Source organism: Colossoma macropomum, unplaced genomic scaffold (assembly GCF_904425465.1).
Source record: "Colossoma macropomum unplaced genomic scaffold, Colossoma_macropomum, whole genome shotgun sequence".
NCBI lineage: Eukaryota > Metazoa > Chordata > Actinopteri > Characiformes > Serrasalmidae > Colossoma > Colossoma macropomum.
In genome coordinates, this window is record NW_023494795.1 from 34,047,894 (window position 1) to 34,185,530 (window position 137,637).

The 137,637-nt window shown below is 38.1% G+C and overlaps 8 protein-coding genes and 1 non-coding gene across 12 annotated transcripts; 3 read left to right on the top strand and 6 right to left on the bottom strand.

The window, feature by feature from the left end:
• Positions 1 to 14,719: 14,719 nt before the first annotated feature.
• LOC118815875 (solute carrier family 22 member 23) lies at positions 14,720 to 28,887 on the top strand. The gene is made up of 10 exons (XM_036582280.1): positions 14,720 to 15,136; positions 17,294 to 17,397; positions 20,826 to 20,980; positions 22,107 to 22,275; positions 24,351 to 24,478; positions 24,591 to 24,693; positions 25,719 to 25,930; positions 26,060 to 26,092; positions 26,225 to 26,348; positions 27,370 to 28,887. Exons 1-10 carry the CDS (start codon positions 14,720 to 14,722, stop codon positions 27,731 to 27,733), a joined length of 1,809 nt encoding a protein of 602 aa, XP_036438173.1. The 3' UTR covers positions 27,734 to 28,887.
• Positions 28,888 to 32,619: 3,732 nt separating this feature from the next.
• Positions 32,620 to 35,195, bottom strand: psmg4 (proteasome (prosome, macropain) assembly chaperone 4). Its single transcript, XM_036582283.1, has 3 exons — positions 34,811 to 35,195; positions 33,441 to 33,516; positions 32,620 to 32,836 (listed from the first exon to the last, which is right to left on the bottom strand). The coding sequence occupies exons 1-3, from the start codon at positions 34,997 to 34,999 to the stop codon at positions 32,715 to 32,717; spliced, it is 387 nt and encodes a 128-aa protein (XP_036438176.1). The 5' UTR covers positions 35,000 to 35,195; the 3' UTR covers positions 32,620 to 32,714.
• A 93-nt stretch (positions 35,196 to 35,288) lies between these two features.
• On the bottom strand, positions 35,289 to 39,181 carry bphl (biphenyl hydrolase like). Its single transcript, XM_036582281.1, has 7 exons — positions 38,956 to 39,181; positions 38,551 to 38,642; positions 37,969 to 38,135; positions 37,555 to 37,708; positions 36,556 to 36,687; positions 36,314 to 36,437; positions 35,289 to 36,154 (listed from the first exon to the last, which is right to left on the bottom strand). Exons 1-7 carry the CDS (start codon positions 39,033 to 39,035, stop codon positions 36,064 to 36,066), a joined length of 840 nt encoding a protein of 279 aa, XP_036438174.1. The 5' UTR covers positions 39,036 to 39,181; the 3' UTR covers positions 35,289 to 36,063.
• A 10,433-nt stretch (positions 39,182 to 49,614) lies between these two features.
• On the top strand, positions 49,615 to 55,785 carry irf4l (interferon regulatory factor 4 like). The gene is made up of 8 exons (XM_036582286.1): positions 49,615 to 49,788; positions 49,895 to 50,081; positions 50,481 to 50,566; positions 50,745 to 50,865; positions 51,130 to 51,237; positions 51,876 to 52,208; positions 53,294 to 53,397; positions 55,043 to 55,785. Exons 1-8 carry the CDS (start codon positions 49,615 to 49,617, stop codon positions 55,295 to 55,297), a joined length of 1,368 nt encoding a protein of 455 aa, XP_036438179.1. The 3' UTR covers positions 55,298 to 55,785.
• LOC118815878 (nuclear receptor coactivator 7) lies at positions 55,786 to 74,778 on the bottom strand. Of its 2 annotated transcripts, none has more exons than XM_036582285.1 (16): positions 74,192 to 74,778; positions 73,388 to 73,509; positions 69,419 to 69,603; positions 65,870 to 65,940; positions 64,939 to 65,046; positions 64,537 to 64,635; positions 64,244 to 64,369; positions 63,732 to 63,916; positions 62,395 to 63,185; positions 60,931 to 61,102; positions 60,693 to 60,840; positions 60,479 to 60,604; positions 58,935 to 59,087; positions 58,667 to 58,762; positions 58,193 to 58,266; positions 55,786 to 58,089 (listed from the first exon to the last, which is right to left on the bottom strand). In XM_036582285.1, the coding sequence occupies exons 2-16, from the start codon at positions 73,423 to 73,425 to the stop codon at positions 57,954 to 57,956; spliced, it is 2,508 nt and encodes an 835-aa protein (XP_036438178.1). In that variant the 5' UTR covers positions 73,426 to 73,509; positions 74,192 to 74,778; the 3' UTR covers positions 55,786 to 57,953. The 2 variants fall into 2 exon arrangements, with proteins under 2 accessions (XP_036438178.1, XP_036438177.1); XM_036582284.1 differs by having other exon boundaries at positions 62,395 to 63,218; positions 74,192 to 74,777.
• A 9-nt stretch (positions 74,779 to 74,787) lies between these two features.
• On the top strand, positions 74,788 to 74,859 carry trnae-cuc. The gene has a single exon. It is a non-coding gene; the product is annotated as a tRNA-Glu (tRNA).
• Positions 74,860 to 75,494: 635 nt separating this feature from the next.
• ctsbb (cathepsin Bb) lies at positions 75,495 to 83,827 on the bottom strand. Of its 2 annotated transcripts, none has more exons than XM_036582288.1 (11): positions 83,724 to 83,827; positions 82,471 to 82,671; positions 82,010 to 82,133; positions 81,656 to 81,741; positions 80,533 to 80,647; positions 80,312 to 80,427; positions 80,063 to 80,148; positions 78,164 to 78,307; positions 77,841 to 77,957; positions 76,712 to 76,840; positions 75,495 to 75,607 (listed from the first exon to the last, which is right to left on the bottom strand). In XM_036582288.1, the coding sequence occupies exons 3-11, from the start codon at positions 82,130 to 82,132 to the stop codon at positions 75,531 to 75,533; spliced, it is 993 nt and encodes a 330-aa protein (XP_036438181.1). In that variant the 5' UTR covers position 82,133; positions 82,471 to 82,671; positions 83,724 to 83,827; the 3' UTR covers positions 75,495 to 75,530. The 2 variants fall into 2 exon arrangements, with proteins under 2 accessions (XP_036438181.1, XP_036438180.1); XM_036582287.1 differs by having other exon boundaries at positions 82,475 to 82,671; positions 83,724 to 83,826.
• Positions 83,828 to 85,812: 1,985 nt separating this feature from the next.
• Positions 85,813 to 102,870, bottom strand: fdft1 (farnesyl-diphosphate farnesyltransferase 1). 2 transcript variants are annotated; one of them, XM_036582291.1, is made up of 8 exons: positions 102,598 to 102,870; positions 100,666 to 100,763; positions 99,382 to 99,565; positions 98,619 to 98,747; positions 96,909 to 97,100; positions 94,456 to 94,632; positions 92,665 to 92,817; positions 85,813 to 86,938 (listed from the first exon to the last, which is right to left on the bottom strand). In XM_036582291.1, exons 1-8 carry the CDS (start codon positions 102,694 to 102,696, stop codon positions 86,720 to 86,722), a joined length of 1,251 nt encoding a protein of 416 aa, XP_036438184.1. In that variant the 5' UTR covers positions 102,697 to 102,870; the 3' UTR covers positions 85,813 to 86,719. The 2 variants fall into 2 exon arrangements, with proteins under 2 accessions (XP_036438184.1, XP_036438182.1); XM_036582289.1 differs by lacking the exon at positions 102,598 to 102,870 and having other exon boundaries at positions 100,666 to 101,032.
• Positions 102,871 to 103,972: 1,102 nt separating this feature from the next.
• On the bottom strand, positions 103,973 to 119,850 carry gata4 (GATA binding protein 4). The gene is made up of 6 exons (XM_036582292.1): positions 119,214 to 119,850; positions 110,806 to 110,972; positions 109,335 to 109,460; positions 107,550 to 107,631; positions 107,274 to 107,404; positions 103,973 to 105,956 (listed from the first exon to the last, which is right to left on the bottom strand). The coding sequence occupies exons 1-6, from the start codon at positions 119,749 to 119,751 to the stop codon at positions 105,834 to 105,836; spliced, it is 1,167 nt and encodes a 388-aa protein (XP_036438185.1). The 5' UTR covers positions 119,752 to 119,850; the 3' UTR covers positions 103,973 to 105,833.
• Between the last annotated feature and the right edge of the window lie 17,787 nt (positions 119,851 to 137,637).

The window sequence follows — 137,637 nt, forward strand, 5'->3', positions numbered from 1 at the left end:
ACACAATCACAAAATTTAAGCTGGCAATGAATTGCCATGTAAAGAATTGTGATTAACAGATGATTTTTTGTTCATAGTTGAATGCAACTATTAAAGTCACCAAATTAGCTGATGAACTATCTTGCATCCTAGCTGGCAATACTTAGTAGCTCTTGAAGATAGACACAGCTCAAGATCAAACAAACAATAAGATACCTTTTTAAAGTGTTATTGCACCCGCTAGAACTTCTTGTTTTCATAATGTGTGTTTACTTCTTAGACCTGATTCACATTCTGTTTGTTGCAACATGCAAATATATAAAATGAATCTAACAACTGTGGAAAAAATTGCTGTCAGCTCAAACAATTGCAATCAGGTCTACATTGTGACAGGCCTTCTCTTATGCAATACCTTTTATTCCCTTATTTCTGGGAAAGCTCATGTAGTCATGTAGTCATGCATTGGGTTTAGTTCACATTTTGATAGCTGACATGGATACTCCTTCAGGAGTAGAGTGTGTTGTTTTGCTGACTCTGAGCTGATCATGTTACTGAAACCTGACACTCCCTCTAGACTAGTGATGGACGTTCAGAGGGCCTTTGTTGGTTCTTTTGAAACAGTTCACCAGAATGAGACATTCTTTTGGCTGGGAGAGTTCCTAGTGTTAGCACATATGAATAAATGGACTGTCTTACTACTAAACAAGCATTAGCATTAGCCTTAGTTGTAGTCTGTTTAAATATTGACAAAACCTCATATCTCCAAAATGGTAACTTTACAGGAGAAGGGAAAAAAGTTCTTAACTTTGAATAGATGTTAACGGAATAAGATTTCTTTTCAAGTTGTCCTGGAGCATTTCATAACACTTTACCAAATGTTTTGGTAGGGAGTGTTTTGGTAGTGACAATTTCAGGTAATTTTGAGCATAACTTAAGGACACACACAAAATCATGCCATTTTCATTAAAACACAAATTAAAAATGAGCATGTGGCCATGAGTGACACAGTGTACTATTACATAAATATATATTATATGTACTATTATGTATTATTTGTATGCAAGGTTTGGGCACCACTAGTCAAATTACCTGTTTGGTTGAAATTCTAAGTGAAAAGAAGTTGATACAACACCTGCATGGACCTTACTGCACAACTATGACACATTTTTATGATTTTTAAAGCACAATTACCACTTATTTGCTGAATGTAATACATTGGAAAACTAAAATAAAATGTGGCATGTGAAAAAGTTTAGGCACCCTTTTTTGGATGTCCTGCACTCAATAGCTTGAGCTCATCTAAGTGGCTGGCTGAGGATCTAAAACTCAAGGTATTTGACTTCTGCAAAGCAAAAGAAGACTGAAAGTTATTTAAATGTTTTATGCCTATAGTTTAATGCGAACTATAGACAAGATCTGGAAGACTAAGAAAAATCTCTGAAAAAAATGTTCATAGGTGGGTCAAGTATGCAAAACAAAACCCACATCATTGCCAAGGAAGATTTGTCTGGCACAGGATTAGTGATGCACTGGCTCACTGTGCAGTGTGGTTGGACAAACCTCATCTACATGGAAAAGTCATCAGAAAGAAACTTTAATTGTAATTTCATCACAAAAGTCAACATCTGAAGTATGTAATACAACATCTAGATAAACCAGAAGTATTTTGGAATGGAGTTCTGTGGATAAATGAAACAGAAGAGGAACTTTATGGCCACAACAGGTATGTTTGGAGAAAAAAAGGAAGAAGTATTTCAATAAAGGAACACCCTGACAACTGTTAAGTATGAGGTGATTCTATCATGCTTTGGGTTGTGTGGCAGCCAGTAGCACAGGAACTGTTGTGGGGATAGAGAGTAGAAATGATTCTACCAAATATGAAGCAAAGTCACTGAAAAGGAAAAGAGGTTGGATATTACAACAAGACAGTGGTCCAAAATATCCATCAAAATAATTGAACTACCTCAGGAAATGGAATACATAGGTATTGCAGTGGCCTTTGCCATCCCTATTCTGGCCTTTCGAATGGCTTTCACCATCCTTGGACTTTTCTAACAAAGATGTTAATACAGCCTCTGTATAGAACAAACTTCGACATGACACAGTTCTGCAAAATGGAATGCACAATTATTATTTACTTTTCAGAAAATATTTGGGTAAATATAAAATATGGCATGTTTGGGCACCCTTTTAGTCAGTACATTTGGCTGAAACAGTCTTGCTATTCTCAGAATTATACATAGATTGTGTGGCATGCACATCATATTTGAGGTCTACCCACAGTTTTCAAAATCTAAAGTTGTTGTTTTTTAAAGTAGTTCATGGTGAATGTTGAGATATGTTTTGGGTTAGCTTTGGTTTCTGCACTGACATCTGCAGGGAGGTTCATCAAGGTGTACAATGTAAATGTACCTTCAAAGGTACAAAAATGGTTTTAAGGTCTTATTTTCTACCTTCTATAATGTTTCCCAGGGGAAAACTAAATATTTTTACTTTTTTACAACCTAATGTTTTGAAACAGAACAATAAAATAAAAAGGTTGGACACAAGACAGGTCTCTGGAATCAATGCAACTTAAAAAAATAATAATTGCAATGGAATATGGTACAATTATGTTCCCTAACAAAAGGTACTGAAGATGTGTCCTTGAGGGTACCACCCCGGTGACAAGAGGAGTACCTCTCCAGTGACAGTTCAGTACCTTTTTTTTTCGAGAGTGTGGGACATTAGCTTCCAGAATTTGCTGATATTTAGCAGAATCTTTTCCTTCTTCTATCCCCACAACATTTCCTGTGCCTCTGGCTGCCACACAATCCCAAAACATAACAGATCCACTCCCATGCTTAAAGCAACACTATGTAGGATTTGGGGATTTGGAGAGCTCTCTGGTGGACATATGTGCAGAAGACATATTTGGGGATTTAGAGACCTCTGTGGTGGAAACATGTACAACATGCAGAAGAATATTTTGTAACGCTGGTAGTGCTTTGGACCCCCACAAGCAGATGAATCTGACTTTTGTGAGTGCGTTGGAAGAGTAATCGAAAGAGAACTCGGTCAAAACTTGGTGAATGATATGTCTTCCGAGGATGTTAGTGAATTACCTACTACTGTCATCATAACTTTATCAGTATGATGTTGATTTTGCATTTGAGAGTTAAACGTTGAGTCAGACCCGTTTTTTGAGCCTATGTGTATGACATCAATACGTAAAGATGTATGATGTGGTCCGAAAAACTCCTGCCAATTCCGTCCCAGTACCTCTGACTTTTAAATGATTATTTCAGGCTTTACAGGGTGACTCACAGCAGCGCACGCCTCTGCCTCTGGCTTATTTAGATATTTGTTTTGCATACTTCAAACCTTTGTGATTAGACCACAGTTAAGGTTACCTTCTGATGAGGTTTTAGCGCAAATTTATGCAGAAATCTAGAAAATTGTAGGGTTCACAAACCATATATATATATATATATATATATATATATATATAATTGATCTGGAAGCATCTGCACTCATTATATTTTCATTTATTTAGGGTTTTCCTTTATCACCCTTCACATATAATCATTGCTATGCGTCTAATTATAACAATAAGCAAGTACTGAACATTCTGTTCAATACTATGACAGGTTAGGGAGCAGAAGTGCCTCTAGGTCAGTCCACTTCTTTTTGTGAGAAAAAGAGACAAAGAGACACACAGAGAGAGAGAGAGAGAGAAGAGAGAGAGAGAGAGAGAGAGAGAGAGAGAAAAGTAAAAGTTATGAAGGAAGGTTCGCGCAAACATGAGAGATGAGTGAGGTCTGACTCTGTGCTCATATGTCTGTGTGAAAGAGCCGATCCCACCTCTCTTTTGCAGTGAGCACATGCTACACACATTCTCTTGGCTGAGGTCCGTGCTGGATTTGTGACTGCGCTCCACCTCAGTCACTGAGGCATCTGACAACTGTTCCTCACTACATTAATAATGAATAGCAAACTGTGTTGTGGGTGCAGAGAAAGAACGAGAGCACTCCAAGGCTTTAAACAGACAGGAACAAATAGAAAGCCTGTGCAAAATTGCCTATTTCTGCCTTTAAAAATTACTGTTGTTTTAAGTAAGCCTTGATCTCCAAACAGATAATGGTTTACACGGTTTTAAACAACTAAACGCCATACATCAATTCTCCTTACCAAAACTCCAAATACAAACCCTCAACATTATTACTGAATCTTATTCTTTAAATAAAAATGTCTCACGTACTATGTAAAAATAAACCGATCAGGCATAACATTATGACCGCCTCCTTGTTTCTACACTCATTGTTCATTTTATCAGCTCCACTTACTATATAGCTGAACTTTGTAGTTCTACAATTACAGACTGTAGTCCATCTGTTTCTCTGCATACTTTGTTAGCCCCCTTTTACCCTGTTCTTCAGTGGTCAGGACCCCCATGAACCCTCACAGAGCAGGTACTATTTGGGTGGTGGGTCATTCTCAGCACTGAAGTAACACTGATGTGGTGGTGGGGTGTTAGTGTGTGTTGCACTGGTCTGAGTGGATCAGACACAGCAGTGCTGCTGGAGTTTTTAAACACCTCAGTGTCACTGCTGGACTGAGAATAGTCCACCAACCAAAAATATTCAGCCAACAGCGTCCTGTGTGCAGTGTCCTGTGACCACTGATGAAGGACTAGAGGATGACCAACACAAACTGTGCAGCAGCAGGTGAGCTATCATCTCTGACTTTACATCTACAGGGTGGACTGACAAGGTAGGAGTGTCTAATAGAGTGGACAGTGATTGGACACAGTGTTTAAAAACTGTTAAAAAGCAGCACTGCTGTGTTTGATCCACTTGTACCAGCACAACACACACTAACACACCACCACCACCACATCAGTGTTACTGCAGTGCTGAGAATGGATCCACCACCCAAATAGTACTGCTCTGTGAGCGTCCATGGAGGTCCTGACCACTGAAGAACAGGGTAAAAGGGGGCTAACAAAGTATGCAGAGAAACAGATGGACTACAGTCTGTAATTGTAGAACTACAAAGTTCAGCTATATAGTAAGTGGAGCTGATAAAATGGGCAATGAGCATAGAAACAAGGAGGTGGTCATAATGTTATGCCTGATTGGTGTATTTGTTAAAATATCAAACCATGCCATTCACTCTCAGGTCTATACAGTGCCTATATGTAAACTAATCTGTAAAAAAATCTTTGAATTGGTTTTGAATTTACTGCTTTTGTGTTGTCACAAACACAAGCACATTTACATATATCCCCCTGTTCAGCCTACAGTGATTTAGCCCCTACCATTCATGCTGTAAGAAAAATAAATGGTTTAGCCTAGACTATGGGCATCCCTAGGCCAGTTTTTGTGTTAGTTAGGACAGTTTTAATATTATTTAGCCTCTGTTCCCAAATTAAAGTGCATTACTAGTTCAAATGATCTATAATCTATTCATAATGCATTCATTCATTATTCAACTGTGCCATCACGTCTCCACAATGTACTGTGATAGTATGGGGCGACCTGGGGGAGGTGCTGCTGCCCCAGTGCAGCACTGCCTCTGCTGTGCTACCAGAGATTTACTAACGTAACATGAAAAGTGGGACACCCAGCTCGGCCGATCAAATCACACCTCATGAATTGTAGGCCAATCATATGAGATCTGGTGAGGTTCTCTGAGTCAGCAACTGCTGAAACTGAAGACAGGATTTTGGCTAAAACTCAAAAATAAACATTAGACCTTCTATAACAGTCTATAATATAACAGATGGAGTGAAACAGTAAGTAGGTATAGAGTGACGATATCTACCTACAATGTGGATTTGTGGCAAATTATCATCAGTATAGCAGCAATATATCAGGTCTTTACTTGGTTGCTGGCCAGCTTGCTAACTTTAGGTTTAGGTGAGGCAAAGTTGACAAGCCAACTAATTTGAAGAAACTTCATAGTGTGTGAGAGTGTAAACGAGCGACAGAGATAGAAATAATGTTACTGACCGCTCTTTATATTTCTCTTCTGTAGCCTATTTGGAAACAATGGCACCAGTATTTGCCATATATTGTTGTTTACAGTAAGTTATTATCAGTGAAAAAGTCATATAGTGTTGATCAAAATGCAAATTTATGTCTCTCAATTCCTCAAACTGTAGATGGAAATTAGGCCAGTCAGATGATTTTTACCAGCTAAAGCATAAATAAATAAATAAATAAATAAAGTATTGCTAAACACAGGAAGAGAGGGAAAGAAAGAAGCTGAAGGAGACCGACAGGGCTGATGGAGCAGATCTGATGGAGGTTAATGATCAAGAAGAAAGATAGGGTGAATTGTTTGCTATCAATTAAAATGAATAGTATATTTAATTGAACTTAAGTGATAAAATATTTGTCTCTATGAGCATGAAATTCTGTTACCTAGCTTATCAAACATAAAAGCACTCTTTCTGATTGCACCGAGACTCAACTGATAACTTTAATCTGTGTATTGAGTAATATAGGACCTTGCAGCTTATCCAAGAGAGTGGAGATGGCATTGCTTGACTTCAGTCACTATGCTGTGTTCTAAATGGATGAATATAGTACTTATGTCATACTAACTCTGCACTTAATACATACTGCGAAGAGATCCACTGTTTGCCAGTTTGACCAAATAGCCATTTTATGGTACATTTTCTAGCTTTAGCTTTCGAGACATTTTGGGACCATTAAAAATGTTCTCCTGTGGGAGCATGCCCCCAGACACCTCTGGACAGGCTAAACCCCGATCCGTCCCTGGCCTGGACTTCTTTTTCAATGAGGCACAGATATAAGAACTGAGGTCATATATTATTCTTAAAGCCGATCTAAAACCAAAACTGACCCTTTTTACCAGGTCACTTCATGTCCCTGGTCATATTAAGCACGTTTCAATGTGTTATATGATTTAAAAGATGAAACTCACACATAATCTTTAATCGAAGTGTAGTGACTTTCTTACCTCGAAAACGTTTTGAGTTTTTATTATATCACCATGCATTAGTGGGCAGGGAAAACAATATTAAACAATAATATCATGTTTCATCTTACCTATCATCGCTCAGCTAGCTCAGATACTGATACCTCCCTGATACTGTATTTCACTTCGAAATACGCCACAGTATGAAAATGTGTAACGATTTGCGATTCACGTTGACTTTAAAGGCACAGCAACAAGTCAGCCTGTGTAATTCTAAGGAAGAAGGACAGTTTGAAAATGGTCCTTTTAAAAATAATTAGTACCGTTTTAGGTACATAAAAGCACACAAAAGCCATAAATGGACTTTGGAAGAAAAAAAAATAATTGCAAGAAAAATGTAAGATATAGGCCTTTTAAAATATAATAGCCCTTGCAAATTGATTTTGCTAGGCGAGACCCCTGTGCTGCGTCATAGAGGTCTCTTTTTCGCCTTCTACAGCTCGATTTAAAAGAGTCCTCAGCCAGTGTGTGACTAAGTTGCCACGGACATGTTCTACATGCTGCTTCATTTGTCTGGCCATTTCACTGACAAATTGGCTAACACACCATACACACGCTGATTCCGTCATTAGGCCAGGCGACGGCACACATCATGTGATTTGTCAGGAGGGAAGATTGTCATTTCTCTCCATCCGTTGTAATGAGAATGACGAATTTAAGCAACACTTATATATACCCGTAAGTATATGCTTTGTAGATCAGCTTAAATAATAACATGTTTTATGTCCACCCACCACATGTAAGGTTATTTGCTGAGATGGGTTCCATATAACAAAACCAGCAACAGAATCGCCTTAATTCACAGTGGATATCTTTATTCAGCTTCTGTGAGGGGCACTCTTCATTTCTGTGAATGAATGGCGCCCTCTTGTGGCGCTCTTGTTGAAGACCATTTCAGGGCTCCTCCAAGAAGATTCGAGTGTTCCTGATTTTCATCATCTTTTGTCTACCATATTAATACTCTATGTTTTCTCGTACCCCTTTATGGTAAAGACAAATCTGCATGTAGCCTTCAAAGCACTTATACTTGAAGTGGCTCAACACTACCAGACGTTTTGCAGGAAAAATCTATGCGTCTGCAAAAGGCATGCAGCCTATTTTTCCCACTAAGATGCAATTTAAACCAGTTTCAGCCACACGAGACTGAACAAAAAGAGTTGTACATGATTCTTGACAGTCTGTGCTACACCCAGCACTAAAGAAGAACACAGGAGACAAGACATAATCTATAATGTGGTCATTTAAGTGCATTTCTTCAGCGGTGCGCCCCCTAATGGAAGTTGCATTATTGTAATGGCAAAGTCAGCGCCTCTACAACAGTACAGTAGTCTGCATTGGCCTCTACTCGTCGTCCATTCACATCGGAGACGCCATATGGTTCATCTGGGCGACACAAAAGCTAAGGTAGACAATGAGTTGTTGGGTTGGAAAGTGGCTTTTGCAGATGGAAGGTTCTAAGGTTGCCATATGTATCGTCGAAGTGCTTGTGGATTCATTTTTTCTTCTTTTTTACACCTTCCCAGCTGGCAAAATCATCTGGTCCATTTTCCATTTTATGTTGGCACAGTTGGCAGAGAAAACAAACTGGCCTGTGCCGGCCTCACTTTAGCGCAGCTGGGCTTGCCCGTACTTGTTGGAAAGCCCCTACCTGGTTCTGACTGGACGGCTGTGGCCTTGCACCCATTGAGCCTGTTAACACTTCAATTAACATGCGTTTTTGGTGTTCGGATCGTTTTCGGATTTTCATCTGAAAAGCCAGATGTAAACACCCTTAGGACGCATTGTGAGCGAAATACGATCGGATTACTCAGACCACATTCGGAGATGTTCAGAGACAGATCTCGACCACGTTAAACACATTTGTAACGAAAATGCGTTTTTTACGCACGGTTACCTGAGTGGAAATGCGTCTATCGAGAGCTGACTAGGTGAGGAAATAATGAAACAAAAGATGAAGGATATGTGTATGGAGTTCCCCAAACCAAAAGCCTACTGTCACTCTTACTCCAGACTGATGAAAACATACAAGTCAAGCTTGTCGATTCCTAATATAACGGAGAAAAAAAGTAAAACGGAAACGACTTACGTGTTGGCGTACTTTTTACGCAGGAAAAGGGACGCGTTTTAGTGAAACGTGTAAATGTAATGCAGTCAGCTAAAGTATCTCTATAGCAACGGAGCTATAACGTGGATTAAAACGTGTGAAAGGCAACTAACGCGAGCGCAAGCCTCCACGGTCTCTCCTCAGGTAAAGTTACATTTTACCTGGTATTTTGTTTAGCGAAAGCATGGTAATACTAACCATTGGATTTACTAACAAACTACCTCTTTTGTTACTCTTTTGTAACCCTTTTGTTACCAGGAAAGTGTTACGTTAAGTGGTAAGTTTTGTCCAGCTAGAATATCGCTGTAAAGGCATAGTAAAGTTCGCTAAAGTGTAACGTTACACGATCATTAGAACTCAGAGTGCTAGCTTGCTGCTTTCTGGGGTAAAATACGTTGGGAATCGTCTCTTTTAGAGATACCTTTAGCTCCAGGGTTAACCCAGGTTTTTCTGACAAACTCAGCCAACGTTACCTCAAACTCATAAGAGAGGAAAAATGTTTGTATGAGAAATGTGATAGCTCTTTTGGGGCGATTTTTGGGCTATTCAGCAGTCGGTGCGGTCCTGTTAATACTTTCCCTGTGAGTAAAGCCACTGCCAGTTAATAAGGTTAAAAAAAAAAAAGAAAGAAAGAAAATTAATGAAAGTGGCGTTTAATGCGGTTTGGAAGAAAGCCTTCAAAGGTATACTTAAAAACTGTCCCTGGCACACTGTTGACTGATAACTATTTTCTTTTTGAATCTGATTATTATCTTCAAATACGGGGTATAGCCACAGGCTCAGCAATGGCACCTAACTATGTGCAAATCTTTTTATGGGACATTTTGAAGAATGCTACATTTATAAAGACAATCCTTTACAGGAGTGTATACAGTTTTGGTGAAGATACATTGATAATGTTTTTTCAAGGGACAGAAGGACAGCTACAGGAATTTGTGGACTATTTGAATACTCACATTGAGACGTTCAGATTTCAGTAGGGAATAAATTCCTTTTTTGGATGTTATGTTCTTTAAGAATAAAAAATAATCGTAGTTCTACTCTTTATAGGAAGCCAACAAATAAAACCCTTTCCTTGCTGCAAGTAGCTTTCATCCCCTATGTCTAAAAAAAGGTTTACCTTTTAGTCAGATTTGTCGTGTTAACAAAATTTGTGGTTGTGATGAAGGTTATAAAAATATGCAAAGGAAATAATTGATCGTTTTAAGTGACATTGTTATCCACAGTCTTAGTTGGATGGTGCTAAACATAGACTGGATTCATTGAGATTTTATACACAAGAGTTTTCTAAAGATAAAAACTTTTCTGTTACTTGTGTCCTTACGTGTGGGCTTGAAAGTAATCAGATAAAATCAGTTATTCAGCAGCATTGACATGTTCTAAAAACTGATCCCAGACTTTCACAAATGTTCGTCAAGCGTCCTTCTTTTCATTTAAAGCATGTAATCTAAAAGTCAGATTGGTATATGCCAACTGTCATCTTAAGGAAAAGCCAATACTTCCAGTTACTCCAGGTTGTTTTTCTTGCCTTCAGTGCGCTGCATGTAATAATCTGGTAAAAAACTGGTCCTCTCACACATCCACGAACTGGTAAAAGATATTTAACTCATTTTACTTGTAATTCTAAGAATGTTATTTACTTTTTATTGTGTCCATGCTTAATGGGATATGTTGGACAGACATCAAGACCAATAAAAACCATATTATCAAAATATAAGAGCTCTATCAGGAGGAAGGACCTTAATTCGCCGGTGGTTAGACACTTTATAAAGTCAAATCACAGTGTTGAAGCCCTTAGATGTATTGGTATAGAAACAGTCACACTTGGTAGCAGAGGTGGGAATATCAATAACAAGATTTTAAAACAGGAAGCATTTTGGATTCATATTTTGGATATTATGGCACCAGCAGGGTTAATTATTAATTTAATCTTGTGTGTTTTTAAATTACAACCCCATTTCCAAAAAGTTGGGATGCTGTGCAAAATGTAAATAAAAATGCAATGATGTGCAGATAATTTAAACCCTATATTTTATTGAAGATAGTACAATAACAACATATTAAAAGTTGAAACTGAGAAATGTTATTGTTTTTTGAAAAATATATGCCCATTTTGAATTTGATGCCAACAACTTGTTCCAAAAAAAGTTGGAATGGGGCAACAAAAGTCTGGTAAAGTTGTGTAATGCTAAAAAAAAAAAACATCTGGTGGTTGATTGACAACAGGTCAGTAACATGACTGGGTATAAAAAAGCCTTTCAGAAGTAAAGATGAGGAGAGGTTCACCACTCTTTGAAAGACTGTATGAGCAAGTAGTGCAACAATTCAAGAATAATGTTTTTTAATGTAAAATAGCAGAGAACTTTGGCTTTTCATCATCCACAGAACATTAAAATCTGGAGAAATCTCTATGCAAGGGACAAGGCCAAAAACCAGTACTAGTGGAAATCACTGCATAGGCTCACGAACACTTCTGAAAAACACTGTCTGTGAAAACAGTTTGTCGCTGCATCCACAAATACAAGTTAAAGCACTAAAATGCAAAGAAGAACCATATATAAACAGGATCCAGAAATGCTGCCACCTTCTCTGGGCCCGAGCTAATTTAAAATGGACTGAGGTGAGGTGGAAAGGTGTCCTGTGGTCCGACAAATCAACATTTGAAATTCTTTTTGGAAATCATGGATGCTGTGTCCTCCAGGCTAAAGACCACTCAGCTTGTTATCACTGGACAGTTCAAAAGCCAGTATTCATGATGGTATGGGGGTGCATTAGTGCACATCTGTGAAGGCACCATTAGTGCTGAAAGATATATACATGTTTTGGCAACATATGCTGCTATCCAGACGACGTGTTTTTCAGGGAAGGCCTTGCTTATTTCAGCAAGACAGTGACAAACCACATTCTGCATGTATTACAACAGCATGGTTCTGTATTAAAAGAGTCCAGGTGCTAAATTGGCCTGCCTGCAGTCCAGACCTGTCACTCACTGAAAATATTTGGTGCATTATTAAATAAACAAAATCAAGAAAGGAGATCCCAAACTGTTGAGCAGCTGAAATCCTATATCAAACAAAAATGGGAAAACATTTCACTTTCAAAACTACAGTAATTGGTTTCCTCAGTTTCCAAACACTTACAGAGTGTTGTTAAAAGAAGAGTTGATGAAACACAGTGGTAAACATGCCCCGTCCCAACTTTTTTGGAACGTATTGTTGACATCAAATTCAAAATGGCCATTTATTTTTCAAAAAACAATAAAATTAGAATGATAATTGTATCATTCCTTTAGTTGTCTAATCCAAAAAAAAATTAGTTGGTAACCCAAAACTTACTCCAATTCACCTTAATATGTTCAAGTTGAAAAATCTATTAAAAGAAATACATTTGATTAAATTTAGTCCTCACTGGTAAAAGAAATTTGATAAATTTTTTCTGCACCCTTTCTGGTGTTTCTGGTGTGCCTGCTGGCTTTTCTGGATTGTTGTTAGTCGGGGAAGCTAACTAGTGATCTGTATCTCTTAATGTTGCTGTTATTGTATGTGATATGTTGACAGACATAAAATATTGATTGACAATATAGACTGAAACTCAGAACTGAAAACACAACTTTGTTCAATAGTTGAGACTGCTCCCCTGAATCAAATTCAGTTGTCCAATTGTAGCTTAGCAATGGGAACTGGGCACCACAAACATCACAGAGAACATATATACTTCTGCTTTAAAGTATGTGTCTAAGTTCGATAACTACCAACTCTAGCTAGCTGACATTGCATTTTCGTTAACTCTCTGGATCTATGGAGTGGATTAAACCCACCATGTATCCACAAAAAATGGAGAATAGTGACAGCCTAATCATAGTTTTCTAGCCAGCATGGCTAAGTATTTAATAAACCTCAATAGGCTGTCCTGTAATGGTGTAATCTAGTCTGAAGTAGCTGATATGTCCTGTGACTAACTTAGCAAAACTAGCCTAGCTAGTACCTATACTACAAGGTAAGTAAAATGATTATGTATAGTAAGAATAACATTTAGTGTATATGCCACAATCTCCACAATTATACAGCTTTTGAACCTAAAAAGTAAACTGTTTAAGTTGAAAGGTTGAATTAATTGAACTTCAAAAAAATGAACAAATGTAAAATACAAATTGTTCTTCTGGTCACTTTCAATTACCTCAAAATTTTAAGTTAACCTGGTTACTTACTTTAAGTTTAAAAGATGTGTGTGTGTGTGTGTGTGTGTATATATATATATATTTTTTTTTTTTTCAGAACAGAGGTTATTTACACGTATATCAGTCTTACAGACAAAAGAACAACAATAGTAATTGTTCAATAAAAAGTTCACTAACATTTAAAAGTAAGCCTAGATAATCCTAGTTTGCATTCTATGTTTTCAGACCAAGCTACACTTTTACATAAAGCAGTGAAAGAACGCAAATACGTCATAAAAACTACAAAGAATTTGAGACGTTTTAAAAGATTGTTGGTCCTGATTTATTCAAGTGTTTTATTGAGTCTGAAGACAATACGCCATGATGGGGGGGGTTTATATGTCCTGTTTATATAACCAATTCATTCTAAATTCATCCTAAATTGGAAGAGAATGAAGAAACCGGCTTTTTGTAGCAGTCGGGGATAAACCTATGACGCAAGAGCAACGTAAGGCTACTATTATAACCCACCGAGTCGTCAAGCACAAGTTAAATTGGCACTGAAGGGTTTGGATCGGGGTTACGGTGGGGTTATTTCGAGGTTGGACAGTTCGACGGGTAACTTATTTGGGTGCAACACCGGCATGTTTACAATAGCAGCGTGGGGGCAAGAGGCCACACAAAGGTTCTTTGTTGCTCCTCCGTCCAATCACACGCCGGAGGCTAAATCGTCCCGTGCGTCTCCACCAATCAGAGCAGGCGAGGAGGCTGTAAAGAGGGGCGTTTCATTTGGATGCTGCGGGCGTGCGCTGTCCGGTTATGTGGAGGCTATTGAATTGAATCGCCGGCGAAAATGGTCGCGTAGCCCTCGGCCCGCGCTAAGAAAGAAGACCGGTTTGTGGTTGAACGGGAAATATAGCAACTGACCTCAAACAGAGCGTGTTTAAGGCTGCGTTTTCCAAAGGGTACACCACTGAGCTCCCATGCGCGCCGATACAAAGAGGCGCAATGTGAGAAGGACTCGAGGAGAGGACTAAGGGATGGATGCCGGAGCCACGCCTGCCCGCGATCGGCGCATAGACAGGTGTGTTACCTGCGGACCCTGGGGGACGCAGGGCGGGCCTCGTTTACCACACGCTGCCCCCATCGGAGCTCCCGGCACGCAGCTGCATAAGCTCGCGCAGCGCCGCGATGGCGTGATCTAAAGCCGGAGGAGGATCACAAAGGCGAGGAAAGGCATGCCGTGCACCCCATCCTCTAGTTGGCACATGCGGCTCGATCTGCCACATTTGGGCTATATATTGAACTGGTCTCTAGCACACTCTTTATTGGACTGGGTTTATCTAAGTGTGGATTGCCGAACGTAGCTTCAACGTGGTTAAAAAGAGACTACCATTCTCCGCCGCAGCAGCTTGTGTCGGCGTGCCGGCTCTTTCGCAGAGACAAAAGACCGTGCTTGCGCGGCGGAGTGCATGTGAAACGGCGGCGGAGCCATGGCCGCGCTACGGCTGGACGGATTGGACCAGCTGCCGGAAAACGGCGCTGTGCCGCAGACGCCGGAACCCCGCGGCTCGTCCAAGCTGCTGTCGCGCGTGGACGCCGCCGTGCTGCCCTTCCTCGGCGGCTTCGGGACATACCAGCGGCGCCTCGTGGCTCTGACGTGGGTGCCTGCGCTGCTCATTGCCTTCAGCCAGTTCTCCGATTCTTTCTTACTGGCGCAGCCCAAGAGCGCGTGCGCGATTAACGAGAGCGGGCTCGCTATGCCGAGCGCGAGCCCCAGCCCTAGCCTCCTTCTCGCGCCTGAGCCGCTCTTGGCAGACGCGGAGAGCGCTAACGACAGCGCGCCGTGCATGTGCAGCGAGGGCAGGTTCGAGCTGCAGTCAGGACTGCAGCAGAACGTGGTCACCAAGGTAAGGAAATAACTCTGCGCTGCTACCCTCGCGTCCTTGACGAAATCTTATGTGTCGTCCAGCCCCTAGCCCTTCTTATGGCATAAGAGGCTGCTCGTACATTTGAACATCAGTGCATGAATCATTCACCCCCACTGACATTGGCTTTACATCAACCTTAAGCACTAACCCGCTACCTGAGGCAAGACACGCCCTGCTGATCACAGCTTACATCTTTATCAGGCTACATCGGTTTTTATTTATTTATTTTTTAATTTTTTGGCAGTGCTGAATCTATTTCTGAGTCTGACCTGGTTTTAAAATAGCCTTTGCTCAGTTACATTAGGCCTTGAGGAATCAGGTTTGCACATGAGGTAGCAAAAGAAAAAAGTTACACTAATTTCAGGATTACATTGGCACTTTTATGGTACTTTTATTGAACTCAGCAGATGCACGCGGGCAGCTGCAGTGGCTGATAATGTTGCCCGGGGGTCCCACCCATCCCTCTCAGTCTGGGACAGATAACCTTTGGCCACAGCTACACTGCTGTGTCAAAGACAAACTCAGCAGTACACGTCAATGTATCTATACGTTGCGTTCACTCAGCAGTTTGCGACTGTCTGTTGATAAGATTAGGATGTTCTGGCGGAGGGGGCCATGTTGATTCGTCTGTGTTTGGGGGGTGGTAGATGGTGGGGTTGTTTTGGAGAGATTCAACATGTGTGTTGAAAATCAGCCAAGACCCTGTGATCCAGAACAATTGAAACTTGCAGGATCTTTATGATAAGATGAGCCAGTGATGAGACTGATATGCTTGTAACTTAAGTTTGACCACCTCTTCTCTGATTTCTCATGAGGTGTATTCACACTTATAAGAGTGTTTCACATCGCAAACATTGCCCTAAAATCCTGCAGCTCCACACTTCAGTTGCAACTCCTTCATGGTCATAGATGATCTACAATGAAATGGGCTGTGCATTACAGGGGGGTTCGATTGATTTTTCAACATAATTGTCAAGATGTAGACAAAGTCATTTAGTGTGGTTTAAAATGAAATGCTCTATTCTAGAGAAATGTCTCAAGATTTAATGCTTCTAAAAGCTACATCACAGAAAGCTATTACATAAAATGGATTTGAACACCCTACCTGATGCCTATGACATTAAGATAAGATTTTGGCCTGGCAGTTTTTAAAATCAATTTTGTGGCAGAGAGGTAGGGTGTTATAAGGCAAAATGGTCCCAAATAAAACATTGAGATTTTTCACTTTTTTTCACTGGCATTTTACCAATATCAGCATTGTATATAAAAACTCAGAGGACCACTATATGAGCAGTGGTGGTTTTGGGCAGTAAATAAGATGGCTATATTTGCATTATTTGTTCCTATCACCACCACTGTAAAGAAATCAGAGTCAGTACTCTACACTCTGAATTACTCTACATCTCAATGATTATACTATGCATATACTTGAAAAAGTTGGTGGACTTCCCCTTTAACCAGTCTTTTAGTGTTAATATCCAAATACCTGCTATTTGATCATGCAATATATGAGGTACTGGCTGAGATTTCAGCCAGGTATGAAGCATACTGTGCTGACTTGCTGTGTATGTGTGTGTGAGGCCATTTTCACACTCCTGGCCTGATGCTTTTTACTGTGTATGTTAAAAAAAAGTCTTTCATACTGACAGACATGCTAATGAATGTTAATGAACCACTTAATGTCTCAAAATGCATGACTTCTCTACATATTGAAATTAGAGACAAATGAATAGCCAGACTGCGTGGTGCAAATGCAATTTAATCCTTACTGTTAATTCCTGTTTCCTTTCTACCAATCCCCTCATTCTAATTATTACATTACTCACAGCCTACAAAAAGATCATCTCAACATCACTAGTCTGAACATCATGCAACTATCTTGAAGTGCCAGGCTATATTTTAGCAAATATGAAGTGGCTTAATTATGAGTTTACTTTGTGCACCTGTATTGTACACTCAATAAGAAGAGTTTCCATCACTCTTCAGAATAAGTGTATACTTTTTTCAGTAGTTAAGTACATAGTATGTGTTTGAAAGTATCACTTAGCAAGTTCTAAACAAACATCTCTGTAGTATGACTGAGCTTTATTGCAGATATGTGTGAGCACTGTGGTAACGCCCTGTCTCTCTCTACAGTGGCAGCTTGTATGCGATGAAGAGTGGAAGGTCCACATTGCTAAGTTCTCTTTGCTGGTGGGGTCCATATTTGGTTACTTGCTGATGGGGGCTATGGCAGACTGGTAAGCTTCTCAGTGCACCCTCTACCTCAGAGGTTCTCAGTCCCTGCCTTTGGAACTTTTGTTTTGGTTTTCCCTGCTGTAACACATTCGATTTAATTCATCTGTGAATGATCAAGTCTTTGAAGAGCTAAGGTAGGTGTGATGGAGCAGGGAAAACACAGGTATGTGCAGTCAGCTCCATAATTATTAGCACACTCAGTAAAGCTGAGTAAAAAATGTTATGAAAAATGTCTTTGTGGTTAATTGCCTCAGTCTCACACTGAAAATATGAAGAAAAAATCAAACCTTTAATTGAAGTAAACTCAGTCTAAGAAAACAAAAACAAAACAAAAAATAACTTTAACAAAACCAAGTGTCACCATTATTGGCACCCCTGCGCAACCTCCCTTTGCCCACATAACAGCAATGAGTCTTCTCCTATGATGTTTGATAAGATACTGAGAATAAAGCGCAAGGAATCAGAGACCACTCCTTAACACAGATTCTCTCCCCATCCTCCAGGTTCTCTCTTTAGGACCCTCTCCTTGAGCTCTCCCCACAGGTTTTCAAGAGGGTTTAGGTCTGGTGACTGGAACAGCCATGCCCAAAGCTTGATTCTGTGATCACTGCTCACATTAACCAATTAACCAACAAATTGCCTCTCTAACAATAAACCAGCGTCTGCTTCCAGTTAGGTTTTAAACTTCTTAATCATTGACCTAACTTTGGATATGGCTTTTTCAGGCATAGCTTTTTTTTTTTAAGTCTTTGCCTGAGAGCATGAGGAAAAAACACAGAGAAGAACCAAGACTCAAAAAGAAAAACCTTCCTAAGAGCATGAGGAAGAAACACAGAGAAGAACCAAGACTAAAAAAACTTCCTAAGAGCATGAGTAAGAAACAAAGAAAGGAGCCAAGACTTAAAAGGGAAAACTCACCAAGAGCATGGGGAAGAACCACTGAGAGGAACAAAGACTCAAAACAAAGGATTTTCTTGAATAGCTTAGTCAATTAATCAACCTGAACAATACTGAGTGTTTCACTTAATTATGTCCTCGAAACAAGCAGCTGAACTGCGTGAGAAAGAAACACTGATAGGAAGAGTATGAGGAAGAATCACTGATAGGATCCAAGGCTCAAAAGGAAAAACTCCCTTCAAGAAGAAGAAACACTGAGAGGAACCAAGAAAGAGAAATATCTGGCAAAAGAAAATACTCCTGATCCAAAGTTTACCAACTCATCTGTGAAACATGGTAGTTTTGGGATGTAGGCCAGTAGTGCCACACTTGTCTTCACTGATGTGATGTAGATGAATTGTGAAATGATTAAACAAACACCTTAACTATTTGGATTCCACCAAATGCCCTAACTTACTGGACAATGTTTCATTTCAGCAGGACAACATTCTACTAAATGAACTGTGGGGTTTCAGGATTTCCAAATGGTACAGTGTTCTAGACTAGCCTAGTCAATTAATCAACCTGAACAACGCTGAACTTTTCTCTTACTGATGACAAGACTAAAGGCAAAAAGTCCCTGAAAAAAAGCAGCTGAACTGAAAATGGCTTCATTACAGGCCTGGTAGAACTGGCAAAACATAACAGGGAAAATACCCAGCAGCTGGTGATGATTATGGGTTGCAGACATCAAGCATTCTGCAAAGGATTTGAAACCAAATATTGGACATGACTTATTTATTTAAGTGAACAGGAATGGGAAATTTTCCTTCGTTAATGTGACATATTTCAGAGTGAAACACCATATCAGTGAGGGTCTCTGAGCTACCTGTTTGCACTCAATGATAGGTGGAGGTGGAAATAGGGGGAGGTGAACCATGATATTGATTAATCGGGGCTGGACAAAGTGCAAATTACTTTAGTGCTTGGTTATTCTGTGTACTATTCTATAAACTACTCAATATACTATAATCTGCGTACATTTAGTAGTAAAGCTAAAGTATGTGCTTGTGAAGGTGCTGAGTTTAAAGGGCCCTGTGTTTAAAGGGCCTATATCCTACATACCTCCCTGAGGTCTACTTATTGCATTTGTTTGTGTGTATATATGTACAAAAATAGTTACAATTAAGCTTTTATTTGATCATTGCCTAACTGCTCCTTATCCCATAGAATTATATAGGTTGTGTTTTTTTTTGCCTTTAAGACAGATATATGTGAATGGCCCCTGTTCTGATTGGCTGCCCTGCATTGCGTCTCATTTAAAAAGCAGTCCGGGCTGAAACCCTTGTCATAACTTCAGCAGGAATGGGCGGCATAAAACTGTTGTAGACTTAATAGGCATATATAAATGCTGTGGTTTGGTTATAGTTATATACACAGTACCCACCACAAAACTCGTTTTGGTTCCATCCGTCTCTCGGCGTGTTCCCAGATTGTTTATCCTCTAAATGGGTGTTATTTGAGCATCATGTACTGGAAGTGAGCCTGTACTGTGGTGGTTAAACTTATAACTGACTAACTACATTAGCGTAGCCCAGCAAGGTACAGTTCAAAGCACCACCAAATAATTCTATTTTTATATTTATGTCAATTTAACGTAGCGCTGTTGCCTCACAGCAAGAAGGGCCTGGGTTCGATTCCCGGCTGGGCGACCAGGGTCCTTTCTGTGTGGAGTTTGCATGTTCTCCCCGTGTCTGCGTGGGTTTCCTCCGGGTACTCCGGTTTCCTCCCACAGTCCAAAGACATGCAGTCAGGACGATTGGACATGCTAAATTGCCCATAGGTGTGAATGTGTGTTTGATTGCTTGTGTATGTCTGTCTGTCTGCCCTGCAATGGACTGGCGACCTGTCCAGGGTGTATCCTGCCTTCTGCCCAATGACAGCTGGGATAGGCTCCAGCACCCCACCGCGACCCAGAAGGATAAGTGGTTTAGATGGTGTGTGTGTGTCTGTCAGTCAGTCAGTCAGTCAGTCAGTCAGTCAGTCAGTTCAACACCAGTCATTCGAATTTGCGCTCTAAGATATGAGTCTTTATCTTCTAAACGAGTGTTTAAGCATGCTTTTGATTTCAGGTTGATTTTAAGATTATGTTCTTTTGTTAAATTACTTAAAAACTTATATACATATTTTATACATAGTTTATGTGACTGTGTATGTGATTGATATAGAATTCTACCCATATAGTTGCAAATACTTTTAATTTAAAACTGGCACAACTTTAAAATAACACATCACTGCTGTCGGAACAAAACCTCATATCTCCATTTTTGTAATTTTTTGGCTTTTGACATAATTTGAAAATGCCTGTTGTTTTTCACAATGTGTGTACATTTCATGAGTGGACCAAAAGAAATGGCCCCAAATTAAAGTGAACCATATTTTGATATTTATACTGTGGTGATAAGCTTTTCAGAGGAACAGGTAAACATGTGCTGACAAAATTCTGTCTCTCTCTCTCCCTTCTATTTCCTATCTCTCTCGCTTTCTCTCCCAGGTTAGGTCGTATCCCGGTGCTGCTGGTGTCGGTGTTGTCCGTGCTTGCGTTCGGCTTGGCTGTGGCGTTCTCTGTGGATGTGGCCATGTTTAGTACACTTCGCTTCTTTGAGGGTTTTTGCCTGGCTGCCATCAGGCTCTCCCTTTTTGTACTGAGTAAGTTTTACAGCTTCTCTCCCTCCTTCCATCATACCCGATGCTGAGGTTGTGGTTTCCTTCAAATATCTTCTTCTGCTGGGTTGTGTTTTGCTTCATACTGTGCAGGGCATATAGTAAATGTTACAATTACATGCATCCTTGGTCTTAGCTTAGCTAATATGCTTTATTTGTAAAAGATCTAAAAAAAGCAAACTGCTTTTAAATGTCAGCTGCCCCCTCTCCCTGGCATTTAATTACTTGTTTTTGTATTTGATTGATAAAGTTACTTAACGCTGCTTAGGCAGCATGTTTCTGATTGCAAATCATTAAACATTGCTTAAAGAGTAAGTTTTTAGAGGGTTCCAAAGGTGCTTCCCAGAAATACTTTAAAAGTGTACTATATTTGGACTCAAGCCTGCTTCTTTTTGTTAAGTTTCACCCTAATAAACTAAAACATTGTCACAGTTATCCTTAAAGAGAGGTAATTGAACACAGTGACAAGTAACACTGATCATTTTTTGCATTAGTGTTGTTTGTTTTTATTCTAAAATTAGTTTTTCTGAACTGCACTGCTCAGTACCCAGACAAAAAGTTTTGTAAATTAAATTTTCACAGGTGCCTAGGAATTTTGCACAGTACTATATATTTTTTGAAAAACATTGTTTTTAACAGTGCTAACAAAGCAGGTCTGATATTCACATTGGTTATTATGGTCAGAATTACACAAAAATCTCCTCTTTGTTTGATTTCTACTCATAACATGATGTTTTCTCTATCACAGGAATCCAGCTATATTAGCTATTCTGTGTGTGTAAGTGTGAGGTGGGAGGGAGGTGGGTGAGTAGGGTGAAAATGTCCTCACTGGAGTGGATCACTTTCAGTTTGGGGGCAGAAGGGGGTCTGAGGTAATCAGCACCAGAGGGCCCTTCAACAACAAAGGGAGTGAGGTGTGTGTGTGTGTGAGAGAGCGAGCAAGAGAGACGAAGAGGGAAACAGAGGAAGGGATAGCTGAACAAAAACGTAGTCATCTTGGAAGCCCCACTGCGTTCACTTGGCAAAAAAAGAATTAAAGAATGAAGTGTTTTCTTCTTGTCTTATTGTGTTTTTTTTTTCCTGTTTTAATAACCATGCTGCTCTCTCTTAGGGATTGAGCTGTGTTTGCCTGGTTGGCGCTTCTCCATGACAATGGTTGCCAGTCTGGTTGTGGTGGGTGGGCAGCTGCTGATGCCTGGCTTAGCAGCACTGTGCCGGGATTGGCAGATTCTTCAGGTTCTCATCATCGTCCCATTTGTCCTCATGCTTCCATATGTTTGGTAAGATCAGGCTTTGTGTATATATAGAGGAAAAAAAATGTGTACATCCAGGGGTAGACATTGCCTATTATTCTGTGCTTGTGACCTCAACATTTCACATTTTGGCCAGAATGAGCCTGTGACCCAAGTGAACACTTGTCAAGGAGATTGTCTTGCATTCTTTCTCACTTTTAACAACCTATTTGATTAGACAGTAACTGCATCAAATCAGATTTTGTCTGAGTTTGTTAAATGTAACCACTGCGATAGATGTGATAGTGTGGTGACAGTGGTGGTCCCCCCTGCTGAGCTCCTCCCCATATGGAAAAAAAAAATATACGGGCATGTATTTTTTGTGTATTTTGAGATGCATGTCAAATACATTGCAATCCATGCTGAAATATGTTCCAAACACTAAAATGTATTTCAGAACATACTGCCATATTAACCCAATATATTTTAAAATACATTTATTTTCAAATGTATGGAGAAATATTACACATAGAAATGTACCATACAGAAATAACTGTACACACATATTTTTACCAAATACATTTGAAAATGTTTGAAAATGGCTAAAATACTTACCTAATGCACTGTACTGTTTGGAATACATGTTGAAATGAATTTATATTATACTATCTTCATTTTAAATATTAGCAAATTAACCTTTTAATATGGCAAAAGCAAGTGTTGTAGGTATTGATACACTGTGAAAATGCAGTTGATATCTTGTTTGATATATTTTGTATATTTGAAATACATTTTGTGTGAGTGCTGCCTTACTGCATGCATACAATGAATAATGCAAAGTACAATGCAAAAGACAAAATTCAGTACCATTTAATTATATCAGTAACCTTTGTTAAGACTGCGTACAGTTGAAAAAATATAAATATGAATAAATGTATTTAAAAAATATATTTAACAAATACATTTTTTTTGCCATTTTCATGCATCACAAAAATATATTCCAAATGTATTTATCAAATATATTTTTCTTTCATATCGGTCCACCTGTCATCATAGATGCTGTTACATTGCTTAAAGTTAGCTAAACAGTACCTAATGACATAACCTAGCTCTGAAAATGTCAGGGTGGACCTAATTGGCAGGGGCAACACAATGGCAATGTAAAGTTTTTAATTAATATTTCCTTTTTCAAAGCATCAACTGACTGTTTTTGGTACTGAAGAATGGCTGTCCAGAGTGGCAAAAAACCCCTGTGTACATCACACATTCTTATCATTACTTATGGGTGGTACATGGGAGGACGATTCAGCAATTGCTTCTTCAAGTCTGCAGCAGGAAGGTTGGAGTGAAGGTGTGATGCTGCAAGAGTTGTCAGAGTGGGTGACAAAAGTGGCTGCTTAAATAATTACTACAGTGTGTTTGTTGGGAACTCTGTAATCTTTGAATATGCTCCTCCTGGATTCATTATGCGTTTCATTTTGTGGGTTCAGACTGCACCTTTTTACTCATGCTTTTTGTATGAGGTGAGATTGCATGACTGTAAAAGCAGAGATAACTTAGAATTTGGATTTGGATGTATACTTTATGCTAGAAGGTCAGACCATAGGGTTGCAACTCGTGCAATCTATTTTCCTGGATCATCCTGAATTTTGGTAATTTGTCTTAAAAAAAAATGAATTTCGTTACTGGACACACAATGTTCTAGAATCTGACATCTTCCTATGCCGGTGTTTCTTCAACATATTTAAACTGCTTCTGGTATTTTATATAAATAAATAATTTCTATATAAGCACTAAGTTTGATATATCAACAAAATTTTAAAATCTTCCAAATTTTATAAAGGGACAGTTTGGCATCAAGATGGACACCACCCCCCAAAGACTGATTGGGTGTTTTGTAACTTTTTAGAACTTTTTTTCAGTAGGCAGGCATAACTAAGAGATAGGACCAAGACATTGACCTGAGGAATAGGGGTGATGAAAATGGAATAAATATAAGTTATGATATGAGGGAAGAAAAGGAGTGGTCATCCCCCAAACATCAAGTTTTTTTTTATGGCTCCAAGTGGTTACTAAATCTTCGATCATGACACGTGTGATTTCTCTCATCTCATTCTCTACAGGGTGTTTCCAGAGTCACTGCGCTGGTTGTTGGCTACGCAGCACTATCAAAGAGCGAAGAAGCAAATGTACTCCATTGCCCGGAGTAATGGTGTTGACACGTCAGCTGATCCTAATGGAATCCTTTCAGGTGAGTAGTGTTATTGCATGGACTAGGAAATTCTCAGATGAAATGAATAGCCATACCTGATAAGATACCTGACAGGGATGATGATGATGAAGTGAATGATGCTTGTGTCCAGAGCTGGAGAGAGAGCTGCAGCAGAAGCCCAGAACCTCCTGCATCACACAGCTGAGCAGCACCAGAAACCTGTGGAAGAGCACTGTAGTGCTTTGTGTCAACTCGTAAGTGTGTATGACTGTGAGGGTGTGTGTGTATATATAGGTACATACAGTATGCCCAAAAGTGTCCTGACATCCCTTCTAGTTAGGGTACTCAGCACACCCCAATGCTGACGCAGGTGTTCTAATACTGACCCCCAGCTTGTATAATCTCCTTAGAAAAGCATTGCCAGTAGAATGGAACACTGGAGCAACCACACAAGCATAATGTCACCATGCCCAATACCAAGCATCAGCTGGAGGAGTTTAAAACCCCATGCTGTTGGACTGTGAAGAAGTGAAATTATGTTCTTTTATGTGATGAGTTTGAGTAAATGTAAGTATCAGAGCCAACCAATAAGTGAGGTTAGGTACTGAATAAAGCAAAATGATTACTATAAACTTGTTGCACATTTCACTAATGAGACTATAGCTGGGAGGCAGGGGGAGTGTGTTTATAAATGTTAATGTGCTACTGTAGGTTGTTAATTGGATCTCAAATGTATTAGACAACACAGTTATGAATGCTCACGCTCTACATTGCACATTGTTCCGTATAACATTATCACAATGCATTGTAGCATCCCTACTCAGTACTGCACTTGTGACTAAAGCCAATCAGATCTTCACAACAGTCTTCCAACATCTAGTGTAAAGCCGTCCCAGAAGAGTAGAGCCTGATGTTGTTGTAAAGAGGGGACCAGCTCCTTGTTAATACCTATGGTTTAGCAAGAAATATTGGACAAGCAAGTATCTAGATACTTTTTAACAAATAGTGAATATAGTAATTGATTTAATAAAGAAAACTGTACAGTAGAAATGAAGAACATTTTTAACTTGTAATGAAAGTTAATGTAACAAGATTTTAGCACAGTTGCTCAGTTTCATTTGGTTTATGTCATGAAATGGAATTTAAAAAAATTAAGGTTTTGAGAGGACAGCGGTGATATGTGTTGTTTTTTGGTGTTTCTAATTAATATACATAATCTCTCTCTCTCTCTCTCTCTCTCTCTCTCTCTCTCTCTCCTCTCTCGCACATATATGTTCAGGCTGACTGGCTATGGTATCCACCACTGTTTTGCACGCAGTGTTCTGGAGGGCAGTACCTCTCACCTGCATTACTACGCTCTGGCGGGCATTGCCATGGCCTCATGTGTGGTACTTTGTCCAGTGGTGGTGGGCTTTGGCAGGAGAGGCGGCCTCCTGACCTTCATGATTATCACAGCACTAGCCTCATTGCTTCAGCTCGGCTTGCTCAGCTGTGAGTTTACCTACACACACACACACACACACAAACAAACAGGCTTTGTGTAACTGAATATTGTGTGTGTGCATGTTGAGTGGAATCTGTACTAATTAGAATGCTTGTCTGTTTTTTCCTCTACAATAGTAATTGGAAAATATAGTCTTCGCCATGATACAGGTAAGATCACTTGCATAGACATATTTAATTATTTTAAGGCTGTGTGGTTGTAGAAACTCATCCATTTGTATACGCACAAATATATATGTATAATCAGTGGAGAAGTTCTAAAGATCTTGTCTTGTTTGTCAGTTCTGAGGGACACTCTGAACCGGCGGTTCTCTGTGGCATTTTCTATCATTGGAATGTTCTCATCACGCGCTGTCAGCACTCTCAGCATCTTCTACTGCGCAGAGATTACTCCTACTGTCATCAGGTCAGTCAGTCACGGTCAGCGTTCTCTCTACCCAACCACCCCCGCCCCCCTCCCTAGCTCCCTCAATTTCTCTCTCCCTTCCTCCCTCTATGTGTGTCTGTGTGTATTTCTCCTAGTTTTGCTCTCCCTTTGGACGCATGCAGATTCTGTTTAATTTAAATGTTTCTTTTATTGACACTTTCATTGTCAATGAAATTGAGTTATGCTGCTTTCTTATTTCAAATGCAAGAGAAATTGAACAAATTACATAATGTACTGGAAACATCATATACAAACTTTGTTAAACACACAGTGAGACAGAGGGGATATGAAAATAGACTAGACGTATATAAAAGTAATAAATATACAAATAACTAAAATAGTGTTAGAGAGAGACTAAGATGACATGGTATGTGTAAGAGTAGATCTAAGGCTAAATGTAGGCAAGAATCTTTGATTCCAGTTCTGAAGGGCCAGTGTCCAGCATAGTTTAGTAATTTACCTGCTCAGAACTACCGAACCTGCCGATTTACAGATGAGCGAAAGCAGGTGTGTTTGAGCAGGGAAATCACCAATCTATCTTGTTCCTTCAGGATCAGAATTGAAGAACTCTGGGGTACAGTTGTGAACTTCAGAAGTTTCCATGTTCATTGACCAAACTAGCAGTATTGCACATAAGTAGGAGCATCCGCAGTGTTGTATTTAAACACGTAGCACTGTAGTTCACAGTATTGTCACGAGGCTGTGTGTTACTGCATTTTTATCACGGAAAGAGTGTTATTGGGCACGACGGGAAGCGGAATATCTGCACAGTTTTCAATTTAATACAGGTCAAACAGCTCAAAACTGCTCTCTGTTTTTATTATTATTTCCCTTACTGTCCCAACTTTTTTGGAATTGTAAAAAGAACAGACATATTATGCATATTGAATATTCATGCTAATATCCTCACATACATGCTGTTAGTTGGGGGAAATCTTAGTATGGCATTTTTTTCTTCTGCTCTATATTAACCCTTTTCTTCTATGTGTGCATGAAATAGGGGTGGAGGTGTAGGTCTGGTCCTTGCAAGTGCAGGATTTGGCATGCTAACGGCCCCACTTATGGAGCTTCACAACCAGAAAGGCTTCTTCCTTCATCATGTCATCCTCACCTGCTGCACCCTCCTCTGCATCATTTGCATTCCATTGCTGCCAGAGACAGCAGGCCAACCGTTGCCAGAGACTCTGGCTGAGGGGGAGGGGCTACTGCGCAGGCCCCTCCTCCCTGGAGAGCAGCACCACCTCCTGGCCAGGCCAGAGGTCAGGGAGTATTCCCGTGTTCAGGATACACCCCTCCATCAGGCGGCGAACCCCAGCAACAGCACAGCTCCTAGCAGCAGCACAGCCAATGGAGTTAGGACTTGATTATATACATGTCACTCAAATCAAAGCTAGCACAGGCCATATGAAGAACAGCGGAACAATAATCGGATCGGCCCGCAAGCACAAAGGTGCATCATGAGGTTAAAACCACTAAAATGAGGGAAGTTTTCCAGAGCTTTTTAACCAGTGAATGATGACAAACCACTGACTATGGAACAGGTTATAACTATTCATAATGTGTCAAAGCTCATAAGCCAGCTGAAATGTGGATGGTTCGAGAAGAGGATTATGAAAATGAATGATTCACTCATCCAATGAATGGAGTTATATTTTTCAAATGACCACTAAGTTGATGTTAATTTGTTGATGTTGGCAATGTTGAGTTGCCACACAGTTTTTCAGGTTTTCTAAAGCCTCCCTGGTGTTTTGCACTAAGACCAGAAAAAGCAATCATGTCAGTTAGAATTTGTACATATGTGTTGTCTTATGCATGTGTGTGAAAGAGAGTGAGACAGTCGGTGAGAAATAGAGATCTGTGGATTATGATGGTTGGAGAAAAAAAGCTGAATCCATGGCCCTGTTTCTTAAAAACAATCATAGTGTTAAGACCATGTTCACTTTCAGAGACGGTAGTTCATACTGTAATACTCTGTACTGTTTAAAAGGGAATTGCACCCATTTTTTTAAAAATGTCTGCACGATACAGTCTTTGATAAATAAATAAAGTAATTGAGTGGTTTAATGTGAAATGGTGCATTATAGAGAAACTTTAAAACTTGAATTTCTTTACCATAGTATTGACAGGAACCAGGGTTGTATACAGATGTCTACAGATTACCGTATTATTTACTATCCAAAGTGAAAAAAATGACCCTATGTTACGGAAGCGAATCATTGAAATGAAAATGTAATATGTAAAATTGGTGGTGTATCTGTATGTTTGCATTTAAGTGTTCCACTTACATATGCAACATTCAGCTCAAAATGAAAATTCAATTTTAATTAGCTAGGTATACAAGTATTGACATTTCATTTACATATTTAAATTAAAATGTATTTCCAGAACTGCTTATTTATGGTTAATGTGATTATGTAATATTTATATGATAAATGATGATTAAAATGTAATTGATCATTTAATTGCATTATCAAAGAGAACACCAAGCTAGAAAGATGTCAAAATTCAGATGTAAACGGGAAGTGGCGCGTCTCCTTTTGGCAATTACATATTAGTCTACTGCACTCTGTGGCAAATTCTGTGGCAAAGTGCTTTTGAAAATGCGTTCGACCAGATTGTAACTTACATAGTGAGCTTCAGATGTGGATGTATTGCTGTGTTCCACTTTATCTGTTACCAAAAATGTACAGTAAAATGATTTAGTTGTAATTGTACTGGTACACATAGTCAATCACACAACCACCTTGTCATAGTGGCTGAGTTGGCAAAAGTCGCTGTACTGTGTAGGTACGGTGTCACTTTTCAACTGAATTCAGCCAGTCTCTAATGTTCTACTTTCCTTTTTTTAAAATTAATATTACAGAAATCACAGGTATTTGTGTGTGACACAGTGAGCTGGATCATGTTAACCATCTGATAAAATCAGCAGATGGAGGCCTTGTTTGGGAATGTAGTAGTAGCTAGCTTTAACAAACGCTTTTAGTTAGCTTAATTGTGTATCCCTCCACAATTCACAGAGCGCAGTAGCATGTGAAGTGTTGGCAGAGCAATATATCCACCTCTGATGCTCATTTTGAAGAAGATATCAACTCTGTATGTCCAGCCTCACTTTAAAACCGTTCTCAGTTTATGAAACAAGGCCAAAGTTAGCTTCTTTTTCAGACTATCCTTTCCACTCTAAACGGTGCTGCTGTGACATCTGGGCGCATTGCGGCACCAGAATGTAACTGCCGCACTGTTTAAGGTGGACTCGAAAATTAAAATAAAGAAACTAGTGAGAAGGAAGCCAAGTTTAGCCTCATTTTTATCAACCAGATTGAAAAATCAGAAAACTTTAATTAAACACTTTCTCATGGGGTCAAGACGTTAAACATCACAAGTAACTATATTCCTCTTCTTCACCTCATCTGCCAACGCAAGAGCAGCTATAAACTTTTCGGCCGCCATGTTTTCAAATACAGCCTTTTCCACTTGGAGTCCTGTTGGCCCAGCCATGATAGGATGATTGACAGATTGGGAGGTCCATGAAAATGTAAATGCAATCTGACCGCATGCATTTTCAAAAGCATTTTGTCACAGAATGAGCGCAGTAGGCGACAATATATAATTGCAAAAAGATGAGGTGCTGTTTTCCATTTTCATTTGAATTTTGCTATATTTTTAGCTTGGTGTTCTCTTTAATAATCCAATTTAATTGCATTATTAGAGAGTGAAAATGCATATAAGATCGATTACATTTTATCATTTTGACACAATTATTTCATAATCACATTAAATATAAATATGCAGTTCTGGAAATACGCGTTAATTTAAATAAAGCTACTCGTAAAGCATTTAAATCTGTGTGAATGAAATGTCAATACTAGTGATACCAAATGGCAAATTAAAATCACAGGACTGAATTTGAATTTTAATTTTGAGCTCAACGTTGCATACATGAGCAGGTAATTTAAATGCAAACATACAAATACACTGCCATTTTACATATTACATTTTCATTTTAATTTTGATATTTATATGCTAACAATATAAGTCTCCTCAGATGTTATATTGCTGCTGTCGAAAGAAAACCTTCCATCTCCATTTTTGTCGTCAGTTTTTTTACATAATTTGAAAATACCTGTTGCTCTTTACATAGTGTGTAAATTTCACAAAGAATGGACCAAAAGAAACGACACAAAATGACTTGGAAAAATATCTGGTTCCATTGACTTACATTAAAAGTAAAGTAGGTTTTTTCCTTCTCCTGTAAAGTTACCATTTTGGAGATATGAGGTTTCCTTTCGACAACAGCGATATGTAATGTTTATGTATGTAAAAGCAAAAAGCAGCATTTTAGTTTTTAGAATCATTAAACACCTCTCAGATTTCTCGCATTGCTGCTGTGAAAAATTCTGACTCTGTAACTTTCTCTACAGTGGAGCACTTCACATTAAACCACGCTGCATTACTTTCTTTACATCTTTGCATCTTTTGTATACCAGTTGAAATAGAAAAAAATCTGTGGAATTCCCCTTTAACAACGATCTTAATGCCCTGATGCTTTTGGAAAATGGGCCCAGGTCTACAGGATGCACAGATGTGTTTTGGAGCATCGTATTTGTGTGGGTAAGAGTGAATATTCTATGTAATTGTACACTAGAACAGTTGTTTCCATTTGGAAATGTACAAAATTCAGAGGTGGGGCAGGGCACAGAGTAAGGGCTCCTGAAAAATTCCTGTAATTGTTGTTAGGCAGTGTGGCATCTCACAACTTAATATAATCTCTGGCTTCATCCCAAATATAATTTTTATTCTAAAGCTATTGAATAAGACATTACAGAATGCATTTCTACTGTTACTAAAATGATTTTGTCCACACATAATATGAAAAATATTCACATTTGTCTCAAGTGTTGTGCATACTAGGAAATGAAAAGATGTTTCTGTGTAACTGGCCTTATACTGAGAATGTTAAGGCTATGTTAAGACAAGAAGCTAAATCAGATTCATTACTCTGATATCTTGTCACTAGCAAGCCATCATATTCACCTAGAATTTTTTACTTCCAATTTGAACCCAATTTCAACTATTTACAATAGTGACAAACAAAAGCTAATTAAAGATATAACATACATTGATGTCAGGAAAAAAAACAACTCATTCTTGTGGGCATAATGCTAATAAAGTTGGGCTTGTATCATCTAATGGAGTCAGACATGGCTCCACAGTTGAGATGTACGCCTCTTAAACTGCTTATTCAATAGTGTTCGTCAGCAGTAATGTGCAGAGCACAAAAGTGAGATTCACGGATTACTGTTTCAATTGTCCATTTTTATAAGACATTGCACTTGTGAATATGTGTTTGATAAACCATTTATTTATTGATCACATTTCAGTAAATAAGCATTCTTAAAAACTTCTGTGTGTTGTGTTTAATGCAAAACCTAAGAAATTACTGACTCCTTATTTTGAAGCAGGGAGAACACTTAGGCTCACACTTGGTATTAACAATCATCTCGAGTGATCTGATCATAAGCAAGGTGTACAGCCGTTTATGCCTGACATTTCCACTTGTCTCAAATATGTCTCCTGTGACCACATGATTGGATTTTGAGGCTGGAAGAGTTTTTACATCAGTCTCTCACTGTGTTGTTAGATAAAAAATTTTCACGCAACTTCAACCAAACATAAGGGCTGTTACAGCAGGTTAGATTACATGGATTGCTAACACAACTTGAAAACAAATGGGAGAGGAGACAAAAAAATAAACTATGCAGCTGCTTTCCTCTCTGCTGTGATGACAGTTGATTAAGGCAGTTCATTGCCTGTCGACGATGCATCTAGGCGCTTTTGCATCCATACTACAGAAGTTATGTGGTCATATGTGTCCCTGACCACCTTCAAAGGTGGTTTGGTGATTGGATTACGTGTCTCTGAGACGCACTGTACCCCATGCATACTTAGTGCTGCCCACTTATGATCAGATCACCCATGTCCCGTGTCAGGCTGGTATGAGTTTTTTCTAGGCACAGCAGTGCTTCGGGGGTTTTTACATACATCAGTGTCACTGCTAGAATGCGAGTGGTCCACTACTCAAAAAATATCCAGCCAAGAGTGACTCTAATCAGAAACTGACCACCAATGAAGCGCTAGAGCATTGCCAGCACAAGCTGTTGCAGCAAGGTGGGCCTACAAGGTAGCAGTTTCTAATAAACTGGCTGGTGAGTGTTGTATGCAATGTAAAACTGAAAGCAGCACAGATACAAAATGTGTGAACATTATGTTACCATTTATTAGCTTGCTTATGTACAAAACACGACATACTGAAAAAGCACAAAATGTGGAGTTTACAGTCCAATGTGTTTAAAATTTGTCAGGGTGGAGTTCCATCTCCTTCCTAATTCTTTTCTCCACCAACAGTGTTAGATTTGAGTCTGTCACAGGCAGGTTGTAACTCACAAACACCTGCTTCTTCGTCTTCTTTGCTGCAAAAAGAAGGAGAAAAATACTTGAGCTTATACTTAAGAAATACTTAATTTCAAATAAACCTTGCAACAAAGAAAAACTTTTAAGTGGGATCATAGCTTTTTAGATACACTGCAAAAGCCTCAGGCACCCAAAATTTGCTTAAAACTGTTTAACATGGCAGTACTTCTGCCAGCAATAAATAATATTCCCTATTTGAATAGAATGACTGCAAATATACATAAATATGTTTAAAAAAACAACAATTTTATTATAGGATAATACAGCAAGATAGCTAGCATTTGGTTACTGACTAATTGGAGTACTCCAGCCATTGCATGGATTTGTTAAATTCCATTTAACTGAAGTAGGTGTTAAACGGTAAATACTGGGCTTTCTTGTGGAGAAATTTTACAATGGGTAAGCTAATACACTAACACACATAAAATCACAATGTGTCGCATATTTGTATTTTTTCTAGTGTTAGATAAATACTTACTGCCCAGCTTAATGGCTTGACAATCATTTTCTTTAATACCTTCGACTTTTGCACAGTACTGTACTTTAGACAAGCAAACTGTTTTCATTGGGCTGATATATAGGCTGATTGTTTTGAATACTTACTCAGTCTTTGAGCCAAAGAGTTTGGGGTTGTATCTGACGAATCTCCCAGTACCAACGTAGACAATGGCATTGAGTCCTAGTGAAAGAAAACATCTATATTAGCCAAGTGGGATTCTGTTGTATGGAAGCCCGTTCCCACCACTGGAAAAAAATATACAGCCATTTAGTAAGCCATAATAATGAGAAAGTTTTCCATAAATAATAAACTTTGTATCTCCTTATTATGAAATAGCATCTCATTATTATGACTTGATGTCTCATAATAATGAGATTCTATCTAATAACTATGACTTAGTATCTCATAATTATGAGAAAACTGTCTCATGAGAAATTAATTAATTAAGAAAACCATGAGAAACTAAGTCATACTTATGAGACACTTACTTATAATTATGAGATACCAATTCCAAATTGACATTACTACTACAAAAACCAGCACAGACAAGCATATCGCTGTTGTCGGAAGAAAACCTTTCGATCACTTTTGACATTTTTCAGTTTTTGACATAATTTAAAAGAACCCGTTGTCCCTTACATTGTATGTAAATTCCATGATGAATGGGCTAAAAGAAACGACCCAAAATGACTTGCAAAAACGTCTGGTTCCATTGACTTACATTAAAAATAAAGTAGGTTTTTTCTTTCTCCTGTAAAGTTACCATTTTGGAGATGCAAGATTTTCTTCCGACAACAGTGATATGTTGTGTTTTGGGTGCTGGTATACTTGTCAGTAGGAATGGAGAGATCACCAGCAAAACCAGCATATGTTGTGTTTTGGATGCTGGTATGGTAAACCAGCACCCGAAGCAGCATGAACCAGCATAAACCAGCAAAGACCACAATGGAATTCATGCTGGTCTGTGCTGTTTTGTTTTTGTTTTTTTTTTTCCTTTTCAGCAGGGATAGCTATTATTTTGAAGTACCATAAATATGAGAAAGTAAGTCATAATAATGACATGGTAAGTCATTAATGATATATAAAATCATAATTATGAGATGTTAAGTCATAATTGAGATATTTAATTTCATTTTCAAGTTAATTTTGACATAGAATCTCATTCATAATAATGAAATGCTGTCATAATTATGAAATATTAAGTCAAAATCACGAAACGTTTTCTCATTATGACTAAATGCCTATACACTTTGTCCAGTGGCGGAAACGGGCTTCCATACTGTTGTTCTTGTCAAGTCCCAAAAAGCAGTAACGTTATATGATGTGGACGTTAGAGCGTCTGAGCTCTAACAGCAAACTAGCCAACATGAGCGAACAGCACGGATTTCAATTTTGAATCTGCCCATCTTGAGAGCCTTTACACAGCCAAACAACTGAAAATACACATTTACTGTAAGAACATGTCGAAACTTACAAATTTGCTGTTCATTGAAACCGCCAGGTTTGATAATACAGGACTCGCGCCGACCCACAGGAAAAATCCACCGGTCAGTTTCATCACATGGAAATGCACGACCTGCTCCAGGAGCTTCTCCGAGAAGTCATGAACACTGATGGCCTCTACGGCTGACTGGCCACTGCAGGCCCCGTTCTCCATATTCATCCAAATTATGGCTGTAATGTAAGTAAATTAACTTAACTGTTCATTTCATGCTGCCAATACAAGAAAACGAAACTCAAGAGTGCAAGTGATTCTACTTCTCCTACCTAGACAAATTCTTCAACGATAATGTTGGTGTTACAGCGCCATCCTCCGTTGGGGAGAATAGAATAGGGAAAAATGAATTTCAAGCGTGTTTTATTTCATCGTCGGTCTGCACATTAGGTGCCATAAAATGCCTTTCGTTTTTACTTAATAGTTCAAATAAAAGATTTTGATACATCTGACTTGATACTTCTACTGAATTCACATTTATTTTGTTTGTACTGTGCTTTTTACAACAGGACATTGTCACAAAGCAGCTTCACAATTTACAAAAATCCTGGTTCATACCCTTAAAGGGGCATTCCAGCCTATAACCAGAGTTTTGAATGTGTTGTTTTTCATGTTATGCAACCCTCAACCTCAATGGTTTGACAGAATTAAAATTATATAAAATAATTAATGTTTTCATTCATCAATGATCTCTCACTACAAGAGCCAGTATGCATTACTCAAATACATCACTCAACCTATTGGTGATTTGAACTTAGACAGCTGGAAATGATTTCCGGTGTCTTATCAGTAATGACTGTTATCTGCCTTTCATCTTTATTCACTGGCAAACAACAAAAATGATAATAAAAACAGCCCACCCTCAAAAATCCACCTGCAACTGTATTTTTTCAAAAGCTCCTCTCACCTTCAACATACATCATCAAAAGAGCATAATATTTGTCTTTAAACCTCAATATCTCACTTTGGAAACTACTGCAGCACCACTGTAGAAGGTGAGTTAACATGTTTTCAACAGATGCAGCAATTGTTACATTTTTTATTTTGGTTGTTTTGTCCCTTTAGTGATCAAACCGAAAGCAACAGTGAGAGAAAACAACTTTTTAAGAGCACAAGGAAGATGCCAGTACTCAAAAAGGAAATCCATCCTTCTCTGGGTGATAGTGGAATTGTAACATAAAAATATAAAAGACCAAAACAACTCCACATGATCGTCTCTGCCCAGGTACCTCTCACTCGGTTAGGAAGTCTTCCACTAGTGAGTTAAATTCAGTGGCAAATCTGAGGTGCAGGTTATGTTTCCCTTCTGGTATTACATGCAATCTGGGAGGGAAGGAAAATGGCAGTAGAATATTAGCACTGATGGGATATGATTTGTTACAAGATTGAATCAGATTCATTCCCTTTCCATCCAACATCCAGTCTTGTTGATATTGGCCTAACAGGCCAAGGAAGTATGCTGTCTATCTGACAGCCACTCACCGTGAGCCCTGGATTTTCTGTAGGAGGTACTCTGGGTGAAAGGAAGGTACCATTGGATCTTTAGCCCCATGAACAATCAGTGTGGGACAGATGATCAACTGCAATAACTCCCTACATATATTACCTAAACAGGAAAAGGAAAATAGACAAAGCATCAAATGTAGTGAATAACAGTCAAAAAAAAAAGTGTATATGTTGTGTATATGCTCTCAGCCCTGTCCCCAACAGTACCCTTGTCTCACCTTGAGGATTATCTGCAAACCGGCTGATGCCATCCACCCATCTCTTCCATGTCTGACTGAAATACTCAGGGCCATACATCTGTTCCATTGGCCGCCTCATTCGCTCACTCCACATCGACACATCTCTAATTGCTGAAACACAGTATCTAATATATGATAGAGAAAAATTTAAAATTTCCCTCTCTTCCTTCTTAACAGACTGTGATTTAATAATGATGATGCAAATTCCAAATCATTTGAAACATTCGAACAGAATGGAACCAGAGTTCAACCAGAGTTTCACACATAACCTGATGTCATGTATGCCAATGGTATCTAGAATGTTTATGGATTTAATGCAAACTTGACAGCTCAGTTGAAAGAAAACTACATTTATTTAACTTCTAGACATCATACACTTATGTCTGTGCATAGAATATAACCCTTCATATGTTTGCTGTGTAGGTTTAAATTGACATAAAAAGTTTAGTCTGTTTATTCATGCCTTCAGCTGCTGCTGAGAATTCTTCCTAAAATGTGAAACCTCAGTAGAGTTGAGACCTAAAAAGGTTCATAATGCTAAAAAAAGTTAAACAGTAAACCGCTCTTTCTCTCTCTTAAATGCTTTTTTGACAAAAACGCAAAACATTAAGATTGGAAGTATCGCCTATACTTGTCTTTCTTAATTAGTGTGACAGTGACTGTGTCTGTGCTTGTATTGACTGTAATTTTGACTGTACTTATTAATGTTTGTCTGCACTGGAGAGGAATGTAAGCCTTGCATGATATCTGTCATAAATGATAAAAAAGATTGGAAGTGTTGCTATTTTGGTATTAATCTGCACATACCTATTTGCAAACAATTCTGACTACATAGAGCTGAATCCAATATGCGATGGCACAGAGAACAGGTATTTTGAAAACTCTGCTTTGAACACAAGAATTCCGAAAGAAAATTTATGTTAGAGATGGTCTTGTTCGTTTCTGCCATCACTATTGTAAACTTCTCCTCTGTCTCACCATTGTAGATTTTGAGATCTTGCTCTGAGACATAAGCATTGGAGCCCCACACCACCATCTTTTTAATAAGGGCAGGGTTTAATGCTGCAGCGATGAGAGCAATGATTCCTCCATCGCTCCAGCCCAGGAGGGAGAAATGCCTGAACCCTAATGCCTGAAAAAAAAAAAGACAAAGAGAAAGACAAAAAGTGGAGAGATTTGGTTTGGTGGCATAGCTTTACTTATAAAAACAAGAAGTAAAGTACATGCTCCATGATAATTTACACATCTGAATAAATTTAAACTCTAATATCTTCTAAAAATAAAAGTAAATGTGCATGCTTCTAACCATCTACAGCAAACTAACATAAAATCAACCTTGCATTACCTCTCATTAATTGTGAGTGAAGGGAGGAAACACTCTAAGCATCTAACCTGCATCAGGTCTACAGCATCTTTAGCATCCCTGTGGAAGAAATCCAGAGGGTAGTCTCTGTCCGGTGGACGTGAGCGTCCGTAACCACGAGGATCCCACGCCACCACTGTAAATCGTCTCTTATCCAACTTCTCCAGCTGTGGACCAAAATCAGTCTGACCACTGCCTGTCCACACAGAGGAAACAGAACACAAGTGTCCTCCAACACTGTTATGCATAGCAAGTATAAGTTTGCTCTGTTGTACTAAAATTCAAGATTGGTGAATCTACTACAGATGGCATGATACCACTAAGTGCTGAAACCTTGAGTATCAGCTGATTCAGATAACTATCTGATATTTTTTCTTTAACAAAAAGCTATTTTTAACTAAAGCACTTAAGATCAGCATCTTAAAGTAAGATGTCATGCTCAAATTACTTAAAAACTCTTCTACCCTACAGGTATAACTACATAGTTGACAACATATTTTTACAGGACTAGATTAGACGATTTTTTCCCCCGCTGATATCGACCAATTAAAAGTCCCAACAATACATGGGATCTTTAGAGCCCACTGTCTGTTACAAAAGTAATGGCTCACCCAGAGCTCCTGGCAGCAGTAACACAGAGTGGTCTCCCTGCCCAGTCTGCTGGTAGAAAAGTTCCACTCCATTTACACTCTTTTTACCAGAGCTGTCGCACATAGTGAGGGAAAAGGCAACAGAAATGCATTACTCTTAAGTATTTAGGGCTAAAGCAGACGCACGAGTAATTAAAGTTCAGACAGACCGAAGGACATTAGCGCCACCTTTCATCAACAACACAAATTACAACCCGAGTTTCACGATTTCAAATCATATCTGGTCACAGCAGCTAAATGACTAAATCTCTTAAGGATGTGTAAAATTCGAAGTGAGTCAGAACTGAAATATACTGTCTACTGCTCAGGACCATTCATCCTGTAACACATCAAGAACCGATAGCTGTCACAGCATATCTTGCTTACCTAAAAAGGCGTGCGTTTTGTGAGACTCTTCGGAGCACAGCAAATATGCAAAGTCTTCTTTTGCAGAGCAGAGTCGCCATAGCAGTAGCACTAAAATCAACCCGAGGAAGATGTTGGTGTTCTTATAAATTCAACTAAACCTTTAATCTAGTCTGTTTACACACGGCGCTGTTGCGAATGTGCGTAAAGCTCACATTTCGAATGCAGGGAAGCAATTTTTGAATTTCATATCAGCACTTTCCACAAAACCTGATCGAGCCTGTAAGAGGATCCGCTCCTGTTCTTCGCGTCCAAACGAACTACAAGTGACATTATAAAAATAATTAATTCAAAACGGGCTGTTTTGCAGCATAGTTTTTCATATATGAACTGTATGGACTGGGTAGTAAATTGTATGTTTTGACTCAAATTATTTCAAAACAAGTTAGGATTTCCCATGATATATGGGACCTTAAGCTGAAACGTACAGTCCAAAATAATCTGTTTGATAATCTAAATCGATTTTTCCCTTAATTTGGCTGTCTGATGTGAGCTCAATCCGTGATTATGTCAGTTTATGTGGGCCACTGGAGGAGCTGATACAAGGTTTTCACTTCCTATTGTCTCATTGAGGCCCTTATGTGGTGACACGCTGGACTGCACCTAGTTTCGATAGGGTGCAGCCTCCTAGCTTTGTCACCTGGACCTCTCAGTCATGCGCTCAGTCACACATCTGCATGGGCAGCTTGGCCCTTAATGGGTATCACTATATGGAGTTAAATGTAATATGTTGCTACCTTATATGGTACTACTACAGAAATACTGCTAATTACAAAGTAACAATACTATGCTAAGTTACTCAAGCAGTTAAAAAAAGAACGATACAACATGCTTACGCAAAATGTCCGCTGATGAACTGTGACAATGTGATGTGTATGTGTGTGAACTTGTGTGGGTAACTGCAGGGGCACCCACAGGTGGAGTGATCTGTGGGGGTGTCCCTGATTAACTCTCTGGCCTGCTCAATCTCTCTTGAGATTCATCATTCAGAGGGTCAGTGGAATGTGTAAGTAAGTGGAACATGTGTGTGTGTGTATGCATGTGTGTGTGTGTGTGTGTGTGTGTGTGTGTGTGTCAGTGTGTGTGTGTAATATATGAGAATGAGGCTGGGGATTTAGGGGATTTTCGGTTATCTTTGTCCTCAGCAGTATAAGTCTCATAGCAATAGTTTGGCCAAAAATCAAATGTAGAGTATTTCTCCCTTACCTAAAACCCAGTCAATCAGTGAGAACTTGCTCAGTGTCAAATGTTTGCTTTCTTTAGTTTTAGACTGGGGTTAAGAGCTAATAAGGTAATATAAGTTTATAGCCACCAATTACTGTAATACAAACTGCATGCCTAATCCATAGCACACTTGCCTTAAACCACTGAGCTGTTAGATCCTCTAAAACTGACTTACTTGTACAGTTTCTGACATTGTATGGTATCTATTTATGTGTTATCTTGGCTATAAAAAGTATGGACAAAATTTGTGGGTGCTACTGCAGTTGTTAGATATGCAGCATATCTTTGTCAATTAATACATACCAGGACAGTACTGTGCAAAAGTTAGAGACCACATTTTATTTACTTTTCATTTTCACAGTCAGAATGGCCATAAAGTACAACATTTTTCAGCACAAAAGTGTACATTTAACAATAATTTACATGGAAGTCTTGCTTTTAGTTTTTTAAAAATATGCTGGCCTTCAAAGTTCAGTCTTACAAGTTGATTGCACTTTCTGCTTCTCAGGATCCAAGTAATCCCACTTGGGGGATTACACCAGTAACTTCTTTGTGAGAAATTTGCAAAATTCCTTCTCTCTGTCGCAGGTTCTTGACAGCTACACATCCTTTCAGAACATTTTGAGTTGTCTTCTCACACTGGAAGGATGGACAGAAACACCTGTGCTTTTTTTTTCAGATCTGAACCAAGTTAAGAATGTTTTTGTTCTATTTCTTAAAGATGAAAGACTTCATTTTATCTGATTTTATCTAATCAAATTATCTTATCTCATCAGTTTATCTAATGGTGATTGTGTTGGTGGTCTACCAGGTCTATCATGGTTTTTAGGAGTCCCGTTTTTCTCTGTCTTTCCTGTTTTCCCGTTTTTCCTTTGTTTGTTTTCCTTTGACTTTGCCCTTCTTTATGCATAAGGATCCTCCTAGATCTTATCTCCTCAGACGTATTTTCTAAAAAATGAGTAACGTGTACTTAATGGCAAAATACAGTAAAAATAAAGAGTAGTCATACAGTGTCAGAAACCAGTTAAGCAAGCCTATTTGACATTACTTAACAACTTGACAAGGTTAGACCTGTTTCAGAAAAGTGGAGGCCATGGCAGTGTGCAGCTTAAAGTTTTCCCTACTTAAAAAACAACAGCTTAGTCATTCAGGGGCAGATAAAAGGCCTATCCTTCACTCCTCTACAAAGTTATATTCTTTGCCTAAGGTTTTTGTATATACTGCTGTGACTCTACCTTTCTATAGATATTGTGTTCATGTCTTATATAAAATCTAGATATAAAGATATGTTGACTGATTTAGGTTTGGATGAAAAGTGATTGCACAGAACAGTCTATGATTAAACAAAGAATGGCTAATCAAAGATGAATTTAAACCTAACCACTCATGAGTACTTTATGTCTCTGGTCTATAGAATCTACTTCTAATGTGATATCTTCAGTGCTACCATAATATAGGCCTATTTTATTTACAGTAGTACTTTGTTGTGGCTTAATTGTCTTAAAATTCTGATTAAATGACTGTCTGGTCTAGAAAATTCCTCTTTATTTTGTTTAATAGAAATAAATTTTAATTAGGGCCAAGTACCCAGCTTTCAGCCATCTTGCAAACATCTGTCCAAGGTACATGGCCTCTGGCTTCCTCTCATGCACCACATTTGATTAGGACATTTACTGTTTCTTGCTTTTGGAACAAGGTGTTGGACTCTTTTAGCAACACTGGTTTTCCGGTTTTTCTTTCAGTTCAAATGAGAAAAAGCTGTGTGTATTTTTTTGTATGTGAGAGCAAAAATATGGCAGCAGCTGTTGCAGGATTTTAGGACAGGGGGGCAAAGGGTGCAGTTGCTGTGCAAGAATGACTGTATTTACTAAAGTTTCCTGCAGATAATGCGATTAGTGCATTTGAGAGGTGACAGTTCTACTCATAATGACCTTTAGGGTCAGCAGGCCTTGAATGTTGTTTGGTGAATTTCTAAAGGGTTGCAATGCTTATATATAATTAATTCTTCTGAATTATGCTTAAATATATTGAATTCCTCTGAATTATGTGCAACTCCATCAGTTGCACTTCATTTGGTGTTAATACCATGAGTGCCAATAATACCCCTGAGCTATGAAAAAAAAGCTGCTTTTTGGACAACTTTAGGCTCTGCAGGCTGTAAAACAACAGTCAAACAGAAGCATTCTGTGCAGACTCATGATTGAGTTACGTAGACTATGTACTGTATTATCACTCTGATAGGTCATGTTACTTGTAGGCCATCCTTTAAGCACTCTTCATCTTCACCACTTTATTAAATTGTTTAATCATTTGTTTCGTCTGTTTGTGAATTTTGCATTGGGTTGTATTCATAGCCGCAGTGATGTTTTGAAACCTTGTCTATTTCAAGAGAGAAATCTCACAACTGAAATTTAAACCTGAAAGGCTGACTTTCTTCTCCCTGTTTTCAGAGCCAAATGGAAAGTGTGAAAAATCTCGCCAGACAATGACTTTTCACCTCAGATTATGTAACGCAGTACATTAGTGTCTGTGTGTGGGAGAGATAGAGAGAGAATGGGAGAGTGTCAGAAAGGTTATTAGCATTAATAAAGAACAAATAGCTTTCTTGTTTTTAATTTATTTTTTTCCACATGAAAGTGCCACTGCAATGTTCAATATTTAATATTAAAAGATTTAGATGTTTCAGAATGAGAGGAAGAAACACGCAGGGTGGTTAGAAGGAGGAGGGAGGAGAAAGGAAGGAGGGTAGAACAAGCGCTCCAAAACTAGTGCGGTCAGCGACTCAATATTTGAGCGCATGTTTCAGTTTCTGTGAGTGTGAAGAGCAAAATCAAAGTTCGAAAGAACAGTGATGGAAAGAGAATTGAAAATTATACTCAAGTAGGAATACCATTGCTTCAGAACGTATCTGTTTGGGCAGAGTTTCAAAATAGAACTCTGTTTCAGGAAAGCACCACAGTTAAGCTAAAAACTCCTCCATGCACTCTGTTGCAGTTAATTTATGGCTAGGGTTGTTTTCTTTGATTTCTAAAGGGGGATACCACAGATTTATCAAATTTTCTGCATAATTCAGTCGTTTAGATGTAAGCAAAGTCATTCGGAGAGTTTTGAGGTGAAATGTTTTATTTTAGAGAAACTTAACTATTTCTTTACAGTGGTAGTGATAGGAAACAGGGGCCACAATGTCTCCAGTGCCAATATAGCCATTTTATTTACGATCCAAAACTACCAATAAACCTACATGTGTTTTCTGAGTTTTATATGTAATGGTAAATTTGTAGCAAATTTTCTTTGGGTACTTTGGGCCCTACGCTTACCTCTCCACCATAAATGAATTAGAAAAAAAGCATTTTAAACCAAAACTATCAGAAAACAATGTCACAGTCAACACACTCATAATAATTTCCATGTGATAGTTTCCTGTGAAGTAGCTTTCAGAGGCATTGGGTGTCACAATCATGACTGTTGGGACCAATTCTGATTTGAATGATTTTTGAAGAATCTTCGAGATTTCTTCATGCGAATTTTTAAAAAGTCATAGAATTCACCTTAAAGGATCAAGCTTACCTCAAGTTGAATGAAAATTATGAAATTGATTCTGGGTAAATATTATCAATATGAAATAATTTGGGGATGTTGGTATCCTGAGATATAAACATGACTAAGGTCAGGTATTTAACTGATTACTATCACAGAAAAACTGAAAAGCAGCCAAAAAACAACCAAACAGAAAAAAAACAACAAATGAATAATAAAACCAATATAAAACTGTTCATGTCTAAGAAAAATGTTTGATAAAAAGTCACAACCCAGAATTTAGGCTGAAATCCGGGTTAAAAAGGTCCATATAATATCTAACATAACATATATGTGCGTGTGTGTCTACAGGATGCGGTTATGCATACTAATCACACATTTGCATAGTAATCAGTACCAACATTTTACAAGAAATATGAATGCTGTTTTATATGTACTGGAAGAATTACTAATAAAAGTTCAAATCTTGTAAAAAAAATAAACAAGTTTGTCATTTGCTCTTGGGGAAAGCTAAAGTTTGACTTACTGCAATATTGATCACTTTTTTAAATTATTTTTATATTGTAGTATTTGTAGAAACATTATTTCCCTGATAAATAGTTTTAACAAGGTAACAAAGATATTTAACAAATGCTACACATATGAAATGGGTGCAAACATTACATCATGCATATTTCCTTATTTCTAGCCTCACCCTTTTTTTTGCCAAATTTTGGGCACCCTTGCTGAAATGGCATGTTTTGATGGTACCACCCCAATGACAGTTTCATACTTTTTTTCTGAGAATGTTAGCGAAAATAAGTGCAAATTTTCTACATAGAACACACTTCTGTAGAGGGCATGATTTGATGCATTATTACTGTTTATGTGCTGAATTCAACATATTGGGGAAAAATAAAACATAAAATGTGCCCTGTACAAAAGTTATGGCACATTTAATATTTTCCCCAATATGTTAAACTCTGACAAAAAAGAGGATGTGTTAAAATATGTAATACAATTTTGCATATGACTGTATTTACTCAGGGAGTTTATTTCTTAGAACACTTACCCACTGTTCTGCTTTATGCACTGCATTATGGACATAGTCAAAATGTATGAGATCTTTATCAAAGAGTTTTATCTGAGTGCATTTTTGTGAATAGATAACAAAGTTTAAATAACTTTAAATAACAAAATAACTTTTTCTTTTAGAAATGTAAATTTACAGTAATGTGCAAAAGACCATGCAAGAGACCAGAAAATTCAATTGTGTTAATTTTCCATTCCTCATACAAGTGGATTATTCCATATCTAATCTCTTTTAGCCGTTGTAGATGCTCAGGAGAAAGAAATGCACAAGGCAGCTAAGGTGAGTTTGAGTAGTTGCTTGTGTGAATGTTAGTGCCTCTTTGAAGAGGAACATAACTCCTTCGGCCATAGCTTTTGTTGAGAGGACACAGCTGTAACTTAGTTTTAAGACTGGAAGGATAGAGGAATTAAAGTGATAGTAGCACAAAATTAAAGAGTGGACAGATTGAACACTGAGAGTTGTACATAGTGTTGGAAGCTTTGTATGATTTTCTGTAAAAAATGTGTTCTGCATTTTTCTGATATTGGAAAATAAATAATTTGTACTTAATTGCTGTTATGACTGCAAATTAATTAAACAACGATGTGCTCTCTGACAGTTGCACAGTACTGTATGTATGAAGATTCCCCATATATATATTAAACAACATATTTGATGATGTCTTTGGGTCTTCACATAATCTTCATTACAATCATGTGAAAATCTGCCACAGAGCATAGCTGAGACCCAGTGTAAGACACTTAATGGGTCCTCGCCCTTGTATCTCTCCATATGGGACACTTGAGACTTTTATGCATATTATTTAGGATTGCCCAAAAGTATACGCCTTTTAATAAGGAAGTAGTTGAATCTATCTCTTCATTGACTTGCATGCACATCCCAGTGGACCCTACACCTGCTTAATGATGACTCAAGATTTCCTATCACTGAAAGGACTCTGACTGGCTGGCTTTACAGCTGTAAAAAGGTTGGGGTGGAATGGGAAGTGGGTATTATTTGTTAGTTAAATTGAAAAGAAAAACCCTGGCAGAAATTAATATTTGAACATGAATATGTGAATATCTTATTAAGATCATTTTCAGACTTTTTCATTTCATTTCATTCATGCTTGTTCAGTGATGCTCCCCTGGGATAAGTAATGTGAATATACATAACCTCTGATAGGCTTCTTACATTACTCATTGAGTTTTATTGGTTAATCTGAATTCTGTCTAATTTTTTCTTACATTTGTTCTTGAGAAAGGTCCTATGAAAAAGTCTATGTCAGATTCATGACCTGTTCTTTGTCTGTATCTTTGTGCTCTTGTTACCTAAGAATAAATGCCAAAGAAGAAAACATTGGTGAATGTCAGTATCTTTGTGAAAACTGTGTTTGTGCATTTTAGTAAAATTTTCTTCTCAGGAACGGTTGGTGAATGAAACCGTTTGTTTCTTTCTTCATTATTCTTATAACTCGCATTGGTATTGCTGTTTTGCTATCCAGTGTCGATCAAGGAGGAAGGATTCCCCATTTGAGTCTTGGTTCCTCTCAAGGCATCTTCCTCTTGCTAACAGGGAGTTTTTCCATGCCGCTGTTACATTTTATTTGCTCACTAGGGGCTTGGGCCTACATTTCTGTAAAGCAGCAACACTCATTGTAAAAAACAACATTTAAATATGCACACACAAAAAAGAATAGAATTGAGTAGGTGGTGGCTGATGACCGCATGGTGGACGACTCAAATTCCAGAACTGTTGGGGGTTCTTGGGAGTAAGCCTGCAGATAGAGAGTAATAACATCACTACCCTGTGTTTCTAGTGCTGGACCTTTTGAAGACCCATAAATCTCATGATACTTTTATGAATATTATGTGGGACTGCCCAAAAGCATATGCCTTTTAGGAAGGAAGTAGTTGATACAAATCTTCAAATCATGATACAATTTTATGTTCAATCAGTTAGAGCATTCAGCATATATAGAAACTACAACTTATGCTGATTATGGACAGGATGATATGAAAGTTTCCTATCATAATATCATAATATTATTAAGGAAAATATCACAGTTTTTTTTAAATATAATAAGTATGGTTAAAATGTACTGACAGTGTTTCAAAATGGTTAATATACACTGAAACCATTTCACCCAATGCATTACACTGGTGGAGTTTTCATTGAACTTCTTTATACATATCTATATATATATATGTATATATATATATATATATATATATATATATATATATATATATATATATATATATATATACATACATACATACAGCTGACTGTGAGCATACAGTACTGTTTATCTGGGTAGATTATTTGTTTAGAAAAACACTACTATTAGAATAAATACAAATAGCATTAATCATTAATGCAAAAGTAGTAGATTTTCTGCATGTTAATATGTTTATTTTCTCATTTCCAAACATCTGTTTGATGAAGCCCAGTATTTTTTGTAGTTATCATTCAATACCTGGTTTGGCTAAACAATACCTCATTATATTAAATTAGGTGTGCAGGTGGTGGATTTGAAAAAAATCCATGCAATGGCTGGTGGCATCAAGGAGAAATCTGGAACAAACTCTAATCTAACCAATTTACAACATCTTGGCTACCTTTTCTGAAAACAAAAAGTCTTGGTACTTGTTACTACCATTTGCTTAGGTGTCCAAGACTTTTGCCCAGTCCTGTATGTCTGTATGTATTCATGAGGAAGTAATTCTACTTCTACACATGCAATTTTCCTACGTTCTGAGCCCCTCTAGATTTGCACAAGAAGGTTAACTGAGTGTGTTCAAACTGAAATCAACATGTGGGTCTCTGAAAATTTGTATAGAGAAACTTAATAATAGATACATAGATCATCATTAAAATTTCAGTTCAGGTTGTATAATGACTCAACATTGATGATACATTGCCATAATGGCAGTGAGTATCTCTGATTAATTGCCTTGTGGGAGGGGGACAATTGCATTAGAATAGTACATCACACGTTAGTCTTTGGTAATGTATTGACTCAGCATGTTTTTGAAGGGCATCTTAGATGTACAGCATAAAGATATGAACAGGTGGCCTGGGGGAGGGTACGGCTCATTTGAATACCTGACCATCAACCGCAAGATGTTCAGATTTCTGGGAAAATGACTCGGTGACAGGAGAGGGAGGGGGACGAAGGAGACAGCGGTTAGGTTGCGGGCCAAAGCAGTTAGTAAAATGGGTATAACTGTTAATATATTGTCTATTAACTAGTCATTATTTTTAATCCGCTGATTCTCAAAGAGTTATATTCTTAGAGTGGTATGTTTTGTACATCACCATCACAATCTTTTCGGTTCCAATTTTACAAGTTATGCACATACTGTAAAACCATAGGCTTGTTATGATATTCAACATCTATCTGCCAGTTTCTTGTCATTTATGGACCACTTCAATTCTTTTACTGGGATCACACTCAGTAAAACAAAAACAACAAGAATGTTCCTTTATTTTTTTGTGCTGAAACATATTTATTCCAAAATCGGCACAAATCCAACTGACTGACTGTCCAACTGATTGAATGAACAAATGAATGAATGAATGAATGAATGAATGAATGATTGAATGAATGAATGAATGAATGAAGAGGAAAACAGAAAAAAGTTGTTAATATAAAAATAGTTTGCTATTGCCCTTTTTGCAACTGTCAATGCACAACCTAAACATTCTAACATCATCTGTGTATGTGTGTGTGTGTGTGTGTGTGTGTGTGTGAATGCTGAGTGCTGAGTAACATTCAGGTCCCTGAGGACTCAGGGTGTTCAGGGTTCAGGTCTAGTCATTTCTGAACGAATGTTTAGCATCAAATAGCAGATGTGACTCAACTTTGAACAGAAAATGTGCAGTGTCAGCCTGGCTCTCAGCACAGTCGGGGGAATTTGGCCCTTCAGGCCATTCCTGAGAAGTGAGAGAATCATTTTATTTACCAAGGCATAAATCGCATACTAACCATTATCACATTCTTCAATATAGTACATGTATAGTATAGTTAGTATAGTATAGTATGTGGTTTTAGACGCAGGTCAGGACTAAGGAATGTACAGTACCTCTTTTAAATAACAAAAAGAGGCCCCTTTCCCAAGAAAGCACAGCAGTGGAGCAGCACATTCACACTGACAATTAGATGGTTATAGGCCTAGCTAACTTTGACAATACGTATTCAAAGCTACTGTAAAGTCTTTAACTCATGTAGACTAATTTCATGTTGAGCGAATATGTGTGTGTTTGTGTGTGTGTGTGTGTGTGTGTGTGTGATGAACTTTCGTGGAACCACTGGCGCACATCTGGCCGCGGCCTGAGCGCCTATGACGCTGCGCCTCTCGCACGCAAATAATCAGGAAAGTTGCGGGTGAAATTGGAACGAGATGAGTTTCAAATGTCAAAATATCTGGTGGGCGAGGTAAGGACATCATTCTTGGTAAAATAATGATAATAATACTAATAACTAATCCCTTTTTATGTAATTATTTATGTTATTATTAGTAACAGTAATTGTAGTTTTTTTATTAATAAAATGTTTTATTAATAAAATATATTTATGCGTACAAATGAATAAATTATTTTATTATTGCTATTATTATTGCTATTATTATTATTATTATTATTATTATTATTATTATTAGTTGTTGTTGTTATAATTATTAAATAATAATAATAACAATAATAATAATAATAATAATAATAAACTGTATTAATTAATTCCTGATTACCACTCTACCTTTTCCTCTCTGCTCAGTTATAGCGGGTTAGCTGGACGGTATCGCAGCATGTCGGGGCTAAGCGGGAACGGTAAGCTGCGGCAGTGGCTGATCGAGCAGGTGGACGGGGGGAAATATCCGGGGCTGGTGTGGGAGGACAGCGACAAGACCGTGTTCCGCATCCCGTGGAAGCACGCGGGCAAGCAGGACTACAACAGGGACGAGGACGCTGCGCTCTTTAAGGTGAGTCATATGCAGGAAATGCAGGAAATGTGGAGAAATGATGAGGAACGAGTCAGGTGAAAGTATCCTGATCGCCCTGTGTGCTCTCTGGTCCCGTCCCCTGCAGGCCTGGGCGCTGTTTAAGGGAAAATACCGCGAGGGCATCGACAAGCCTGACCCCCCCACGTGGAAAACGCGCCTGCGCTGCGCGCTCAACAAGAGCAACGACTTCGAGGAGCTGGTGGAGAGAAGCCAGTTGGACACATCAGACCCGTACAAAGTTTATCGGGTGATTCCAGAGGGCACTAAGAGAGGTTGGTCGGCTCCTTTTGTTTGAATTTCTATCGTGGTAGCATTACATTTAAAAAATATTTTTAATCCAGTTTCTCTTCCTGTCTTTTTTTTCTTCAGTTTTTTAGTCCTTGGCGGACGCGCGAGCGCACATTAGCGCGTTAGCTTTCGTGCACGCTTTTCGTGCTTTTGTTTCTCTGGCTGTGTAGATTGGTTGTAAGCTTTTTATTCGAATTCGAATTTTCCGTTCCACCTTAAAATAGTACAGCAGTAGTTACATTCTGGCGCTTGACAATGACCAGCATGTTAACTGCTGCACCTTTTCAGGTGGAAAGCCGGCCATTCTACCCTGTAATCTTATAGTTGTATCTGAATCCCTTTCACCACGTAAATCGCTTCTCCTCCCTGTTGTTGTATCTCAGGGTCAAAGTCCTATGAGAGCGCTTCCACTCTCACAAGCCCTCACAGCTACCCAGCGTACCCACCATACACCCCTCTGCAAAGTCAGGTAAATTCCACTTCACGCACCACTTCTCTGTTCCCGCTCAATAAGCTTAGTCTTAGACTACAAATTCCTTTCCAGAGAAAATCTCCATTCAGAAGGCTCTTTAGTTCATGACTAGGTTTAATCCCTGTCTAAGAAACTGACCCATACCAGTCTGATGCGGAGTGTGTTTTTGGCACAGGTGTGTAACTTCCTGTCTCCAGCTGAGAGAGGCTGGAGAGACATCCTGCCAGAGCAGACTCACGTTTCGGACATCCATTCTTCTTACAACCAAAACTCATACGCTCCACACTGGGACAATGGTACTGACTCTATATGTGCTTATGTGCATGTGCAAGCATTTTCCTAGCGTTAATTTAATGAACGTCATCATATCATGTCTTTTCATGAGAAAAAAATATAATTTTTTAATGCTAAATTTTAATGTTAATTGGTGTAAAGAGTTTTTTATTGCATGTAACTTTGAACCATTTATTATGTAATCTGCACATAATGTAAATGTGAAGTTTTTTGTCTCACATTGACAGTCTGTGTTTATGAAAATTTTTGGTGTTGTGTTGGTGTAGGTTACCAAATCAGTGGCTCCTTTTACAGCTGCAGTGCCTTTGACCCTCCTCCACTCCCCTTTAACTTAGACTCAAGCTTACGATCAGCAGAGGCTCTGGCTTTCTCAGGTACTCACACATGGGCTAGGTTTCCGTCCATTTATTTTAATGCTATTTCTGACATATTGAATAATAAAAAAAGACTTGATGCGAAAATGTAATCAAATCACCAGAATGTGCATAAACGTCTGGACACTGGCCTGAGTGGAATACATTTTTGCCCAGCTGTAGCTACAAAACATGGCAGATGGAAGCATTGTCCAGTGCACAGATAAGGGAGTTAAATGTACGCTATCAAAGAAACAAAACATAATGGTGACATTAAATGATAAAAAGATATCAGATGCCTGACACTTATTTATGGACATTATGAACCTCCATACTTGCATAATTTAAAATATAACCATAAAATGAAACAACACAGCACTGAGAATCTGCTCAGCATTTAAGATTAGACTCACTCACTGTCAGAAGTGATTTTATTAATGTGGCAGAGCATTGTTGTGTCGCTGTACTAAAAACCTGTTTAAAGCTAAAAGGCAAAACAACTTGAAACAGTTGGTCAGTCTGCAGTTTTAAGCAAGTATGCTAGATAGCATAATAGCTAGTCCAGCTCAAGTCGAAGTAAGGTCAAAAGGAATGTGATCTGGAGCTTACTAATACTATATGTAAAATGATGTACATTCTAATCCCTCTGCCTGTGTTAGACCCCAGGCTACAGGTATGTGTGTTCAGTGGAGATTCTCTGGTCAGAGACGTGACCGTATTCAGTGTGGAGGGCTGCAGACTGGCTCCCTATGAGGAGAACCAGGCCTACGGAGGCCCAGCAGGGCCAGAACTGGTGCCGCTTCCACATTGTGAGGGCAGTGAGCTGGAGCGTGGTGTTTTGATCTGGATGGCTCCAGAAGGCCTGTGTGCCCGTCGTCTTTGCAACGCCAGGGTCTACTGGGAGGGAGCACACGCCCCCTACACTGACAAGCCCAACAAACTGGAAAGAGACCACACCAGCAAGCTTCTGGACACTCAGCTATTCATCGCAGGTTAGCACAATCACAAAAACATCTTTTAAAGGGCATATATAATGAAAAATAAAATTTTAAGAGTTTGATGTAATTATTTTTAAAGGTTCAAAATGTACCGTTCAATCAGCACTGCGTATAGCTACACTGCAAAAAGCTTTACATGCGACTTCCCATTCAGCCTACAGCAGCTTAAATAGCACAATTCATAGAAAACTTTTTTTTTTAATGTAAGTTTGATGTTCATAAACTTTCAAATCTTTTCATTCACCCATAGTCCATACATTCCACATATAGAAAAGCTTATTTTCAATTATTTATGTGTTCAGCTCCGACCATTCATCCTGGGGTTATAAGGAGTGCTTCAGTGTGAATTGCTTTTTGAATAAGAGGCTATACAAGGCAACCTATCAAAACAGAGGCCATTTACATATATTAATCTTAAAGCCACAGTAACAAAAACAGCCTTTTAAAGAGAGGTTGGAAAATGGCCATGTTAAAATGAGTTATGACTGTTTTGGTACATAAACCCACACAAATGTTATAAAAAAAAGTAGGCCTTTTTAGGAGCATTAAAGAGTGATGTTACTGCTTATTTTCTGTCACTGCGGAGTTCAGTCCAAACCTTAGAGTTTATTATGTGTATTTCAGCTTGTGAAATACATTATAAGTGGACAGATAAACATTATAAGTGGACTTAAAAGAGCCAAAAAATGCAGGTTTTTGCATTTTACACAAAATTGACGCAAGGGACAGGCTGGATGCAATACATTTGTATGTTATATTTTAAGTAACAATGTTAATTGTAAAATAAATAAATATAGAAAGAGATACTAAATATAGAAAGAGACACTGTTCATTACTTCTTCTGTAATTCAGTGGAAAAAGTACTACTCATACAACAACTGACCCTCTGTCTCCCAGAAGGGTGATGGAGTACTGTTAGGTGATATGCAAACGTAGCTTGGACTTTCCAGAGCGCAACTGTGTCCCCTGCTCTGCTGCTCAGGTGGCAGTCCCCAGATTCCAGCAGTGTGCAGATGAGAGAAAAAGAGGAAGAATGGCCTCTCGCATTCATGACCATTCTCATTCTCTCTCTCTTTCAGAGCTACAGGCCTGTTATTTGCAGGCGCGTCCTTTGCCCCGATTCCAGGTGCTGTTGTTTTTTGAGGAGTGCCACAATACCCAGAGGAGGCCCATAACAGTGCAGGTATAGCTGCTATGTAGTTGGAAATGCATAAACCAGTATTTGGAACTGAGGAACTGAATAATTATAGTACTGTTCAATGAAACTAGTGTAATTTTCCAGTGTTAAAATACCAAGATTTCTAAGCATTTTAGCAATCCTATTACATGTTTAGTTATATGAAAAATGTACATGATTTTCTCCTTACCCCACATGTGATTGATCAGCCAAGACATGTTTGGTGTCTACATTTTGCTTCTTTTTTATATCAAAACTGAAGTTGTTAGGCTAATGGTAACAAACACTAAAAGTCAATAGCCTCCCCAAATACCCCAAATACTTTGACAAATTGTTTCCACTAATACTGCAAAAAACAACTTCATATTTGCTTCAGATTACATCGCTAAAGCTACTTGTTTTAAAAAAAACAGTTTTAGTAAAATGGCATGGATAGACCTTTTTACACATTTAAGTACACACTTACTGCTTTCCGATACCTTTCCGCTTTTAAGCTTTAGGAGGCTGGAGCTCAGGGTGTAAAAACGTCACTACAGGGGTATGTAGTGTTAGCACAGTAACACCTAAGGCAGGGGTCAGCAACATGTGGCTCCGGAGCCACATATGGATCTTTTACCGCCCCCTTGTGGCTCCACAGTAGAATTAGATTTTTTTTTTATAAAACAGTATATCCTCCTTTACAGTAAAATAATGCTTTTCAGTAAAATAAAGCTTTAATAAGCATTCAAACACAGTTTTAACAATAAATTGCTTAAATGCTGGAGTTCATGTATAACAAGAGAACTTGTAGAGAGGAGAGTTACCACTCTGTATTTCTGTCTTTTGGGTTTTTCGAACACTAGAGGGTGCTCCTGAGCAAGTCCAAAATGACTGGGTTGAGATTGAGTATTTCAGCAAAATCATAGTTTATAAATGCTTAAACATTTTACTAGGAAAGAATACATTCATTTCCTGAACATAGAACAGCAAAAAACATTTTAACACCACTGTTATACTTGTGAGTGTTTTTGAACTCAAGTTGTAGGAGTTTAAAACAGTGCCTTATGAGTGTTCATCGTGTCAGTGAGTGCGAACAGCCAATGAGCTGCTCTGCTAGCAGAACTCAGTAGCAGTAATACTAGTGTCCTGCTGCCAAAAGCCCATGTGCTGTAGAAACTAAGAAAAATACAGGTAAGTTTTCTTTGCTTTTTTTGTGAAATACAAGCTTCTACTTTCTAAAATTTAAGGCAAGTTCTGGGCAAGTGATTAGAAACTATTTTAACTGTTTATTTTTAGCCATTTAGCTCTATTCACCCCATTTATTGAGAACTTGCTCGCGGGCACCCGCTGGAATTCTTCAGTCCTGTTTCTGATATAACGGGGGAAATAGGAAGAGGCTAGGCTCCTCATTAACTATCTCTGGTATAACTGCTAATGCACCAACCTTTAACCCTGAAGATTCTAAACTAAAGAAGCAAAATCTGCACACCAAACATTTTGGCTGATCAACTGCATTTAGGGTAAGCAGAAAATCAAATAAACTTGATTTTTTGCAAAACTATTTCTTTTAATGTGATAACTTGTGATACGACTGAAACACGCATTGCCTGAATTAGAGAAACACTGTGCTAACATGACTATTAGTAGCAACTTTTTTTCTCTCCCCACGCAGGTGGAACCATTATTTGCTCGCCAACTGCTCCTCCTCTGCCAGCAAAGCAGCACAAATCACATGAGGGCTCACGAGCTTACACCACTGTTCTGGGACCAGCTGCCTCCCCAGCAGCTGGACTACCCCTCCAACAGCCCCCATCAGTCCCATGGCAACACTGTGCAGGACTGGCCTCTCTCCACCCAGTCTGTAGAGCAGGGTACACTCAAGAGGGAGAGTGACCTGACTGAATACAGGAGCAGACTTGTTTCATAGAACTAGAATACATAAGATTTTTTTAAAGTTTGTACTAGAAAGAATGTTTTTATTTACTTCCATCTGCTGATATTAGACATTTTTCAGCTCTCTTATTACTTTATTACTCATATCAGCTTTATAACGTTTCTGTTTCCTGAAGCTTAGCAACAGCAACTCAGCAGTTGGCAACGTTATTCTTTCTTGTTCATTATAAACAACCCAAACAAGGTGATTTGAGGATGCAAGCAAACAGCAGTGACAAAAGTCTGAATAAATTAAATCTAACTGCTGTTGTAATGTTCTGCCAAGGCTCATGGAGTCAACTGAGAAAATGCAAAAATGTTTTCAGTCTTTGTGGAAATCTGTGTTCAGACTAGCATTAACATAGGTCTACATATATCAATCAGTTTGTTTGTTGACACTTTGTTTTTCCTTAACAGTTTAAGCATTATTCTGGAATTATACCATCAACAAGACCAAAAAATAAAATTCAAACAACAAATAAATGAGTGTCATTACGCTTTATTTCTTTATTTAATTCACTCCAACATAGCAACAATAAATAGAACATTCAATGGTGATAACTACATAGAACTGGACATCAATAAGTTTTGGATTCAAAGAGCTTAACAGAAACAAACACTCTTTGGAACATTTAAAGTGAAATGTTTTGTAGACAATTTTTCCCCTATACATGGGGCATTTAAACATACAGAGGGCTGTTTAACATGAGCCAGTGGGTAGTTAGTGTGCACGCTGCTGTCTTGTAATGAAATGAAATGACCAAGCACAATGAGTAAACTGAAGGTTAGTCGAAGGTAATGGAGGACTCAAGACACCGATAGGCTAGCTAACCACAAAAAGACACATAGGACTGTAGTGATAGGACCCAATCATGAACCACGTGACAAAGACTGTCCCTTTACAAATCTGTTTCTCTCCCCATTTTCAACTTCACTTTGGCTCCCTCTTGCAAACCTGGCAAAATCAAGTGATACAGGCTCAACGACACTTCATTTCAACATGTTAGCTTCTATTTGCAATTTTACATGGTCAAAAGAAGTAACAGTATAACATTCACACGTGCCAATGCAATGGTGCTTCTTACATTTAAATGTAATATTTCATAGCCAGAAATAAGCAAATCTGTTTGAGCAAAGGGCATGTCATAGGATAAGTTCTTAACTAAAAATGCTAACAAAGCTAACCATTTGGGCTTCAACATACACTGTTTGTTAATCGTTATCAAGATACTGGCACTCCACTGCGAAATGCAAATGAGCTTATCAATCACAGTGTTTTATTGTGTAGAGTAGGGTGTTCAGAAGAGTCAAGGCATTTACATGATCCATCAAAACGATGATTTTGGTCAAACATTGCCGGCCAATCTTCAACTATATGCAATCACAACAGGTAGTAATTGGTTTATGGTCCATATTGTGCAGCCCTTCTACCCATGGATGAAAACTAGTTAGCATTATAGAATAGTGCCAGCTGGCCACTGTTAGCTTTCAATCCTCATCATCAGCAAGGCTAGCATTTTTCTATTTAACACCTCTTTGACACCTTCCCAGAAATGGTTTTGCTATTTGTGTATGAAATCTATATGTGAAAGCTCTCTAACACTACCAGTGAAATAGGGAGCAATGCTAACAGTGACACAATATAATACTGACATTACTTCCAGTAAGTGCTTTCACACTCTCTCAATGTTGACCAAACAAATCACAAAAACATACAAAACCAAAAGTGACAGTTCTCACATATAGGGATTATGTTCAACATTCCATTAAAAAAGAAAAGATTTAATTTCAAAACATAAAAAACACAAACAATAAAATAAATTTACATGAAAACTACATGAAACACTTTGGTCAAAGACAATGGTTTTCTTGCTTCCCTTTTCTCAAATGGAATCTTTCATATGGACAGCATCCTTACTAGTCACCTTCAGTCAAGCCACTCTGTCTTCAGAGCCAAAAAAAACAAAACAAAAACAAAACAAAACAAAACAAAACAAAACAAAAAAAACAACAAAAAACCAAAACACAACATTTCCTGCTTCACTGGCCTCAATTCCCTTCTGTAAACAGCATCATCCCTGCTTGGCTAACCCACAAGATTTTACAAATGAATTTTTGCACAAAATTTCAACTCGTTCCTAAAGTAATGCAACATGACACATATAGCCTCTGCTGTCACAGCCTTCTAAGCAGTGGTTATATTTTTGCAGAGCATTTGTGTACACTATTGCATGCTGGGACAGGTGAGGGTGGTGTGCGACATTAAGGCAGTCTGAGTGAGGCACAGACAGAAGCCTGCTTCTCTCTTACCATTCCCTTAAGTCTAAACAAGCTCAGACCAACACAGCAGCTTAGGCCAGGCTTAAATGTATAAAGCAGTCAAATACAGCCTGGTTTAACCCACAGTAAAAACATCTGATTACCAACTGGTAAACTTGTACAATTAACAGTTATTACATCAAAATTAGTGCCCACCTGGAACAGTGTAAATCCAAACAGCCACCTATATTGAGATAAAATCGTTACATAGAGCATGTTTTGACTTGTTATATTACATGCCATGAGCTGAATGCAAGTGTTTGTGTATTTCTCACAGTATGTGGATGTACTGGTATATCCATGTATGTGTTTGCGTATACGTGCAGACAAGCTCACTCAAAGGCCCAGACCTCCAGGTTTTGGATAGTAAAGTCCTGTTGTGATGACAGCGGTTGGTTGTTGAAGGTAGAGCATTTGGAAGTTGTGCCATGATACAGGTCAGCGTCTAGCCACAGACCAAGGTGACCCCTAGCAAGACACAATGGAGGTTAAATAGCTCAGAGTTTATTAATTAATTAATAAATTGGACCAAGTTACCAACTTTACCAACCTAATATGAATTTAAACTTACCCTCCACCTCCTATCTGCAGAGAGTCCAAGTTTCCTTTCACAAAGTAGGAGTTCTCTCCAGTCCAGCAAAACATCTTTCAAAAATAAATAGACATTAGTACTCCTAAGTGATCAGTCATTAAGTTATGATGGGCATTAATGAAAAGTAATGTCATTGGCGCACTGCATTTGATTTTCTCACTGCAAAGACACAGTAAAAGGAAGGTAGTTCTACCTAGTTAGTGTACTGGAATTAAAAAAGTGAGCCTTACAAATTATTTTTGTATAAACTTGTTCGAAAGGCAGTTTTTGAATTTAAATGTTCAATCACTGTGCATTACATTACATAAAGCTGATTACCACAAAGCTAACTAGGTGAAAAAGACCAATCAGATAAATTGAAAAACTGCAAATAGAAGTTGATGTACAAAGGAATACTTTTCAGAAGACGTCACGCTGCTGTAGAGGCAACAAGAAGCTATAACATAAACACACCTTAATTTCAGGGCTGAAAGTGTAGAGGAAGGTCTCCCCTGTGCCGTAATAGTGCTCACTAACTCTGAACGGGTGAGTGGAAAAAGCTCCAAAAACCTGCAGCAAGAATACAAACAAAACAAATAGCAACAGCATTAGGTTTCACTGTAACTTGCCACCAGTTCAACTGTATTACCTGTGTCTACTCAACAGAACACATATAGTTGTGTATCTGGTCTTATCATGCAATAGAAGCTATGTCTCAGTTATTTTGTGTCTACGTTTATACCTGGTTGTCCATGTCTTTGATGACCAGCAGCACAGGGCAGTCCACCTCCCCTAGATTTCTGTACAGAGTTTTCAGGCTGGTTCCATGCACCACCGTGCTGTAGGCCAATCGCCAGGGATAGCCCTGAACCCGGGCCGGAAGCCGAGCAGCCAGCTTTAGAGGTCAACACAACATCATATAAATATGAGCAAACGAGTCCCATTTGGCTATTTTTGAGAGACATCATACTTCATGGTTCAGCAGATTATTTTACTAAGCAATGATCTTATGCGGCTGGTTAGGCCTAAACCTAACCATAAGCATACATCTAGCTGCGATCCTACCAAAAACACCCATTCTCTATGCTATATAAATACTATGTTCTTGTGTGTTAAACTAGAGTTGTAACTAAACCAGTCCCACTAGGATCTTGCAGCTTTTTTGTGAGTGTTACAGGCTAAAATGGTTGATTTTGCAGTACCTTTTCTTGATATTTGAGGCAGCATTTGCACTCTCCTTTTGTGTATGGGATCTTTTCAGTTCGTTTTACTTTTTTTTTTGGGGTGGGAGTTGGCAGTGACGAAGTTTGCAATAAAACTGTAAATATTTGTGATGGCTTTAAGACCGATATGTAAAAATGTTTTCAGAGTAATTCATACTGATCAGAGAAGTATTTAGGAAAATAAAGTGCTCTCAATCTTATTGGTGTAGGACTTCTAGTTGCACTGTGGAATTCTATGAAAAAACTATGAAAGATGTAAAAGTAATTAGCACAACATTTTTTCCATTAAAAATAAAAAAATTTTCATAAAAAATGAATAAGAAATATTTAGATAATAGATTATAATCACCTCTCAACCTACCGCAAACAAACAGTTTGCATGTATCATGGCATTTTGCACAAACGAATTACGCTTATAATAATTTTGAAAGACCTTATATGTTTAATGTAGACAAACAAAGACACAGCCTTTCCAGTATTGCAAGACCACTGAATGAATACCAAAGTTTTCATAGCCCTACTCTAAACAGCCACAGAAAAAAAAATGTAATAAAAAAAATAAATGTTAGGCAATCACTTTTTCCACAAGTGCAGAGTAGGTGCTAGTAATAATACTGTATTAGCTAGTAAGGCAGCTAACAACCAACAAACACCCAAAATGGCATACAGCTAGAATCTCATGCTCTTATCAAGTTTAAGTGCGATTAGAGTTACACAGACACAGCACAATGGTTCAGGTAAAGTCAGTTTTCCTAAGCATCAAATTCCAATCTGTTTGAGAAGTGTTCTTTTTTCCCCCCTACTGTGACTACTGCTGCAAGAACTGAGCTACAGCTCCCCCTACAGTACCTTAACACCAATAACACCCATAAGATTCAGAAGTCTAAATTCATATCCATTCACCTCCCAGTTTCGTAGTACTGGGTCACTGAAGGAGTTATCAATCATGAGTCCCTGTCAACTAAACCACTGCGTTACATACTTAATAAAAGAATAATAAACTGAAATTCTAAAATGTATTGACAGCAGTGTAAGCTGAAGTCTACAAGTGCTTCTTTAAAACCTTTTCGATGTGTGTGTCCTCAAGTAGTGTGCTGGGGTCCATCAGGATAGGCAGCAAGTCCAGAGGCTCCTCATCCTCAAAGCTGCCAAAGCTCTGCCTCCTCTTTGCTTCATTGATTGTGATAATCTGAGGGAACATTTAAATGACATGTAATATCCAACAAAAAAAGGGGAACCAATAACACCCATATGATGCAGAAGTCACATCCATTCACCTCCCAGCTTCGTGGTACTGGGTCACTGAAGAAGTTATCTATCATATTAAGCTCATCTTTCTCTACAACCACGAAGCCCTGCTCCTGTGCATCTTTTCCATATGCATCAGGAGACCACTGGATGAAGAATGAGTAAAGGTGGTCCACTCTAAAAAAATCAGAACAGCTCAGTTAAAAGACATTCAAATTTGAAAGACAAAGTAAATAATCACACATATACACAAACACAAAAATTTACCTTTCCTGTGGTACTGCAAACCAGTACTCTGGTTGCTTTCCCCTGCCTCCAAATGGGTGGGCAGGACTAGAGGTCCGACCAACAGCAAAAGATTTCCTCATGGGTTTCCCCACTCTGAAGCAGAGAAACATGGGTGGATTCTTGCTCTTCTCCTCTGTGGAAAGTAGCATGTCTGCCAAGAGGACACATGTTTGATTTAAAAAGTGATGCTACACGTTTTAAAATAAGCCATTTTAAATTGAAGTAAATTTTTTTTTCTGATGTCTGACATGGAACAGACAAAATAACCACAATTTTAAAAATTCTATCAAAAGCTGTGAATAGAAAGGGTTTTAGTCAACATTTCATATGCACCAAATCCAGCTAAACTGGCCTAACTGTGCTCTCTATGGAATGAAACATGCAGCTGTCAATGTTCTGACAATATATGCACAACATACTCAAGGAAAACACACTGTGACATGACAATTTATCACGGTAACAATAAATATCAACATATTGCCCCGCACAGACAGCATCTAAAAGTAAGCCATCACACTCAGACTATTCAAATATGACATCACAAAATGTGTGTGTGCACGCTATTTCAGGATAGATTTGTTACAGGATTGGATCGAATTCATAATTCTTTTTCCTCTGACATCCAATCCAGAATTTTCTGATGACATCTGCCTATTGGTACCATCTGTAATTTTTATCTGTCTTTACTTTTGTTATAAAAGGCATCAACCATTAAAATCAAAGAACAACATCAAGTCAGTCTCACAAACTATTTTCTACTCATGGAGACATTATCAGAGAAAGAGACTGAAGACTTCACTTATTGAAATACAGGTGGGATCGCTTGTAAAGCTCAAGATATTGCTTGTATAACAGGACATTGTGCATTAATTATTAATTAAAGAAAAAAACCCCCACAAAAACAAAACAAACAAAAAAATGCTTTTAAAGCGTTAAAAAGCACCCTCCCCGCCCTTGTGAAGATACGCTACAAAAGAACCAAGAAAAAAAAATAAATAAAAAAAATAAAAAAATGTATGATTTGAGCCAACAACCATAGATATTATTGTCTGTTATTTAAAAAAAATCAAATGAAATTACTGCCTAGGGGCTTTGGCAAAACTACTGCCAAGTGGACAAACTTAACCATAAGGACTTCGACCATATCCAATTGAGAAAGACCAGACTGTGACTAATTACAGAGGGAGAGAAAAAAATCCCCTTAATCAAATTACCTGTGACTAGAAGGCAATGTTTTCAGTGTCATGCAAGTGTCTCTGACTGTGTTTGTTTTTCCTGTGAGTGTCAGTCTGTGCCGAGTGAAGAGAGCTCTGGCTGTTCTATACATCTCCTACTATCTCGTTTATAACAGTTTCTGGCAGTAAAAGCTATAATTTGTATTTTATCAAATATAGTTGGTGAGAAGCATCGTAACATTCAGTGGCCTTTTCATGAGCTGCTTACCTTCGATTGGTCCCTGCATCCTTTTCAGCAGCCATGACTTCATCTCTGCTTCATTTGTTTGTCTTTCTTTCTCCCTCTCTGACAGCTCTTGCTCTGAGTTTGGTCCCTTGATTGTCTCCTTGTCCTCTTCATGGCGTGGTCCAGAAGAACTACAATTCTCTTCAGCGATATTGCCAGGGCTTACCAATCCCATGTGGTCCCCAGCTGCTACTTCCATCTGAGAAGATTCAAGAGTAGGAATCTGCATCCCAGTCTTTTTTGTATCTTTCACCTCATCTGATGTAGTAATTATGTGTCCATTTTCATTAAGCTCTGTTCCACCATGCAGTGTGCTGGGTTTGTTCCCATCTGTCTCCACATTTTCATCCGTGGAACGATTATGAAGTCCTTCGTCCTCCTCCTCCTCCTCTTCTTGGTCTTTGTCACATGACCTCACAGCCTTCACCGTTTCATCTGAGGGGGGCCATATTACCACCTTTGCCTCCTCAGAGTCACTCACCTCCTGCAATGATGCCCCCTCCAGGCTGAGGCAAGTGATGTTGGCAGTTTTCTGCTTGTTGTGAGACATCTCTGCACTTCCGTTCTCTGTTCCAGAGTCATTCTGCACAAGCTCCAGTTCAGTAAATCCTTCGTCCGATGGCGACTTGTCGGCAGGGTGGCATTCTGCTGTCTCTGAAACTGTCGTCTCAATGTCGTCTAATACGATTGGACGGTTAGGTTGCCCAAGGGCCTCGTAGCGGCTGAATGGGTTCAGGTCATGTTCGGATGGAAGCTCCACCCATTCACCTGGCCTGTATAATGGACACATTTCCTGAGGCATGTCGCTACCGTGGAAACAGTTGTCATCATGTGAAGGTGATAGGGAACATTAAAGAGAGAAAAAAACCAAAACAAGAGAACTTAAAAATGAAGGACAAACTCAGGAAAACCAAATTGCAAACTTAGGAAAACTAAAGCAAAATGTAATAAACTTAGGAAAAAATAAAGTAAAACTAATGACAAAGATGTAAACAACATAAATTAATAAGAAAAAAGAATAAATTGATATACTAAAATAAAATAAAAAAAAAAACATAAAAGAACCACAATATGTAGTAAAATGCATGTGTAGTCGTAATTATTAAAAGAGGTTATAGCAAGGAAAAGGGGGGAATGGAAATATGAATAAATGAAACAGAGGAGACTGACAGTAATATGCTTGGCAAAGTGACCAAAGCCTACTGCATAGTACATAATTATCCGCTAAATATTGCTTGACATTATAAACACTGCAGTACATGAAACAGGCAGAATGGATGAAGGAAGCTAGAACAGTCAGAGAAGCAGTTGCTGCTTACGATGGCAATGCGTCTTTGAGCTTCATGCGGGACACGTCGTCATACAGAGCCACAGAGAGCACCTCTTCCATGGGGCAGATGAGTCCGTACTCCTCACATCCATGCTCAATGACCAGAGGATCCGACTTGTGTGGGTCAAACATGATGTTGTTGGGCGTCACAATCATCACACCACCCACTACTCCCTGTAAAACGAGCAAGAAAGCAGTGAAATTTCTAGTTCAAATCCCAGCTCCACTATGTTAGTTGAGATTTTGAATAATCAAAATAAAGCAAAGCAAATACAGTTAGGATTTACAGCAGGGCTGCATAAGGAGGGTCATGTTTGAGGAACATCAGCAAAGGCTTCATATCATCCAAGATCAGGCCACTGCAGTTTACTAGATGAGGTCACAGAAAGCTATTCAAGTTATGGCTGGAGATTATTTGAAGACACAACTGACCCTCTTATGCTGTCTGCTTGGATTAAGTATAACTATCTAATTTTTAAAACCTTGAGTCTGGCTTCTCACCATGCCATCAGTGAAGTACTTGCAGCTCATCTTGAGGAATTTGACAGTAGCAGGACTCTCGTCCTCTGAGGGTGGAGAGAGTTCCCGATGCCGCTGTGTCCCAGATCTGCAGCTAGATTTGCCATTCTACATAACATACAGCAAGAATGCTGATTACTAATAAATTTTGAAGAAGATTAAAGAAGATGATGTAAAAATGGCAAATGCCTGCTGGCAAAGTATTCAACAGCAAACAAAGTAAATTAAGATAACATGCCCTGCATAAATGCTTCTGAAGAACTAAGCTCTTATACCTGTAAATCTTTCTGCGATGCCGTTTTGTTGACTGAATCAGAGGAAGTGTTGTCTGAGGAGCCAGTTTCTGACTGGCCTACATCAGGAACAAAGAGTTTCTGTACAAAAAAAAATAAAAAATTCATGGAAGAGATCTGATCACCATATCAGGTCTGTCACCATATGGAGGAACTGAGATGCCAAAAAACCAGTATCACAGTAATCGTAATCTGAATGTGAAGGATAGTCAGAAAGAATGAATGAGTGTGACCCAGCATCTGTGTTTGTATTTTTGTCATAAGGCTATAATGCTTATGCTATGACCTTGCAACATTGGGAATTTTGAAGAAAGGACAGAGATACAGCAAGAGGTAAAGTGCCAAGAGTCTTTTGTAAATCCAGGACTTGCACAGAAAACTCACCTGACCAGGGACCACACTGCGAGAGAAGAGGCGGTTCAGCTGCACAAGTTTATTTGGGGTGATGTTAAACTTTAGTGCAATACCGTTCAAGGTGTCATTAGGGCCCACCTGTAGACACACATTTTTATAGAAAATATTAACAAAAAATGTTGTTAAGCTAATCATTAGTCAGGCTTGTTTGGAAATAACAGTGTTTGGATTTCAAGATGGCAATCAGGAATCAGAGCAATGCTTGAAAAGCAAAGTGAGGCTAAAGTACGAAGTAGCTAAGAAGATGACTTAGTGGACTATTAACCTTGAGCTGTTGCCTAATTTTACAATAAATAAGGATTACAAGGACTGATGCAAATGTTGCTGAAAGGCTACAGCAACTGATTGAAGGCAACATTATTCAGTGCAGGCAGAATTCGTCTTCCTGGGATGAAGCACAAATACCTGAATAGGAGTTTTTATTGTTGGCATACTGGCGTCTCGTGTACCCATGCATCCATTTTACATTTTACATTTACAGCATTTAGCAGACGCTCTTATCCAGAGCAACTTACAAAAAGTGCTTTGTCTATCCAGAGAAAGTATCTTTGCTAGTTACAATAGGTTAGAGAGAAAGCTAGTCCTGAGCATCTATGCCTTATACGTATCGCTTTGTAATGAAAATAGCAGTGTTTTTTTTTTTTAACTGACTTCGCTTTCTCTATGCTCGGTCTGTACAATCTGATTCTGGAAGTATCCCACCGCAGTCTGAACATCAGTCCCTCTTATTTTGGCTCCTTCTCTGTTTTTTCCTCTCAAACATGTTTTTCTGAAATGTAAACATGTTGCTTGGAATGGAATAAAACATAGTTACATAAACAAATAATTCTAAAAACAGACAGCTTTCCTGTCTTGGTAAAGAACATGTCCATGTCCAAAACAAAAAAGAATATTTACTTACTGTGTACTCTATCGTGCCTGGAGGCTTTCTCTTCTCTTTCTTCGCCTGGCCATTGGATTTGCATTCACTTTCTGAAGAAAAAAAAAAAAGAAGAGCAGCCAGCATTAACAAATAAGCCCTGTTAAAATGGTTCAAACGAACATACACCCATATTTTAGTAAACTTCAGGGTTTAATGAGGCACAGGGACATACAGGCTAAACGAAATTACCTACTACAAATTATTTATTTATTTATTTATTTTTAAATATATCACATTAAGGTTCCACATAACATTTCTTTTACAATCTTTGGCCTTTTTCCTTTTCTAACAGCTGCTGCAATAATCTGCTTTGGCCAGGAAAAAAAATTGTATTTTCTACTATGGATAATAATGGTCATGGAGCATTAAAACAACATGTAAGCATGGAGAGCACTTCAATATTATTCATATGCATGATTTCCTACAAGTCATAACACTACTAACCTGAACATAAGGCATGTTAAGCTTGTCTAGCTTGCCTGAGTTGAAATGTAAACAACTGTCTCTTTTGCTTTTCAAGTTTTTTGGTTTTCCCCATAACGTGCAAGACAAAAGGAATTTACATGCATGATACGTTACTGTTTTTTTTTAATTCAAGTGAAACAGGAAGTGAAAGGAGGCCAAAACAAGATTATTGTAAACATGTAGACCTATATGCTTGGTTAAAACACTGTATTATAATTAAACAACTGTTTACCACCTATTCATTTTAAGCAATTACTTGTGTTTAATTTAAACAGCTTATTTCCTTTAAAAGGTGCTGATTAGGTGTGGATCTAATTGCAACAGGTCAGGCATAAACACTAAACAACTTCTTTAGTCTATGGCTTTTTACAGGTTCAAGCAAATGCAGGCAGACACATCAACATAGCCCTAATTGTCTGTTTCCAAACCATAAGCGTTTTAATGGCAGTCATTCAGTAATATTACTGTAATTTCTGGCTAGCTCAGCCCCAGATCATGTTTTGTGTACAGAGGCCTGCTGTGGTGCAGTTCAATAAGCTGTGTGATAAGCTTCTGCAGCTGTGTGCAAACACAAACACTCCATGCATGCAAAGACAGAAGGACATGGCCATGACTTAAATAAAAAGGAGATATCAAACCACTTTGCACTGATGACAATGGGGAAATCAACATAATAAAAAACAAAGTTGAAGTGCAACTACAGGACCTATTACAAGGCATGTAATAATGTCTAATGATACGTACTGAGATCCCCTCACAGTTTTAAAGGCAAAGCTATCAAATATTATTATGCTAGCTATATTATTCTAGCTAGTATCTCAACTACTAGAACACCGTGGCAGATGATGCTTTCTGAGAGCACAGATGGCGATGATGAATGGCATAATCTAGTACTCAAATTATTGTGTAAAACTTTGTATTACTTGTCATATTAGAATCTAATGTTATTTTATATTTGATAGTAGTGGATGAATATAGATTTAAATATTATAAACTTGACACCAAAAAGTATTTTAGATGCTTTAGTCCGCATTTTTGGAATATTTTTTGCATAATAAGAAATTATAAAATGATAAATTATTTTATTCTAGTTCTAAATAATGTAATTAACTACACAGAATTATTGTGTGCCTTTTTAAACATTTTAACCCTGTAAAAGCACACAGGACTGGTATATTAGTATAGCTAGTATATTAGTATAGCTGCTAAATTACACACAAAAGCTACTAAATGCCTCACTGGTAACATTTAACTTGGCAAATAAAAATCAACCAGCAGAGAAATCTATATTTACTATTTATTTACAATACAATTTCCCAATAATGATGGCAAAAGTCCATAAAAACCACCAAGTTCAAGAACACTTTTTGAGCAAGTATTCATTCAAAGACTATTTTAAGCATGAGTCAATGTCTGTCATGTGCATTACAGTGTACCAGCATTTTATTACAATACCCAGTCCCTTTGAGAGCTCCACAAATTGACATGTACAGAAGGTTTTGAGGAGGATGAACTTACATTAGTAAAAGCTTCAAGTATAGTAAATGCATGACAATTTTCACATGCAAAAAAGCACCTGCGAGACTAATTGACTCCCAGTGCAGCCTGGCATCCAGACAGGACCCAAATTTATGTTGTTAATGCCTGTTGTCCAATAAACAATGATCTTTGCTCCACTAAAATAGCATGTATCTGAATCTTAACTCTCACTAAAGTCCAGCTTCAACAGGGTTTTATTGGGTTGAGCTTCCACTGGCTTCAACAAACACACACAAAGAGCATGCTGTCTATTAGATACAGCTCAGGTTAAATAAACAGCCAATGTCAAAATGCAACGCTACAATAAATCTCACATTTTTTTATACACTACAATACTGAATAACAGTATGAATAACAAGCAACACAGATGCATCATTAACCATTTTACTGCTCTGTTATGAGGACGTTTTAAGGGAAAACTTACTTTCCTTAAAAGTAGTCTTAAAGCAACCACATGCTAGAAATTAGATCTGGGTGCCTGGGTGCTACTACCCCGAGCCCAGATTCTCAAAGCTTCATGAAGGTTAGTAACAACAGCAACCTAGAACCGCTCTGTGACCGGCTAGCGACTTTCCCCATGCTTCATTCTCAAACGAAGTTTGGGATGTCCTAAGGTATTTGTGGCATACCCCTAAAATCAGTGGCATGTCCACTGCTTTGATGTCTACCAATGACAGGCCGTGTTCTAATATGCATACAGCCAATGGGTGGTCAGCAAGGAAACCCACATGGTACGTCACTGCCAACAGCCCAGTGTAAATATAAGTTCTCGCCATTATTTATTTTTCTCATTTACTTATGTTTTATATATGCATATGTGCACAACACTAATGCCTGATTGTTTGTTACTGCACATACATGCATACACAAACTGGAAAAATTATGAGAACTTTGATGGGGTATGGTTCAAGCATAATGAGACAAGTGTTATGGACCAGTTTACTTTATTGTATATTATTGTTTATTTTACACCGTAGTATGAGAATGTATGCTGTTATCTTAAACATCAAGTATGTTAAATTAGGATTTGAGCTAAACTGCAGGGTAATCTAGATCCTATGGAGTAACAGCATAGGCATAATATTGCAAATCTGTCACAGTTCGGTTATGCAACTTCCTGTACGAACAGCACTCGATCCTTCACCTGCTAACACAGTCATTATTGCCTGTTCAGGAGTTTTTGAGGGTTTATGTTTGTGTTATATATACGTATGAATGTGTGTGTGTGTGTGTGTGTGTGTGTGACTATGGAAGATTTCCTACAATGGTGTAATGATCTAGATGACATTTCCTCATTTCCCAGTCGTTAATGTGGCCCAAAGTAACATGGCACCTATCTCTGAAGAGCTTAGAAACATCAGCTGACACAGGAAATGATACTGTGCCACCTCTGTCCACTGCTCCAGTTATCAAATAGTTTATACAAATGAAGTCGACTGGTTGCCACCATAGTTCTGCTTCATATCACTCCTGGAATTTCCATGAGAAGCTCGCCCGCAGTTATCTGCAGCATAAATGTCTTACCTGAACCTTCACTCAGAGTCCTCTCAGTTTTGCTGCACTTCTCTCCTTCTAGGTTCTTCTCCTGAAGCTGTTCAGTGGGGGCGGGTGCGCAGATGATTGGTCCCTTTGACTCTGGATCTGAATGGTTCTCCTCAGTCACAGCTTTCTCCGATTGGCTCTGTTTCAGTTGTCGCCTCTTCTTCAGCCTGAGAGTCGCACAATGACATGACAATGTGCATCACTTTAAACTTCAGCTTAAATAGGAATAGTGAGCTTTCCAATGATGTGCTGTTCTGCTTCAGCCAAGGCAGTTTACACTGACCACAGAAACACAGTTCCTCTTTCCACAAAATATTTCACATCATCCTTATTATACTTATTATGGCAAAAGTGGGAGTTTCTCTCCACTTTATTGACAGACCTCTAAGAGAAGCAAAGCTGAAGCACAGGGAGCCAATATGGCTGAGCCTGGCTCTAATTGCACTGCAGTTCAGCTCACAGATGGATTTATGCCAGCGAAGAAATCAGATGAAGAGTTGGAAAATAAGATGAGTCAGAAAATTGGATAAATAAATAATGGACATTTTGTATCACATGTATGGGAATGCAAACAGTGATGAAGTGGAGAGCAAGGAAGGGAGAAACAGAAAGGAGGGGTGCAATGAGCTCTCTAATGGAGTGAGAGGGATGTCAATCGATAAAGCTGGAGACAGAGCAACAGTCACTGCACTGACTGCTCTCAAACAACAATGCACCAACGCACATCTGCTAAAGATTTCAGTACAGTCAGTGGCAAAACATTACACAGCTGAGGTAGTCTAGCAGGGAAATTCCTGTGTGTGGAATGCACTAATCAAAAGCACCTGCTGGCTCTGAACACAATGAGTAGAAGCAAGCCAAATACTAATATTCAATATCACTTATCACAATGCTAAAAAGCCTAGTTTAGCCAAGGCTACAGGCTGATCTCAAATCAAATGGATGATGTCAAATGTCCAATAAGTTCAGTCCAGGACTGCACAGTGTATCATATGTTAATCATTATCATGACAATACTGATATCGCAATATGCAATACGCCTCTAACTCATCACTCAACGTTATACCGTGCGTCATGAAGTCTGATCACTCTGACATGTTGTAAATATACCAGAAGCTATACTGCAATCGGAAATATGCAGTAATATAACTGAAATATTATGCCAGTTAACCCTAACCAGAACACTGAACTATGGCCTTTATCTCCCCCTGTAGACTAGGGATGCAACAATAGATTGGGCCCACGGTTCAATATGCATCATGATTTTTTTGGGCCACAGTAACTGTACTATTTTGGTAATGTTATATTTCTAAAACAATGAACTCTAATTTGCCTATAGACAAATAAAACTTTCCATTTTAAAAATGGCGGCAGGACTGACTAGACCCGTTTTCTGTCTTTTGTGTATGAAGTCAACATTAAAATTGTAAAGGTCACTGCACACCATACGAGCCGCGTCAAGTAGCGTAGCGTCACGTAGCAGAGTGCTGCTAGAGAATGCTGGCAGGGGAGCCCATAAAACTAGGTTCATTTTTACACTCTACTCGTATAAAATGAACAAAATAAAGCATTCACGAAATAAAGCATTTATCACTTATCATGCTCGGCGTCTGTTTACTACCTCATTTGCTACACCCATTTACTACCTTTATACACTGGTCGTTTTCGAGCTGAAAGATAGGAGCTGAAAAAGGCTGGGATAGTAACTTTAGCTGAGGTAAGTTAGCATTAGCATTTGTCTGTTTACCTAAAAGACTGGCTGCCGGAGTCACTAGCACCGCTGCATGTTGATGCCAGTGTGCATACTTTCATTAAAAACAAAGGTTTCAAATTTTTGGACGCACGAAGTGACGCAACACGTCCACTAGCTCAGAGAATATTTGTTTAAGTTCCTTTGCCCTTTCCCAGTATTTGCATATAAAGTGCTGATAGGTTCCAGAGATGTTCTGTGGATTTAAACATACAATGTTTGTGTAGTCTGCGGCACAATAAGTAAGTAAATTACAGGAAAATAACATTCTTCATTTAAGAATAGTTATCTAGGTAAAGTTTTTAATCTATTATTAATTTTTAAATATCACAATATTTAAATCACAGAAACCTGTAGAGATGCAAGAAGATATCGGAATCACATCAGTATTCAAATATTTGCTTTAAAATATTATCGGCATTGGACAGATGTTTCGTGTTGTACTTAAGAAGAGCAGAATGCTTAGGAAATGCTGAGCTGCTGTGCTAAAATGTCTGCATTTTGTTCATTTTACTGCATTTGTAACCCTATACAAATAAGTGTTACATTTCTCTGTAATGGTAGTCCAGGAGCATCTCATCCCAATGTCCACATTTTACAGATGTATATGTATCAGCATTGGCAGATATGTAGAATGGATATTGGCTTTGGCCCACAATTCCCATATCAGAGCAGCCCTAAAAATGTAAAGCATCAACCATATTGTTTAGTCTTAGTTCAGTCTTTATCTTGATTCAACTATCCTTAAGTATATGCCTATGCACTGAAGGAACATAATATCATCACTTTAAAAGGCAAATGGATCTTTTAACCAAAAAAAGTATAATTTGACCCTGGCCAACAAATGCAAAAGACAATTAGAGAGGTTATAGACCAAGACAGATGCCTATGTACTCTATGTTAATAAGCACTTTTTTAGCATTATTCTCAAGCTTCCACTCTAGAACCCACAAATACAGTTTCTGCAAGCCTTCTAGAAATATCTACAATGTCTTCTGCATACACATCCACATGCCAGAAGTATTGTTCTCGAAAATGTTCATTACCCATATAAGGCACAAGGATGTTAGGCAGTGCAGAATGAAAGAAGAACACTCACACACTCCCTCAAGACACACAGGCCACACAATCATCTCACCAGTCGAATGTACTGTGTTCAGTGGAGCTTTTAAACCTCAAAAACAGACCGATGAGCTGGGGAACTCCCACTGCAGAACTACTGGCACTGCTTTTGCCAGCACTGTGACAGGCACTGCTGATTATGTCTTTGCCTGAAGTCCCACTGCTCTGGTTGTTGTTGTCACAGCTGCTGCTGCCCTCATAGCTGCTGCCGGTCTGATGTCCAAACATGACTCCGCTTCCCCTCTCCTGCACTTCGATTAGCTGGGTGTGGACGTACCACAGCCAGCTTGCACAAGAGAGATGGGAAAGAGCGAGCAAGCGCATGACAGGGAGAGAGAGCAAGCAAGCTACAGCAAGCATGAGTGAAAGTTTTCCAATGAAGACTTGGCAGCCCATGTTAGCTGTGTACCTGATAACACATTGAACGGTGTGGCTATTTTTTTCCCCTTCAAAAAAAAGGAAAAATCCACAAGTAGAACAACACTCCTATGAAATCATAGGTAACTATGTAAAGAATGAGGCTTTCATAAGAAGAGAGACTTGGTGACATTTACATCATACACAAATCATATCTGCATGAGACGAAGCTGTAAAACCTGAGCCAGCAAACGAAAAAAACAAGTGTAAAACTAAGTCAGATGTTTGATCAAGGAAAAAGGCAGGTAGCTCGGCTTCTTCTACATTTACCTGACCCACTTTCAAATTTTCCCTGTCTCCCAATAAAGAATCCATGTCAGCCTATTATGACTATTATGCTTGGCATACAATACAGTACATCAAAAAAAGAATGCATCATGCTAAAGAACAGCTCATGTGACAAGATTCCACCACAGTCAGTTTGCTTAAAGACTTGTCAAAGGCCCTTAAAGTATACAATCTAATTCCAATATCCTGGTTCTGCATGACAATGCTATTACTCTATAATCACTCCACAACAATATTTTATGCCGAAGCACTGTTTACTGTGACTGAAACCATTTCACATATTAAGCACACTGTTAAATTCTGCGTTTTTTTGCTTATTATTTGCCTGAACCTTTGTCCATTTCTCTCACAGCCTTTTATTTCGGTTAATGTACCTGGCAAAATAGCCAGGCCTCTTCTCCTTTTTCTCCATTGTGGTGGGCAAAAGGTGTCAAGACACACGCAGGCAGGCAGGAAACTCCAGGTTCCTGGTTCAGAAGAAGTCCTGACCCCTTTCCTACAAAAAGAAAACGTGCACGAGATAAATATCATCTCCAGGCAGTACATGGGTCAGTGGCTCATGCAAAGTTTGTTACAACAAGCAGCTTAGGGGTAATACGGATCTTAAACATTATTACAGTTCGCACCCCCTCAAACCTTAGCAGACCAATTAGGACATGTAGCTATGTATGTGGAAAAGCTAGCTACAGAATCTCGTTTGAACGACAATTTAGACAAAGGGCTTGGATTGCTTGTTTTAATGAACACCTCCGCAGCATCCTCTTTATAATCACATTACAGACCATTCTGTTGACTAGCTACGAAAAATGTTCGATTAGCCCAGCCAAAAGCCAGCAAAACGTAAACAATCGTGTTAACGTCATATCTACTATCATGATAATTGCCCATGTTCACAAAAGACTACAATGTTAAAAGCTAACCTAACTGTTAGCTGATGTTCACAAGAAAGCTAGATATCTTGGTTTTCATCAAACCCACGTTAACGTTAGCTTAATAGACAATGGCTTTAGGTTAGCTGCTAGGCAGCCAAGAATTAAACAACACACTCACTATGTTCATGGAAATTAATGCAAAAGAGAAATCTAGAAAGTGCGTTCCTCGTTGACCTGTTCCTTAGCTTGCTATGCTAGCTAGTTAACGGTTGTCGTTTTAATAAACATCAACAATGACAAACTCACCTATAAAGCTACATCTTGTAGTGTCATACTACCATCATCATCAGCAGCAACGACAGCACTTTTACCCGAAGCCCGTCAGACGTTGGCTGGCTGGTTAGCGATGTCTTTTATTTCCGTTGGTTTAGCACCACCCGTCGTCGCTATTCGTAGTTTTTCGTGGCGCCAGAAGGATGTTTCTGCAAAAACGGTCTGGAATAAAGTCCACACAATATTTAACCAGATGCTACAGTGTTAGCACGCCGTCAGTAGCTGGTTTATATAATAGCTAACCCATAGCCAGGTGTAACGCAGTCAAGCACCGTAGCGGGCAGTGTAGGTTTGCCAACAACGTTTATTTATACGCGCATTTGCTGATAGGCCCGATTATTCATGCTCCACCTCTCACGTTGACGTTCCGTACACATATTGTACACCAGCTAAGCAAATCTCATTACGTAATGTCAATGCAAAGAGGAGTCTGTTTTTTAATTTTGTCCAAAAGAACATTGTGTTTTGGAGTTTTCTCCATTTTGCTAGAACACATTTAACAAAACACCCATGCATAATGATAATGTGAAACAGTTTGACAACAATTTCCTACATCTTTACTTAAAGATTCCCTGGTGGTCTAGTGGTTAGGATTCGGCGCTCTCACCGCCGCGGCCCGGGTTCGATTCCCGGTCAGGGAACATCGTTTTGCTTTGAAATGTTTCAACAGAACAAGACACCATTGACAAAACAGTATAATAAAATTGCAAACAGGAATTAACAGTGGTGTCCTTACTCCACATTCTAAAATGAAAGAGCAGATTCAGTGGTTTTGTAGTGGCAAAGGGAGGCTGTTAAAGGTATGAAATAAAGGCCTGCCAATAATTGTGACACTTTTTATTTGCAATTTAAATGGCATTGAAATACATTTTTATTTGACTTATATAAGATTTTTCACGTCGACTACATTTACCCCACTGATTGAATACAGGTATCACACTGATGCTTTCACACTTTCAGCATAAAATAAACTTTTTTCATAGCCATTGTTGCTTATCTTTTTTTAACAATTCTTGAGGTCAGTGTATATCTTTTATTAATTACATTGATCAACATTTCACAGTGAACATCATCACTCATGGGGGGAAAGAGAGGAGTAATTACATCATTTTTATTATACAGGCTGTTAAAAGTTCTTTAAAAGCATATTTTAATACTGTGTTTCATAATACCACCTGAATAGAATTACAGTACAGAATTTATAAAAGCCATAATGCATCTGAAATGATTTATCTGTGATGTACAATTACAAAGACTAAAGAGCTCCCAATGCAGTTTCCAGTCTGGATCAGTCGAGAGAGCAGATTTTCTCTTATAGCTTGGGAATACCAGCAACCATTTCACTTTCGATACCACAGTGGTCCTGTCCTCTCAGGATCTTAAAGTATCCTGCGTAAGAGAAAAAGCTTTCAGGATTAGGAACATTACAGAGGATGTACACTATTACTGCGATATGATGGTAAGCATACTTATAAGTGAACTCCAGTGATTTAATGAGAAATCACTCCAGTGATTTAATTAGAAACTCCAGAGTCAGAACTGTGTACAGTGGTAGCAGTAGGGATTCACAGTCCACAAAGGTGATGCGTTAAATAACAACACACTTACTTGTGTTACCTGTTTTAAACTTCTTGTGTCACAGTGTTTTCTGATTTAACACATTCTGTGTTAAAAGTAACACAATATGTGTTGTCTCCAATGAACACACTGATGTGTTTAATTAGAGACGGTATGTGTTAACACATCTGATTTTAGAGTGCAAAGTGTTTAAAGCCTTTAAAAGCCACCTCACAGAAAGAAATGGTCACAAATTTGTTGGCTGATGCCAAAAAGATTCATCATAGACGATTGTTACATGAAATGGCTGCTAGTGCATTGTCTTATGCCTGAGACATTTATTTATGATAGTTTGAAGATAGATTTTTGCCTAAAAATCTTTTTTTAGAAAATAAAAATCATGGCGGAGAGGCATCATGAGGCAAACAAATACAGAAAGAAAACTTATTTTTTCCAGATTAATCATTACCATTATTAGATACAAAAACAAAGAAGACATGTTTAGGTCCACTGGTAATTTTAGATAGCATATAAAATGTCTGTAATTGCTTTGCAGACATTGCAACCCCTGGTTCACATCACCACCACTGAAAAGAAATCTGAGTTAGTAAGTTTCTCTACAACAAGCATTTCACATCAAAATGCTCTCAATGACTTTGTTTACATCATAACGATTGAACTATGCAGAAATTTTAAACAATTCATGGAATTCCCCTTTAAATATGAAAGAACTTTAACAATGTGAAAACAGATTCACCACAATGTTAGCACTATCAAAATTACATAACATAAATTACAATTACATAAAAACTCAGAAGACACATGTAGCCTACAGGGTTGATTAGATCATAAACAAAATGGCTATCTTTGGGCTATCTTCTCAATGTGCCAGTTATGCTGAATTAAAAAAATGTGGAATTCCCCCTGAATTCCTACCTTTGTCTCCCCAGTCAGTGTTCCAGGAGTTAGCAGCCAGCCAGTAGGGGGTGCCATTCTCCTCTCCCCAGCCAAGGATCTTAATGGCATGTCCACCCAGCACTTCTCCTGTCACGTGCTGGTACACTCCTTGGGAAAAAAGGATTAAAGAAGATGGAGGTTGAGTGAAAGATTTTTAAAATGCACTTTGGATGCTACTTTTATAAGTGGGCTAATTTCTGATAGAGCAATTTTAGAAAAAGCTAAGGGCTGGATTTGAAGATGTTCATATACAGCCAATTTAGCAGTACCGTACACTCTCAAGATACTGTCACTGGGGCTGTACCCCTCTTGTCACTGGAGTGACCCTCAAGGGTACCTCTCAGTACCTTTAGTCAGGGAACATAATTGTCCCATAATCCATTGAAATTATATTTTCTAGGTTGTATTGACTTCACACACCCTGTCTCTTCTCCAGGCTTTTTATTTTATTGCTCTGTTTTAAACATTAGGTTATGAAAAGTTGCAAATACGTACTTTTCACCTGGAAAAAAAAAATATTTAAGGTTCACAATTGGACTTTAAAACCACTGTTGTACCTTTGAGGGAACATTTACATTGTTTGTACCTTAATGGACAAAAACTGTAACTGCACAGAACCTTTATTTCTAACAGTGTAAGTGTGGTGCAGTCTTTAAAAAAGGTGATAGTCATTATGACTAGAGACAGATTTAGCTTCAGATTCACTCATGAACAGTGTTTCTCAGCTGGGGTCTTGGAGGCCCACTGCCCTGCACATTTTAAAGCTTTTCCTGCCATTGCCACTGTAACTCAATTGGCCTCATTCACCAACCTTTCTTAAGAAGAAATATCTTCTTCAGATACACACAGTTTTCACGAAGATTCTGACATTCACCAACGTTTTCTTATTTGGGATTTGTTCTTAGATAATTACAGAATCTATGCACAATCAAGAGCACAAAGGTGCGAACAATTCTGTGGTTTAAGAGCACATTATGAATCCAATAGATATTGGAGAATGAGGGAAAAGAATAAAAAGTGCAAGGGGCAGTGGGCCTCCAGGACCAGGGTGAGAAACACTGCTCTAGAAGACATCTGTATCAGCAGCAAAGCTGTTGATGAAAATAACCTGTCTTGTAAAGAAGGAAATCCTCATAGACAGTGAAGGCTGCTTCCACAGGGCCATTTTTGTATATCTCAGCCATGATCTGCTTGGGGTCAGAGGGAATGCTATATGAGCGCTGGCCTGCAAGGGGAAAACACAGCAAAAGAGACTATGGGCATAAAAGCATAATATGTGAATAGAATAATGACATTGGCATCTGTGTGTATTTTCAGTTATGTATCACTTTCATTCATAGGTTATAAATGATCTCTTATAAACCCCACATAAAATAAAATAAAATATTTTAAGCTTATGCTAATGTTAGATTTTCAGTTGGAAATGCTTACCAAAGTGCAGGTCTTTAGAGTAGGAAGGGGTGTATCCTTCAATGCACTGCTTCACACAATCGGGGGTGTTCTGCTCACCTGAGCATGGTGGCCGTGTGCCATTAACATGGTGCTCACAGGGAGGTATTGTGTAGGGCCTGCAGCCTGCAACATATGGGCAATTAGAAAATTACTGACTAGAAAGAACTTCCACCTTTATACCTGTGATAATTGCTTAGTTTTAGTTATTTAGTTATTTGTTCTGTAAAGATGTTAAAGATGTTTCTTTCACCAAAATATGTCAACAAACGGTGACTACAAGATACAGTGTAAAACTGATCACCAAATAGTGGCCCATGGGCTAGATTGAGCCTGTGAGGAAGTTCTCTGGCTCAAAATTATGTGGCGCTGAACACTGTTCTACCGCCAACACCTATGGAGCTCTATTTGCATATATAGAGCACGTTCTATCATAAATGTGTCACAAGTGTCACAAGACAGCAACCAGAGCACGTTCAAGAGGGTGAAAAAGCAAGCGAAGCCAAGCTCAAACTCTGTTGGTGAAGCCAAGCTCAAACTCTTTCAATGATGCCCACAAAAGATACTTGAGTACTAATAGCTCCCCTTCAGACTGCTAAATGTTAAACATCAGTTTAAATTGTTGAACTTACTTGTTTAGTGTTATTTGTTATAAATACTAGGGTTTTTTGTGTTTCTTTGATTATGCACCTATTTTTACAATTTTAAAGGAAAAGTGTCAAGAGTTAAAAAGATTAGCATGGCAAGAGTTTAAAAACAAGATATGATGGGGGGTGTTGTTGGGGGCAGTTGGGATTTTGGGGGGCTGGGCACAAAGAATATTTGCACTGTGAGAATCTGGCCCCAGGTCAAATCTGTTTAATGACCCCTGCTGTAAGGTTTTATTTTGTTTTTTGCCTTCTATATATGTGAGTACTGGGGCTGCACGATATGGACAAAATACCGTACCGTGATTATACTGCTACTTATTGCAAATGTTATATGCCTGACAATACATCCCACACTCATCACAATGTTGAACTTTTGTTGTGACGTGACTAAAGTTTTCATTATTTTAACCAGAATTATTTCACGTGAATGACCTGACACATCAAAACACCCACCGAAACTCATCTAAAGTTTCTAAGATTAGTCAGTGTGCACATATAACACAATAAAAGTCTGTTGAAGGCCTCACTTGAATATTACAGCTTTCTGCAATATCAGTGTTGCAAAGGCCAACACCACAACAATAATTACCAAATGATATATTTTGCATCCATTGTGTCAATGTGTAATTTGCTTATTTACTTCCTACTGCTGTGTCTAAACTAAGGTTTATGGTTGTATATTATTAAATATAGTAGCTACTCATGAATCGTGAGTGTAAGATGTCCAGATGGGAGCTCAAATTTTTATTTATTTTGTCTCTTTGTATTTTACTACATATATCATTTTCATTGTAGAATTGATATTGTACTAAATTTTATTCAATTACTTATTTCAGTCTTTGAGTCTTGTTTACTGCATCCAATCAACATTTTATGTGCTACAGTCATGCATAAAATTTTGGACACCCCTGGTCAAATTACTTGTGAAAATAATATAACACATCATCTACAGGGAACAAATCTAAATATGGCATTTTTCTGCAAACTGAACACTTTGGAAAAATAGAACATAAAATATAAAAGTTTTGCACAGGCCACATTTTCTTGATTTTTTCCCAATATATTAAATTCAGCAAGTAAACAGTACAATGCAATAAAATGTGCAGAAGTATATTCTCTGTAGAGAATAGAAAATCAACAAAACTTAGAAAGCCAACAAAACTGTAATTTGACTTATGGCACCCAAACTTTTGCACCACAGTGAGGCCAGGCCAAAACATTTAAAACTCACCAATATTGGAGCCATACAGCCCTCCAGTCACAAGGCCAGTTTTGGTCCAGAATTCCCAAGCTGCATCTGGGAAACCTCCAAAACAACTGGTCCAGAAAAAAATCAAGCATAATATGAAACAAAACATACTGAAGAATTCACAGGACACAGAAGATGCCATACATTCCACATGACTTAAAGATCTTTACTGCATGCCATTCTATGTGTCAGAAAGTAAAAAACGCAAGATTCAGTAAGTGGACTACACACCCCATCCCACACTCATCGCAGCATGAGAGCAGGTCCTCTGCAGAGATCTCCACTGACACTTTGCTGCCGCTGTAGATACAGATTCGGTCTGATATAGCCTCAACAGCACCGAAGGCCTAGATCAATAAATGAACCACAACCGCATTATAATCATGCAATATCAGCAAGAAGTGGCTGGGGAAGTAAAAGCTAGGATTTGTAGGCAGTTGTGAAGGGCTTACCCAGCATGATCCACATGAGCCCTGGTCACGGATCTGGCTGATGGTGTGGCAGTCAGGCCACTGATCTCTGGAGTCGAAGCTATCCGGCAAATTAAGATTTTCCTCAAACCTGACCCTACAAGATGAGAGGAGAACGGGAAAAAAAAACATTTATATACAGTTGTATGTAAAAGTTTGAAGACCTCCAGTCGCATTACATGTTTTGTTGATTTTCTAAGTAAAATTTGAAGAGCTTTGAAGCTTCTAAAGGACATTTCATGTTTTACATGAAGCAAGTGAGTTTCAGTGTGACTCACTTCATAGTGAGCTGGGGTAAAGACCTGCTTCTGCTTTTTTGCATTTCAGACAACCCAGTGATTAGGCTACTGCTATTGTTCACAGTGAGTGAGGTATTTAGTACTTCCAGAAGACCTAGAGTGACATTTTTTCTCACAAAATTGGTTCCCCCCATTGGAAATCAAAAACGTGATGGGTTGATTCCTCTGTCGCTTCAAAATTATGCTGATGATTAATCAAACACATTAGTCCTTCTCTTCAGCTCCTGAAGTCCTATCCTATAGAAGAGATATCTTAGCTATATCTACTTAGATACCAGTAAGGAAAACAATTCCTGATTGGCCAATTTTCCGCTAGGCATTTCAAGAATTTAACCCTTTTATTTCCATCCAAAACAGAGTTTAATACAATCATGTTTCTACAGATTTTTTGGTTCCCAGAGGTCATTAGGCCTTGTTCTAGAATGCCCTGCAAATTTTTTATATTTTGATTTTTTTTCCAAACAATTACATTTTCAGAAAAATGACTTCTTTAAACATGTTCCCTGTAGATGATGTGTTAAATTATTTTCACTAAAATCAACAAAACATGCAATTTGACAGTGTGTCTTCAAACATTTGCATGTGCCTGTAGCACATAAAAATGTGCACAAGACATAGAAAAAAGACTGAAATAATAACATTTAGTATCATATCAGTTCTGCAGGGAAAAATAAATAAAATGTTGCAAATTACAAGGAGACAAAGGAAAAAATGCAGCAAATTTAATAGTGAAATAAAATCTGTAAAATCTTTCTTAGTCTTATCAATGTTTCTGCTGACAAGTGGCAGGAATAACTTTCACCCACATTTCAGAGAGCCTGGGGCGCTTCAATATGGTTCCACAGAGTGACTTCAAGTAACTGTAGTCCACGTTGTCAAAATTTAGCCTGGCCTACAGTGAAAAAGGGGGAAATGAAAAAGAGCAGAAAGAAAGAGGAAGAGGGAAAGACAGTTTGGCTCACCAGGTGCATTTAAAATCTTTGTGGTGTGTCATTCTGAGAACTTGTCAAAGCTTCAGAACAAACTATACAGTTCTTTATGTTCTCTTTGGAGTATTTGTAACAGATTTTTTACTGTATTATCTCTAGAACCAACAATTTTTCCACTTCTTTCTTACACTTAACCTCTATGTCTGAAACAAGTAAGCAAACAGATATTACCGTCCATGTAGTATTGGCCTTGTTGATGATGTTGACCATGTCCTGGGACAGCGGGGAGGTTTGTGAACTGGCCCAGGTGATGGACACGAGCGACAGAAGGCATAAGAAGATGAGTTGGGACATCCTGAGGAAGATACAAATGACATTTTCTTTTTTTTTACTGGTCAGTGGTTAAAAATACAAGCATTTCCATCTCTTTAAATTGGATTAAGCAAGAATTACTGTAAGAATGAAGTATAAATAATTACTGCACAAACACATGTTCACTTTTTAAATTGTTTAACAGTGAGAAAAATCTACATAGAATAAATACATTTTTTCCCAAATGTTCTCATGTTCTATTGTACAATTATAATTTTACATGCTTGAATATCAATAAAAATGCATTCCTTCATGCTACCATCACTTGTTACATATTTTTTTACTGCATAAGATGAATACTATGCAAGAAAATTACTTACTTACCTGAGTGTTTCTGTATCTCCTCACAATGATAATAACTCTAGATTGGTGCAGTTAAAAACCCTTATGCCTTATTCGATGTCATGTGGTTATCTGTCACAGTCAGGTGATCTTATACAGTCATAATTATCACACGACTAACATGAGAGGCTCTGGACTTAGACCACCAAACAGAATTGTCAGTTATTGCCAGTAGAATCCTATTGTGGAGAAAACAGTGAAGTCAAAGAGCAGCTGGTGATGTGGGCTTTTGATTTTACCATAAGGAATGCTGTACTGGGGTCTCTATTCATTTAATAATTTAATATGATCATAACACCATCCAGGAAACCTGTAATAAGATCACAACACCAGACCCAGAGTCCCAGACCAAGACTAATTAAGGTTGTCAAATCAACATCAAGCTGATATTGTTGTTGACAAACAGCTTGTTAGATACTTTTGCATTTAAGAAATACTCCAATGTTTTTCAATCTAATCTATATCTGCCACATCTCTAGCATATGGTCAATTCCCACAGACAAGAATGTATTTAACATTTTCTGCACTTAACAAAAGAAGAGCTGCAGGAGCAAGTGCCCATTGGCTTCTACAATTAGTGAATTTTGAGTACATGGGTTTATTTTATTTTATTTGGTACAGAAAAACACCAGGAAATTGTTTCCCATGGTAATCAACTATATTATACAGATGCATTAAATAGATATTAGGTTGGAAAAAGTTTTAAATTTAACCCTTGTCCTAATCCCAACCCTAACATTTATCAACCCAACCCAAAACCTAATTCCAACCCTATATTTGGTCCCAAATTTAAACGTTGTCCTAACCCTAACCCTAACTCTGGTCCTAAATGTAACCCTTGTCCTAATCCTAAACCCATATTTCATCTCAACCTCAACCTAAAACCTAAGAGCAGCCCTAACTTTGGTCCTAAATTTTCCTAACCTTAACCCTAACTCACATCTTAAATTTAACCCATGTCCTAATCCTATCCCTAACTTTTATCTCAACCTCAACCCAAAACCCTTGTCATAATGCTAACTGCACAAACATGTCCACTTTTTAAATGTATAAGTGAGAAAATATACATAGAATAAATATTTTTACTCAAATGTTCTCATGTTCTATTGTGCAACAATAATTTTTTTTATGCTTGAATATCAATAAAAAATGCATTCCTTCATGCTACCATCACTTGTTACTTATCTTTTTTTACTGCATAAGATGAATAATATGGAAGAAAATTACTTACCTGAGCGTTTCTGTATCTCCTCACAATGATAATAACTCCTTATTCAATGTCATGGGGTTATCTGTCACAGTCAGGGGATCTTATAAAGTCATAATTATCACACGACTAACATGAGAGGCTCTGGACTTAGACCATTAAACAGAATTGTCAGTTGTTGCAGGTAGAATCATACTGTGGAGAAAACAGTCAAAGAGCTGCTGGTGATGTGAATTTTGAGTACATGGGTTGTAGCGAAGAAATCCTAAATTTTGTCCTAAGTTTAACCCTTTTCCTAACCATAACCCTAACTCTGGTCCTGAATTTAACACTTCTTCCATTACTGACCCCAAATCGCATCTTAACATCAACCCGAAACCTAATGCCAACCTTAAATTTCGACCTAAATTTAACCATTTTTCTAAACCTAACCATAACGCTTGTACTAACTTTAACCCTTGTCCTATTCCTAACCCTAACTCCACTCCTAAATTTAACCCTTGTCCCAATAATAACCCCAAAATCTCCTCTTAATATCAACCCAAACCCTAATCCCAACCCTAATTTTGGACCTAAATTTAACCATTTTCCTAACCCTAACCCTAACTCTGGTTCTGACTCTAACCCTTGTCCTATTCCTAACCTTTCTCTCAAAACTAATCACAAATTTTATCCTAACATCAAACCAAAACCTATTCCCAACCCTAAATTTGGTCCTGAATTTAACCCTTTTTCCAATACTGACCCCAAATCTCATTTTAACATCAACCCAAAACCTAATCCCCACCCTAATTTTGAACATAAATTTAACAATTTTCCTAAACCTAACCCTAAATCTGGTCCTAAATATAACCCTTGTCCTACTCATAACCCTAAATTTCACCTCAACCTCAAGCAAAACCTAATAGTAACCCTTACTTTGGTATTAAGTTTAACCCTCATCCTAAACCTAACCCTAACTCTGGTCTTAAATTTAACCCTTGTCCTAATCCTACCCCTAACTTTTATCTCAAACTCAACCCAAAACCTAATCCCAAACCTAAATTTAATCCTAAATTCAACCATTGTCGTAATGCTAACCCTAAACTGGTCCTATATTTAACCTTTGTCCTAGACCTAACCCTAACTCTGTTCTTAAGTATTACTTTAAAGAGACACTACGGCCAAAATTAAAAATGTAACCTTCGCTACATCCACGGCTACCAGGTTTACTCGCATCCTTTGCAGGTGCCACAGTAGTCTCAAGAGCGAGATTTTCCAGTTAAGACAAGGAAAGGCCCTTTCTGATTATATTCCTTAAAGGTGTGATGGAATTTCTTGAAAAACTACAACAACTTTGGGGTGGCAGGCTGTTTATTCATTCATTCATTCATTTGCTAGCTGGTGAACGCAGACGGAAGCCACATAACTAATGTTACTGCTAGGAAGCCAAATACCTTATTTGACCTTCTAAATTAAGTAAGATAACCAGGTGGCAATCTATATGCCTTAACTCAGCTTCTTTTATCTAGCTGAAAGGGTAAACAACCTGTCTCTGGCATACATTTTGTGCTGAATAAAGAAATAATTTCTTTATTTCTTTAAGAAATAGTTTTCTTTTCAATTTAGTTCACCAGCTAAAGTAAGATTTATACTATGCTAGCTTGGTTGCATTTATTAGTCTATAAATCAGTGGCTAGGCTAACAGTCTAGATTGTTTGACACCACAGGGATACTACATGTGTAATGCATGCTGGGTATCATAGTGAGAGAACATTGATAAACAAAAACAAAACAATTCCTTTTTGTTCACGAATATCAACACCATAACTTTGCGTTAGACTTGTATCAGGACCACATTTATAGCTTTGACCTACGTGGAAACTGATTGCCTCTATGGCTTTGAGCTACATGGAAATGTGTCTTATCCCACTCTCAAAGAAATAAAGGCAGAAAAAATTAAGCATTCACTTCTTAAAATGACAAAGCATAATCACAATGTCAGCCTTCTTGACACTACTTCATGGCCTTTGAGCGTGCCTCAGATTTAGGTGCTGTAAACTGTAGATTGCCATGTTTACACAGTAACTGAACAGTCTTTTGTTTGACTACTACTGCACCAAGTAAACAACTGCGACATTTTTACACCTTTATTTTCTTTCGATATATGTACAAATCAAAGTTACATTACATAGCAATGTTATTACCATTTTACCTTTGGTTATGTACAAATTCCTAGTAAGCTTTCTACATAGCTTTGCAGCTAGAACAATTTGCAGCAGACGGCTGCAGTCCATCTATCCATCTCAGACATATAACATCTAAAATGGGTTGCTTTGTTTTCTGTTACCTACATATCCACCTTGACCCAATGAACATAGGCCAAAACTGCGTTCTGTTTAACAAAAGACTTGAGCCAAAATATGAAACTGTGTCAAAAGAGAGTATTGAAAATGAACACAACTGTATTTAGATTCACCGGTATAATTTATCAACATTTTCAAAAACGCACACCATGCTGCCTCTGGTGTCTCACAAAAGTGTCACTTACTATAAAAGTGCTAAAATCAATGGCTGCATAAGGTTGTCTCATGCATGCTGTCCACTGCTTATACAACAGAAGCTTTTATGGTCACAACTACTGTGATCTGACATTTAGAATAGCATGATATGACTATTTTTGAAATAACAATAATACATTTTACTCTGGGTGTGCTTCTAATGAGAAAGACCAGTAATCAGCTGATAGAAATAGTCTGAAAACCAAAATCCAAACAGAAAAATCCAAAAGAACAGAGTTATATCACTGAAAGATCTCTTGATGCTACAAATGGCATGTGGTGATCAAATACAAACAACTGCATTTCCCAGTGAAAGACTAGAAATCTTTTAAACATTCCTAGCAGTCTTTAATGGCTGATATAGCTGAGAGGTCATTCCACAGCAGCAGGTCAGGAAGGTGATGGGGGAGCTTACTTTCAAGAACCTATGTGACTATATGCCCCATTAGGGCTGAGGGTGTTTTGGGGAAAAGGACAGACTCAGCTGCCCTGCATGTCGGTGCTGCCTGGGGACTGGGTGGCACTGAGATACTGCCAGCTGAGTGCAGCGAGGAGCATGGCAGCAGAAAGGTAGAAGGGGGAGAGGTGGTGGGCTCTGGAGGGCAGTGCCGTCTTAGAAAGCGTCTTTTCCCGGATCACACCCAGGATACATAGCGTTTTGTCCCGCGATGGATCGGACAGTGAGACCTTCTGCAGAATCTAAGGGGGGAATCAGAATCAGAATCAAGCTTTATTGGCCAGGTATGCTTACACATACAAGGAATTTGGGTTTGGTTACAGGAGCTCACAGTGCACAGTATCAGACAGACATTTACATGTAGTAGATAAAATAAAATAAATATAAAACAAGATAGAATAAAATACAATAAAATAAAATACAATACAAAAAAATAAAATAAAACATGCATTCCTACCATCACTCACTCATACACACACACACACACAGTCATACCTGTAACCTGTGACATCAAAGTTAACAGTTTACATCATCCAAAAAGCAGTGGGGAACCCCCCGAGCCTTCTAGAACTTGAAACAAGGCCTAAATCAAGGAACTAAAAAAATAGAGGTCTTTAATTTTTAGCTCATTTTTATTTAATAGAATCATCATGCTTGTTGTATTTAAACTGCAAGCTTGTAGTAACACTTCATTGTTCAGCTTATTTCATTGCTTTGGTTGGAAACACAAGCTTCAAATGTCCAGTGAAAAATTCTCTGAACAAATCAATTCTCTGTGGTACCTAGGTCAAGCAAGCTTTTCCATTGGTTTGGATTTGGTTACACCTGAACTGAAGTCCTGACGTATCAGACTAACTACCAGCATAACAAAGAAATGACAGTGGAACCAACCAATCATAGTTGGTTACAATGTGAGGTAACAATTTTGTGAGCAAAAAATTCTAGGCCTTCTGTTCTTGTTCGACTTCACATGACACTGCACAGAGCAGTTGCTGCCTGACTAAGAACAATGAATCCTGGTTAGATTTTTTAGATTTGTCAGCGCCACCGGTGTGTCATAATGACATACACATTACATTACCGCCTGAGCAAACCGGCTACAGTTTTCAGAGCAAGGCACTGCAGTCCCTCCACACCCAACTGCAAGACCTAAGAGATGGCTTGATGACAAAAGAGCTTAATCCTCACTGACTAGGTGCTCCAATGTACATAACAATGTACACAATTTGAAGTGAGAAAATGTGCAGCATTTGTGGTTAGAATTTGTACATGTAAAATTCATATTAATATTCTTCAAATAAATGTTATATCTGATATGTAAACACTACAAGATCTGCCAGCTCCTGTAGAGCGCTGCCAGTGAACCCAGCTCCTCCCCCAACTTCAACTGGCTACTCCCGCTGACCATGTGAAGCTAGGTTCATCTCATAGATGCGTCACTGTGTGTGCAAGTGGTGGACTGAGCAATGTATTTCAGTCAGCTGTTAGAAACAGAAAACAGCAGTACCAGCTCAGTGCCAGGGCTATTCACTAAAAGATTCACTATAAAACTTCTACAAGGTATAATGTTAATATTACGGTAGAAAAATTTGGGGAAAATATCTAATTGTGATTTTTCTGACCAATATTTCTGACCAATTGAGGCCTATTATTTTGTCCAAGAAGACCAAAATATCCACTTTTTTGGCTTCATGCTTGAACCCTAAATGTACTGTGCCAGACCGCCAGTAAGCTGTGTATGCGTTTTCATGTATACAGCACATTGATATTTGGTTGCTTTTTATTGATCTGACTCATCTCACAAGCTCTGTATTATTAGGTTACATTTTCTCACTTAAAATATATGCTGTAATTAAAAGTAAAGCTCTTGCAATAAGATGATTGCACTCTTAAATTATGACTTCGATATAAAACCATTTAATCTTTCAGTTAATATTTCTGTTACAACTTTAAATAGCATGGAGTGTAGATTACAAGATTCAAATGTCACCATTTTGTCATAGTTTTGTCATTTACGGCCCAAATTGAAGGCCTAGTTTTAAAACTCACGGTGGAACACTAGCAATAAAACATAAAAACAGTCACTGCTGCTATGTATTTGTTTTCCTGTCTTACTGTTCTGTACTTATCACATGTTATCTTGTACTTATCATTTATTGTGTAATGTACTGAGGTTGGCAATATGGCAAAAATATACCACGACACTTCAAGACATTTTCAAGATACACAATATGCAAGTTTTAATTAGTTGAAACAGAAAAATTCTGTAGTGCCACATATAAAATAGTATTATAATAATAATAATAATAATAATAATAAGAAAAAGAAGAAGAAGACGAAGAAGAACAAATACAGCCGCAAGAGGCAATCTGCGGGGTCCAAGCACTATGAAGACAACAAGGGTTTATGTGGTGGCCTCTGGTTGTAGCAGGCAGCAGATGGTTGGATTTTTAAGAAAGATCTCATTTTCTTATGATTAAGATCACTATGTGATATGTCTGCTATAATCTATACAACACCGTTTAACGTCCATAACAGGGATTCAAACCCACAACCTCAGGTGGACATTCTCACAGCGAAACACAAGACACCTGTAGCACAACTATAATTTCTGAAACAATTTATTGGAAGAAAGCAATAAGAAACTATGCACCATTTTAGGCCAAATTAGCAGTATTAACAAGTTTTCATGTCTCTGGTCAAAGATGGTCTATGGTCAAATGGTTGAATTTTTAAGAATAGATAATAATAGACAAGATAATTAAGCGCATATCCACAACACTTTGTACAGCAACGTCAAACATCTATGACAGGGAATCAAACCCACAACCTTAATCTTCAAAGGCAGATGTTTTCATTGTGAACTACAAGAGGCCCACTGCAGAGCTGTTTGTCTGAGACAATTTATTGGTAGGGAGCAATAAGGAACCAAGCACCATTTTGGGAACTAGTTCCCACCTTGCAATTATTGTGGTATTGAGGACTATAATTAAAAATTAAATCATAACACACCCTCAGTTTGTCATTGTGTATTTTTTTTCACATTTGGTTATAATCAGACAATTATTTATGTATTTTTAACCTTTTAAGGCAGAATAAGCCATGTCATACCAATTTATTCAAATGTTGCAGCCACACTGTACTTAAAAGTCACGATATTTTAAATAATTATTTGTCCTCAGCTCAGTTTTTTAAAGAAAATTTAATTTGATAAAAACTTGCAAATACTGTAAGTTTTTTTAAACCTTGTATTTGCACAATTGGCTGACTCAGTGGAATGCATCACATTCAGAAATGCTCTTTGCCAAAGGATAATTACAGTAAAGCTTTCCACTGATTTATTCAACATTGACATTTGCAGTTCACGATTTGGCTCCCTCTAGTGGCCAGAAAAAATAGAACATCTGTCACTGTGAACTAGATTTGCTCAAATCAAGTAACAGGTTTTTCTGTACAGTTAAGCAACATACATATATTTGCAAAGTGTTGGCAGTACACTGAGCATTGTAAGAGTCAGCTTAAGCCAATTCAAGCCAAATGTCATATGTTTCCTCAGCTGATAATTGTGAGTTTTTAAAAGACTTGTATTAGCAAAACTGCCATGCTTGGTGGAATAAATATATATAAAAAAAAACTTTTTTGCCACAAGATAGATATTGGATTTAAGTCAAATTTCCATATTTCCTGTACAATTTTGGAACATATATATAATTGCAATGTTTTAGATGTTAATGAGATGTGTAATTTGAAACCATTGTCTTTTCTTTATTTCAATCATAGAAGGACATAATGACATTTTAATAAATATGCACTACATTAAGTACTGTAGGGACTCATGACAATCAATTTAAATTAAACTTTGCATGCTTCCTCAGACAATGGTAATGTACATTTTTTAGTGTTATCACAATCACATGAAAACTAAAGAATTTGTAGCCCCTTAAGTCAGTTAAAGCCAGGCCAAACAGATTCATTCATGTCTCGCGGCAATTCTTTGCAATAATTATTTACCTACAGACTCCACAGATTGTTTTAAAATCAAGTTTGAAACAGTTTGATCAAAAGTCACAGACTAGTTTAAAAAGCTCTTTATTCAAACAGTGATTAATCACAGAAAAACTTAAAGAATTGTAAAAGATCTGTATTTAATAATAAGTCCTTCTCAGTGTAAACAGTGATATGAAGTGATTTATTTTAAAATAAGATAAAAATTATAGGACTTTTTGTTTATGCTCTATAACGCCACCTCATGGCCAATTGAGGTCAAACTTTATAGGCTATTAGAGATTGCCTATGTGGACAGATTATATAATTTTTGTGATGACTGGCAATGCTAAGCCCTCCAAATGCCTTTTCAAAGCTTATTGGCCATTGGCGGCCATATCTGTCCAATGATTGAGTTGTCCTTAGTTCAAGTTTAAAGTAGCCCTTTGATGCAGCATGCACAACTCAATTGGCCAATCAGTTGCTGAGAAACAGATTTTTGGTTGTTATACCATTGAATATCAGACTTGGTGGGCTTTTACAGAATCATCTGAGGTACAGGACTGGTAAGTTGGCCAAAGATCTCCATCTGTAGCCATTTATGTGAATTAAGCTAAACCCAGGAGGTCTTAACTGGCACATGGCAGCCATATTTTTAATAAATATTCAAAGTTTTTTTTATGATTCTTGACCTCCAGACTCCTCTGAACATTTTGAGACCAATATTGTGTGGATATCTTGAAAAACCTCAGACTAGTATAAAAATGTAGCTGTCACATATTTTGCCAATTATGATGGGAAATAAGGCAGCGGAGCACATGCAATGGGGCGCTTATGTAGAATTTTGACTGTAGGCCTCATGGTTCAGGAGATATGGGCCAAAATGTAAAATAATGCTCTATAGCACCAATATCAGGCCAGTAAGGGTCATTTCACTTGCCTGAGTGGTGGGGGGATACTGCACCCTACCCTCCAAGTTTGGTGTTTGGATTACTTATGGTGTCTTCTCCACCAGTTTTAGGGAAGAAAATCCTAGCAAAAGCAATAGGGTATATATACCCATAATAATAATAATAATAATAATAATAATAATAATAATAATAATAAATAAAACTTTTATTTAATGACTTTTTTTAATGAATGTTTTATAAACTGAACTGGACTAAATTAATTTAAACTGGCCTAATTATGCTATGCACGTCATATTGTCCACCATTACTGAATACTTTGTGTGACGTACTGAATAGATTTCTGTTATGTGTTTACCATCTGCTTGTCTACTACTGTTCTGGGTTAAGTCCAGTATTGTGCTCTGGAGGAACTGTTTTGTTTCTCACTCAACACATGACTGATGAGAAGAAATTACGAAATTTTATTTGGCGTTACACCAGATTTGAATTTTGAGGAACCATTTGGTCTCAACTAACTCAACATCCAGTAAGTGCTGAGAAAGAATGTAAAATGACCAGTCAGTAAGCCACACTTTTTCAAGCCATTTGCTCATAATAAACCATAGAAAAAATAAATAAAAACAGATGTTTAATTTGCACGTATTTGGTACTTTCAAACTTGCTGCCCATCAAGTTCCCTGAAGCAACATGGAGCAAAACACAAGAACATCAGACCACCATGATGTTTAGTTAATGGGAGATTGTCATGTTTCTTGAGGAGACGTAAATTTTTTAGACACGTCTTAACTAACCTTTTCATCATCACGGAATATGCCAAGAGGCAACCTAAACTTTCAACTAAGTCTCACACTCAAATATTAGGGAAGTTGCTGAAGGTGACTGAAAATCATGACAAACAAAATAAATTCTCCACATTTTTTCACATGTAAACATCTATAATAATGACATTTCAGAAGTGTTCCACTCTCATGCATTTTTGTCCCAAACCAAACCCTTTGATCTATAATCAGTACTGTTACCTAATTGCCTTTGTATCAGCTGACACAATGCAGTACATCTACAATAGGACCTACCTCTTGAGTGTACTGTGCAATAATGCTCTGTACAGCTTGCATGTTTGTGGCCTCCATCATCAGAGTGACAGCCTGCCCCTTCCTGATTTTCACCACGCCCTGAAACACCTGCGGATTGTTGTAGCAGGCTGAGAGAGTTGCTATTGCCATGACCTGGTGAGAAAGACACATGGTATTCTTTATTAAATGTTGGGGTCGCTTTGTGATTACATTTCCTCATTTCACTTTTATTACATTTACACTTTGACCAATTTTCTGCATATTACTGAAATCATTTTTTTCTGATTTCCTGCATGAGTAACTAGGTGGAGTGAGTATTTGTCCGTAATGTCTACTGATAAGGCAGTGCGGATAAGGGATGTTAATATTAGCATCGTGTGTCACTGGAAAGTTTGAGCAAGCACATACTTTTTAAAGTGTCTTGTCATTTTGGGAAGGAATAAATTACCTGTTAGAACTTTTGGTGTACCTAATGCAGATCATATATGTCTATTACAGCACATGAGGCGTAAGAGTTATTAAGGCCTTTGTGGGTATGATGTCAGTTGAAATTTGGAGAACTGATGTTTTGGTGGACACTGATCTAATGTTCCTGTGAAAATAATACAGACAGTTTAATTTTAACTTGCTGTCTAATGCATATGTTGGCCTACTTATTTGAGATTCATCTCCTGAAACTGAAATTATTTTGAATGATTCTGTCTCAAAAGACAGCTTTCGTAAATAGGCTACAATGTGGAGATGGCACAATACTACTTCTTCCTTCTCCATACTGACACAGATATTGAAACTTTCCTCCTAAACTTCATTATCAACTATTTTTCATTGAATCACTTCAATTAAGGTGAGCATCTAAAAATAGGCTATCATGCCCAAACTATACAAACACTCTACGATCCCATGAAAACATAGCAGTGTGTGAATGTGTGCAATTTCAGGCTAAATTTGTTACAGGATTGGATCGATTCATTCATTTTTCTCTCCGAAACCTAAACCAGCATTTTCTGCTGATATCACCATGATATTAATACCTGGTATCAGATCGATGCCACGTCTACTTGGATGACTTGAAAATGTTATCATAATGTGAAGAGTCCTGACCAACTACATTGTTTGCGTTTAGATGCTGATTGGCAATTTTGCTGCTTAACTTCAAACATATGTTTAACTGATGTGAAAGAAGCCATCAGGTACAATCACTTAGACTCAGATACCACCGTTATTGGAGCACAAAACTTAAGTTCAAAATGCATAAAGGAACGCACAAACTCATATAAAATTCATTAAGAAAGAAAATGATATGGTTTTCTTTTTACAGCAGAGACAACTTCCACCAACTTTGATATAATGAACACAGCTGCAGGAAATTATTCAATACTATTGTGTGACCAAATTATAAAATGCTCATTTTCAGTGAGTCAAGTAGACTTAGAAAACAGAATTACAGAATTTTTTATTGAGCATCTCTTTTTTTCATGAACGATAATATTGACCATTGAGATGTTCAAAAAGAGAAGTGTTACAGATTCTGAAAATTCACCCAATATGTAGCTGCTGCAACAAGTTAGTATTTCAGGCATGTTAGAATTTAGCTCAGACTGAATTTGCATAGATACACTCAGTATAAAAAAATAAGCAGTTGTACAAGAACCGGGTGAATATATGCAAACTAAAAGCAAGCATATGAAGAAGTACTTCTTGCCAACAATCCTTTAAACCTAGCCTTACCCTGGAGAAATGTATAAAAGACCTTCACTGATCTGAGGTGTAAGTACTGTATGGCATTCTGACCTGTGGGATGGCACAGAAGTTGAAGACGCTCTGGTTGCGAAGCCGGGACAGGTAAGCGATGACATCAGGAACATGGCGGAGAGCATCAGTGACTAGCAGGTTGAGACAGGCCAGGGCTGAGCTCAGGTTCTGCGGCTGGGCAAAGTCTTCTAAACGAGAGGCAAACTGACTCCATGCCTGTTGGATAAGCACACATAGCCATTATTAGTAACATTAGAATATTTAATCAACAGTAACTCCTCCGCTACATCTGAGTATAAAAGTAATATGCCATATGGTAAATCTTTCTACTAAATAACAGTTTTCATGTGAACAGAAGTCATGTGTTATTCTCTAGTTACCATCATGCCCATATTAGGAGCTCTGGGTCTAAGCAGATTTCTCTATGGGAAAAATGAATGGCATGTATCACTGTTGCATACTGTGGTAAACAAAAAGGCCCTAATCTTGACACGTTTTGTCCTGTGTACATTTCCCAACTTAGTGTCACTGAATCTCTGAATTACAAGGTCGTTTAGCAGTCGAAATGCGAATAATGCAGCATACATGCTACAAGCAAACACTCCTGTGCATTGAAATGACATGTCATGAAGTAAGTCTACTATTAAACTTCAACATGATTATATAACACGCCAGCTACTCAAACGGTAGCCTACTAAGGCCAAGGCAATTTAACTACCACAGTGTGCAAAACTGTTAGTGTGTGAGGGGTATTTTGGTTAGGTGCCACTGTTATGATGTCAATACAGCGCACAGCAGTGTTAGCTTACATGTATCAATATTCATATTTTGGCTTTTTAACAACCTTGTAATTCTGAGGGTCCAGTGACATTCACAGGAAAAATGTACAAATGGCAAAATGTATAGGCTTTTGAACATTTTTTGTTTACCATGGGGTGTGATAGCAGCAATTTTCAAAAATGCTAATGCTCATAGAGAAAATCTTCATAGACCTAGAGTTCCTAACATGGACATGATGCCAACTACAGATGATTACACTGCTTTAGAGGTCTATGGAATAAAATACTGAATGTTACAACTAGGCCAGCAGCTGACAAGGGCAGACATTAACTCTTATCTTTGCCACCTACTGATGGTTAATTTTACCTACAGCAAACAACACATCTAATTTCTACAATAAATCTAATGCCGCCTTCATTGTCAACATCCTCTACTTGTGCTCACACAGATGCCAACTTACATGCTTGCCAATAATATTTTCTTTCCCTGGCTCAATGGTGATAGTTGCCAAAATGAACTAAAACTCATGTTACTTTATTTACCTCTGTTGTCACAACTCTGTTATTTTCCATGTGGGCTGCAGAGGGATTCCCCCTTTGTCTTCCTACACAAACACGCCTCAGTCTTTAATTAACAAACTACCAAGTCTTTCACAAGCTGAACTATGGCTAGGACAAAAGAGAACTCTACAGTGCTCTCCACCACTGGAGCTGAAGAACTTTGGCATGTAAAACACTAGTGGTGGTGGGCTGTATGATGACAGACTTGTACGATGACAGGCAGTCGTGGGCTGGAGGTTAGGGAACCAGCCTTGTGACCAGAAGGTCGCCGGCTTGATCCTATGAGCCTACAGTCTGTGACTGAGGTGTGGGCAAGTGTGCTCACTGCCCGCTAGTGTGTGTCTTCATTAGTGTGTATGTAGTGTTTCACTGCTCGGATGGGTTAGATTGAGGAGGTTAAATTTTCCCAATGTGAGACTAATAAGGGTCACTTAATAATAATCATTGGCACTATTGTTTTTAACATCTAGGTCAGTGTGCAATACACAACAGCACTAAAAGTATTTCTAGTTACAATAAACATAATGATAAAGGAAATCATATAAACCCATAGAATTTATTTAGGGCCATGCTGTCTCCTTCCGATTATGTGTAAAGTAAGGTTATAACAATACACGTGTTGTATCTGAGATGACACTACACACTGAGCATTGAACAGCACATTTTACAGACTGCAGTAAATAAAACATTTTAATTAATTAAAATTTCAAGGAATTCAAGTGCAATCTTTGTGGTATATTAGCTTGTGTCTATTGTCTGAGCTCTGGACTAACATATTAGCTTGAGGCTGCCATGGTATGCACACTCATCTGCACATACACCACCCTTCTCTGAAAACAGTCATTATTCTGTGTTGTAGCTGTTAAAATGGGATGCTGTTTCCTGTTTTTTTTTAATCTCATACAGTATAAAACACGGGTTTGTTTACTGTTTACATGTGCTGCTAAGAAACCAGTCTGGATCAAGCAAAACTCTACCATGGAACACTCAACACTCTCAGATACTGTACTTTTATGTTTTATAATATTTCACGCACTTCTTATCAAGAAATATACTGGGCTGACACATCAGTATGTTGTACTAAATTATAAAATTAGTAAAATGTTACACCCCTAGCGTATAGTGGTATTATTTCAGGATGATCAATCTGACCTCCTGTGGCCAGAATGCCCGCCCTTCCTGCTGGTCCTCCAGGTAGTCTCTGATGATGTTGGTCTTCTGTAAGAACAGGCCCATGGAGTTGGCCAGCTCAGTGTCTCGGCCCACCTCAGGGTCCTCCAGCTGGGATGCAGAGAAAAGTCGAGAGAGACCCACACCTACCAGACCAGCCACATAGTGACAGTACTGCAGAGGAGAACACATCACATTCATTAAAAACAAAAGTGCATTGCATACGTAAAACAGTAATAGCAGCAATCTGGAACATGGAACTCTGTCTGTACTTTTGCCCACTTTTTATAGATAACTGTATGTGGTGCAATGTCAGAAACTATATAAGCAAGTCTATGTGAGATTAGTTAACAACTTAGTGCAGTTTGAGGTAAGAGTGTGATAATTTAGACAAGTAGCATACATGTTAAACTGATACTGCTACAACAGTTTCTTAGTTCCAGTGCAAAACTAAAAAAAAGCAAACTGAAGCTAATTGGCAGCAATACTGTCACTTAAACACAGTATCTGTATTGGCAGTTAACGATACCTATGATTGATACCAGAAAGCAATTGCTGATGCGCAGGCATACCGATGCATGCATGCATGCAAGCCAGTTGATGGAACTTAAGAACACGTCGGCGTGTGGGCTGACAAGCAGCAATAAAAATGCTCATGGCAAAATGTGTAACGCCAGTATTTCGTAGAAAGGCAGTAGTATTGGGTGATATACCAGACGGAATTCTTCCTAAGCTGTTTGTTTCACTGAAATGTCACAAATACATCAGATAACTCAACATACAAGCCTTACCAACTTACCTCATTAGCTAAGCCAGGATTTTTTCAGTAATCACTTATCTCCTGCTATGTAGTGAGTTACAGTTAATATTAGCCAAGCTTGTTATTGAGGGAGGGAACACATTGAAGAGAAGGAACTGTTGGGGTAATGACAGCCTTTAGTCTTGGTTTAGCCTTTAGCATAGCAGCCCACCAGCTGGACATGTGTTCACTAGCCCCACCTGCGCTGCACCTCCATCAGTAAGCAGCATCACACAGCAGCGAGAAATCACAGCCTTTTGCTCCAACAAAGCCAAGAAATCCATGGCTCAGCCGCCATTAAAGATGTGTGAATATTTTTTTAACTCTAACAGAATCTGATGTTCAGAGAGTGAACGGGATGCATGTATGAGACAAATGACTTCAGAAATTCCGATCTGAAACATTCAGCACTGTTTTTTGCCAAGTCAGAAAAGCTGTTTCATGCTTCCATGCACAGACCACCGTTTTATCTTTAATTTGCTCAGTTCTGTTTTTAACTATTTTGCACTAAAAATATTTTCCATTTACTTCAGTTGTTAAATATGGTTCATATTACTCATTATATAATAGTAAATACTAACTACATAGAGTAAATAATCAAAAGAGCTGAGTCTTAAGCATCTGAAAGCATATACCAACAAGTAAATGCCGTTCATTCAAGCTTGATATGTTTTATTTATTTGTGACAAGGAACACAGCTTTTACCAAAATGCAACATTTAAAAAGTGAAACTGTATAAATATCCGGACTTATAAGCTAATTAGGTTAAACAGAGTTCATTTTGGTGCTGATACTCTGCATTGGTGCATACTCAAGGATCGAGTATCGGAAGGGAAAAAGCGGTAGCTGTGCATCCCTGGTAAATATGCACTGTTAAGTAAGCTAAAGTTTACCTTATCCCACTCCTGCATTGTGCCAACTTTCTTCTCAAGGAATTCTGCCATCCCAACCCCCATTCTGTGGCAAATATCTGAAATCACATCACGATATTCCTGGCCCAGGTTCCTGAATTCTACTGAAATCTGAAATGAGAAAATCAGTGATCATTCCAGATAGAATTAGATCATTACTATCCAAGCCACAGGGCCTGGATTGGGAAAAGCATCACAGATCATAAAAAGAGGGTCACTTGATGTCATTTAGTGTAGTTCCCTTTTTATAGATAACAGTTTATCACACTTTATCAGTAATACAAGGCTAGTTAAAATAATGTATAACCTTGCTGCAGTTTGAAATAAGTGTACGATTTAGGTATGCAGTTTGCAATGCTGCTCATATGCCTGCATTACTTGTTAGCTAGTCTCATAGCTCCAGTGTCAAAGCAAACAAAGAAACTTCAGACACCAAACATGTCTTGGCTTGACATCTACACTTTGGGCAATGGGAGAATTGGATAAATTAGATTTTTCTGCTGAGCTAGTGGTCACCAACCCTCTTGGTGATCTACTTTTCTCTACGTTTCACTTCCAAACCAAGTCTAACACACCACCTTCAGCTAATCAAGGACCAAAGAAGGCAATAGTTAAACGGATCCGGTGGGATTGATTACAATTGAAGGTAAAGTCTGCAAGAGGGTATATGTCCAGGAGCAGGGTTGGTGACCATTGCTTTAAAGTTACGCTGTTCAGGCTGATTGGGCCCAGGTTCATGTATTACCGATGGAAAGTCCTCCAGGACTTGTCGGTCCTTCTCCTTGCTCTCTGTGAAGCACCAGTCTGGCTCGTAGAGGAAAGTGTGGAAGTCATGCAGCAGTGGAACCTTCTTCTCCAAAGGAATTGTCATGTCATCTTCAACTGTGTCCAGGGCCCGAAGAACCAGGTAGAATATACATACGGCATGACTACCAGATGAAAAAAAATGAAAGAGAGAAAACGAATGAGAGAGAGCAATTAGAATTCCAGAAAATGCATCTTTCAGAGATGTTTGAAAGCCCTGGTGAATTGTAGCAATGAAATGTACAACAGCAGTATGGCACACTATTACCCAACAGCTGCCTAAAATAAATCATACCCTAAAGCCTTGCTCTGACCTTACATGACCATGTGCATGCTTCGTGGATAAATACTGCTGTTGGCTTACGCCATATATGTATGTATGCATGTTTACAAGCAACATTGATGAATATCATCAGTGCGTTTGCCAATAATAAAACATGGAATGTTTAGTTAAGTCAAATCTTCAAGCAATATATATATATCTGATAGTTTGCAACTGAATCACGTGTACTTTGTTGCGGTTAAGCCTCTCCAAGCAACATACAGCCATGAAGCAAGTCAGATCTTGCAGCTTTCAAACGAGCTTGCAAACCACCAGCCTTGTCAGGGCTTTTGTCAGGGTTAAACCATAAAATACACAACAAACTAAAGTTTATTGTGCCTCAGCACAATCTTTCGTGCTGTTTATATTTGATAAGTTGCAAACTATTTGCATATCAAGCCTCCGCAACCAACATGGAGCCAGGCAGCAAAGAAAAGGAAACGGGCCACTGCAGTGTTTAGTGAGTGGGAGGGAGGAGTTTGACACGTTTCATGAGGCGACTTTAACAACGCTTGCAGTCTCCTTTTCAAATGATTTGACATGAACTGAACACTCTTGCTCAAACATAGACAGAAACTGTAAGAGGATGGAATAGAACAGAGCGACAGTTTACAGCTCGTATTTGGTCTTATCAGTTAAGCCTAATAATCCGAATAACACTGGGCATTTTTGCAGCAGGAACGATACATTAACACCGTGATATTATACAAACAATCATACAATAAACCGTTCCTCAGGTTCGTTTCTGCAGGCCTAATTTTCATAATCATTATAATATTCATGTGCAAATTGAAGCTTTTGCAAGGAATAAAGTAGGTCTGTCACATTTGTTTACAGCTATAGACACGCCTCTCCCGTATAAACATGCTAGGGCAAAAGAGTGGAAGGATTTTGAGGTCCTACCGTAACTCTCCGTCGAGGGCCTGGATTACAGCGGCGAAACTTCTGCTGGTCTGGTTCAGATAAACATAGCATGTCCGCAAAGTCTCGCTCATGGACTCCTGACAAGAAAAGAACAAACACGCAGCGTGTCGATAAGGGCCGGCGAGTTTTAAGTGGTGGGGTCGGGCGACCAAGCAGCCCTCCTGAACGCCCCTTCTCCCCACGGCCAGGGCGGGTGGTCGTGGGGCCGAAGCCGAGGAAGCCGAGCCCCGCACCGAAAGTGTGCGCTTGAACACGGAGAAGGACGCTGTGTTCTTGCAACAAACTCCTGCCATGTGCAGTTCTCCCCAGGTTTTGCTATAGTGTCATTGCAGTTTGGGGAAGCTGAAGCTGCGTGGAGAGTGAGTGTCGCTGCCAGCTAAGATAGAGTTGGAGTGGCGAACGAGCTAGACAGTTGTAACTTGAAATGTAACTACAGCGTTCAGTTCAGTGGAGATCTGCGCCACGCAGCGTTAGTGCTTTGTTTCTGCCTTTGATTTTCCCCGCCCACTTTTTTTAGAACCAAAACAGACTCGTCTTGTTTTCTGACTCACGTCACTGCACGTCGAGTATCCAGCGAAGGACAACTTATAACACACTTAGCCTATAAATATTACTTACACATCCCTCCTTGTCGTAAAGTGAGTACTTTTATTCAAGATGTCAATGAAATCAAATGCAGATATGTCAGCAGCATAAAAGGCAATTATGAATTATTTTAATTCAGTCGACTTTAATTACGTCGACAGTAAGCAGGTGACTGCAATGAGCACATGGGCATTTACTTATGCCTTTGGAATATGTGACAATATGTGGGTAAAGAAAACCCTCAATTAAATGCACAAAATAAGTTTGCAAGCTCCTGTACATTTAAGGTAACTGAGCGCATTGTACAGTTTGAATTCGCAGCACAGCTAATGTATTTACAGTACGGCTAATGCAGGTTAGTTTTTTCTTTTTTTTAAATTAAATCAATTTTTGCGTTACTGCTAGCTTTGCTAGCATCAGTTAGCATTTTGTTGGCATGTTGACATACTTTAGTTCAGCTAGCATCAGTTCTTTCGTTAGCAGCATGAGGCAATGAAAATGGATGTAACTGTAAAGCGTTAGCCTAAAAACAAGCCGGAGCCTGTGCCAGCTCACTAATGACATAATGAGCACATCATATTGTGGGCGTTCTCTATTAGAGGGAGTGGGCGTGTCTTATCTTGCAGGAAACATATCTCTCACTTGGGGGTCCTTGACAAGTTAGTTAATCAGAAAACTCCTGGCCTGTGGTTACAGCTACTTCTGTTTAGTTACTGTTTTGGAGAGGCTCTGACAAAGAGAGTTTGAGCTGTTTATTACAAACATTGGCCCATTTTTTGAACGTTACCTGTTGCTGCTAAAGCAAGCAGTTTTGCTAAAGCTAATCTGTCATAGTGATCAAGACAAAACACGCAAAAAGAAAAAAACTGAAAACGGATGAGGGAGACTTGCTCCTAGGTGTCTTCAACATGGAGATCACTGGATTAACTGTCAAACATGCGCAGCGAATCCCCCACACCACGCACACACTGAGAACGGAGCTTATTATATAATGACAGCCCAGCCATTTCGTCAGTGGTTCTGTAACATATTGTCATCAAAAGATGACAGAAAATAACAGAAAGACATGCCATCTCTGTTGCTGATGGCGTTCCGGTCCAATTGCACATCCCCCGTTTGATCACCGATTATGTGTTCTTTTTTAGTCTCTGAAATCATGGAAAATGCAGATAGTACATGACGTTCAGGAGCCTCAAAACCCCTGAAGATGCGTCGTTAAACTCAGGAGGCTGAAATGAAGCCGAAGGATTTTGTGAAGCATGTCGTTGGAATATTTTATGCTGAGAGGAATATTTTTGAAAGTTATCAAAAAAAGGCTTTACTCACATAATCCAATTTGGGCATGACAGCGCGACAGCCTCCCATTTTGAATTTAAACAGGTTGTATATTTCTTCCGGATGCCCTAAAGACTTAAGAATATCCATTTTGTTGTGCCTACTTTTACATACGGTGAGAAAGCTTATCTCAGCGCTGGTTTACTAAAAATGTAGCCTATGTTTAAGCCCCCACGGTCTTTTTATCCATCCTAGTAACATATCACCAGCTCTCAGAACAGGATTCCCTCCCGTCTGCATTTGCTAATACAATCCCTTCAAATCGCGCGAATCGTCAGATCGACTGAGCTTTGTGATTGGCTCCGGCGTCATGGGCTCAGCGCCTTCGAACCAATAAGCTTCTAGAGCGGCTGGTGTGATGTCCCGCCCCTCACAGTACGTGCTGGTCTTACTGTGTACGCAGCCTCTGATTGGTCAGTTCCCTGTAAGTACATTATAAACTACTGTGTGGTGATTCTGAGAGATCCGAGCGAGCACAGCAACCAGAGCTGCACGACCTCTGTCTGTAAATACTTGTTATCGACATTTAGAGCCTTTCATACGTCCCAATGGATCAATAAAGCCTATCTATCTATCTATCTATCTATCTATCTATCTATCTATCTATCTATCCATCCATCCATCCATCCATGCATCATCCATCCATCCATCCATCCATCCATCATGTAATATCTACCGGGGATTAAAGGGGTTCCGATTTTTCAATATTTCTGCACAATTCAGTCGTTGAAATTTAAACAGTCATTCAGAGTGTGTCAATATGAAAACTGTTAATTGTTGAGACACTTAATTTCTTCTTCTATCTAAAGTGACCAGTGAACTTGCATATGTCGTCTGAATTTTTTAATAATGTTTATAGTGGTATGTCTGAAAAAATGTTTTCTTTGGGAACTATTTTGCCTTATAATGCCCTGCATGTACTTCCCCACTATGAATGTGTTTTAAAAACATGTTTTACACTAAAGCCTTCTCAAAACTATAGTAAAACAATGTCCCAGGCATCAGGCAGCATATTCATAACCGTGTAATAACTTTCCATGATGTGGCTTTCAGAGGCATTAAACTCCTCAGACATCTGGTTCATACAATTTTGTTCATACAAATGTCTCTATATTTTGTGTATATTTTGTGTATATTTAATATATTTCAGTTTCAGTATTTTCTTGTGTTTTTATGTTTACTTTGTTTGCTATCTGTAGAGTGATTACTTGAGCCTCGCCATAAGCATTTCAATACATGAATGTCCTGACATGTTGTGCAAATGACAACCACTCTAAATGACTTCTAATGATAAACTGAATTATCCACCGCAGACCCCACCTCTTAGGTAATGAAACTGTGAAATTAAATTAAGTGCATTTTGGTCTTAATGACACTGTAGGGTTTAATGAATATTTATTTTGTATTTCCATCAATTCTGACAAAGGCAAAATAACAAAGAAAAATAGTTAAAAAGTTTTTGAATAATCAATTACTGCACAAATACTTCAATGCTTGTGATCGTCACTGTCACAGCTCATGCTAGTCCTTCACACTTAGTGTGGTCACATGGTTCTTTATTGGTTTACTTGTTCACTAAAAATGTAGCCTATGTTTAAGCCCCCATGGTCTTTTTATCCATCCACATGGTGTCTTTCTACGACACAGTAAAGCACTATAATGGAGTTAGGTGTCTATACATAGCCTACATATATTTTATACACATTCATATACTGTTGGAAAATTACACAAGCAGAATGTTTTTCCTCATAAACAAATGAGAAAAAAGCTAACACTGTTTAAAGTATAATGGGGATCCTACTTTACACCGACTTCACCCACAGTTAGGACCCTGTGCCACAAGAAAGTAATGACTTGACTCTGTATTAAGTCAATAAATATTAAGAGTAAATGTTCTCCTCAAAATTAAGAGGAAAAAAAAAGAAATCAATAAATGCAGTCAATTGAAAGGGACAAATTTCTTGTGCATAATTATAAACATTGCTTTCAAGATTAGTGATAAAGATCTTCTTTGGTTTTCATTATTGAAGTGGCTTGATTTTGATTTCATTCTGACAAGACTGATTTTATGTAAGTTTACTCGTGAATGACAACTACAAAATTCATGATATTTCATGTGAATGTTAAAAGGACTATGCGAATGTTGGACCTCTTTAGAGTTCTCATAGTTTTCTTTTAGTTGTAGTGGTCTTAACTGCTTTTGTGGGTAATTTTTAAATTCAGACTGGGAACATGATGGGCCTCTTGCCTGGTTTTGTGTATTAAGTACTATATATTAAAGAAGTTACAGTCACAGTTACAGTTTTTTGCTGGAACAGTATGGACTAATATAATGTTTATCGACATGGATATGTTTGTGACAGTAAGAGAATACATCCTTATGTCATTAGGCAAACTGTTATTTCAGACAGTTAGGAGTGGGCTTCTTTTGTCCATATAAGGAGTGCTTTGCCTGTGTTTGAATGTCCTCTTTAAGAGGCTTTTCTCTTACTAGACAGGCCAGATTCTTCTTAATGTGCAACATATTCCTGGCAGGGGTGACCCTTGGACAGGGAGTGTATTTTTGTGTGAAGTAACCAAAGCTAGACATAATCACCCAAGTTGTTATCATTAGTAGAACATCAGGGAAGTCAGAGGCCACTAATAAAAATCATTACCAGCCTGCAAAGTTATCACTTTGCCATATTTGTTGAGAGTATAACATTGTTTAAATGGTGGCAAATGCTAGAAAGCTAACAGAGTAAAAACTTACATAGCTTGTCTATTTGTCTCTTGATAAATATTAAAGGCACTTTACAGTGGAGTAAATCCATCAGTCTGTGAGATTTTGCAAGATATTTTGTGTTCCTGTTGTCTTTGGTCTCTGGTGTCGGTCATCTTCATTGTGTGTTCCCAAGGTTCTTTAGCCTTGACAGGCCATTTTCTTTATTTTTCACTCTAGTACATTCATCAGTTCTGTTGCTTGTTTAGTGACACTGATTTGAATCCTTGAAAAAAAAGTTTTTCTGTTCTCTTGCTTCTCTTAGAATAAACTCAGAAATCCATTTTACAGTATCTCCCACTGTCCCATGGTTGTGTTTGCTTGGTTTTAGCTTTGCGGTCTTTGGTCGTTTTGAGGATTGGTTGCCAGACAGTTTCTCTTTGCTCTCCATGTCTGACATGTCTCAGGCCTTGTGCTGGTCCTCACGGAAAGTGCAGCATCTGACCATAGGATGTCAAGTTGATGCCTAAGCAAGAATCAGGCTGTTCCAGGGCTCACTTTTAGAAGTGGGTGTTCCTGCATGGCCTCCTGGGGAGAGTTTCAGGGATGATGCCCCATGCTGGCTTCCCCATGCTGGAATAGCAGAGACCTGGCAAGAAAAAAACAGTAGTTCTCATCATGTTTAAACTGACAAAACCACAAAATGTGTGACTGCATTAACAGCTAGGATTGGTAGTTGTTGTGTTCTTGGTCAGCTGAGTTTCCATCAGTCAACTATTGTATTTTTTATTTATTTCTTCATGTATGTACAGTATACTGTGCAAAAGTAAGAGACCATCCTTTCATTTGTCTAATTTCCCATCAAAACAGCCATCAAGTTCTAGTTCGTCTGTCAGTGTCAGAAAAAGAGCAGAAAACAGATTTAACAGACAATTAGACAGAAGCCTCATCAACTAAATAGAATATCTTTTTTGTATTTAGTTTATTCACCCTATGCCTTTATTACATCTTTCATGCTTTTCGAGAGGCTGGTTTTCAGTTTTTCTTTTTTTTTTTCCTTTTTTTTATTGTATTTTTTCCAGGGGAGACATTTGAAAGCATGCAATGACAACATACAATTCCATGCACGTGTTAATTTCCAATTATATATATCCTTTCATACACCTTGTAATCTATATCTCTCCATCTTTTTTATCCTTTAAAAAATCTTTTTTTCCCCTTCTTTTTGACATTCTGTAAATGTAAACAAATAACTATATACATTAAAACCTGAGGAGATGCCTTGGGGTTAAAAAAGAAAGGGGACAGGTAAGAAGAAAGGGGGAGGGGGGAAGGGAGGGAGTACTCACTCACATTGCATCTCTACAAACTCTGGTCTTATAGACTTTATATAATTAACCCATTTTAACCAGAATTTAACAAATTTTGTCATCTTCAGTCTAATAGAAAAAGTAATTCTTTCCATTAGATATATTTCATGACCAGGTTTATCCGGTCATCCAGTGTAGGGGGATCAGGAGATGTTTTCAGTTTTTCAAAGAAATTTGCAGATATATTTTTCTTAGTTTAGTTTAGTCTGATCTTAGAATTTAGTTGCATTTTCTGCTGCTTACGATCCAAGTAATCCCAATTACAGACTTAGAATCATCAGTCTGTAAAGACTTGCTCCACACTTCAGATGTCTGGTTTCAGTGTTCTAACTTGAAAGGATGGCCTCTGACTTTTTCACAGTACTTTATTTACTTGTTTATTGAAGTAAATTATAGTTAAACCTGAAGATATTTCTGCAAATGGACCATATAACTGGAACATATAACTATTGAGTCTCTGTATAAGATTAAACATCATTCTGTTTTACTGAACATGTTGTTCACTGGATAATGCAGAGCATGGTAGATGCAACACAAAAAAGTCTTTGAATCGTAAATCAGGTCTTTTAGTCGACTGTGTGTGCATGTTGGTTTACCTGAGTACGTATGTTATGATGGGAATAGAGAGTAGGTGTCTCTGGCTCAGTCTTGATGGGACAGGGCTCTGCTGTAGTGCCACTGGTGCTGGCTGCACCAGAGGGGGTGTGGCCTTCAGTCCCAGGGGTCCCTGTTAATCATATGTTCAGGCAAAAGTTTATTATTATTTGTTCATAATAATATTTATACGTTCTTTATTATATTGTTCATGATCATGTTAATCTCTTTTCCTCTTCAAGACTGCGCACATGTATATTAGAGCATGATTGTCATACCAGGCTTGGACTTGTTGAGGTTTTTGGGTTTGCGCTTGCGAGTCTGAATCCCTTCTTTCTTCATAGCAAGAGGGCGAGGAACCTGCATGGAAAAAGATTTGTATAAAAAACAGATTCACTGTTGCTTTTAATCCTTTGAGTAGTAGACTTATTCATTTATAATTTTTTTTTCCCGACTCTGAAGGTAATAAGTAAGCCAAGTTGGTATGAGAGAGCATGGGGACCTACAGACCTTTAGTGTGTAAGGCAGGGTTAATCAATTCTAGTCATGGAAGACCAGAGTCCAGCACAGTTGGATGATGTCACTGCTCTAACACAGATATGAAATCTAACAATTAAATAAAGATTTCCTTCAAGGATCTGGGACTCTTGCCCTCCATGATCAGAACTGCTGACAAGGATTTAAAAGGTTAAAGGAATAGTTCAACGTTGTCTCCCTTACCAAAAACATAGTCATCCAGCCTAGACATATTTGGTGTCCTAATTTTGCTTCTTTAGTGTTGCAATGAAGATACAAAGCTAATACTGAATAAAGTTAATTGTTTAACTTCATAAAATGCACCGCCAAATTTAACATGACGTTAAGAGCAAATATTGTTGTGGTCACACATTTTCTTATTTATAAATGAGGATTCCTGTCCTGTTTACTGGATAAACATGGTTTAATTTAACCATAACTGTAAGTTAACAGTAAGCTGTACTTGCCAATCAGCATAACTGTTAACAGCACAGTGCTTTTATGAACTTGGAGCACTAATATGGAATTTGAAAAACAAAAATAAGTTTTTGTCAAACACTGAGACTCTTTTGACAGTGGATAGAAGTTCTTGTTACAGTTAATATCACGTTAATTAAGTTGGCTTGAATCACAAAACTTGGTAAGATCACTGTCAAAACAGATGACTCTCTAATGGTTCTTTAGTAAAGACAGTGGTTCTAGATAGAACCATAAACACTCAATGAACCATTTGCATGATTAAATGGTTCTTTGCATGGTGAAATGGTTTCTCAGATTGATGGAGAATGCGTTGTATATGGTTATATATAGAACCTTTTTAAAAAGGGTTTCTATATAGCACCAAAAAGGGTTCTGCTACTGTTACAACATCAAGCTTGTATCAATAGAAGAATCTGTCAATCTGAAGAACGAACAGCCTAACAACACCTTAGCAACCACCTGGGATATCATTATCAACAGCCTAGTAACATCTTGGCAAACAAGATTTTTCTCAGAATTAATAAAGTTCTATCTGTCTACTATGTATCTGATTCTGAGATGTTTGTTTTTCTTTGACATAGCATGTCCACTTTGAAACACAAAAAGCTTTCATTGGGCACTTCACTGAGCAGCTCATCGACCTGTTAGTTTTGATCAGCTTTTACCTAGAACAGAAGTAAAAAAAAACCAAAAACCCCACAACATTAAGGAGATGACCGTGGATGACCGCAACAGACTATATGAATAGGACTTAATTACCATGCTGCACATTTTGCGTGGTGTAGTGTAGTTACTCCACACTTTTATGAACCTGACTTATTTTGGGTGACATACACTCACATTGCTTGTTAGCTACATCAGCCTCACTAAACATGCTGACTGTGAAACATGAATGCACTGTTGGATTCTTGATAATTATGGACTTAAATCTGTATGTGTTGGTGCATAGACATAATTGTCATCCATTTAGGACCTCAAGCCTTTGACTCAATGTGTCCCTGTGCTGGTCATAGTTTAATAATCATTCATCATATTGATTGGGAACATATTGTGGCTCTGTATCTTACCCCGTGCAGTTTCATGTAGAGTCCGCAGGCGTTACAGACAGGCTCTCCCTCTGCGTTTCGTCTCCACAGAGTGGTGGTAGTAGTGTGACAATTAGTGCATGATAAACCCACTCTCCTGGAAGCAGACTGAGTGGGAGTATGTGTGTCAGAGAGAGAGATAGAGATGATTTGTCATTTTCTTGTAGTAGCAGCAGCCGTGCTCCAGTAGCAGAACAGCAGAGTGACAGTTCTACTATACAGACTTCATTCAGAATGGACATCATCCAGTTTTCCAAAGAAATATGTCTTTATGGAATACCATCAGATCTTAATGTCTCTTATTGCACAATCCAGAGAACTTTTTCTGGAACTAATAGTATGTTGTTCTGCAAGACTCTGTTATTCTTATCTGCAGTAATGGCTAAAGGATTAAGCCTTTAGTAGAAATGTAGCAGACTGAGATTTTTGTTGTAGAAATATTTAATTCAGCAAGCAAATAACAGATAGCAGCTTTTGAGAATGAAAGTGGTTTTTGGTTGGGTACAGTGGTAGTTGTAGGTTTTGCAGTGCGTTATACTGTGAATGTTTCCAGTAGATAACCAAACTATTCTCAAACAGATCTCTTTGTCCCTTTCTTTGTCCCATGTTTTATGTAGGGAAGCTGCCTTTCTGGACTTTGCTAACAGCTCTGCTAGTTAGAGAAACTTCTGAGGTGCAAATATAACTGAGCAGTGGTAAATATCAAGCAGCGTTATTAGTGCTGTTGATATTTTTGATTGCTGGTGTGTGACAGTGGTTGTTAAAACATTTCTGTTCAACTGTACATGATTCCAAAATGAGATTTCTTATGATCTAGACATCTCCACAGAACACTCTAGAGGTAATACTATGACATTCATGCTACCTTGTCTGCTTTTCACAATAATACATTTTGTTATTTTGTATATAATAATACTTAATAACAGTGAAGATTTAAACTCTAAAATATAAGGTACTTTTAGATGTCATATTAAATATTTCAAGATTTTGGCAACAGCAATAAGTTATTAAAGGATAAATAATATACTGTAATTGCCAGAATATACTGTAAATACGTTTCTTTTTTAAAATTCTTTTTACATTTACTTTTTTTTTCTTATTTTTCACTATTTGTTTGTAATGAAACTTGTGACTTATAGATGACCGGTATATTAGAATTATTTTATGTATCGTTACTCTCCCAGTTTTTAATTTTTTCCTGCAAGCTTCAAATCCAAAAAAACAGGCATGCTCTTCTCAACAAAATAAGGCTTGGAGCCGAGTTTTATTAAAAATAATTACATTTAATTTGCAGTCACAGTACTGGTCACAATTAAATATTTTCCCCAAATCGTTCAGCCCTACATGAGTAGAATTATCATAACCTCACACACAATGATATTACACTGTTTTCAGCATTTTGTCCATTCAATTCAAAAACCAACAGGTGAAGTGACTTACTAGACAGACTTACCAGTCGTCTCTGTGGTTTGATCAGTGGCCTGTTGATGCCGTTCATCTTGTGATAAAGACCACAAGCATTACACAGGTAATGGCCAGTCCCGTCTCGCCGCCATAGGGGAGTGGACATGGCCCCACAGTTTACACACTCACGACCCTCTGCAAAATCATCAAACAGCTCTGTAAAAAAAGAAAGGCAGAAACACAAAGATTATTGTTTTGTCCATTTTCTGTCCTACATGTTCATGAGCAAACTCCAGCTGAGATCACCTTTCTGGCTGTATACTATAGACCAAGCTGTGCTCTATTCTTTTGACCAGCAGGAGGGGCTATTTCTCATACTTTAGTACCAGGGTCTGCTCGGGGGTCTGCTTTTTCTCAGTTTGAGACAGGTCCTCTCTTGATAAAAAGGCTGCTCTGTATATAGAGCAGAAATTGAGCTAATCTTTATAAATGGAAACATCACACAGAGTCCCTGAGGGGCTCTTAACAGTGTTGCTGAAGGATGGATCAGTATGAACAAACTGGAGAAAAGAGAGGACACTTTCAGTCAGTGTGTTTATTTCCTTATAATCCAAGATTGATGTTTTTTATTTTCTAAGAATATTATTCATGATCTTTCAAGTGACCATTAAATTTGTGTCAGACAAAATTGATGTTAACATACGTTAATCTCTTTGAACACAAGGGCTCTTAACCCTCCCTGTGCTTCTTCATGTCTATAAATACATTATATCTTCCAACATAAATATAGATACTGAACGATTTACATGCCACAAAAGTGTACAACTGCTTATATTAAATATTTTTTAGTTTTATTATATATTTTAGCTTTATTATATCAGAGGGCGGCACAGTGGCACAGTGGATAGTGTTGTTTCCTCATAGCAAGAAGGCCCTGGGCACTTCCTTGGAAAAAAAAATAAAATATTGTATATTTTGCAAAATTAAAAATACAATTATACATTGAAGTGCTAATCAGTGGTGGATAGAAAATAGAAAAAAGTTTTAGTAAATCTTCAGGAACCAAATGTCTCATAGACATCATATAAACCACTTAAAAAAAGAATTGAACTGACTTTTTAAAAAAATTCTGAGGATGTAAATCGTTAAGATGTAAATAAAACAATTTTGATTGTTTTGATGTGGGATGGTTCATTATAGAGAAACTTAGATTCAGCCCAGATTTTCTTTACAGTGGTGGTGATAGGAACCAGGGCTCATGATGTTTACAGTGCAAATATAGCCATTTTATTTACTGTCCAAAATGACCAATAAACCTGCATGTGTCTTTGTAATGTTCATAATAGTAAAATAGTGGTAACTCTGTAAAAACTGTTTTCTTTAGGGACTATTTTGCCTTACAATGCCCTGCAGGTACCTTTCTAACTAGCATATACAGTATCTGAAAATAGATTTTAAGCCACTCCATCATTGCACTGTTGTAAAACAATGTCTCAGACAACAGGCAATGTATCTGTAACTATTTCAACTTTTCGTGATGTAGCTTTTTAGAAGCATTAAACACTTCAGACGTTTAAATCTCTGAACTCTGCTTCTGAAAATTTTCTAGAAGGATACATTTCATATCAAACCGCTCTCAATGAGTCTGTACCTTAATGGTGAATAATGCAGAGATTTTAAAACATCTGAGGAACTTCCCTTTAAGAAATCTAATTTGTTTATTAAAATGTTTTTGTCAAGTAAAACTGAAAGACTGACTAGGTTTACAAAGTTTCTGCACACAGCTAAAAAATTGAAGGTAATATATGTTTTTCAATATATAACACTAAAAGTGCAGAAAAAGTGGCTGCATACCAGAAAGGTTGAACTAAGCATTCAATACTCCAGAAACAATCAGCCTAATTAAATGGGAATTTTACAACTTTTAAATTAAACTTAAATTATTATTTTTTTTAATTCTGCCTACTTAGATAATTAAGATTTAAACAAAGTCAGTCAGAGTGGTTTGATGGAAAATGTGCCATTCTAGTGCAAATTACTGTCTCCGAAGTGTTCACAGCAGTGGTCATAGGAAGAGTTTAATGCCTCCAAAGGCTACCTCACAAGTTATTACACAAAATTGTTCTGAGTATTCTGGCTGATGTCTGAGGAAGCATACTTGCTCGGTTTTATGATAGTTTTAAGAAGAGATTTTGTCCAAAAACATGTGTTTTTGAACATATTCATAGTGGAAGGCATTATAAGGCAAAAGTGTACCCAAAGAAAATGTTTTTAAGATTTACCACAATTTACCATTATCAACACTATATATAAAAACTCTGAAGACATTGCTGGTTCGTGAACCCTGGTTCCTATCACCACCGCTGTAAAGAATCAGCACGTTTCTACTCAACAAATTATTTTATATCAAATTACTCTGGAACTTCCCTTTAACCTGAATGGTAAAGTTCCTTATGGATCAAAGGATTGTAATCTGAAAGGTCTCTTTTTCTCTTCTGAGTCTCTGTAAGGAATTTGGATGTTGCTGAACTGGAGACAGACAATGGCCTCTTCCCAAGGTTCACAGAAACATTGCTACGGCTCTAACCTTGAGACTTGCGAGAGCCAGTTGGCACGTGTGAGAAGAACAATGAACAAAAGAGCACTGACACTGTGAGTACTGTTTTCTTCAACCTCGGGCGCCAGCAGCCACCTATCATACAAACAAGCGGTTGCATCCAGTAAGTTGCAAGCAGTAGACCGGACTAAATCCGATTTATCGCACAGCATGAGTCAGATTCTGTTTTCATCCAGACTAAGAAAGCAGGCTATAGAAAATGATTCCTGTGTGGCAATTATAGAATTCCATAATACAGAGTTATGAGGAGATACACTAAAAGTTTATAACCTGTCAAAATATTTAGACTAGCTGATTGATCATGGAAACAAAGTTCACTGGAAATACATGAAAGGTTGTGTGTTGAAAAATGACATGATGGCTTCAGGAAGCTGAAAGGTTTAACTTAACGTTAATCAGGCAACCTGATTAGCTTTGGAGATCAGCAACAATCTTATAGATTTTCGAGTGCTGTCTTGCATTACCAAGTAAAAATAATACCAATATCAATTTATTCTGCCATTTTCATTCAGGTTTCACTAATGATCTGGTCAGGCCCAATAACAAGTAACCATTCCTCTATTTCTTTCATATAATACCAGGAATTCTTCCCAGCAGTGGTGATAGGAACTGAAGTACTTAATACCTCTAAAAGCTACATCACAGTAGTCTACTATACAAAATGGCTACAAATACATTACCAGATTATTAATGCGTTGTTTTGCAACAGTTTTTAAAAGATAGGGTTTTCACTTATATTTTTATAACATATTTATTTACCAATTTTTTTTTTGTTTTTGTTTTACCATTATCAGCATTATGTATAAAACTCAAAGACGTGCAGATTCATTGGTAATTTTGGACAGTAAACAAGTGTTGTGACACTTGGTTCCTATCACCATCACTGTAAAGAAAATTCAGTTTGGCAAGTTTGTCTAGAATAGCACATTTCACATCCGACCACTCTAACATTTGAATTATGCAGAGATGTTTAAAAAATTGGTGAAATTCCCCCTTAAAGTAGAGAGTTATTGTGACTCTCTGGAAATCTGTGATTGACAACATATGCAAAGATAAAGTAAATGATTACATTTTTTATATATTTTTATTGGATTCTGTCCAACACCTACAAACTTGGCCACAAAAACCAATACTCCCTTGCCAGTACAATTTGCTGACCAGAGGCTTTAAATTGGCACAGAGATTAACTCATGCATTCTACATTTGCTCTGAACATGTGGCCTAATTATAGAATATCAATCACACTGATCAATCTTAACCGACACTGGCAATGTGTCAGATAGACCATAGACCAAGAGAAACGCTGACACATAGGCTGGTCACACCCTTTATTACTTCATTACTTACTGCAGAATATATAATATTAGCCTATATAGCAATACCTAAAGACTTGAAAAAAGTATGCATTTATTCAATCCATGACAGTGTCCTTTGATACACCATCACAGATTATGTTGTTCAAGTTCAATGGTGGTAAAATAAATAATTATAGCTGATTTTTTCTGGGGTAACAAGAACCTATTCTGAACTTTTTCTGGTATACATTACAGCCCTCAATTGTGAGTTCTTTTTACCACTGTTTTTAATGACTTTAAGTGCTGTATATTGAATGGTTTTACTTTTAATTTCACTTCTTTTGTTTTAAACAGTGCTATTTTATGTATTATGCAACAGTTACACAATAATATTCTCTCCACACTGCTTAGCGATCCTAAGAGCAAGGTTAGAATTTGATGGCCCCAAAGCTTAGAAGTTAACACCAAGAAAAAAACTCAAGCGCATGCAAGCCATCTCCATTCTCTTTCTTTCCTGCTGACATGGTCATTATTAGCACGCTCAAAGTCCACTCTGTGTCCTGTACCCCACTGATAGCGAGCTGATATTTGGGTAACCACCTCCAAACTCACCTGATACTGTAGCCCTGCAGGCCAGAAACATGCAGGCCCATAGCCCACAATGCAATGCTGCATTCAGTGGCCAATATCAGGACTTTACCGTTAGATAACAGATGGGTAATATTTAAGCCAGCATTATTCTGCTTATTCAGGTGTTGGGGAGATTGGTCCAACATTTTGTGATCACGCCTGCACTTTACAAATGTTTTATATCGTGGTCACTTCTAAACTAATGGACAGGACTACTTTTGGATAAAGGACACAGCCCACTGAGTTCTTATAGCACCCTAGAGCTATAATAATAGCTAATGATCTGATACTTTAAGTTCATCAAACTGATTTCTCACTTGCTTTTCTTAATCCACATGCTTTACTGTTAGACAGTCATGGAAATGTTTAAGCCTGCATTGAAGCGTAAAATATATTTATTAGTATTTTCTGCATCTTTCAATCATTGAGATGTAAAAAAAGATTTTAATGTGATGTGGTTCACTGTAGAGAAGCTTAACGACCACAACACAAATATACAGCCATATTATTTAGGACCCAAAGCGACAGGTAAACCTACACGTGTCTTCTGAATGTTATCTTGATGTTAAAATAGTAGTTAAAAAAATATTTTGGTACTATTTTCATTACAACGCCCAGTATGTACCTCTCTGCCACGAATGGCTTCTTAAAAAACGTTTTAACACAAAACTTTGTCTCAGAACTATCGTAAAACAATGTCTCAGGCATCAGACAATGTACTCGGAACCATTTTGTGTAATAGATTTTTTGAGGTAGCTTTTAGACGTTTCGGACGTCTGGTTCCCATCACCCACACCGTGAACAATTCTGAGTCGGTAAGTTTCTTAAGAGTGACACATTTCAAGTCAACTCACACTGAATGACTTTATTTACGTCTAAACGATTGAATTATGCAGAAATTTTAAAAACTGGTGAAGTTCCCTTTAAGAACGTAAAGTGAAGTGTAAAGACGATTCAGCTTCTTTTTGGTTTAGGCATAAAAGGTCCAGGATAGGAACGTACTCAGCTGGTGATCTATACCAGCATGATTTCATTAACCCGCTATCGAAATGCTTTTGTGGTTACATGAACGGTATTCGTCTCTGATTAGCAGGAAGAGTCAAGAAGCTAAAACGTTTAGAGAAAAGATTAAACAGCCAGCGAGTCTCCTCCTCTTACCTATCATAGTGTTATTACTTGATCAATAGCCTACCGTTTAGAATACTAGTTCCACAGTCTTCTTAATCAATTACGGATCATATCATTTCGATTTTGTCGTTTAACCGCGAAAGACGGTTTTTTTTTACTAGTAGCTCTTTTTTATTATGCATGGACTTAAACTGCGCCTTTACGCATTTACAGTGTAGTCTTTAATTTGTGGTTGTGCAGAGCGTGTAGTTTGAAAACTGTTCTCTTCGTCTTGCATTTTACTTTTACAAAATCAGAGATCAATAAAGCGGGAAGTACGTGGACGATTATAGTAGGTCAACATGCAGTTCCTCAGCATGATCACCTGGCTGTCGACTACACCCAGGATAAGGGCATCAAATCAAAAGTAAAAGTCTGGAACCTGGACTTACATCTTACAGCTTCTATTTAATTATATCTAATATTAGATAAAGATTTAACCGTGAACTCCACAGTAATGTGGGAAGCTTGAAGTGAAAGTCATTAAACAATAGGATAATACTGGACAGTGTACATTCTTCTAAACAGTGAACAGTGATGTGACAAATACAGTACCATTAATCACCAAAAAAGATTAGCCTTCTTAAATAATAACATACATATGTACACACATATATTCATACAGTCGTATGCAAAAGTTTTAACACCCCTGGTCAGATGACATGTTTTGATGACTTTCTAAATAAAAATATAAGGCATACTCTACAGAGAACAAAAGGTTAAATGTGACATTTTCTGCAAATTGTATTGGACATTTACTGTTACTTTGCTGAATTTAGCATATTTGAAAAAATATATATTAAATGTGCCATAATTTTTGCTCCGGTTACATTTATGTTGTATTTTTTCCGCTATGCTATGGTCAAAGCAAATAAACAGTAATTGTGTATTAAAATGTACAGAAGTGTGTTCTCTGTTGAGGATATGCACTTAAGTGCGTTTTCACTTTGAACGTCAACAAAACGTCCTTTTTGGCATAAGACTGTACACACACACATGCATGCATAATAATTAATAAATAAAATGATATATGAATTTATAAATATATAACAAAGTTATAATAGTCGCTTTTATAAACTGTCACTTGTAGTTCTGTTTTTTTTTATATTTCTATTATTATTATTATCACTTAGTGCGGGTAAATGACTTTTTCCTCAGAACTTGCCGCTTTAATCATGAAATCTCGTTAATATTTGCCGCTAAATTCATTAAACTAATGCGAATCTGCACTTTTTTTCAAATATTAAACAGCATAATGATTATGAGTAGCATGGCCAGGCAAACACAGAGTATAACTAAAATCAGCTCTACAGTCACGTGCGCCTTTCGTCTTGCATTACAGCTATTCTTCATCACAGCATGATATGTTTACTTTTGGCACACGTGAGCAAATCTGAAGAATTGTAAGGCTTAACTTCGGACCATTAAAGCCCGATAAACAGCAGTAAATTCTCACCTATTGACTGTATGATCACTTACAAACAGCCAGTATTCGACTGTAGTTAAATGTCGATAGCTTCGTATAACTCGGATCCAGTAATGTACCAGAAAACAGGTACACTAAAAACAATGCAAGATGAAGCCACTTAAACTCGTTTCATAGTCTTAAATCTAAATGTTCAAATTGGGATGTACAATCGCAACATGATCGTGTGGAGTAAACAGCAGTAAATCCTCTCCAGTTTGTCTATAAGATGACACAAAACCACCACATGATCATGTCAAATAACGACATTTATCTTTTTGTCTGTATAATCACCAGGGTCCGTCTATTGAATATAACCATCTTACTGTAACAACCATTACGACTACAATCATTTCTGGAATCTATATATGAGGTCACCTAACAAATAATAAGGCTTATGCTGAAAGATTAGCTTAACCAAAAAGCAACTGCGTTAAAAGACGAGATCAAAAGCAGCGTATTCGTGTGACTCAATCACGATCTGATCACGTCCACAAAGAACAGGCAAATTTCAAATCTTCTGATCACCCTAATCACTCACGAAGGCAAAGTTAAAACAAAGTTAAATGAAAACCTACGATTTGTTGCACAAACAAGTCCTTACTCGCGTTTGACGCACAATCACATTATAACAATGTTGAGTTACGTTGGTAAAATGTTTTAAGTGTTTTTATTAAAATAACGCACTCCACACAAGATCAAAGGCAAGATCAAAACACTTTAAATTTCAGATTAAAATCGTGTGCAATATTATATAGAATTATAATTCTATATAGATTATTTAAAATCATGTAATTAAATATATTTCTTTATAGAGTATATAGAATTGTGACATGATATAGAGTTGGATCAGTTGTGAAATGCTGAGATAAAATAATACACGAGATAAGAAAATACTAAACTCTTAAATTATAACCGCAATAGATGTGTTCATGTCTATTTCGATCAGTAAGAGATTCTTTGTATGCTGTAAAGTTATGCTCTATGCTTAAAAACTTCTTGCCTACACTGTAAAAAGTGCACAGGGCAGGAGTTGAACTGGGTTGTTTTTAAGGCTTGAATTGATACAAAGTATTGCTTTTGTCCATGTAAACTAAAATTTTGCTTAACATTATTTAATTCAAAGTATTTATTAATTTGAACTGAGGAAGCTTTTTTAGTGTGCAAAAATTTGCGCATGCAGTCACGTGCAATCCGGACGCAATCCTGTCCAACAACTGCAGTAAATTCTCACCTACATTGACCCGTATCAGCCTGCCATGATCACGTTCTGAAGCTCTTACCCAGGTTCGGGTGTCTGGCGACGGCGCTCTGGCCTCCGGACTGTAGGCCGTGAAGCACGGAGCTGTCGAAGTGGGACGCGGCCCACGTGCCCCCCATGCCGGGACTCACGTACGCGGGATAGGCACTCGGGTGGTAGGAGGCCCCGAGGCCGCGCGCACCGCTCCCTGGGATGCCAGCCGGACTCTCGCGCGCGCCACCCACCCCGGAGCCGAGCGCTGGGCTGGTGGAGAAGGCGAAGCGCGGGGAGACGGGCGGCGCGTGCGCCGAGTTGACCGAGCCGCCGGTGCTGTAGGAGGAGGATGTGGAGGAGGAAGAAGGCACGGGCTCCTGCGCCCAGGCTGAGTGCGCGGAGGAGGCGCTATGCTGGGGAGCCCCGTGCGCCTGCAGGTAGGGCAGCGCCGGGAGCATGGCGGGCACGCGCGGGCTCGGCACGTACACCGGCGACGTGGCGGCGGGCGCGGCTGAGGGCAGGAAACTCGCCTCGTAGGACGTAGCGGCGTGGTGGTGGCTCGCGCTCATGGCTAAACCCTGATACATGGCGCGCGAGGCCGCGAGAGCGGGAGCTGCTGCCGTTAGGGTGCGGGAGAGCGCAGAACGCCCCTCAGCGAGAGCATGGCGAGCCCACTGAGCTTCAGAGAAAACCCACACCTGGATCAGGAGGAGGAGGAGGAGAGAGAGAGAGAGAGAGAGAGAGACAAAGAGAGAGTAGAGCGGGGACGGAGGGGGAGTGAGCTAAGCTGAGTGGAGAAACGTGGAGAATCTCTCTTTCTCTCTTTCTCTCTCTCTCTCTCTCTCTCTCTCTCTCTCTCTCTCACTCACTCTTACTCTAATTTCTCCGCCTCAATTAAATCTATTACTCCATATTTTAATTTATTTTCAAAATATGTGAATTATAATATTCTACCACTAAATCAAATTATGTTACTTACACTGCTACATTCTCCACAGTACTGCCACAAAAAAATGTTCGTGATTTAATTGTCAAGTGGTTTCAGACAAAGAAAATATGTCGCACCAACACAATTGCTTTCTTTACTTGTTTTGACATTTATTATTATGTTCAGAGACACAACCATTTGATACATTTTAATCATGTCAATTCAAAGCACTGTAGGCTGTGTGTTTTCAGTGTATAGAGTTAATCGGCTGGTTAATAATGTCTTCAGTCTGTGGTTTCTCTGCCTGTGTGATATTAAGGCTGCGGTTATTTGGATTAGCTAAACGTAGCTCGGCCAATCACACAGAGGATTAGTAAAAGCACTTGTTTTGTGGCTTTTGTTGACATTTAGATGACAAAGACTCAATGAAACTTGTGCTTCAATTTTGTTTGCGAGGGAGAAAGTAAAAACAAAAAGTAAAATTATTAAACATTATTTAAAATAGATTGGTAGGACGACAACACCAATACTACTGCCATTATTAGCAACAACAACAAATAATAATACGAAGAGGAAGAACAACAACATCAGATAATAAATATGTTATTATTTATTCATTTATTCATAGACTACTAATTTGTTCAGTTGAAGTTCTTTACATTCTCCTATCATTATCATTATCGTTACCAGAATGATGTGAATCTGATAATCGAACACAAAAATGAAGTAAGGATATTTTGATAAGCCTGCCATTTATTTTATTTTCTTTTTTTACAAGCTTTGAAATCAAAATCAACGTGAATACAGTGATTAAAACAGACTAATAATAAGAGTAGTAAGAATTGTACGATATTAAAAGCACAACAGTAGTAATTCCAGAAATGATAAGGACAATAATAAAACTCATAACAGTGTATTATTACATATACATATTACATATTCCTCCTTTTCTAATGTATTATTCTAAGGACACATTAGAATAAGAAACAAATAGACTTAAAATAATATTAGAAATATTATTCTTACACGATGTTATTATTATTATTATTATTATTATTATTATTATATTATCATCATCATTATTATTATTATTATAGAAACAACAACAAATAAATAATGCTGAAATATGGGCCATTTCAGTCACCACGGTGTTAAGGGTCAGCGGTGATGGATGTGTTGCCCGTTGCTGAAGGCCGTTGCGCGACGCCACTATTGTCCAGAGTTTTCAGAGTCGGAAATGTCGCTGTTGTTGTTGCTGACAGATTTCTAGCCGCCATCCACGTCCTCACAGCACATCATTCTCTCTCCACTTCCCTCTGCATCACTTCTAAATGATGAGCTTCACTGTTCAGTTGTTTCCCTGAGCCTGTATGGGGATTGTATGTATAAATGAATGATATAAAAACAAATATGGGCCTATGTATTAATATAATATAATTATTATATAGTATTATAATATAATATAGTTTCAATTATTTATACATGATAGGTGCAATAGGCTCTGCACTGTGTGTGCTAATGTACTTCCTACAAATTTCATGGAACTGTTTGGAGTCTGGAAAAACTCTGTCCTTTATGGCTGTTCTCTGTGTGTTTGTACTAGTCTCTCCCCTGTCTATTCCACCACTGAGGCACAGCCTCCGGTGTAGCAATGTTGCAGTGACCGTAGACCCAGGCAGAGGAGAATAAGCAGAAGCCTCCCTATCATACACTGTTTCCTTCCAGGCTCCATCTCCATCCTCAAAGCACATGGCTCCCTGGGTCCAGCCATCATCTGATGCCCACTGAAGTGACTGCTATGCGGCTTGGCCCTGCCTTTGTACTGCCCACTGGGCAGATCTCTGTGGCTGCTGCCTGTTCTGCTGCCCAATCCCACTGCTGATAAATCAGGCCCTGGCCAGCATGAGCCTGACAGGCAGAGTGGCAGGGCGGAGCCTTCTACTCTCATTCACCCATCATGAAAGAGACTCTGAGGATGAACACATTTATTGCTTTATCTTTCTGTCCATCCAAAAATGACCTCATTTAGGTTAGGTTAGCAAAGTTATTTATACTGACTTTAAAGTTTTTTTTTTATGTTGTATTACTTTAATGGCTTTTGGGTACTTTTCTGGAGAGTTCTTCTCAGCCAAGGAAGCAGTGAAAGACTTCATTATACCATAGAGAAATATACATTTATTGGCCACTTTAGAGGCCTCCTCTAGTTCTCCATCAGTAGTCAATTTCTGAACACATTAGAGCCACTTTTGGCTGCAGATTTTAGGGTAGTGGAGCACTCTAAATGGCCTCTATGGTGGTCATTCCATTGTTCTGAAAACACCAGCAGCTTCTTTGTTTGATTTGTAACTGTTCTTCTTCTTTATCTATTTCCTTTTTTCAGTATCAGCTTCTTGACAGCTACAAATCCTTTCAGACCCATAGCACTGAGTTGTCTGCTCCCGGTGGAAGGATGGACAGAAACACCTGTGGATTTTTTCCAATCAGAAACAAGAGAAGCAAGATGAAAACCTTAAGTGCTGTTTATCCAAGTGACAGATTTGATGGTATTAAAGATCTTGCCTGGTTGTTAAGAGTTACATTCTCTCTTTAATAATTTTTTTGAAACTCCTGTTTTTTTTTCTTTGACACTCCCCTTACTCATGCAAGTCACATATCTAGTCTCCTCAGAAATATCTCCTTTAAAATGAATAACTTGTACTTTTTCTGGCCTTTTTGACAGAAAGTTAACCCCTTAAAAATCCCAGGCTTATTAAATTAAGACTTATTATTCTGCATCTACCCTGCGATGGATTGGCAGCCTGTCCACGGTGTTTCCTGTCTTCCGCCCATTGAACGCTGGGATAGCCTCCAGCTCCCCCCGTGACCCAGAAGGATAAGTGGCTTAGAAAATATGTGTGTGTGTGTGTGTGTATTCAGGGACTTCAATGTAAAGTGCCTGAGTTATTCTAAGGTCACTGAAGTGTGTAATAAAGCTTCGGACTCACCAGTGGGCCCGGCCATTTAAGGGCTTGAATAAATGAAGGTCTCTGACTTTTGCACAGTACTGCATAAGAAAGGTAGAGTTCATAAAATGAGTCTAAGTAAAAGGAACTTAGCATTAGGAGATTTTGATTAGATTGTTTCACTTCAAAAAGATGTTCTTACCCCTTTTGCTCTTTTCCTTTATTAAATATTCACACCTGTTGATTTTTTTGGAATGCAGGGTAAAAAGATTGTAGGATATTGTAGAGTAAAGTTTTCTTTTTCTGCTCTTTTACACACACCCACGCCACAGATCACACATTAAGCTGCATTGATTTGTTGTCACTTGCCCATTACCCCCATCATGAAGGGAACGCAGTATTGCCCCTTGAGGAATGCAGAATTATTAATGTGTAACTTTTGGCTGCTGATAATCCATATAGAACTGTAATAATAGTGCTCTTAGAGTTGGAGGGTCCATGCTGACTAATGAGAGCACGCACTGAGGATTTGTTCAGGCCCATAACCCTGCAAAACAAACATCAAATCATTGATGCCAACAACACGTTCCAAAAATTTGGGACGGGGACAACAAAGGTTGTCTGGTAAAGTTGTGTAATGCTAAAAAAACACCTGGTGGTTAATTGGCAACAGGTCAGTAACATGATTGGGTATAAAAAGAGTCTTTCAGAAGTAAAGATGGGGAGGGGTTCACCACTTTGTGAAAGACTGTGTGAGCAAATAAGAATAACGTTTCTCAACATAAAATAGCAAAGAACTTTTGTTTTTCATCATCTACAGTACATAATATCATTAAAAGATTCAGAGAATCCAGAGAAATCTCTGTATGCAAGGGACAAGGCCAAAAAACAGTATTTGCTGGCTGTGATCTTTGGGCCCTCAGGCAGCACTGCATTTAAAACAGACATGATTCTCTAGTGGAAAACACTGCATGGGCTAAGAAACACTTCTGAAAACCACTGTCTGTGAAAACAGTTCATCGCTGCATCCACAAAAGCAAGTTAAAACTCTAAAACACAAAAAAGAAACCATATATAAACAGGATCCAGGAACGCTGCCACCTTCTCTGGGCCTGACCTCATTTAAAATGGACTGAGGGGAAGTGGAAAAGTGTCCTGTGGTCTGACAAATCACCATTTGACATTCTTTTTGGAAATCATGGACGCTGTGTCCACTGGGATAAAGACCACTTGGCTTGTTATCAGTTCACAGTTCAAAAGCCAGCATTCATGATGGTATAGGGGTGCATTAGTGTACATTGCATGGGTGATGTGCACATCTGTGAAGGCGTCATTAATGCTGAGCGATAGATGTTTTGGCAATATATGCAGCCATCCAGACAACGTGTTTTTCAGGGAAGGCCTTGCTTTGATTTCAGCAAGACAGTATCAAACCACATCCATTGCAGTATTGCTCTGTAGTAAAAGAGTCCGGGTGCTAAAATTACCTGGCTGCAGTCCCATCTGTCACCACTGAAAATATTTGCCGCGTTATGAAATGAAAAATACGACAAAGGAGACCCCAAACTGTTGAGCAGCTGAAATCCTATATTAAGCAAGAATTTACATTCTATTATTTACACTCTACACAGCATCCCAACTTTTTTGGAAATGGGGTTATACATTACCATATATCGGGGAAACAGGAAGGACATGTTCATTTCCACTTTGTGAATTTACGCAATATAATTTTTGTGGGGTGGCAGAATGGTTGTGAAGAAAAAGTACATCACTTATATTGTTGATAAAATTTCATATTAATCACCCACACCAGTTAAGTTGCATTGTCAATTACAAGCTAAAACATAGCAGGATAAACCAGAAGGCAACTACAAAATAAAAAATTACACTACACACACTGAACTACGCCAAAAAGAGCAGGGCAGGCAATATGGCAAAAAATACAGGGTGTCCCAAAAAATTTACATCATTTTGTAGTCTAATAACATAACCAATTCTCTCTCAAATGATCTCAAATTTGAACAAAATGTGTAAAAACTAACCAATTTTAATTTTTAATGTTTTTTTCAGGTTGAAGAATGGTGTTCACTAAAAATGAAAAGGCATTGTGTGTGTTAGAATATGCTCGAACACAGTCAAACAAGAGTGTGCAGCGTGCATTTTTGAGAAAATTCAATAAAAATGCACCAACTGGTAAGCAGATTTGGACATGGCACAAAAAAATTCAAAGAGGAAGGCTGTCTGTGCAGGGCAAAGGGATCTGGACGACCACCAGCATCGGAAGATATTACATTTGTGAAGCTGTGAAATCGGTTATAAAATCTACATCCCTCTGAATTTCTTGTTTGAATTTTGATAAATAAATCTTGTGTTGTTCAACATGAAGCCTATTTAATTTTGTTTGCCAGGACATGTAGTTACTCAGATATTCACATCTCAAATGATGTAAATTTTTTTTGGGACACCCTGTACAATATCATAATTCTTTAAGGCATTTTCATGATACATGATATCTGACTAAATAACATAGACAGCCAAATGCGTGAAACATGAGGAGGAGTCACTATAGAAAGAAAAAGAAATCATACTACCCAAATATGTAGAAAGTAAAGCAAACAAGCTGTCTTAATTATGTACATTTATAACTGGCTAATTGTTTATTGCTGATGATTAGACGCTCGTTTGGAGTTCTAAAAAGTTTCAGTTTAAATTACAGGTCACCTGTTCAGCAGTTTTGATCTAGGGGTCTTTCTCACAATGCAGTATTTGTTTGCTTACCCTGAAAACTTTCAGCTTAGTTTGATCTAACACTGGTGGTGTGTCAAGTGGTGACCCTTTTTTATTTTTTTCATTTGTCATAAATGCTCTTCTTTGTACATTTTTTTGGCTCCAGATGCACACATTCTTTTTGGGGGCATGATTTTGTTTTTTCTCCTCACTCGAGCATCTTAGACAACATAGTGGTACAGTAATAGGCTAACATAAGCAGCTACTTATGTTGCCTATTAGGTATTTAGGTAGGTATTTGAACTGTGACTTATTACAACCTCAGACGAGCATCCATTCATCAGCACTATAGAAATTAGCCAGTTATACATTTATATAATTAAAACTGCTTGTGGTAGTCATTGCTATTCATTTGCCTCTAATTTTATAGTACATCAGCTAACAAGATGGGGGGTGGGTAGAAGAATAGATCTGGCCCTGAGGGTTGGTTTGATTTTATATTGTGGGTAATCAAGGAAATAGGAAATTATCCCTTTGGAGGAACGTCCATGGTATAATCATCACTGATGTAACTACAGTGATGTCTTACACAAGGACTTAGTGTGTTTATGAGAAAGACTCACAGAGAAAGTGTGGAGTCTGTGTGTCTGTGTGCAGGAGCATCAGCAGAGGATTGTCCGAAAATCAACCTTCTGTAAAGCTCCTCAGCAGCGCCTGCGTAATGCCTGAGCGCCAGAACACTGTCAGTATGTGTATGAATGAGGTGCTGGCTGAAAGAATGGAAGGGGCAGATAGAGGGAGTGAGGAGGAGGAGTGATAGAGCTTAGTGTTTCTGAATGGGAGGGGGAAAGTGTTCTGATTGTTTTCTGAGAGAGTGGGCAGAGAGTTTTAAGGAAGACAAGAGAAGGTGGTAGAATGTAATAGTTTGAGACAATAACTGTGTTTTTATGTACTGTATGCATTCTCAAATCTATCTCCATTAGTCTCCTACATGTCCCACATGCCTGAGCAGACACCCGGGTTGTAGGGGGTCACTGGCCCCATCTGACACTTTTCCTGAAGGGCACAGGCCAGCCAGACCCACGGCTCCAGGAAGACCACTTCAGATGGAGCCGCTGCCAAACTAATCCATAGAAAACTGTTCGAATATAGAATCTCCATTCCCCTTCATTTATTTTTGCTTTTCTTCCACTTTTTCTCATTTTCGTTTTACTTAATGCGTGTTTATTAGTGACAGATGCATGGGCATAATACAGTACTATGCAAAAGTTAGAAATCATCCTTCATTTATTTCATTTTCAGTCAAAAATGACCATTTAGTACAAGTTATTCATTTCTCAGGAGATGTTTTTGACGAGATCAGATATAAAATAACCCATGGAGGGCGAAAAAAAGGAGTTTCCAAAACTGCAATTATTAGAAAAATATAGAGGAAATAATACTCAATAATTGTGCGAGACCTGGTCGACCATCAAAACTTTCAGCATCAGATAAACAGCACTTAAAGCTTTCACCTTTGAGCTCCACTCTTGCTTCAGACCTGAAAAAATCCACAGGTGTTTCTGTCCATCCATCCACTGTGAGAACATATGGCACTGAAAGGCTTTGTAGCTGTCAAGATGCTGTTACTGAGAAACATCTGACCTCAACATCATTGAATGTGTTGGGATTATTTGGATTGTGAGAAGCAGAAGACTGAACCAACTTCTAAGACTGAACTTTGGAGGTGTGGGAAAATATTCCTGCAGATTGCTTTGACAAACTGAAAGCATGTCTCCTGAGAAAAACAGAAGCAGGCAAAGGGTAAACACATTAAATAGTGAAAAGAAAATTGTATCTAATAACCTAACTTTTGCATAGTACAGTAGGTATAAATGCTAAAGTATATATATTTTTTCATTGATATCTATGCTTTAATATATAATATGTGCTCCTAGATGGACCTTTACACAAAAACACAGTTAAAGCTTAAAAAACATTAGAAATATTCATTTTTGTCCCTAGAAGACCATAAAGGCTAACTATCTTACTCTGCCCAGGCCTGTTGACCTTTGTTTGTTTCTGCACCTTGCTGCACTCAAGCCTTCCATTAATCTATATGTGTGTTTGTGTGATGAAACAGAGGCTGATCAATGGGCTTTGTGTACTGCAGGGACTGGACTATTTGGACATCACTTACAAGCACATTCTCTAAGCTTATCTGAACATGGTGCTGTCTCGCCAAATCAATTACACCTGAATCAGGCCAAGTGGATGCCCTACGTGTGTGTCTATATGCAGAGTCATGCTCGGGCTCTGGTTGACCTGTGTGGACTGCGTTTAATCATGTCTGTCTGTCATCAAAGTAATGAGCCTTTTCTAAGAGCCCTCTGACCTGTTCATCAAACCTTCAGGTGAAACATTATTGGAGTAGGTTATCTACTTTTTGATAGGTGGTTGGTTTTGGAAGGAACATGTGCTTATAATCAATGTTTTACACAAGACTCAGCCAAACTATGTTTGCTTGTTGTGCATTTGGTTCTATTTTTTTCATTGGAGTATGTGGCAGGTTATGACCCCCTCTGTTTGTGTTATTATAAACTGTTATGCGGATGAGCTTCTTGTTTGCCTGGTTTGTCTTTGAAGCTTAGTGAGAATGGTTGTCCCCGCAAATTTGACATTATATTTGACTTCCTCCTTTGCTCACTAATCAGCTCCCAGGAAATCTCAGGTATCGTTCCGCCCCCTAGCAATACACCACTCTCTGCAAAGGGCAGGTCATCATGTTTTAGTCAGTGTAATATGACAAGCTCAACTCAATGTGTTGCCCTGTTGCTCCATTACATCATTTCATTGACAGAATAGCCAAGCCAATAGACTGCTCTTGCCCCCTGTTTCATGACTGGGTAGGTGTGTTAGAGTTGTTGTCTTCTGTACTATGTGTTCATGGTCACTGTATCTATGATTTTTATTTATAGCCGCAGTGGCAGAGAGAGAGAGAAAGAAAGAAAGAAAGAGAGATGGATGGATGGAGAGATGGAGGGGGGTGGCTTGGTCCCAGGACCTCACCCTGAGATAAGAGCAGACCAAAGTCCGGCGGCCAAGCAAACACTGGGCCAGCAGCCCACTGAGCCGCTGATAACGGCAGTCTCACCGACGGCCACTCCACCACTACAGCTGTCTGTTCACTCTGCCTTAGTCACACATACAGCATGAAGGCAACTGGAGTTTACCCACAGAGTGTTATACTCCCTACTTTACATTATGTTTCATTAAATATCTGGACAAGGAATATATAAGAATTATGTATCTTACAAACATGCAAAATAAGGTTGTACTGGGTGGGCTAATCCATAACAACTCACCCAGGGCATGGCTGGTCACACCATACAGTTCTTAGGCACTTAAGCACATTAAAAACATTTGTCTCAGCCTGTGAAACGCTATATAACACTAGAATATATACAAATAAACATTAATACAATGAAATTTAAAAGAATTTCTTGTTTTCAAAAAAGTAGTTGCTATTATGAGAAAAACTTGTTTCTAGGCTCCCCAGTCATTGCATAGTTTGCATAGTTGCATACCAGCACTCCTGATTTAATTTAATGAATCGTTGATTAGCCAAACCAGGTCTTGCTTGATAAGTATAATTAATACTAAGTTGCTATGAGAAGAGGGCTGGAAATGGTTAAGTGAACACATTGACATACATAAACACATTTGTATTTTTTCTGATATTAGTGTTTTTCTACAAAAATAAACTTTTTTCTGCCAAATTAAAAAACATTTTAAAGATAATTTTCTTGGGTGTTTGCAAAAAGGTGATTTAATTCATGTACCCTTATAAAATTTCAAATCTTTATTTATAGAAGTATAAAGTTATATATAAGAGTGCTTGTTGATAAAGCTTAACGGTAATAAAAGAAACTATAAGTATTCATTTTAAATCATATGAGACAATGATACAGATTATTTAGACCTGCTTTGTGGTGGCTGATGAGTATGAGCAGCTGATATTACTATGATGCACCATTCATGGCTAATATACACATTTATAAAGGATGAGATAAGAAAGATGATTATAAAAAAAAACAGAATAAAAAGGAACAATAGAGATACAGGTAAAAAAAATGAAGGTGGGAAGAGAAAATGGCATCATTATTACCAGCACTGTCCCTGCCGCTCCTTGGTTAAGAGTTTTTACGTTCATGCTGATGTTATAGGTGTGTGTCTTACGCTGCTACTAACAAGGTCTTAAATGTAGTTATCAGGATTTTCGTGGTAAAACTTACATAGGTTGTCATGGATATGTAATAGATCAGCTACAGTCAGCCTTTTGTAGCCATTGTAACAAAGCCAGACTAGTACTAATGAGCATCATGAAGGGGAAGCTCTTGACGTGCCTTAAGTTCATCAATACACCTATAAATATTTTTAACATTTTGCTGCCAAAAGTGCTGTGCAATTTTTCTTCTCAGTTTGTTTTTTTTCATTTTATTATGTTTTTCCATTTAGTGCATTAAATTCAGACAACCAAACCTTCAATTCAATTGAAGCTGGCTCTTGGACCAAGCAGATGCTGACCAGAACTGGACCATAAAAGTGATAAAATACCTTTGAAGGGAAATTCCATTGATGTGAAATGCTCAGATCTACAGAAACTTAGTCAGAATGCTGTTGTTCACAACAGTGGTGATTGGAATAGTTTTAATATTCCAAAATTTTTCTGATTTATTTATTTATAACCTACCTCCTAACAACATTACATATGAAAGGTCATGTAGGTTTACTGGTCAGTTTGGATAGTAAATAAACTGGAAAATCTTATTTTGGATAGAAAAAAAATGGAAAATCTTAGGTGGCATTTCACATCAAACCACTCTGTGTATGTGTACTGACAATTCCACAAGTGAGCTTTGCAGATTTTTTTTTAAAAATCAGTGGAATTCCCATAATTAATCATTAATGGAATTAATTATAAATTCAGCTGAATACCTGTCTATGCTTTGAGCAGGATGAAAGTTTCATGAAGTTTATGTACTGAAAAAAATGGCAAATAATTTAAATGTGTCTGCACAAGTGTTGCACACAAAGCTATATTACATGAATACATCAATTTATTTTTCATGTTTCATGTTCTTTTGGCAGTCATTGTGTTTATATAGTTATATTTTATTAATTTGCAACCACTTGACACATTAGAATAAGAACAAATAAACATAAATACAGCAAAAAGCAAGAAGACTTCTTTTTTTCTCTTATGAGGAGCAAGTTTCTGATGCTGCCAGGCATTGTATTGAATTCGTTATAGTAGTGATTAGCCAGATCATGTATTGGAATATAAATACAAAAGTACTGGGCTTCCTTGAGGAGAGGACTGGAATAGTAGCAAACATATTATCATATAAAATCACTTTTTTTCAATTTTTTTGTAATAATATTCTAATATTAGAATTTGCCATATCCCAATAACAAATCTCACAAATATGACTTTAAAGTGGGTAGCTATGGGATTTTCAGTTGACGGCATGTATGTAACTTGCCATAAAATGAGTCCAGAGCAACACAGATGCAAACATGTCCACTACTTAGTTCAGTGCATTCATACCTCAAGAGTTTAGTAACGCTGAGATCAATAACTGGCACATCACATTGGCTTATCAGTCTGCTCAGGCTGTAACAGAGTTTAATAACACTGAGTTTAATAACTAGTCCATCATAGTGGTTTATCAGTCTACTCAGGCTTTTGGACAGAACTTCAGTGTTTGTACAGAAGCTGTTTTTGAGTTCTCACTTAAAGGATGTCTTCTCACACTGTGCATTGATTTTAAAATAGTTAATAAACAAGCATAGATGGTGTTTCTTTTAAAAAGTTGGTATATATTTTGAAAATATATTGTCTAAAAATATTTCCTAAAAATGTAAAATCTAACTTTTCTAAACACTGGCTACAAAAAAATGTAACTTGGATGGAATGCAGAGATTATTTTGTGTATCCTGAACACTTGTATTCTGTTGCATCCAAATCCTTTTTACAGATAACATGCAGATTTAGAAAGGGTAAGATTAGAATGAAAAGAAGAATAGATTGACAATCATAAAAACACAAGCGAGTAGGACGGACACAATCTAAAAAGATGAATGGAAGATACAATTTTTAGCATCATTACTAAAAGCATTGTCCCCACTATTCTCAGCCTGAGTAGCCTGAGTGCTTAAGAATGTAAGTCATGAATCATGTAAGTTCTACACGATTTATGTCTATGTGCGTATGTGCATCCGGCGCTAGTGTTGTAGGTGGGATAGCCTGAATAAAACTTCATGATTACTGCATCCAACCTAAAATCAACAGCACACACACACACACACACACACACACACACACACACACACACACACACTCACACGCACACAATGACAGGAAATAATAGCAGAAAGGAGTGTCTCAATTCACCAGGTCATTCAACATACAACTCTGATAACTGGAATATTCCTGTTTGTCGGGGAGGATTAGGACATCCCAATGCACGGATGCACCACACACACACAAACTGCTGTCTTTTTACCTGCTCTGTCAGTGCACACACACAAACATGCCTAAATATGATAAACTGGTTCATTTTTGCAGGAAAATCATTCACATCAATGCTGCATCTCACCCGCACACTGAGGAGAGGGAAGACGAGCTGTTGGAGGATCTGCTGGAACAATAGGGCTCCGCAGGCTGTCCTCTTATCAGTCTGAGGCCTTATCGAGGGCTGTCTCTGTTAGTCTAACCCCCCCTGCACCCCCGGCTCTGCCGGACCCCCTTATCATCCGTGCCTGACGTCAGGGCTCCTGGGCGGAATGCTGGAGACGGACCCTGATAGTGCCGCCACACAGCCGGACTGTGGGAACAGCAGTGGAGACCCAAACACGGACCAAACAGCCAAGCACTATAACCACTCACAAATGTCACTCCACGGAGCCACACAGAACCAAAACAGACCCCAAAATTACCTAAACAGAACCAATATACAGACCTCATACAGAACCTCCAAGACAGAGGACCCAAATGGAATCAAAAGAGAACCTCTTATATTGACAGAAAAAAAGGACAGTTTTCATTCATCAAGGTAAAACCCAAAACCCAAGTGGCAGCCAAACCAAACCTCCTACTTATAGAACCCAAACACAACCTCCTACACTCAGAACCCAAACAGAAGTTCATAAACACAAAACCCAAACAGAACATCCTACATACTAATAGAACTCAAACAAAATCACAGAACCAAAATACAAACCAAACAGAACCTTCTACGCAAACCAAGCAAAACCTGCTACACACAGAACCTATATACAACCCAAACCAAACCTCCTATATGCAGAACTCAAATACAACCCAAACAAAACCCAAACAGTTTTGTTTTTCATGTTATTATTCACCTCTTAAACATTAAAGTCCTGTAAATGGATCCACACTTCAATAACTATCACAATTAGTTTCACGGTAGAGTAGTTGATGAATAATGATGAACATATTAAATGTTGAAAATGAGAAATTGTATTGTTTTTTTTGTTTAATGTATGTCCATTTCAAATTTTAATTTGACACATTTCAAAAAAGTTGGGACCGGAGCAACAAATGACTGGTAAAGTTGTGTAATGCTTAAAGAAATACCTGGTGGAACATCTCACAACTAATTAAATTAATTGGCAACAGGTCAGTAACATGACTGGGTCTAAAGAGTCTCTTAGAAGTAAAGATGAGGAGGAGTTCCCCACTCTATGAAAGACTGCATGGGCAAATAGTGCAATAATTCAAGAATGATGTTTCTCAAAGTAAAATAGTAAAGAACTTGGGAAAACGATTCTGTAGTGGAAATCACTGCATTGGTTCAGGAACCCTTCTGAAAACCATTGTCTGTGAACACGTTCATCACTGCATCCACAAATGAAAGTCAAAACATTACCATGCAAAGAAGTTCCTGTTCACGGGCCAAATGACTGCTTGCAAATTCCAAGAGCCCCATAAGCATCTCAGAATATCTATTTAATACATTTGTATATATTATCCACTTTATGCATTTTATGAAGCTAATAATTTCACAACACCCAAATACAGACATGCAAACTTGTAAGCAGTGAAACAAGTTCAGAAACCAACCCCTTGTTCAAGGTCCAGAGGCTTGCAAAATTTAGTGATTTTAAATGAAAATTAAGCATTATGGTGCAGTCATAAAGGGAAACAAGTAATTGTTGTAGAACAGAGGGGATCAGTCCTGGTCCTGGAGATCCACCACAGGATAGGGTTTGAATAATTTGCACATTGGTGCATTCTGTTTTTATTTACATTTTGCACAGCATCACAACTTTTTTGGAAATGGGGTAATAAGTCTCAAGATTAACAACTGCACTATAAGCCTAAGTTCAAAGAGTTAAAGAAACCCAGCAATGTTTAAAAAGCACTAATACACACTTAAATCATTTCAACCAAAGGTATTGTATTGATAGATGTTTTATTGATTCCCTCATTTCCTTGTAACACTTAATATCAATTAACTAACTAAAAGTAAATTTAACTGAAATGCGAATCATATAATAAGGGTGATTCTTGTTACAGTTGCCTCATGTTTAAAAGTGTAAGCTATAAGGTTACAGCATGTATTTCATTCCCACTCCCCAAAAAAACTTTCACCAACATTGAACTCACACTACTGCAATGATGAGCTCATTCCCAAGGCATTATGGGGGAATAAGTCACTAGCAGTTTGCTGTAGCAGTGGCAAGCTACGTAAAGCAAACTTTGTCGAACTAACAGCTCTTATCTTAACCTTGCAACTCAGCCTAGTCTGCTTCATGATGAATAATTCTATCACATTTTATAATAATGAAAGTATTATAGTATCATCATTTAAAATAACAATAAAGCAAGAATATTTATGAACTGAAAGATTATAGGCTGTAAATCTTTGGTATGTTGTGTGAAACCAAGGTTGTTTCTCCCAAAAAGTAATAAATTTCTGCAGTATGTGTGCGGGTGGACAGCGGGTTAAGGGGATACTTAGCCTTCCTGGCCATCGTCATGTGGACAAGTGAGCGTGTGTGTGTGTGTGTGGTGCTAACAGGTGTCAGATGGCAGTGGGCACTCACATTGGTTTGTGCAGGTGCACAATTCCCACAGTTCCTGTGATAGTTTCAAGATACAATTTTGGCATAGAAAATATACATATACATATATATATATATATATATATATATATATATATATATTTACATATAACATTTTTTTTATACATATTGAAGTACATGCAGGTAGATGTACAGACAAACACTACCAATTCTTTTATTCTGATTTACTACTATTTTAACATCATCAACATTACATAAATAAGCACAAAAGACACAGTAGGTTCACTGTTCATTTTAAATAGTAAATAGAATGGCTATATTTTCACCGTTGGTATCCCAAACCCTGGTTCCTATCGGCACCACTGTAAAGACAGTCGATGAATTGATACGTTTCTCTATAATGAACCAGTCACATCCGAGCTCACTGAATGACTTTGTTTACATCTTAGTGATTGAATTACAATGGATTTTTCCAAGACAGTGGAATTCCCCTTTAAAAACAACCTTGACAAAACAAGGTTCAAGATCTACTTGATTTGACCAAAACCTTTTGCCATCATTGGATCATATGAATCCCTTGACTCATCAAAACACCCACAAAACCTCATCTGGAACATCTGACGTTGTTCAGGATGTTAACAGCAAACAATGAACATTTCTGTGGTTTATTACAAGTCTCATTTGCATATTGCAGCTTTTTGTGATAACAGCATTGCAAAAGTAAATACTGTGATGACTATTAGGAAACACTGTGTGATCTATACAGTACAGATGCTCTGTAGTTATCATACTCTCTTAAAAATAAAGGTGCCAAGAAGGGTTCTTTATAGCAATGGCATAGAAGAACCATTGGCTCCCAAAAGAACCTTTTGTTGGATGATTCTTTAAAGAATAACTTGTGTAAATGAGATTGTATTTTATATTTAAAGTTTAAAGAACATAATGTAAAGGTTCTATACCACTTAAAGATTTTACCTAGAACTGTACCATTTAAGAGGCTTTATTTTAAAGGGTGTAATGCACAGTGGTCTACATGGATCTGAACTAAGTGGACACATGCTCAGTGGTCAGGTGTATGTTTTCTTGTTTTGCTGTGAAAAGGGGGGTGGGGTGGGGTGGAGGGGTTTAGAATACTGACCGTTTAACCCCCCCCACCAAATTCACACACTCAGTTGCTCACTGCATGACCTGTCCAAGGCGTGAGGAGGATGAGGAAGGAGGAGGAGAAACACGGCCTTGAAATGCAGGCAGAGAGAGGGGAGTTATGTCTCCCTACTATTCACATCCTTCTTCTTCTTCTCTTTCTCTCTTCTCTCTCTCTCTCTCTCTCTCTCTCTCTCTCTCTCTCTCTCTCTCTCTCTGCCTCACTTTTTTCATCAGGCACACACTCCCTAAATTTCTTTTGCAGCTGCTGTGGCCTTGAGTGTAAATAAAAGTTGAAAAAAATGAGTAGAAAGAGAAACGCACACTAACAGAGAGAGAGAAAGCAAAAAAGAGAGAAAGAGGGAGAAATTGAAAGAGACACAAAGAGAAAGAGAACGGGAAGGGGGTAGGGAGAAAGGGAGAGAGAGGCAGGAGAGACTTGTGGAGCAGGAGGGACTATGGGTCTGAAAGGATGTGTAGCTGTCAAGAAGCTGTTACTGAGAGAAGGAAATAAAAAAGAAGAACAGAAGAAGAATAAAAAGGAAAAAAAAGCAAGTCTCCTGAAAAGAATGCAAGCAGTAATAAAGGCAATAAATGCACACTCTGAATACTTAAGAATTTGATATTATATTTAGGTATAGAGGGTTTATATTTTATACAGTTATTTCTATAATGTTTTACTTTCATTTATTCATACTATATTTTATTGTATTGTATTATTAATTATGGTGTGACATCACAATCATAACCCCTAAAAGGTTGATTAAATACTAACTTCAACAACTTTGTGATAGTCTTTTCTAAAACTCCTCAAATGGTTTCAGTACTAAAGCTGTCACATTACCGTCATGAAGCCTCACCATAGCATCTTATCTGAGGATGTAACATTTGTGACTAAGAAAGTAGCTTTCATCTGCGCTGTGTCAGCATTCCTTCAAAGCAGCCCAGACCGGAAAACCAAAAAGTCACTGAAGTCATACAGTTCCTGGCACTTTGTGTTTACATTCATCCATGTGAATGAAGGGAAAGCTTAGTAGAGAGTTCCACATTTATGTTATGTATGTATTTTAAGCTTCTGAGTGCTACATGTTTAATGATTAAGCAGTCATAAATGAGAGTGAAGCACAGCTTGGAGGGCTTCTTAACCCTCTCTTTCTGCTGTTTAGCCATCCCAACATTGTAGTAGATGGCCATTAACCCTCCTTCATCTTTCGGTTAGGGAATGAAACTTTGCTCTCCCATCTCCCAGATAAGAGTCCATTAGTCTTTATAATTAGTTTGAAATAGTTGGAGCGTGTTGTCTTGTGCGAGTTTAACTCCACCCTGGCTCAGTGCCAGTGAAGTGTAAACGGACAGCATGGAAACACTGAACAGACACACAAGTGTGCATGGGTGTGTGTGTGTTTTAGAATTAATCATAATCAATCCACTTAAGTGAATATACTAACCATTGTGTGTGGCTCTCCAGATCCGCCACGACAATGAAAGAGGGTCTGGAGAGTGAAGGGGTATGAATGGAATGAAATGAATGAAGGAATGTCATTGGAATATTATCAGAAATCTGGTAACTATAATAGAAGGGAAATGAGCTAAATTCCTGTTTATTTAATTAAATTTTAAGTCATTCTTTATGTAATGTT

Excerpts from the sequence above, each read along its gene's own strand:
- LOC118815875 (XM_036582280.1), top strand. The coding sequence starts at position 14,720 with ATGGCCGCGCTACGGCTGGACGGATTGGACCAGCTGCCGGAAAACGGC. Across the intron at positions 22,276-24,350 it reads CTCATGCTTCCATATGTTTG|GGTGTTTCCAGAGTCACTGC; the intron begins GTAAGATCAGGC and ends CATTCTCTACAG. Across the intron at positions 25,931-26,059 it reads TCAGCTCGGCTTGCTCAGCT|TAATTGGAAAATATAGTCTT; the intron begins GTGAGTTTACCT and ends CCTCTACAATAG.
- psmg4 (XM_036582283.1), bottom strand. The coding sequence starts at position 34,999 with ATGAATATGGAGAACGGGGCCTGCAGTGGCCAGTCAGCCGTAGAGGCC. Across the intron at positions 33,517-34,810 it reads TTTCAATGAACAGCAAATTT|GACTCAATGCCATTGTCTAC; the intron begins GTAAGTTTCGAC and ends TTCTTTCACTAG. Across the intron at positions 32,837-33,440 it reads CTCTTTGGCTCAAAGACTGA|CAAAGAAGACGAAGAAGCAG; the intron begins GTAAGTATTCAA and ends TTCTTTTTGCAG.
- bphl (XM_036582281.1), bottom strand. The coding sequence starts at position 39,035 with ATGGCGACTCTGCTCTGCAAAAGAAGACTTTGCATATTTGCTGTGCTC. Across the intron at positions 36,438-36,555 it reads GTTTGCAGATAATCCTCAAG|GTAATATATGTAGGGAGTTA; the intron begins GTGAGACAAGGG and ends TTTCCTGTTTAG. Across the intron at positions 36,155-36,313 it reads CAGAAAATCCAGGGCTCACG|ATTGCATGTAATACCAGAAG; the intron begins GTGAGTGGCTGT and ends CTTCCCTCCCAG.
- irf4l (XM_036582286.1), top strand. The coding sequence starts at position 49,615 with ATGTCGGGGCTAAGCGGGAACGGTAAGCTGCGGCAGTGGCTGATCGAG. Across the intron at positions 49,789-49,894 it reads AGGACGCTGCGCTCTTTAAG|GCCTGGGCGCTGTTTAAGGG; the intron begins GTGAGTCATATG and ends CGTCCCCTGCAG. Across the intron at positions 50,082-50,480 it reads TCCAGAGGGCACTAAGAGAG|GGTCAAAGTCCTATGAGAGC; the intron begins GTTGGTCGGCTC and ends GTTGTATCTCAG.
- LOC118815878 (XM_036582284.1), bottom strand. The coding sequence starts at position 73,425 with ATGGAGAAAAAGGAGAAGAGGCCTGGCTATTTTGCCAG. Across the intron at positions 69,604-73,387 it reads AGGCCTGGCTATTTTGCCAG|GCTGAAGAAGAGGCGACAAC; the intron begins GTACATTAACCG and ends TGCGACTCTCAG. Across the intron at positions 58,090-58,192 it reads CTGCAGATAGGAGGTGGAGG|GGGTCACCTTGGTCTGTGGC; the intron begins GTAAGTTTAAAT and ends GTGTCTTGCTAG.
- ctsbb (XM_036582288.1), bottom strand. The coding sequence starts at position 82,132 with ATGTCCCAACTCATCTTCTTATGCCTTCTGTCGCTCGTGTCCATCACC. Across the intron at positions 80,428-80,532 it reads GCTCATGTGGATCATGCTGG|GCCTTCGGTGCTGTTGAGGC; the intron begins GTAAGCCCTTCA and ends TTATTGATCTAG. Across the intron at positions 80,149-80,311 it reads TGCGATGAGTGTGGGATGGG|TTGTTTTGGAGGTTTCCCAG; the intron begins GTGTGTAGTCCA and ends TTTCTGGACCAG.
- fdft1 (XM_036582289.1), bottom strand. The coding sequence starts at position 100,979 with ATGGCAGGAGTTTGTTGCAAGAACACAGCGTCCTTCTCCGTGTTCAAG. Across the intron at positions 97,101-98,618 it reads CAATGCAGGAGTGGGATAAG|TACTGTCACTATGTGGCTGG; the intron begins GTAAACTTTAGC and ends TCTCCTCTGCAG. Across the intron at positions 94,633-96,908 it reads GGGCATTCTGGCCACAGGAG|GCATGGAGTCAGTTTGCCTC; the intron begins GTCAGATTGATC and ends CTTATCCAACAG.
- gata4 (XM_036582292.1), bottom strand. The coding sequence starts at position 119,751 with ATGTATCAGGGTTTAGCCATGAGCGCGAGCCACCACCACGCCGCTACG. Across the intron at positions 107,405-107,549 it reads CCTCAACAAGTCCAAGCCTG|GGACCCCTGGGACTGAAGGC; the intron begins GTATGACAATCA and ends TATGATTAACAG. Across the intron at positions 105,957-107,273 it reads ATCATAACATACGTACTCAG|GTCTCTGCTATTCCAGCATG; the intron begins GTAAACCAACAT and ends TTTTCTTGCCAG.